Below are 144,179 nucleotides of genomic sequence, written 5' to 3' on the forward strand. Positions count from 1 at the left end.
GATGTGTGTCACACAGCAAGGACACAGGTCGAAGCTCAGCAGAGTAACTTACGATATATAGCATGAGAGGGTCAGCTTCATTTTGAAGCCTCAGTTCTGTTTATTGCACACATGGTACATATTCTAAAGATACAAGGCTATGCCAAAAGGCTCATTAAGAACATGGAAAACCATGCTAAAAGGGATCATTAAGTCTGCTTAGGCAAATAATCAAAAATATCTATACCACCTTAATTTGACTCTCCTTTAAATCAGTCCTTAGTCAGAGTCTCATTATTTTGTTTTCCACAGGACCACAGTCTCTTAGTTCAATGGGAAGTATTTTTTTGCCCCTTCACATTTTGGAAGTAGTCCCAAGCCTTATTTAAGCCATACAATCCAATTCCTACAGAGTATAGCATTAGGAACCTCTGCAGGTACATGCCCTAATGTTAGGTGAGCACGGTCCTGACAAAATCAGTGGATCTGCAGAGGAAGATTCAGAGCCCCTAAACTAGGAACATACTTCTCTTAGGTAACCACATAGTGAGTCCAGATGTAAGACAGTGAGCATTCCCCTATGCCTTTGAGACATGTGTGACACCTGTATCAGATGAGTCCTTTTCAGATATCACTGACAGTGTACAAAGAGGAACACAGCATTTCAGAGAGAGTTGATCTTTTCAATCCTGCTGTAACACAGGGATAACAATGTGTATTACAGATTTAAGAACAGGTTGACAAGATGAAAACAAGAGCTCCAGCAGTTTTGGGTGCTTAGGAAACGCACCTGACTCCTGGTGTCACAGAGCCCCGATTGTATACCAAATAAGCAAACTTCTAACTGCTTAACCTACATCCTGGAGTAATTGTCATTTCTGCACATCCTGATCAGGCAACTCATACTGGGTACCAAATGACAGAAATACACAAGTGACCTCCTGCAAAAAAGCCAGTATCGTCAGCTGCTTCAAGGCAGGAGAGCATCACACTCCACTGTCCCTTCTCTGTAGTTTCTACATAATGCCATCCTTTCTCTTTAGCTATATGAAGCCGGTGCCCTGCAGAGAAGAGTTACACTGCACTACCCTGATTCAGAGAATAAGTCTGTGCAGGGCATGAGCCAAAGACCGGGTGACGACGGGATGATATGTAAGTAACGACTGTCACATTGCAGATGTGTGGCAGGACTGAAGCTGCAGTTCCAAATTACAGCAGCAGAGCTTAGCTTTTGAGGATTAGATTTTACGCCTACAGTCTGGATTTATAATGTACCTCCTTATTTAAAAATAATTTTGAAAACACATCTTCTAACATCTGGACTTGTATCAATGCTAAAACATACAGCAGCAGCTGCATTTAAACTCTTACATATCACAGTCCAGCTCTCTACCAAAAATGATTGATAGCAATAGCGGGCTGTTGCTATGCATGCAACTTGCACTCACCCCATGGGTTTGACACATTTTCTCTGCAGTACAGTAACACAGAGACTTGGGTCTCTGAGGCGTAGTTCCAGATTGTTGAGAAACACAGCCAGTGGGCACAGTGTGTGCACCTGTAATCCATCCCAGGCTTCTCTCCTCTCCAAATGCACCAGCTCTTCATGCTTGTATCCCACTTTCTCCACCACCTGCTCTTCCTATAGCTATCCCAGCTGCCCACACTCCATGTCCTGCTTCACCTTTTAATTTCCCCTACTCAGAGCTTCTCCTGAGCTCTTGCTTTGTATTTTCTTCCAGCTCCTCCTCACCCTGCTTTTAGCCCTCTGAATTTGAATGTACTGTTTCTCCCCATCTCTCCATGCTCCAGGTTCACCTAAGGGAGCAGACCAGGCTGCTCGCTGCCTTTAGTGGCTGGACTCTTCAGCACAGAGGCCCAGATTATGGAAAAACTTCTCTGCTTTTGTTGCAGACACTCATAGCAGCTGCTATGCAATTATTTGATGCCATATGCTTTTATAAATTATATTCAAGCGTATATTGCAACTACCCTGTATTTTCAGACTGCTCTGAGATTTAAAAGATAATTGTGCAGAGGTGCACAACTGGCATAAAAGAGTTGCACTTAGATGTAAGCAGTTGAGCCAAAGCTGATTGATGCATCTTACATGCACTGAAGTAAGTATCCCTTGCATCCTATAAAGACTACTAAATATTCAGCCCAAGCACAGTGGTCCTGCAGTCCGACAACAAAACGTTCCACATACCGCCTTCATTACCAGGTAAAATTCTGTACAACAACCCAATGTGATGAAGGGTTAACTTCAGTACACACTAATTGCATTTGAGGGCATCCAAGTACATTATTTGTAAGCTTTATTTTTCTCATCTCAAAATGAATCTGTCAAACTAATGATATTCTGAGAAAGTCTTAACATTTCAAGTGCTGTGGGAAGTACAGGATTGTTAACACCTGCAGCAGGTGGTAATGCTCCTGGTAAGTCAGCACTGAACCACTGAGTGTCAGAGTGCAGTCTTTTGGATAATACAAACAGAGTCCAGCTCTCCTTAGCAGTCATTCAGCGGCCTGCAGCTCACTTCATAGTGGGAGTTTTGGACTTTGTTTCATGGCCACGTTCCAACTCAGGCAATTGCATCTGAACCGGGTATCCTCTGCTGCTTCTGCTGGATAGGCACAGAAGCGCCTCACTATTAAATGACACTAGTCCTTGAGTGAACATGGTACACATCGACATGACCGATGACAATGCAAAGCAACGCGTATGTGCAAAAGTATGAATTACCATCCTGCCTATAAACTTACTGGCAAGATTAAACTAGATAAGGCATGCTGTGTCAATGGGAACGGCATGGAAGGACAACCCCGATGCAGCCAGATCTGCTAGACAAAACTTTCTGCATAAGAACAAAGCTGCCTACAAGACAGGAGGAAAGAGGTAGAGGAGCCTGCCTATCCATCCCACAATCGACAAGAAAGAAGGGTGCTTAAGCTAGGAGACAAAAAGCAATGCTACATTTTAAGGCACCTGAAAAGGCTGAATTCAGATGGAAGGTTTACGTTTTTCAGCAGTGTGAAGGTCTGTGGGATGCCTTTTTTTTTTTTTTAGCAGAAAGAACATAAAAACCCCATAAACACACTCCAGGTAGTACCAGGTTTCACAGAGTTTCAGACTGGTACATCAGTCACAATAGAAATCTCCTTTTCCCCCTGCCATTTCTCCCCCCTCCCCCATCTATGGTGGGCCACCAGTACTGCACTTGGAGACTGGAAGACAAATGGGCAGCTGCCTCTAGAGGCAATTGTGAGGAGACTAAAGATCAACTTGCAGCTGGCATTTCCACCCCCACCTCTCCTTAATACTTCAGTCCACTTGCTGCCAGACAAGGATCATGAGTCAGCTCCTAAACATATTCTGCTTTACACAATAGCTATAGCTCACTGCTGCAGCTATACCACTACTCTGGCTCCAAGGGACCCGCCACAGTTATAAAAACAAAAGGACCAATTTTAACCTATAGCAGCCCAACACCAGAACGGAATGATGTAATAAGATTGCACTAAAGAATACTGTGCTAAACCTGTGAGATTAGTAAAGCTAATTTTGACATGTAACAGGCATGAAGTCACTACTGTAATGAAAATCAGCAGAAACAGCACATAGAAGGGTTTTTGGGGCTACATGGTTAAGCAGGTGGCTTCTGCCTAAACCTTTTCAGCTACAACAGGGTGCAGTTTGATACCACAGCATTGTATGCTGCAGTACTAATTAGAGGGCAAAGGAGCCAATTTAGCCTTTACAAATTAACTATCAACCATAGGAGCTGCGCTCTCAATTCTGAGTAGCCACCACTCACTAACTCCTGCATTCACAAAGGTGGAACTCCAGCGCTCATCTCTCAAGGACATTTCAAGAAGTAAAAAAGCTTCCTTTTGTGAGGACAACATTTCAGCTTACCAGCTAATAACATCAGACTCAAACTTTCCTGTCACAAGCGCTGTCAGATGATAAAGAATTCAAAGAAGAGGAAAATAAAATGCATTGGAGATTTTTCAGAACTAGGTGTTAAGTGGTGACTACTGAGCACTTAAAGAGCTGTGCACATAGTAAAGGTTAGACATGGGAGAGCCTATGCCCATGCAAAGCACCTTCAAGAAATGTTAGCACCTAGAGGATGCCTCACCTGCAGAGAGTCCACTGATATCCTCTGAAGAGATGTTGCTGAACGAACTACAGTGCAAGCTAACATGTTAGAAAACTTAAGCAAATGTTTACATTATTTCTAACTATGAAGTAGTAGGCAAAACCAGTTGTCCTTTCTCTCCTCACCATAATTTGTGTTTCTTACAGCTGAGTATTGCCAAGCACTTTGAAGCCTCTAACCCAAAATACCGACACATCTTAAGCCACATCGCACTACAAGCCAGAAGGCAAGTTGGAGGCAGAAATAAAAGACTACATCACAGCATGTTCAGAGAGACAGGACAATTAAAAACAAGTCTGCTTCTCCTTCTGCAGGACCCCTACAAAACACACCTGTCGGACTGTGCAACACAGTTTAGAAGGTTCTACTCTTAATGCAGTGCATCAATTTTACTATCAACAGAAACTTGAATAATGTATACATTCTGTATAAAAAGCAGACTATATACTTATGTATCTTTTAAATTATTTTATTTTGTGTAAGCTAAAAGGAAATTTACACACTTAAATCTCAAAAGACCTTGGGCATGCACATTGACCTTTTTAGAGGTTCTTCTACATAGCTCTCTTTTTTCCATAGGAATTTCCCCAGACATTTACAACCCATAGTTTTTACTGTATATACAGCCTAAAACCATAGCAATCTATGATTATGTCATTTTACACTGTGCAAAATCAAACAGGAATAGTGGTACAACAGAACATAAAAATTTTTAACAGGTAAATTTCATTGTAAGACATTCATATAGTTTTGGTCCTTCTTTTTCAGATCAAACTGATTAAAAGCAGACAACCTTCTAATGACCCAAAATAATCAAGTGTTTAGACAGTGATCCATAACTCAAACAAGAAATTACTGACAACATACCTTTCAAAAGGCTATATAGTGACAGAGCCATACTACTGAAGTTTAAAGACCAAAAATCAATCAGCCAACCAATCAGCCAGGGGGAGGGGAAGGGAGAGAAGAAAAGGAAAACCACATCTTAAGCTTGTTAAAACATAAAGGAAATTATTGGGTTTTAAAGAAACAACAATAACTGAAAACCCACAAAGGGATAGTTTAACCTTTTAGGTTTTTTCCCAGCAACATGTATTTTAATATATGCAGGAAAGAAAAAGATGCTTAATGCAATCTGAAAACCTTTAAGGGGGGCTTCACAGATTGTGAAGATCGAAGTTCTCATTATGTGTTTCTAGGATTATTTTTTTTAAAACTTTTTAAAGTTTTGTAAGAAGGACACAACCAGTGTATTTCACAAAGACATAAATGTATACACCCTAGCACAACAAAAAGAATAGATCTTCAAAAAGATTTACCCCCAATTATTTACATTTTTCTCTAATATAAATTTAGGACTCCAGTATGTAAATAAATATACATTACTATGTATACCTTTCTAGTGCTGCTTACCAACAAATCATCTGAACTTGGTGGTTTTTTTTTTAATTAAAGCAAGATTGCTTTTTAAAACCCACAGAGGGAAGAAAAAAAAAATCAATAGAAAACGTCCAATTCACATCACTTTAGTCTACCTTTTCTTGGCAGCTTGTTGAAGGTGTTAATGTGGCTGGGAACATCAACACCTTGGCATGCATGAAAGTTAAGTCAGGAAGGCTAGAAATCACCTTGGCAGCCTCTTCACTAAGATGTTCTTCCTTTTTAGGCTTCCTGTTGAGGAGAAGAAAAAAAACAAAGTGCATTAATCCAGTACCCGATATCCCTTGGATTACTGAAAGAACCACTGATTGAAGCAATGTTCTGGCAGTTTGTCTCCCACTGACAGGCACTTCTGTAAGCTTCCTGAAGGTCGCCTAATGTTGTAATACCTACCTGCCTACCAACAAAATGTTAACATAGAAAGTCAGCAAAATGTTCCTGAATATTGTTGCAAATAAGTTTTTAAAAAAATATTTCCTATTCAGATGCTAATTTATTTTTTTTGGCCGGTTCCAGTGTGCAATTCTGGGACTACTCACTTGAAGAAACAATCATGTCCATATTCTAGGGATAAGACCATAGCAGCATTAGTTCTAAACTATCTAAATCCAGTATAATATTTTAAAATAAAATGGAAAAATCTTGAAAGGACATTAAGAAATTCCTAACTTAATACTTTTAAAAGAAAAAGAAGGTACTTAAGATGTGTTTCTGACATGACTATACTCAGATTATACACTATACTGCTTTACATTGTGATCCACAAACCCTTTTTTCCCCTAGGGCTCATCAGCAGAAAAGGTGGCTCACAACTTGTAGCTACTTGCTTTGAAGTGCAGTAGTATGTGTAGCCATAATGATACATACAACAGCTTGGGAATCACTGGTGTTTACTTTGCCTTTTGCATTATTCACACGAATTACTGAGCGCAAATGAATAAAGAGGTCTGAATCCCATGTCACTCGACTCTCACTATTATACAAGAAACTCACATTTCCTAAGTAAAATGAAGACTGGCTCAGACTGCTACAGAAGACATCCCCACCCCCCTGCCCAAACACACATACTTTACAGATGTCTGGGTTATCTTGGAGAATGCTGCCTATTGCTAGAAAAACTAATTATTCCATCAAATGTTATTCTAGTTCCAAAAAGGCACCTGCTGCACCCTGTAACAACATTAGAAATTCTAGCTAAATAAGCTCCTGCATCTTTGGGGTAAAAAGCTGAGTCAAAAGGCTTGAACCAAATAAACTGCCTTTCCTTAGAACACTTCAGAATTTTCCTTTCTATATCTCATCTTAGATATAAACTTTAAACTGAGCCCATGAGAGGGCAATCACCACTCCGATCACGAAGCAGCACATACTTATATTTTCTTTTGTCAGCACCCATCAGGATTGTTTCCTGAACTGATTGGAGCTCAGGGGAAAGCAAGGGGCTATGTGTTTGACTCTAGCTCTTTTTTTCTTCTTCTCCTAACTAAGAAATTCTGAGACTGCTGCTGAAGCAAACACATCCTTGACATCACTGATCATCATGTTGACACTGAACTATCACTTTTGTTTGCTACTTGAAATCTCCACTTGATGAAAGATCTCTAGATGAGGCAGCCTAGATACTAAATCTGACTTTCCTTCACTAGAATAGCAATATTTTCTTTTCTCTGCTGCAGAGGAATTTCATGAGCCACTGACTAGGCAGATTACCAAATTCTGGAGGATAAACAAAGCTGTGTGCTGGATTTATTGAAGGAAAAAGCAGAGAGCCAATATATGCCTCCTTCTCTAACAACCTCACAGTCAGCTCTGTTTGCACTTGAAGGACTATCTCTGAGCTGTTGAAATGTGGTTGTCACCCACCACTGTGTTATCAGTATCTAGTGCCACTATTAGTAATCACTTACCACAAGCCTCTTAAAGGTACAAACTCCTGGTGATCGAGGACTTAGAGCTAACAAAGGAGTGTTTGACAGAGGAAGCTAAAGGAAGAGGGCTGACTCAGAGATCTGCATTAAAAGGAGTTCCTGTAATTGTTAATCAGGCACCGAGATGGAGCTCACACACTCCTTGCTATTTATATGCCTCTTCCTCTGCTCAACTGTGGCATGCTAAGAAATTGCACTGCTGGGCCCCAGAAGCAGTACTGCATTTTATGTGGTGATCACACGGAGGACCTTTATCACAAGACAATGCTATTGCTCTTGCTGTACTAGCTGGTCCCTGCACTGTCACCGTGGAACATGCACACCAGTGAGCAGTCAGACGTGAATCTCACCCGATTACTGAATGCTCCCCTCCTGGCTGGAGGCCCTTTGCAATAATTTATCTACTTAATGTGCTCTGTAAAAAATACCCTAAAGAAGGACAAGTTAACACACTTACACAGCGAACGTTATTTAATTACGACCAGGTTACAGCTATAGATACAATCACTTGGTAATGAGGCTCAAAACATTTTTTAAAATAATCTCAGCACAGAGAGGGATGAGACAGTCTAAACTCTCCACTCCTCAGTGGAGAGGGGCAGGTTCCAACAGAAGACAATAAAACCGCACACTACAAGTACCCTTTCTGGGCAACAGTCAGCACCTTCGGTAGCAAATATCACCAGGACAAACCCTAAAGAATTACTCACTTTCTGAACTTAAAAGACAAAGTAGCATCATCACTGCAGGCTATTTTTACCCTTAAAATTTATCAAATTGCTTAACAACTGTGATGCCTTTTGATAGAGGTAAGAGAAAGAACCATGTCAGGTCCATTAATTTCAGTCACCACTTTTGCCAAAGACGTTCCCACTGTCAAGGGATTCTTTTGCTAAACCTTGGTCTGTGGGGGGCTGTTGCAGAGCTTCTATTCATGCACTCTCAATTTCTAGCTACTGTGGCTTACAGAGCAGACATCCAAGTGGACTGTCAGTGGCATCTACACTACCTCTGCCTGCTTTGGAACCAGAATTTTTGATTCCTAAACCATTCAAAGGCCTAGCCCTGACTCAAAACAGGGTCCGGGCCTATTCAGGTATTAAAACTACCTTTTACAGAACACTTTGTCCCCATCCATCTCTTCTCTTGCACTAGGTTGCAGTTCCTCCCAAGACAGAGGGGATGTCCTAACCCAAGCAAATACTTGCAAGTCCCTCTACCTGTTGGCATAAAGTTTCCTTTTCAAAGGCATGTTAACACTAAGCTGCAAGAAATTATCCAGACTGACAGGCAGGAAAGTTGTTGGAAGAAAATTTAGCAAGAAATAGGGAATGCTTTGCTGATGCATCACTGACACCAAAATGTTCTGTTTTGCATTCCAACCCCTTCCTGTAGCATTCAAGCCTTTCAGGACTTCAGTCATCTCACGTTTGCAAAGGCTTTTGTGGATAGCACCAGCAAGGTCAGGCTCTAATAGCAACAATGAGTTGATTAGAGAAATGCACTTTAAATATCACTCTGTAATTAAGAGTTTGCCTGCTCTATCCAACACTGCCCACAAGGAGTATTTCCAGTTTAAGTGAGGGTTTCAGCCATTTCTTGGAAAGGTATCAACGCTCTGCTTTTCTTCAAAAAGACAGCAGATAAACTTTTGATCTCTGCCAATTCCATGGAACTGGGCAAGGCTGCAGTCTCTCTCAGTGGAATGCTGTACTGGATCCCTGACCTTCAACACTTCCTGCTGCCGACAAGGTTTCAGGCCCAAGCTGAGGAAGAAGTTTCCACTCTTCTCCCAACACTTTCCGTCTGAGAAACTGACTTTTCAGCTTCAAGAGGTGGGTGTGAAAGCAAAAGATGGGGTTATTTCAGACAGAGATGACTCTTCACATGGCTTCCTACAGCTGAACAATGGTATTTTCACTATAAACTTAATCCTCAGAGATCCTGAGTTCAGACAAGTTACAGACAGACATGGGGTAGCCTTAGCACAACTGAAGTTGACACTGGCCACATCTGTAATCAGTTATCATGAATGGCTAATAGTCCATATTTCCAGCTTGGTGCATCAAGGTCATCCTTGTTGAGCTGGCTGTACCCAACCACGCCTATTTTAAAGCCTCCAGTTCATTAAGAAAGAACAAAAAAAGTCAAAAGAAAAACAATTTTATTAGACAAAGCTAACATACTGCAACATATTTGGCATACTGTTGAGATAAGAGTTCATATCTCTGAAGGTTTCTAGCTTAAAAAACAGAAAAAATAGACTGCTTTTCTTTTAGAGAACATGAAATGAGAAAAAAACCAAACCCCACACTTGAAGTTTTTAAAATTCAGAGTTGACAAAAACATATAAAATGTAGCAGTGAAAACAGCTGCTTTAAAACAGCTAATCCTTGTGTGTGTCTGAACTTAACTGCCAAGGCTGAGGTCCCCTACCTCTTCCTACAGTCTGATAATATTGCTACAGCACAGATCTAGAACTTCTTCCTAACAGTAAGCCACATTCTCTAGTACAGGGGAAGAACTTGGACATCTGGTTAAAGAGCTCTGACAGCGCAAGTAAGAGCTTTAATGTACACCGTGGAAGCATTGGAAAAAACCTATATTCCTCATATCAAAAAACAACAATACAGAAAAATGATGGTCAACATTCATTTAAGCAAAGCAGACTTCCCTGTTCCTTTGCATCTTAAAGCAAGCAAGCAAGCAGATACAAATTTATGAGTGGAGATAAAATAAAGACACATTTGGAGTTTGCATGTCCCACTGAATTTGTGGTTCCTTTTAAATTAGACTTAGAATATATTACAAAAATATTTCAACTGTAACCATATTTTCTAATTAGTGAAAGTCAAACTTTTCCACTAGTGTATTTTGAGAAAAAGTATATGCACTCCATGGATACAAAAACAGGCAAACTGAACGCAGGAGACACAAAAATCAGCATTGAAGTGTGGAGTCCCCTCTACTGGTTCTCCCCTGAAATTTCATGGCTTGTTCTTTTTTATTCAAGTGTTTGCTTTGAACATTTTTACTGCAGGAAAACTAGCAAGATGTTTTTTCATTGAGAAAACTATGTTTTAAAAGAGCTCTTGAAAATTATAGTTTTAGTCATTTTAAGAAAGCCAGCTATCTCCCACCATAACAAATCACTACATTTGCCAGAACTCTTCAGACGTGCCTCCTAAGTGCTATGCTGCATGGAAATGCATCTAGTTTTAGAGTGCTGAATAAACCCTAAAGCTCACTTAAAAGTGAGGATACATTACTATCAGTTGCAAAGCAACTAATATTTGTTGCACATTGAGGCATGCACTTCAACAACGGAAACATTTTACTTGTTGAGGATGCCTCAGCAATTCTTTTAATGGGCACAAACATTAACTACATGTTAAGACAGTCCAGGATCCTACTGCTAAGACACACATTCAAAAAATAAACCCAAAGAACACAAGCTTATAAATGGAGAGACTATTCTGTACCCATTCAGCAGGCCAAACTTCAAGAAGACACTTGACACCTAAAGCCTTTATACAGACTCTACCTATAAAAAAAGTACAGAAGAACTTCACATGAGATCCATGAAGCAGAATGGACATCCTAAACCAACTACATGCTCGTTCCTTAATTCGCAACATCAAAATGAATCTGATGTTTGGTCACTGAAGTTTTGACAGGTGCTAGAAATACGTGGGAAGGGACAAATATTTTCATAATTATTAGCCATTTTACTTGTGGAACATTCTGGATCTATAAATTACACACAGGACCAAGGAGAGTCTTCTGTGAAAGTCCTAGGTCACTGAACTACGCGGGTCAGTTTACCCTTCCATTCTTAGGAATCAGCTCTGTTCTTCAGAAGGTCACTTCCTCCGGTTCAGTCTTTGGCTCTAACTTTTCAACTTATGTCCTGGTGATCTTTTTCTTTCAGCTCATGAACTGTTTTTTCCACCTTATTTTAGAGTTCTACAATAATTTGAAATATCAACTACAGTACTATGAATTTAATATTTAAATTTAAATTTAGTTATTACATTTAAGCCTTCTGATCATTCAAGAACTTCTGACCTAAAATAGCACACATATTCACTCCTCACATTTCATGCCACCCTTAGAAAAAGAAGAAAAAAGCACGACAAAGACTATTTACCTTGTGGATGTGCTTGCCTTCTCCACTGTGGACATGAGTCTTGCAAACGCGTCAGTCACTCTGTTGCTTGCATTGGAAGTTTCCAGTTTTGAGGTTGTCAATTCATACAACTCAGGATCCACACCTTATAGTACAAAATGATAATCAGTGATGGTTGGAGGCAAGTATAGCCATAATTAGTCACAGACCAACTTGCTAGAGACTGTTTTCTGTAAACATCTGAATCATTTATAATTTCAAGATACATGAAAAGAACATGACAGAACACGTCTGCGTTTCTGAAACATAGTCCTCTCTCCCCACCCTTTTTCAGTAGCTTTTATGGTTGTACTACAAAACACATGCACATCAGATCAAGTCTGGCATACAAGGTCTCAGTCTAAGAGTAAACAAAACAAATTTGATTTACCTTTTAGAGCGAAACACCTGTAAAAACTTCAGCTGTGTTAAAACGGATTGTTTCAATTACTTCAACTTAACAGTTTGTATTAAAGGAACACTGCATACTAACAGGGACCAACTCTTTAACAGGAGATTACACACAACATTGGCATGCATTAGAGTGCATTTAGTATCTTGCTTTTCACAAGAGGTTGTGTTAAAATTTTTAAGTGAGAAGAAGCAGCTTTTCTGATATATACAAGCAGAATGGCATTAAAAAAGTTACATAGTGATATGTATGATGCTATCAAAACTTAGTCTATGCTCCCTTTTTCATCTTTCAAGTATTTATAAAGCATCAAGTATCTGGACATTTCAGCCTTAATTTCCTCATTTCAGATATCTTAAGACACATGCTAAATTCTGACATCATAGACATTGCAAATGGATTTCAAATTTTATCAAGCAGACGTCATGCAAACAATGGAAACCTGCATCCAGAAAGATATGTATGCATGGATGAAAGTCTACCTGTTTAATATCAAGCATCACATCTCAGTAGGAAGTAGCTCTAGAATTTCCAGATATTAAGTATGTTTTCTTAAAAAAAGCCTCTAGGAATTAGAATTATCAAAAAAGATCAAGAGAAAAGACTGTTACAACATATTTTGTTGCTCTGAAGCATTTTAAAACGGTGATATCCCTCTAGTTATAGCTTCAGCTATTTTATGCTTCATGGCTTTAAATGAAGTGTGCCTATGCACCATCCACAATTATAAATATTCTTCAAAAGCAGCGTAGAATTTTTGTACAGAAGCATCATGCTTTATAGACACCTACATTATAAACAAGAGTAACGCTAGCACCAGCTGGTTTGGACAACACAGAAGCATTTCTTACTACCGCAGAACAAACGCTGCAAATACATGGACACAATGGTCTTGTGTAGCTACCTAATATAAAACAGCATTTATAAACTGACGTGCTGATGATTTTACCCAGTTTACTTGCCTGGATCAAGACACTTTTAGAAGTACTCCTAAAATACCAGAAGATTACTAAATTTAAAAAAATGCCTGTGCATATTGTCCAGCCTTTTCCACCCAGTAACTGCAGTACTACATGTGTAAACAGATGAGGTTAATAGTCCTCATGAGGTTAATAGCCTGCTTTGCATGAACTCTCCCCTCCAAGCAGTATCTTGACCATTCATCATTTGTATAGAAGTTAAGTACCCTTTCATTGTTAGTAAACTAAGCTGACCAAAAAGTAAAATTAAGAAAATAATCCGGTTAAGCTGCAGGAGCTAGGGGAAAGATGTGGTCCATTTAATATGAGTTTATTAGAAATTAATCAGTTCTCCTTTCAACCTAAATTTAAGTCTGGATTTTCAAAGTTAATTTCATCCAGTTTCATGCAAAACATAAAAATACATACTGTCCTGAGACCAGTATACCAAGACTTTAAGTATTGTCAGATGTTTACAGAACTTGGAAATAGGAAAGATCCTAGCTATTCCATAAAATATTCACTTTCAAATGGAAAGGAAGACTTGAAGAAATACACTTTGACTTGCAGAAGCCTGCGAAATCCCATTAAGGTACAAACTGTAAAACTTATTGAAACAGAGAGTCTTTTGACATGCAACTCTGCAACAAATGTTAAATACAACCTTCTAAGTTACATCACTTAGACATTCACGTTTACAGTCCTGAATTCATTTTTGTTGTAGTGCGATGTCACTGCTCAATTTACTGTTATTTTGGTTCTCTTACTCAGCTACATTTATCAACTATCAATCAACATGAAAAATCAAGCAATACACTAGATCTGTGGGAACATACTAGAAATACGTAAATCCCTGTTCATGATGCAGAATGCAAGTTTTAATAAAAAGTGTTTTTGGCTCCTGATGAAATCAGACTGAGGAGAATACAGTGTGATCTATAGTAAGTAAAATTAACGTCTTTAGAGAAAGAACAAACTTCTATTACTGATAAACATTTCTTCTTTAAGCCAAAAGATGTAACAATTTGTCTTTCAATTACTTCAGTTATTTTTAAGAGTTGCATATTCTCCATTTTATTCAAATGATTAGAGAATAATTACGGAAAGCACTGCAAAACCTTAATGAGATATTGAAGGAAAGTTAGCCAACGAAACCCCACACAAAGCTCCTAAACACGCACACAAACACACGAGCTGCAAGCCAAGAAATAAGTGACTTTCCCAGAAACAAGTCAGGAGGAAAGAAAAGCCAAAACCAAAAAAAACCCCCAAAATAGGCACTATAGGGCATACCAGGGAAGGTGGTAATACCTGTAACTTGATGAAACAACAACAACAACATAAAAAAAAAAAATGCAGTAAGAGGCTAACAGAGTATCTCTCCAGTAATCACTTCAAGTGTGCACACCATCAGGACACAAGAACATACCTGACTACACAAGCAGTACATGTACTAGGTACTGACGTCACTTATGTCGATAGACTTGCGCACACTTACAAAAGAATCTGTAAAGACTCAAGCATTTGCTACCTATCTCTTCTGCAACAAACCTGCCATCCTTCATCTGATAATGACATTTTTCAAGGGTGGAATAAAAAGACATTTGGGGTGTGATGCCATAAAATTGCCTTCAATGATCAGACTTCAAAACTAAAAAGCAGGTTTTTAAAAACAAAAATGAGAATAATAATTATAAGCACTTATTTGAAACGTAAGGAAAAGCCCAAACCTCTTAAAAATTGATCTTTTAGATTAAAATCACTAAGAGAAAAAAACAAGAAAGTGATTATTGTGACTTCAGGCATTGTATTGGAAGAGTATTTGCCTTATCTCCTTAACCTATGCACTGGGATAAATCCCCCAAAACGTTCCCTTAAATTCCTGCAGGAATTTATTCAATGTGTAGGTTTATACAAGCTTGCGCAAAATATTCGGAGCATGTCAAAACCATGCGATAATTGAATTCAATTACCTTCATATATTATTCAATGGAGATAGTGGTGGTTTTGCCTCCCTTTAAGGGACTAAGTTGCAGATAAAATGCTTTGGTTTTATAATTAACATTAATGAACTTCCGATGTCCCACAAACATGCAACTATGCTTGTTTTTTGTTGTGAATGTTGTTAAAACACTTTTTTCACTTTACCATTAATATTAGTAGTTCACACAAAGTAAAAATTTACAACCTCATGGTAGCAGGAAACACCAGGAGGGTTATGATATCTTAAGCCCCATAACTTTATATTCACACATAACTTCCAAAAAACACAACAGTCCTGTAATTTGAAGACACTCATTCAGAAGAAAGAACAAGCCTCCTTTTTGGAGAGTCATCACATCTACAGCATTTTTCAATTTCTCTTAAGTACTTAGAAAAGTTAAGTTTCAAAATGTCTCATCTGAAACAAGTGTTTTAACATCTTATTTGCAAGAGCATAAGAGCCATTCATTCCTTCAGCATGTGACAAATACTGAGCTGACAGTACCTTTTAAATACTTTGCACTCGATACAAAACATCAGAAAAACAGAACATATTAAAGGAAAAACAGTAGAAAGACATTTTAGAGAAATGCAATGTAAAATTGCTCCTTGTTTATAGGAAAGTCAAGTGATGTGCTCATGCTTTTAGTAAGTCATTATAGTATTACATTTGTGGTTTTAACACTCTGCTGACCTGGGATTGTGGTGGTGCTGCTAGAGCTACTGTCATCCACGGGCCCAAAGAAATCAAGGTTCAGAAGAGTGGAACCTCCACTAGCTTGAAATTCAGTGACCGTGTTGGTAGGCAGCCATATAGAAGGTAAGCCAAGGGAGGGGTTTATGTGTAAAAAGGGGTAAGACACACACTTGAACATGCAAGTTATAATTAGTACTCAGTACGCAATTTAAAAATTGACATGAAAACAATGCTTACAGTATTAGTTTGTACCTTCTAAAATGTTAACAACTTAATTCAGTGCACATTTCCTCATGTACAATGCAGCAAGGAAATCAACACTAATAACTTCAAAATAGAAATATTTATTTCAATCTAAAAATGAAAGAGAACCAGCACGACCGAGAGAGAAAAATGTGATCAGTTAAAGGGAAACAATATATAAGTCAATTGATAGTTAGAATATAGTGGGCTTTTCTCACATCACTGAAATTTAAAGCCATTCTTTCATCAGGAAGACTTAGCAAAGAACCAAAAAAAAAACCAACCCGAAACACTTTAGAGTTTTATTTAGCAGCTTTAAGCTATTAATTATCATTATCTTAAAGCAGTGTGAACACCAGATAACAAATGCCTGCCTAATATCCAGTTCTTCACTGGTAAATTATACTGTTCCCCTTTAGTACTAAACCAGAAATCAAACCAAGATACATTTTAAAGAAGTTGTTTGTTAAAAAGAAAGCATGATGATTGACTGAAGTAATAAGACACCAGACAACAGCGAAAGGGTCCATCCAGGCTTTCCTTCAGCACCATGATATTGCTATCCAAACTCCTAACGTCCCACATGTTCTTAAACACTGTGAAGCAACACCAGCACAGTGAGAGATGTCGTTTATTTTAGCCTGCTTCTGAACAATTTGTGTCATGAATTAATTGCTGTTAGCAGGCTTCTCATAAAGGTATCAGTTCCTTTACAGGTTTCTAGTCTGTTAAACAAGTTTCCAGAACTTGTTTTATTTACTTTGCATGCACTTACATTTCCGAGACTGGAAGCGGTGGCACAACTCACTTTGCTATTAAAATAGACATAGGTGAAGGGTCTTTTATGTGATAACTATATACATTTACAGATACAAATAAGTTTGTAGCTACCTCTGTAATTTAATATATTAGCTATAATTAGCTCTTGAGTGTAAGCAAAAGTGACAACAGATGAAGTCACATTTTTAAAATATAAAATTATCTGTAAATCTGAAAACTTTCTGCTCAAGAAGTATATCTTTTGCAAACAGTTTATGGTTAAAATATTGTGCTTTGAAGTAGCCACTATACACAAGTTTGTAATTCAAAGGCTGTCTAAAGAGATAGTTCACTGGTGAAAAATACTTTTAAGAAGTAAAACTTGACAATCTAAAATGCTCATTTGTTCAGAGTTTCATTATAATCTGCAGTTACGTATATAATGAAGTGTTAATATTGCCACTGTATCATTAGCTTATGGCAGGAATCTAAAATAATATTTGACTTAGTATTTTTCAGACTACATAATACTTTACGTAGGGGCACAGTTGATCAGAAAGAAAGCCTGAATTTCCAAAGTTAGGAGTAAGAAATAAATATATATATAATATTTATATATGTGTGTGTGTATATTTAAAAATAATCAGCAGATAGATGTTTGTCTGAACTTTGTAGCTTTCTTATCTCTAGCTCTGGTGCTAGAGGCTCTACGGAGAGACGTACCATCTAAAGGGTTAGTAAGGCCACTGCTACTCCAGTCAAACTGGACAGGTGGTAGAGATTCCTAGAGTTGAAAAGTCAGAAATCAGATTTTATAGTCAGTTCAGGTTACAACAATGCAAAGCAGTTCAAACAACAGATTCTTTAGCATCTAAATACTAAAAAGACAACTAAATGAGCAAGCCCCAATTTTTGGGAGGTGTGTGTTTTCATAATATGCACTAAAAATTCAAAGTAGATCTGTTCTACCACAGGAAGTCTCATTAAATTCTGAACAGTGAAGATTAAGTAACTTCTAACTCAAACAAGATTAGCAAATTAACTAAAAACATATTAATTGGATACAAAGACCTTAAGGCATAGTTGAAAGTTAAACTACTATTACTTTCATGGAAGACAAGGCATTTTGCATAAAAAGTTATGTATACACAATTATAGGGCAAATTTAGAATATGGTTATTAATGAAAGCTGTCTGTACATCCATGCTTTGTCCTGATTATATATAAAATCAGTTATTTACCATCAAATAGCCCACGAGTCTTTTGGTTTGTTTTGCTTTTAAGAGACATAATCCCTACATGTGAGGAACAAACTATCAACACCCTCCCCACTCTACCCCCTTTTAAAAAAATATCCTGTGACTTATTATCCCTTAACAATTAACTCCAACATATAAAAAAAAACATTGGCAACAATGCTTGAACAAAAGGAGAATGAAAACATTGACTCCTTCTGGGAGCCCATCCTTGCCCTTTCATTTCCTCTTGTTAAATCTTTTGCAGGCACACAGGTAAATCAAGCAAGCAGCAGGGACCATGCTTTAACAGGGAAAGTATATTCAGGTGCAGTGTAACTTACAAGTGCTGTCGTTGTGTAATCTCAGGACACAAACTGATGGGACAGTATCAGAAATGTCTGAAATAAGCTGATCTTTCTACTTCTGTGCATTACATTTCTGCTCTCTAGTCAACTGTCAAGAAGTACTGGGGAAGGATGTGCCTTCAACTTCTAACAGAACAATTATGGAAGAAAAGCAATGGAAGTTCTCTGCAGCATTATTCAAAGCGCATCACTAGCTGTCAAGCTTCCAGTGGCTGAGTGGCTGAGTTCTCTCCTTTTGTAGAAAGCCAGGCTTTACTTTTTTATTTTAAAAACTTCAACTATCCAACACTGAAAAAATATGCAGATTCACAAATCAAGACTGGGGCAACCTGAGCTAGCTTTGTACAATTAAGCTAACTGTAAGAGGCTTTTGCTAGGTGATAGATGTTTACAGAAAGAAAATGAAGGGAGTTGGAGATTTCTGTATTTACTTATAGTAAAAGCCTTGCCTAGAAGAGTCTTTCCTACCTAATGACTTGGAAAGATTTCCAGTGCTGAGCACAACTAGAACAGTGTTCACTCCATGGAGCTTAAGGAGCTGATGCTACTTTTTTTTACTTTGCTTTGGTAATGGAATTACTGGCATTGAAATGATTTGCATGGAAACATAATGTTGGCAGTGCAGAAGCTACACCTGATGAAGTAATGATCACTACTATCAGCAGCTTGTTTCAAGTTTGTCACACTGAAAATATATTAAAAGGTGTTTGTACAAAAAAAAAAAAGGAAAGTGTGACAATTTAGTAGCTTTCTGCTCGAAGAAAAATGAACTCAAATTGAAACAAAGCAGCTTCCTACCAACTCTCACTTACTGCGGAAAACACCCACTACATTTTTTTGTGTCTAAAGACTGACTCAGGTCTCATGAGTGTGACAGAATTGCATGCAAAAGGTGGTTCCAATGACTGGCTAAGGTTTTCCCTTTGATGATGACTGGAATCGCAAATTTGCTAAGGAGAGGACAAAGGATGTAATGAATTCTTCCTACAATGGGGGGGGGAATCTGACTCCAAATGAGTAAGAGTAAAATAAGTATATTAGTCTGCTCTGTGGGATGAAGCCATTCTGCTGACTTCAACCACTTGCAAAAGAGGCGGGTAGCAAGTAAAGCAGACCCCATCTATGCAGGATGCTGGCAAGCCCTGGTCTATACAACAGCAAACAAAGTGAAGGGAGAGGGCAGAGGCAAAAGGCAGTTAAACAGAAAGTGTCTTCTGTTTCTAGTGACCTTGGCTCTAAGAAAACTAACTATCTGGGACACTTGAACACAGCATTGAAATCTCAGACAATGGGAACATGCCCTGCAAATGGGAATACAATGTTTTGTCTTTCAGAGATTGCAAGGTTGCTAGACTACTATATTTACAATCAGTACTTAATAACATGCTTTAAGGAAAAGTGCCCAGTCTAGAAGGATTTTGAGAATCGGAGCAAACTGCTCTCACTCCTCCCTCCATCTTAGATTACAGGACACAGTACAGAAATGAAAAAGTATACTCAGCTGTCAGAGTACTACTCTGAATGTTAAGGAAGTGAGAAAGAGCAAACTAAAATGCCTGCTGGTTTTACTGCATCGTATTTCACTTCGATAAAAGCAAGAGATGTTTTCACACAGTAATTTTAGAATGGTATTATGTAAGAGCTTTTATAACCCAAAGGAGTAAAATGTAAATGTTTGTCTCTGTGCCAATAATTACCCAAGGAAAATTAAACAAGGGAAAAAAAAGGAAATATTTTTCTGCTTTAAAGCTTGGGGGGGGAATAGAAGGGCTTGCAATACAAACATAATATCAATAATTAGATAGATCCCACAAATGAACATCATTAACATGTCAGAAAAAGGTTTACAAGGAAGTAATGAATACATTTCATTGTGTGTGTTCATTGGCAAAATTACAAAAGTTCGGAAAATTATTTTTCTCGGACACCTCCTTTAAGCTACTGTCACATCTGATAAAACAGCAAGTTCCATAATAACTCTTACCTGCAAATCTTTCTCTCTTACTCTGCCAAAGCTACATATATTCTTGGATCTTTCTTATATGTATAACTGGAGGGCAGTTCCACGATGGAGCCTTTGGCTGGTGGCCAATAATATGGTAGTTTGCATCTGTCATTGTTAGAAGTCCTGATGGTCTAAAGACTATCACCCCATGGGGTTTAATTACAGTTCAGTCCCTAATAGCCAGCAAGTGTAAAATACATATTGTATTATAAACTGATCTCTAATTCAGCAGCTTACATGCATGCAGATGTGCTGTAATAGGCACCTGCAGAAAAGAATTACTGGTAATTTTCTTCTAGAAAGGTCTCGGTCAGTGTAGATTTCTATTCCAATATAAAGTTTACTAAGCAAAACTAGGCAGGTAAGAAACCCCAGAGCTATCCTGTATGCTGGGACAAAGGCTCTACCAAAGAAACAGTCCCAAACAGCGAGAAGAGGATGCTTTGAAGCAATACCAGAAGAGCAGAAATATCTAGAGAACTTGCAAAAAGCCAAAGAGAAGGTAAATAAACTTTAAAACTATTGTAGCCAGAGAACAATATCAAATCAAGAGAAGTCAGTCAACATCAAGCCTAGACAGCAACCTTTTTAACAAGAACTGGAATATATTTTAATCATGCTGCCTGAAGACCATGCCAAAGACTTGAGCATAGTGTAGAAGCCCACTGTAGCAAATGCCATAAAACAGAAGAAAAGGGTACCTATCTCAAGTTTCACAATCAAAGGTTGGCTGTTTGAGCAGCCATTCTCTCCTACACCTGATGTGCCTTGATGGAACCTTTTATTTCAGACTTGCAAAGTCTTTGAGACACCATGCTTAGATAAAGAAACAGTAATCAGAGGATTATTTCATATTCTGTTTACTCTCATATAATCATGAGCAAAGAGGAACAGAGAAATAAACCCCCCAATTGTCAAGAAAAACAACAGATCAAAGAATAATTTAGATGCTACCTTCAAATATAAAACAGAACAAGTCTACAAAAGTCATCTTTATAGAATAAACTAATGTGATAGATCCGTCAGTAACTGAACTTGCTTCAGAGCAGAAATCATAACTTCAAAAAGCTTGTCCTTACAGCTTAAATGGCTCAGATGGAAATCTGTCCACTGTATTTCCACAGGCTAACCAGCCCAGTGAGAGCCTCTTCAGGGAAGAAGGCCAAAACAGAGAGTTTATATAATAACTAGGAAACATTATTGCAGCTCATTTGCTGGCTTTTTTCCTCATTCTTTTGGTTTCTAATGCTCTCCATTTTAAATCTCTGCACGCTTTCTTCTGTTCACCTACAACCAAAAAACTAAGGAGGCATTTTTGTGTTTTTACAAATGTGCTTTTCGCTCTATTTTTGTATCATCACAGTCTTTCTTCCAAAATCTTATTCCCTTAGCAGGAAGTCATACATGCACATGCACAAACACTGATCTGTATACAAGTGCCAGGCTTTCAAAGGAGAACTCTTCTTTTTCCTTAAGCAAAGCATAGGAATCTATTAACCAGAGCCTCTCTTTTCAAGAAGAAAGCCTATATGGTGAAGTTTCCGAATATCAGAACGACCAATCATCATTGCCATCTGAAAATGGAGGAATTTACAAGTTTTACTCTGTTAATGTTTAATTACTTAGTTAAGCTTAAAAATACCTAAGTTGTTGTACCTAAGTTACATGTTTTTAGAAGTTTCAGAGTCCACTACAATGGCCTATATTTCCATTGCGTATTTATGAATGTTTGTAGCACAGTTCCTAATGAAATATTTACCAAAGTCTGGGCACACCTTAACACCACTACAATCTGAAATATTCCTAAGAGGCAGTCTGCACAATGTGAAGGGAAGCTGGATTTTCCCAAAAGCAAACAGAAGCCACCAAACATTAACAGAAGATGAGGCTAAGAAAGAAACAAGGTCTCTGAGGTAGAGAATTGATTGTTCATGCCCTGAAACTTTCTGAATGTCACTTAACTGTGGCGTCTTAGAGCTCTAACCATTAAGAACGCTAACTCATCTGGTTCCTCAAAAGCTTATTTTAGTATTTGTCTTTTTGGAAAAAAATAACCTAAGGCCAGCAGCGCAGACAGATAGCATAGAAGCTTCTCATATGTATTGATGGATCACAATTATTGAACTGAGATGGACTTGTCAGAATAAGCTATGAGACAGGATTATCAAACTGTGACAAGTAATAGGAAATTCTGCTGCAGGAGTACCTAACAGTACGAATTCATAATGGCGGGGGGGGGGGGGGGGGGGGGGGGGGAGAGGGCAGGAAAGAGACTTCGATAAGTAGAGGCTCTTATTTTCAGCACTCTGCACTATGCCTGCCAAGCAACTGAGAAAACAGCACGTCACAGATGCTGCTACTTCAGGCTCTTGCAGCTCTCTATGCTATGTTTAGTGTAGTTTAATCTATGTTTTCCCTCTCTGTTAAAAAAACAGAACTTTGAACACTGCAGAAAGCCAGTGACATTTTCCTACTTTGTTCATATATAGAAGTTACACAGGTGATTTCTTCAGCTCAAACTGGTTGAAATATCATTACTGTTACCTTTTCTAATGCGCAGTTAAGCTGTTCAGTACCACTAGAGTATTTGTGAGAAGCAGCATAGGAAGCATTACCAAACATGTATATTCTATATAAAATAACCTCAGTTCTGAGCCTGCTTGACATACTGCTATTCCACAATGAAAAAAAAAAAATTTCTCCTCTGGTATAAGCATGTCGCAGAGCTCTGCAGCACGGCAGGGCAAAGAGCACCAGGAAATCTCTATACTCAGAGGTATGTAGTGTTAAGCTTAGGTGTAGCATAAGGATAACTCATTTTGGCATGGCTTCAATCAGAAGTCACAAACATAGCTGCTAAATAGAGATGCTGCGCAGACTAAACAAGACCTGCACTATGGTGGGACACAGCTGTCTCTGAATATGGTCTGAGTACAGTTTAGGGACACTGAAAATGAAATGTCTTTGCATATCCCATTAGCTAGTTGTCAGCCACACACATTGCAACACGCATGGCATTTAAGTGGTTTTCTAATATCATAATATCAAAACAACAATAACAAAACAGAATTAACGGAATTCAAAAGCTCACTCCTAAACTCCTCTGATACAAAATGAGTTCAGACTCCTACAATAAGCTTCAGAACAAGCAAAGATGAAAAACATTAGCAGAGGAAGGACAACTGTAAAGTTACATCTAAAGTTTGTGGGAGTAACTGTCCACTGCCTTTTGGAACAGCTTGTTGTATAGCAGTAAATATCCACCAGGACTCTTAAATGCTGGCCACCAACTGCTAGTGTTATCACAGGGAACACCTTCCAGTCACACATGAAAAGTAGATCCAAGAGCAGGACTTCAGTCTGACACAGGGAACACCTGGCCTTTACATATAGGTCTCTGACTATGCCATCTAGACATTTTAAGTATGAAGGAAGAGGTAAGGCATCCCATTGTTTCCCTCAGTCTTTTTATCTCTCCTCCCCCTTCTCTATTTTTTACCTGGAACTGATCAGATGTACATGTGTTCATCTCTGGTGATACAGGAGGTGTCTGTCCTATTGAAGCTATTTTTTCTGCTGCAGATATTGGTTTCAAAGGTTCCTTGGTGGGCTCTAACATACCCTAAATAAAGAAATAAATAAAAAAAAAATCATACACACACATCTGTATTCCAAGAACTGCACACGAACAACAACCAACCCCACCCCACTCCCCTCCCCCCAGAAAACCCCAACAACCAACAAAAAACCCAGCAAACCCAACCAACCCCCACAGTACTAGGTAGTACTACCCTCACTTAGGGGCTTATGGGTAACCGTACATCTCTGGGACACTTCAGTGATGGGAGCAGAAGATGGGGCAGGGGAGAGAATCATCCTGGTTCCTTGGGCCTAAGGCCTATTTTAGGGCCAATAACAGAAACCCAGGCACTTAGCTGGACCTTGCTTTTAACTTTAATAATGTAATTTAAGCTGGAGGAAACAGTTACTTGATGAGGTGACATCTCCTCCCAACTGTGTGTAGACTATTCCAGAAATCTCAAATGGCCCATCAGAAAGGTACAAGTGCATTTATTCCATCTCAACAATTAAGTAATTCTGAAGAAACAAGTCAAATTATCAGTTTGCAGAATGATACCAAGAACAATAATTGCTGACATGGAAATAAATGCATTAAAAAGCATTAAAAAATAATTAAACCCACTTTTTAAATTTAAAAAATGTTCAAAGCTCAACAGTACTATGAAAAGATGTCTGAAATCTCTGATGTTCCTGAATAAAATTGAGGGTGAGAAAGATATACAGAAAGACCAAAGTTTGCACTGAGGCATGCAAACCACCTCAGAACAATGAAGTATGACAAAAGAAACCCCAAATAAAGCCACTGGATTTGCAACTAGTGTGTTTTAAAGTAATTTCGGGAAGTCAGTCACCGAGACCAGCTGTCCCACAAATGCTTCCATACTGTCTTAGGGGAGCTTAGAATTTAACCACCAGTTAAATCAATTCTTTTTGGACAGCGGAGAAACTCATGAAGCAGAGTGGCAACAAAAAGCCACAAGCCACTTTAGTCCTACCATCATCTCATCCAGCTTATTGTGTGCACAAGTATATAAAATATTTAGGAGATAATTAATCAGCAACAACAATCTGTTGCAAAAAGCAACCGCGAGTGTTGTGCATATAGTCTTGTTGCAAGAAGAAAACAACAATTCCTATGAGATGTTTTATCTCTCTGTGTCAGAATACCATGCTTATATCTAAAGTGCATGAGCTGACCTTGATGCATCAGAAAACAGCAGCTCTATAAACTGACTGTAGAAGTTACTCTACAGAATTAACCTACAGATTAAATTGGCTTAAGATATACCAAAGAAAACTGTAATCCTTTTATATTCAATTTGTGAATGATAATATAAAAGTGTGTGTGTGTTTGTATGCATATATATACACACAGGTTTCCAGAAAAAAAGAACATATTTATTCTGCTCAGACTAGCAAAAATGGCAAATCTTATCTTCTGAATGTTTTCATGACTACAGACATTGCAGAGTCTGAAATGCCAAACAGAAATTGCAGAATATTGGCTTAAGTGAAAACAGTTCATCTTACTGTGCTAGGTTTCTGTAGATTGAAGGAAACTTAAGTAATCTAAATTATGCTTGCTATTTTTAGCTAGCACTTGGGGCAACACAACAATACTGGCTATACACACTTTTTGTAAACATAAATAGCCTAATATATATATATGCAGGTCCTTTATTAATATGCCAATAACATTGCAAAGCATTACCATGCAACTCTTGACCTAGGGATATTGAGATGCAATCAAGTAATTAACAGTCTGTCAGAGAAACAGTTGCACATCGAGAAATGCTTGAGTGCTGAGAAGACTTCCTACACATGTTCCATGGAATACTGTAACTATTTAGCAGTCCTTAACCTTTCTTTGAAGCATCTGGTCTTAGTGCTAGCGCTTCCTACAAGTGCCGATGCATACCAATGTTTTGATTTATTTCAACGTTCCTTTGTCATTTTTGACAACTATTTAATGATCTAGTTTCTCATGTCAAGTTTTATTTGACATTTTTACATCTATACCTTATATTTAACGATTAAAATTCAACAAGAAGTAGTTTTTATTGCTGCATACATATTAATACATTACTTCAATGAATTTTTTCTTTTTTAGAAAATGTCTCAAACTGAGCTTAGACTAGCTGGCTCACCTTACTAGATAATTAGCTTCCTTTATGAAATGAGTAAATTAATACTTCTAAAATTTAAAATGAACTATCTGCTTGCACACATAATGAAAAATATGTATTTGATGATCCTTCTCTAGTATTTCTACTAATGCCTAAGCCATAACTGTACTTAAAAAAATACCTTTCACACACTTGGTGCTTAATGTCATTTAATACATTTCATTATATAATGATCTTGTTGGAACTGTAACAAAAAATAACACTAAAGAAAGCTTACCAGTCCTGCTGCATACATGGGTACTATAACAGGCTGTTTCTTGTTGCCTGTAAAAAGCTGACAGAACAACAACAAAAAATTTACTTAAAAGTGTCTGTGTCAATGATGATAATATTTTTTCAATGATATATAACTTGCATAAGATTAATACTAGGTAATAAATACTATGTTAAATACTACACAATGCAATTTGTAATATTAATAGGGCTTATAAAAAAATAAGTTGTCAGATGGTCTGTCATGAAAAGCCATGTTCAGTACAGCTACGCAATTAAAAGACAAGTATTCATACAAACAGACTTCCACCTGACTCTGCATTTAAAGCAGCTCTGTTATTGAGAAAGCAAGTTTTACCAACAGACTCACAATATTTCTTGTATCGATTCCCAAGGAGCACAAAAGCTTTTTGTTGCTGTGGGAGCCACCCCACTGGTATCTCAGTCCATACGCATCATGGATATCCTGCAGCTCCGTCCACACGTCCAACAGTTCCCTATACAACCCATCATAAATCAAGTTATCAACAGGAATAACAGCTGAGCAGCCTTGAACATTCATTCTAGTTTTTAATGCAAGTGACTACTTATACATTCCAATTAAACTTACGCCCAAGCACAACACCCAGAGGAACTAAAACTGCACAGTGTTCTCAGAACAATTATAGTTCAGGTTTATAATTGGAAAATGATGTCCACAGCAGACAGGACAAGGCCTACTTAGACTTCATCATCACATGAATAAGTACAACAATTTATATCAAGTGTAACTAATAAAACATATTCTGATTAACTCAGAGACACCACTTGAAAGAAGATGATATGCTGCTAAGTTGATATGCTAAGTGAAATACTCCTGGTATATGTAGTCACTGAAAACAAACATTCTGCTAGATAGCTAATTTTTACTCAATAGTTTTTCAAAACACTTGAAGCAAACAACTAATTTTGAATTACTGCTACGTGTTTTATGTTCCTGAAGAAGACACATTTCTACTTCATTTTAAGTTTAGTGCATTGTGGTTTCTTACCCAGTATTTGCTAAGGTCTCCTCAGTTTTCATCTGCTTTTCACCTGCTTCCAACAAATGATTCAAGGAGTTTATTTCTTCTTCAGTTTCAAGAACAGGCATGGAAGGAAAACACACTTCAAATATTCGTTCCAGACGACTTAGCAATGTTGGCTATATCAAAGAGAAAATATTTATGTCAAGTTTTGTTAACTGCTTTAAAGAAAAGGAGTCCAAAGCTATAAAAATAAGATGGAAACCAATGCATAGCTGATACAAAGTTTCACTTACCAGAAAATACATAACTTTCAGAGCATCACAAGACTTTTTATAAGCACTTTTTATACAGGCTACTAGCTACTGAGAAAATAGTAAGGATCTTGCCCTCTGCAAAATGAGTCCTTACACAAGAGTCCAGAACAGTTCTTACCAGAGTCACTCTTTGTTATAAATTAGCAAAAAAGAAGTGCAATGAGTAGAAAGCTATATTTAAGACATGTTTAAGTCTTCAATTCTACACATCCTAAGGGTTTTACTGATGACATGTTTTTTCAGCAAGCTTGATGTTGAACATTACCTGAAATATAAACCAAAACCAATATCATTTCACTTGATGATGCACTTCAATCCACACTTGAGACACAACATTGATTCAGAAGACAGCTTCACTTATTGTATAATGTATGCAGTTAAAGGTCCTACAAAACCTAGCCTGATGTGCAACATGCTCATGATGTGATAACAACTGCAAAATGGTAAGGAAAAACTATTTACAGTCCAAAGACTGCACACTTCCTAACAAACTGTTAGTATCAATGACTCAGATGTAGGAAAACGCTAATCCCCAGCTTCATTTGCTGTTTATGAGAGTCAGGTGTAATGCAGAAGAGCCAAGAGTAAGGCATTTAAACACACTGTTTGTCAAAAACTATTTGTAAGATTTGTTTGGTACTTCTCCAGACCAAAAAACTAGCAAAGAAAAAGAAAAATTACTTAATGTCTTAATTTCTTGCCCCAAAACATATTTGTGTGTTTTTTAGATGTTAGAGGCTGCTTAGTTTAAATGCAAGACTTACTTTCGTCCAAGCAATTTCCTGTTCATCCCATTCATGATTCAGACAGTTGATGCTGAATGCTGTGATCCTGCAGGGGTTAAAAGCCAACCTTGGGAGTGTTTCTATCCTAGCCAAATAACTTAAACATCAAAAAATCCCCACTAAGTTTTATTTTGGCTGAATAAGGAGCCAGCTAGATAGCAGTACAGTTTGCGTAAGCACAACTTTATCTAGGTTACTCTCATCTGACCTTCTTTCTGCTGCTTTACGTTATACACTCAAACCAAGAGTACGTAAATACAAATACTCAGAAGTTTTGCAGGAGGGCAACAGATCTATATTCCCTGGTTTGAGAGACTAGGCAGGATTTCCTGCTCATCACAGTCGCTGCAACCGTGTCTTGATATCACCATCACTTCAGTGTCCCTTGGCAGAAAGGAAACCTCAGCATCTGAGGAAGGCAGACAAGGTTCCTAAGTTTGGTAACACAGCAAATGTCTCTTGATCTTTTCCCCACCAGTGCTATGATCACTGCTGTTGGGTAGGATAAGGCCTCAGCTATAGAAGCAATGTGTATTGGTACTAATGGTTTCCTGGCATTTTAATTCCACAGCAGCACTGGAGAATGTTCCGATTCTTGCCATGGGGGCCTTGACAAATGGATTTGATATTAAAAAGAGAAAACCCCTCAAACAACCTCCTGCCCTCACAAAACCAAAATAAAAATCCCTCCTTTTTTTTTTTTTGGTAAGCATAGTATGCTTTCTTCTAAGTTCTTCCCTTATATTTCTATCTCTCCTCCCTGTTGTATTTCCATATAGACAGGGAATTTCAACATTATTACAGCTCTATGAACTGTCTCAGACATCAGATGTACCACTGACACAGAATATACTTTTTTCCCCAGTTCAATCCACTAAAAACAGGTAACCAGCAATCTCATAGCATTTATTAAAAACTACCAATTATAAGGTATGCTCATAAAAATGAGATTAAAGCCTTTTTTCCTATGTCCTTATTTTTAACAGCAGCAGCCAAATCTCTCTTCTTGTTAGGGGAAGGAGATGCAAGCCTGTCACAAAAGGAAGACTACTATCTTTCTAGTTTGGAGTTCCTCAACAGCCATCTTTCCAACGCTCTGCTGCACTGCACACAGGGCAGCACCCAGCAGCTCCTACACACGATTTTCTACTGCGGAAATGGAAAAGAAACAGTAGGCAAAAAATCCCACGAGCATCCCACATTGTGTGCTAGTATAGCTATACTAGCAGAGCCCTCCTGTGGAGATGCAGCATATTCCAGCAGCAATGCTGAATTTACAAACATAAGCCTCAGACAGGTTTGTGGTTTTTTTATTACAACTGAAATGATTTAAGGTTAAGAGAAACCAGGCTGGTATGTAGAAATCATATATTTCAGTTAGACCAACCGATACAGCTGGGACAAACCTTTATGCACCAGAATATCTGCTTCACAATTGTAATAGTTATCAACATTTCTCATTTGAATTTTTATCGGAAAATTTGCCTTGTCTCTTGTCTCAATTAAGCAAACCACTTACCATGTACATCAGCAAACACAGTACAGGAAATATAACACAGAGTCAAACACCATGTTATCAGAATATCTTGATTCTGTATTGGCATCAGGATGATGATTTGGGAACTGTGAACCAAGTCTGCTCAGTCTATTCTCCTTATTCAGCCACTAACTGCAGAAAAGCAGGAAAATTAACTTGCTTAGAACATCAGCTCTTCAGTTTTGCTACCCGTGAAAGGCTTAACTAGGGACAGCCACCAGGTTCAGTTATATGCAAAGCATAATGTCAAAATATCATAATTATTATATTATCAAAGGATCTGAATTACACAGTATACCTGACTCAGACATTTTTTTTCCTTTTCTTCTTCATTACCTCACTGGTGTATTCTGACCATAATGAGTCCTGTTCTACAGCATATAATTTTCCTTTTAATCATCTCTTAATGCCCAATCATTTTGGCCATCCAGTAAGTTACAATACTTGTGACAATACTTGTAGACTGTTTTGTGTTTATTGACCAGAACTAAGACACTAATTTTCATTTTTAGGCGATAAAACTAAACTGTATTCCAGAGTCTAGCCTAACATTTCAGCATACAAAAGAACACTCTACTTAAGTTTTAAAATTTAACTTTGCCTACAATATATCACTTGCCCTTATCTTACATGAACAGGTGATGTTTACTTCATTTCTGTAATACAGTAGGAATACTGTAAAAAGAAAGAGGCAGACGAAAGGCATTGGATCATGAAGACAGCAAAGCATCACGTTTCTTGAAAAGGATCAGCATTTGAGAACATGCTAGTGACTAAGAATACGCTCACTTTGGTGATAAAAGAACTAACAGAGTCTAAGAACCATGCAGCATCTCAGTCCGCATCCGATTTCAAATTTGAGCTTAAGAATTGTGCCAAAATTTCAGGAACAGTTTAATTATAGCATTCTTTACACTTCCTGTCATCCCTTCTAAATTTCCAGAAATGCTTATCCCTTATTTCTATATGACAGAGAAGAACGGTTTCCATAGCAAACCAGAGTAATTAATTCTATGTGTGCAAATGGACACAGGGAGGAATGTGTACGCACAAACACATCTCCCAGGCAGTGGCAATGTCCCTAAAGGAAGCAGCTGAACTTGTTCTTCTAATTGGTAACGAAATCCTGTGGTCACAGCCCCCAGGTATGAAGGGCATTACCAAGATTTTGAAATTAGTGGAAGTGTCCATCTTTTACAAACCTCAATCCACTGTTTGTACAAAATGGACTGGTAGAAAAACATTACTTCTGTCATAAACAGTAGCATCATGTCTTTCAGGATGAAAAATCCTGGGGAAAAAAAAAAGGCACAACTTTTCATGTTACTAAAAATATTTGATACCTGAGTGTTCGGCACTGCCATTTGAGAAGAGTAATTCTTAAAGGCACATACTGATGATGTGAAAGAAGGCTACAGATGCCGTTCTAAAACTTAACCATGATTCTCCAAACAGGGACAAACTCAAAGCCCCACGGTTTCTGGGAAAGTATAATAATTTTTGATAAACACTTCAGATACATGGTAATCATCACCTGAAACAACAGAAATATCACAGATGTAACAGACTTGCAAATGAGAATGATAACCACAGGATTAGAATTTATCTCCTTGGCTCTTTAAATAGGGGGCAAGATCCAGCCCTCAGAGCTGAAAGGCCAAAGTACTTGCTTTACAGAATTTGTTTTTCTCTTCTCTACCACGAGGTGATAGAATCAATGAACTCCTTCAACACAGCAAACCTACACTGCCCATCCAGCACACTAAGTCCTCCCCAGCCACCTCCACATGAACTCAGCAGTGACAGGTCACTGCCTCTCTTCAGAGCTATGAGAAGATTAAAACCTGCCATAAAGACAACATACTTGGGCTACACTACAGAAATAGTTGATATGAATTGAAGTTTTCACCATATGACTGCTGTAAAACTTCTCTGCGTGAAGTTTCAGGGAACTCTATGTGCAAGGGGGAAAGAGAGACTTCTTGCTTCTCTTCACAGTCCCAATCACACGAGCTGTGGAGAAAATACAAAAGCTCATCCAGTGAAATGCTTGTCATGCTGGAAGCTCACGAGTGGGATGGCAGTTTGTCCCTCCTTCCCACTTTCAATGGGATGGGACAGCCCCATTCTTTAATGCAACCCCTCATTTTCCACACCCCACTATCGCTTACAGCCTGCAGCATCTCTGCTCTAGCAGCCTTCATAGGTCCTTTAAGAAGGGAGAGAGTCAAAAGCAGAAGGTCACCTTCAGCCCTCCTTTTCCTGCTGCCAGGAAAAGAGCCTATGAAGGAAGCAGCGCTCAAGCTCTGCGCTGCTTGTGTCCACTGAACACAAAACTGGGAGATCTAAGAATAAATAAACCCAGCGTAATAGTTAAATTGAGACTATTTAGATATTCAAGTCTTATCTGGTAGAAAAACATAAGAAACGAGACAGAAATGAGCATATGAAGGATCCAAGATGTTAAATATATAATTCAGGAAAGGAATAAAGTCCATACGGACATGATCAGCTTTTAGTTAGAATTCAGAAGCCAAGTGAAGGCTCTCAAAAAAACAGCAGAACAAAGCTCAGTGGTCAGAAGCCAAGCAAAGAAACTGATTAACCAGAAAAACTTTATTTTTTTTTAGATCATGAACCCACTGGAGAGTGCCTAACACAGGTATTTATGACTATTTCAACAAAAGAAAGCAGAGGTTAAATGAGAAACTCCCTTTGCTGGGTTTTCTAACAACTAAACCACCTTCTTCACCAATACCTTTGCCTGTGTGGAGTGAAGTTGCCATGTACCCACACCACACGCAGCGTTTTGGAGGTTTTTTTTTGTTTGCTGGTTGTTGGTTTTTGGGGGTGGGTTTTTATTTTTTCTTTAAGAGCTAAACTACATTACCATACAGTTAAAGGGGAGCTGAGAAACTCATTTCAACAGATGCAACTCACCACAGGGAACACTAATCAACTTCAGTGGGTCGCAAAAGTCTCTTGGGCTCAAACATGAAGAAACAATTCTGAACAGTTAGCTAAACGCACGTAAACAAATCATTACGTTTCTAGTTAAATGTGGACAGTTTTTCTTTGGAAAGGCTTATGGACTGCTTAGATTAACAATCAGTTTGCCTTCTACATAGCAACGATTTATTTCTTTCTCTGATGTGCAGGCACTGCTTAGCAAACAGAGCACCTTCCCAGAAGCAACAGGGGAAGAGCTGAAGCCATTAAAACTTCCTGAATAAAGAGAAGCGGCAAACCTTACAAAGAACACTAGCTTAACTTCTCATGATCCAAGTATGATGGCTTTTCTCCCTCCTCCCCCTGCCATAAAAAGCAATTACATTTAAGATGGTGACATAAACTTCTTGGAGGTGAAAAACTGAATTGTTTTATTTTCATTCCTGCAAGTAATTTATAATGGAAACACTGGTCCTACACTGAGATTTACAAATCAGCAAGAGGGTGCTATGTAGTTACGCAATTAAGTACACCACCACAAGAGCTAACAATCCTCACCAATGAGAAATGAGGAGTAAAAATTTTTACAATAATTTAAAGAGTTATATGAAGGCAGTGATAGTTCTAAATATCCACCCAAAAAAAAAATTTTTAAACAATAACTATAAAGATCTTGAGCTCAGCTACAAAGCAAATCTGAAAATTTAGTGGCTTGAGAAAGAAGAACAAGACTTCTATGGTCTTTTCATTGCTTGATATGAAAGAGTTACAAACCACTGTAGAAACGTGAAGTTGTGTCCTTCCTTCTTGCTGGAAGGCTCAGTTGAAGAGCCTCAGTTATTCTCCCTCAGTTGAAGAATGCATCAAATCTTGCATTTCCATGCAGGAAATGTGAAGTTTAACAGTTATTTATCTAGACTACATAAATCTTACTTCCCATTTCAGTCAGTCACGTTATTATCTGGTGGTGTTGTGTTAACTTTTTAGTCAGGCTCTGAGAAGAAGTATAGTAGACAAAATGGAAAATTTTTTTTTCTGTGATATATAAAATAGAAATGATAAAACAATCCCCTCCCAAACTATTTTTCTTTTGTAAGATCCTCTTAGCCAGCCTATCCTGAAATACAGCAATTATGGGCTACTTTTAATGGTCCATTTTCTACTGTACACTGCAAGTTATTACCCAACTGTCTGAAGTCAATTTAGCCAACGCTATCTTAATTTACCTTAGCAAACTGGGAGGCTGAAGTCTTTACAGTCATAATTACTTTTTCCCAAGAGGATGACTTCATTCATTGCCCAAGACAAAGTACTCTAAGTGACAGTGATCCAGGTTTTTCTTTGTCTTGATGCATACTTGAGGCTTAGTAACTGTACATCACCCACACTGTCTGATTAATCTGGAGGTAGAGCCTGTAAGCACAGGCTCTCTAATAAGCAAAGGGTCTTAAAACCCACTTGGAAGATTGTTCAGGTTTCCCTTCCTCAGTTTACAGGATTTGTTAATTCTCAGCTAAATCAGGTAAGAGTTTTGGCCTTCAAACCAAGCCATTATTCATCTGTTCCTCCTCTAGAGACACCTATGCTCCTTGAACACAACTCGGCACAGCCCTATTACCCACCCACATAACTACCATAGGTAACAACTGCTCTTGTGCTTTGCTGCCTAAGTCCTATATATATTCCTAATGCATAATACAGGAGAGTAACCACCTCAACTGACTAATGTCCAACACTATTTCATAGAAAACGCTGTGCTATAAGCCTTACATTGCCTATAAACACAACTTAGTAGTGTGTTATACAACCACATAAAGGGGATGAATACATATGGCACAGTGCAGGTTTGCTCAAAACTTGTTAGATCAACCAATTCATACACTATTACATCCTAAATCAGTTTTAAAGAACATAAAGGTGCATCGCCAACACAAACCTGCAGCTATGTAAAACTAAATATTACATGTTTTTCAGCTGAAAAAAGACATTAAATGATTATGGTAGTATTAATTCAGGTTCAAATAACAGTTTGTGTATCTGTCCATCAGCATTTGAAACTGGAACTTTTTCCCTAAGGGATTACAAATTCTTCAGTAATTCTAACTGAACACCATATACCATGCCCTTTTTCTTCTCTCCATGCAACCCTACTGAACAGAAGAGGTCAGCATGTTACAATTCCTAGGTTTTAGATCATGTGCAGGATTCAGAAAGCCCAAGAACAAAGGTGAAAGAGAAAAGACATAATGTTCTTTTTGCCACTACATGACACTATTTAAGGTCATTTTTGTGACCTTTTTCCCTTACTTTTTTCTTTTACATTCTATATTTTGTAAAAAAACCTGGATTACTTAAAAACTAAACTTTGCTTGAATTCAATTAAAAATTATACCAAATCTACAACCTTTAAAACAGTTTGCCTGACATATACCTTATGATCAAGACCACATGCAGAAAGCACAAATTTTTGCTGCTGCCTTCACATCCAGAACACACAAACTAAAGAAACAGAAAGGAAGATATTTAGAGACCATTAGCAAGGGAACTTGACCTACTGGTAAATAACTTTAGTTTCATGCTGCATCCTGGATGGATAAAAATTGCTGTATACATGATTTCTACATTTAAATGGTAACACTGCTAGCTAAGTATACAAAAGTAGAAACCTGAAAAGTAAAAAATTGCATTAAGGTCTTTCTGTTTACACACCTTTCAAAATTATTTCACTACCTCAGTACAGTGACTCTCCTAGCCTCAATATTATAGATGAAGTGTATACAGTATCTTGTAACTGATCCCCGTCTGCCTTTAGCCTAAGCCAAGATCTAGATTTTCATATCTATCTCAAGTGTCTAACACATGCAGTGTTTCTCCCTTGCATGGCCTGCTCCCTTTAAGTTGCTACAGCAAGAGCTTTTTAGATCTGCCAGCAATACACTGATGCAAGTGATCTACTCCTCCCTATCCTTCTTTGGTCAGGGTAATAAAAAAATTTCTTCACTTACCCCCCCCCCAGCTTTAGTTTGCATGTAAGCGTTTCTGCTTCTTCCTCAAACAGCTCCAGAGTTCAACTTTAATACATGGGAAACAGAAGATCAGCAAATACCTCAAAATGCTGTATTTTGTGCTTTGACCTCAGTGTTATCCTCTTAAGTGAAAGTAAGGAAGCTGATCAAAATGTGAGTTTAATTTTACTAAGATTTTGCACTCAAAGTATGGGGACTGTCTGCTGGCTCATGTTGACTCAACTAATCTCAATGTTTCTAATTGTAACTTACTAAAATGTGGCTCAGCGGCTCAAAACCAGAATTTCTATTAAGATTAAAACAAAGCATTTTTTTAAATATAAAAAGGTTTCAACAGACCCTTGCAAAACTTAAAGCACTTACAGGATACACAGTAAGTTTTGAAAACGTGTAACTATTGTTTGAAGAGTTAACTGAAAAAAAAAAAAGTATCAACTAAGTAGCAGTCATTGCAAGGCTAAGGAAGCTATTGCAAAAGAGAAAACATACAGCTCAGCTTCCGCTACAGCTTATTTGTGTAAAAAATTCTTAGGGTTGTACTTCCTCACTGGCAGGGGAATCAGAACATCACTTTATATCCAAACAGTCAGAACTGGCTGTAGTATAAAGAAAAGGAATGAAAAAAATATTTAAGTCTTAAAACTTGCTTTACAAGCTAACCAAACTACTGTATGACTTTGACAAATCGCTGAAGAACTTCCATTGTAACTTGGCTTTTTATCTTTTATTAAGGCAGACTTCAAGGGGGGGGGGAATTACAGAACCTCTGAAGGTTCTGCTTTTATAAACATCTACATTCAGAAGTATTTTCTATTGAAACTCCATCATAAAATTACAGCAAATTTTAAGTAAAAATAAATGTTTGAAACCTTCAGACTATCCCTTAATAACACAATTAACTAGAAAAATGGATTTACTAGGATCATCTCCCCACCCCGTTTCTTTGTCAGCTTCTGGACAGTCTTTCAAGTGGCAACAGGAATAGTTTACATTAATTGCGGTAATGACCTTAAGTACTCTCCAGTTTTGTGGGTGAATAACCAACAGAATAGGTAACAATAGATTTGTATTTTCAAGTTGAGAAATGGACCCACAAATTCAGGTGATGATGAGCAAGGTTTTGCGTAGGCACAAACATTCACCTGCAGGTTCACTTGCAAGTCTTCTTTGGCTCATGAAGCTACTTCGAAATTTGGTGCATTAGTCATTACACAAAACAGCAAGAAGGATGTGTCAGGAGCTGAGGCTCACAAGAAATCAGAGCTAAGCCCCCAAAACTCCATTCCATTTGCTGATACTTGCAAAGCTCCAGCTGGCACAACTTTCTTCCAAAAAGCCATTTCACCTGCCACTAGTAGGAAACAGAAAGAGACAGGGCTGTCACCAAGCCTAGGCAAGGTCCTGGAAGAAAGGACTTATCTCATTTCCTTTGACTGCAGAGAAGATCCAAACTTTTTAGACGTGCATTATGACTAATGTCCTTTATTGCTGGTGTTGCTGCACATTTCAAAAAGAGAGAGCATACTCTGAACGACTCACATGGGATGATGTGATTAAAAAGAAGCACTGAAGAGAATTTAAACTTAAATTGTTGCTCTGAATTTTGTAGAAGTAGTATTTAAAATTATCTATGTATAAACAGGCAGAGATCTCAAAGATGACTGGTGAAAAGGCTTAGGAAGGAATTAATACATACTTAGCAACTAAGGCAGGAACACTAGGAGGCGGGGGTAAGAAATAAACCTATCTACTTCACCCTCCTCAAAACTCCTAACTAGATATGGCAGCAGCTTTAAGAAGTCATCAGTCCTATTTTTGTGATGTATATATAACATGGAGCTTCCGACAATTAATGTATAACAGAGTCTTATTTTTAAATAACTCTTAAATGGTTGACTTCCCAGGAGTTGAAATACCAGGGGCAGATCTCCATAGGTCATGTTTTATCATGCTCTCTGCTCTAAAAAAATAGGCACAGCTATATAGAAATTGAGTCATTCTAAATCGGGTTTTAAACCCATGATGGAGAACAGTGATGAAAAATGTTGGAAACTAGTAATCTCAGCTTCCAGTCACACCACTATTTTATAAAAAGGCAACATCACAGCGCTCCCCCCAAAAAGGCAGTAAACTATGAAGCAACAGAAGAACTACCACAGGCTCTGAAATGTTTATAATGGCTTATTCCTTTGATCAGTTTATGTAAAGGACCACATATAATCATCAAAATAAATGCATACAAGTTCCAGCATACCCTGATAATTTTTTCTGCAGGAAGTAACAGTGTAAATGATAAAAGATGCAAATACAGCATACTATATCATACCAGCCCATCTCACACACCAAATTAAATCTCACCCACAAGACAAACAAGGACTATCCAAACATTTGTTGTATGCAGAAGCAGAAACCAGGAAGAAGACTGAACAAAATCAAGAACACCTTTACCTGAACTGAAGGTGACGGCTCTTGAGATTGCTTACTGGTAGTTCCTTGGAAAGATGCTAACGCAGAACTGTCAGTCTTATTTAATACTGGACCATCAATCCTGGAAGATGCATCTGTCCTATGTGACTGCCATGTCTCTTTTCTGTGATGAGATTCACCATCTTGCTCATCCCCAAAGGCAGCCCAAGAACAGCTGTCTTGTTTATCTTCAAAAGCATTCCACTCTGTAGCCTGGTTACAGCCTGCTGAACTGAAGTCCGCAAAGTCATCAGAGTCCTGAAAAGCAACACTCTCATCTTGAGGTTTTGGCACTGAGTCAAAGTCTCCAAATTCATTATCATCACCATTTTCTAATTCAGTAGTATGCTGGAAGTCTAAGCCAGAAGTTTTACTGGTAGTATCACATTCTAAATTGTCAGCAGTCTGATTTAGTTCGGCTTGATCCAACCTTGCTGGCTGCTGAGAAACAGTACTTGTGTCCCTGAATTCACCAAATTCGTCATTAGGTTTGCCAGTATGCGCGGGCTGTTCGGAAGTTTGTTCTAAATTGAGAGCATTTATTGATTCTTGAGCATTAATGAAGGTGGGAGATGCACTGCTGACTGAACCAAAATCACCAAAATCATTGACATGTGCATCACTGCAAGCTACAACTGAAGTACTACTTCCACCATTCTTAAGATCTTCAGAATCACCTGATTTTTCTCCTGCAAAATCACTGCTTAGGCTTTGGATCTTATCAACCTTGATGTCCTCGGTTCCTGAAGAGTCATCAGGCCTAGTAAAATCTTTACCATTCTCAGTGCTATGTTGTCCTCTCCTCCCACTGCATTCTCCATTTTCAGTAGTGCATATTGAACTTCCAGTTGTTTGAGATGTACTAGAAATTGCAAATTCATTATCTTCCAGTGCTGAGGGACCCTGTTCACAACTAATTTCTGAAGTGCAAAGCTCTTCTTCGATACATGTTACTCTGTTTATCCTGTTGTTCTCCTGAATGCTCAGAGAGTCTCTTTCATTAAGAATACTGTGTACTGTAGGTCCTGTTCCCTCTAAATGGATTGGTTTTCTGTTTGAGAATGTAGAAAAATCTGCAAAGTCTTCACCTGAGCTAGGCATTGAGTTCAAATTTTTCTCAGTACTATGGATGCTAACAGTTTTCAGTCCCTTTGAGTCACCAATACTGTCCAGATCTTCTTTTCCCTGAGGATCTACAGGGTCTGATGCTGCAAATCCATTTGTTAGAATCTCTAGACATGGAATTTTCTCACCGTTACAGGCATCTATTCGCCTGTCCTGGTCCTCAACTGCTATACCAGTTCTAGTGACACGAGAAGAAAAACCCTCTGATTTCCCAGTGTTGTCTCTTTGTTGCCCTCTTTTGTTTACATCTTCTAAATCAGTACCTGAAGTTCTAAACTTAGATTTTTCTTTGCTGGTACTAGTAGCTGACATATCAGAAAGTTCCTTAGTAAGAGTAGGAAGCTCTGCAATGCAGTCTTTATCTTTAACATTTTTAACAGATGTGAAAGTTGTAATGCTAGCTACATTGTCAGAATAATCATGAAGTGGGATGAAATGATTTGTGGGTATAAACTCCTCCTTTGGATGACTGTAGTCCGGTGCATCAAAATCAGCAAAAGCTACACCAGCAGCGCTTACACCAGAAAATCCTCCAAATTCTCCAAATTCTTCTTCATCATCATCGGCTCCATTGTCTAGTGGTGGAGGTGATGAGGAGTACATTCGAATAATATCTGGTTCCATTGTTCAGTTCCACTTCAAAGTTAATTTATTTCTGTAACTGGGGAAAAAAAAAAAGTAGAGTATTACAATCTGGCTAGCTTTTGTCATATCATTTTATTTTTACTGTTTCACATTTTATTTAAAAAATGTGGGTGTAGGTTAATGTCTGTATTAGATATGAGAAAGGAACATTTCCCAAATCCATTTTCTAACCAATTCTTTTATTTTAGAAGTCAGAGAATCTACTGAGGGAGTTCAAGTCTCTTGTAAACTACTACATGATCATATTCTCAGCAGACAGTGCTGAAAGGCCAGAACACCAGTCATGTTTGTCTTGAGCTGTTGTGCAACACGCCAACACAACTAATCTGAGTTTTAACCCATCAGTTCTCTGCCTCCCATCATCAGCAATTCATAAAACAGCCAAAGACCATGGTCCATCTTTTCCCACACTCATTAGCGCACTCAGCTGACCGTGCAACAGCAATTAAGCCACTTGGACTATGCCTCAACAGTCATGTACTTAAGGCACCTGCTCTGAAGACTCTGAAAGATGCTTCCTTAAGCTTTGAAACAGTGAAGTAGAAGGAACTACTCTTGTAATCACTAGCTATGATCTGCTGCTTTGCTGTTTAAGTTCCTTTCTATCAATGCACGTGTTTGTTAGGTCTCCCCATTCTTTGGATTTCATTACTGCGAGCCAGCACACTGTATCCACAGCTGCTGCCACCAGCCCACCTTTGTCTTATGAACCGCTAGTTGGGAAATGCCATTATGAGCACCAGCAAAGCCTAGAGCAAACCAAACTTCTCCATCAAAGCTTATTCTCAAAAGCAGAATGGGGCAAGATTATCCATAAAATATTTAAACACAAATCACTAAATCAGAGGGGGGGAAAAAAGAGAAAGTATTCCCATGGCCTAGATAGAAACAGATTAAGGACTCCATCTTAGCATTGCAAACCATTACAGTAACGAACAAGGTATGCATAGAGAATTTTGCTAAAGAGTGATCTTGATTTTTTTCAATATTGTGTGTAATTAATGAAGCAATAACTACTACTAGTTATAGATTCACAATTGTACACATCACTTAACCAGTTCATACCTTACAGTCCTTAAAAGGGGAAGAGCTACAAGCAAGCTCTTTCCATTTCAGATGACACATGTCATGAATAAATTGTAACATACGAAGCATTATCTACAGAAAGAGTGGAAACAACCTACACATATTAGCAAATATTTCAATTTCTAACTACGAGAATAAGCACAGACTTTACAATACTAGTTCTGAAGCACAGATGAAACATGACCCTTAACTCCAATGTCTTTAGCAAACAACTTTGTACATACACCTGAACAGCAGTACACAAAGGGTATAACAACAACAAATGAAACTGCAATTCTCAAGCATAACATATCACAGCACTTGAACCAAACAACTCTTGGTATTTGCCAGGAAAGTCTGGCATCTTTAAGGTGACTAACATACCTACAGTTTTTTAAAAGGGTATTTTGCAGTTATAAAAAAATCACCATGCTTATCAGATGAAACCATGAAATCATTTGTAACATCACATGCAAACAGAAGACGACTGAAAGGGATTTTGTGTAGAATAAAGAATAAGTTGTCAACAAGCTCCCACATAGACTTACTCAGCACCAGCTGGTTAACAAAGTACTTGAGAGAAGAGCTTCACTCTTATCTCAGAGGCCTCATCTCTCAAGAGCACTCCCCCTTTTACATCAAGGTCTAGCAATTGCTGTTTAATGTCATATATGAACATAAAGATCCTTTCCAAGATGTCTGTAGAGTGTGGCCTTGACTTCCAACTCAGATTACTCCAACCTGTTCACCTTCCAAGCTTCTGGGTTTTCAATCCACTAAACACGATATTAGCATTTCTTCTTTGTAACTATCAGAGCAGCCATTTCTGCTTTATATCCAAATTTCTAAGATCTACTGTGGTCAACCATCAACACTAAGATTAAACACCAGTATATCCAGACTACAATTGCTTTCTCAATGTTTTGCTGCAGACGAAGATCCATATGCTATACACAGACATGCCCTGCTAGGTAGAAGTGCTGGTTGCCTTTTTTTTCCCCCCTTCTTTGGGGGGGAGCGGGCGGAGGGAAAGAGGGGAAGAGACCAGTTAGACAGATATTGGTATATCATAGAATGGTTTAGGTCAGAGGGGACCTTTAAAGGTCATCTAGTCCGACCCCCCTGCAGTGAGCAGGAACATCTTCAACTAGATCAGGTTGCTCAGAGCCCCGTCCAACCTGGCCTTGAACGATGAGGGCATCTACCACCTCTCTAGGCAACCTGTTCCAGTGTTTCACCACCATCATTGTAAAAAAATTTTTCCTTATATCTAGTCTAAATCTACCATCCTTTAGTTTAAAACCATTACCCCTTGTCCTGTCACAACAGGCCTTGCTAAAGAGGTTGCCCCCATCTTTCCTAAACTCCCCCTTTAAGTACTGAAAGCGCACAATAAGGTCTCCCTGCAGCCTTCTCTCGTCCAGGCTGAACAACCCCAACTCTCTCCGCCTGTCCTCATAGGAGAGGTGCTCCAGCCCTCAGATCATCTTTGTGGCCCTCCTCTGGACCCACTGCAACAGGTCCACGTCCTTCCTGTGCTGAGGGCTCCAGAGCTGGACACAGTACTCCAGGTGGGGTCTCACCAGAGCGGAGTAGAGGGGGAGAATCACCTCCCTCAGCTTGCTTGGCCACGCTGCTTTTGATGCAGCCCAGGATATGTTTGGCCTTCTGGGCTGCAAGCACACATTTCTGGGTCATGTCCAGCTCTTCATCCACCAGTACCCCCTAGTCCTTCTCCGCAGGGCTGCTCTCAATCCCTTCATCCCCCAGCCTGTACTGATATTGGGGGTTGCCCTGACCCAGGTGCAGGACCTTGCACTTGGCCTTGTTGAACCTCATGACGTTCTCACAGGCCCACCTCTCCAGCTTGTCTAGGTCTCTCTGGATAACATCCCGTCCTTCTGGTGTGTCAACTGCACTGCTCAGCTTGGTGTCATCTGCAAATTTGTTTAGGGTGCACTTGATCCCACTGTCTATGTCATTGATGAAGATATTAAATAGTACTGGTCCTATTACAGACCCTTGAGGGAGACCACTCGTCACCGGTCTCCACTGACCACTACCCTCTGGATGTGACTGTCCAACCAATTCCTCATCCACCGAACAGTCCACCCATCAAATCTGTATCTCCTCAATTTAGAGAGAAGGATGCTGTGGGGGACCGTGTCAAAGGCCTTACAGAAGAACTATGAAATTAACATATTTGATTTTCAAACCAAGATTTCTTAAGTCCACAGATCCAGTGTTGAAGCTTTCCGTCCAGTATGAATAACAAAAAAATCAAGTTTAACACAGCAGTATCATACTATATATAAAATAACTCCAAACGGATATAGATCAGATTTCTCTTCTTTTGAAACAGTTTTAGACTAATAAAGACAGGCAAGCAATTATATTAAAGTAAAAAGTAGATTAAATCTAGGTAGACCAGCCTCCCCTCTCCCAGAAACCTTACTGATGGGAAATCATGAGAAGGGGAGGAAAAGGCTGAAGAAAGCAGCAACCTCAAACTTGTCTTCAACTGGCAAATATATAAACTTATAACCCTGTACAGAGAGAATGACATTAAAATATAGTTTTGCTGGCTTAGTAATAAAACAAATCTACATTGTACTCCTACAGCCTAAAGTTTTCTAAAATCTTGGAAAGTACATTGATCAGCTGCAACTCTTTTGCTTGGCTAAGAAGCACTGCCAGCTCAGTGGCCTACCTAGATTACCATAGCTTTATGGATAGGAATTAGATGCAGGAGGATGCTGATGAGCCTCCTAATTTATGTATTCTATAGGCCAATATTACTTAAATGAAATAACAAAACTGCAGTCATCACTACTCAGACTAAACAATGAACCCTAACAGAATTTTTTCTTACTGTATGTCAAAGACTTATCCTAACAGTATGAATCAAGGCCTCTAAGAGAAACTTCTGAACTTTCCTATTAAAGAGAAAATCTGTCTGTATGTTTTACCAAAAGCATACATGTTTTGTTTTAATTTTAAATGTTCTCAGATTTATAGACTTGTGTAAGTTGGTTTTCACTCGAGTTATTTGAAATATCGTGTTCAGCTCTGTATTAGTAACTGTTCCACTTGACATCAGAAGATCTCATATGAGAAATGACAACAAAAATGAATTCTTAACCTGCACTGGACATACTTCCATATATTGTCCATCATAACAACTCTACCCATATTTTTTGTTGACCATTGACTTTTTTTGATTGATGTTTTAATTTGATCAAAATTTCAATTCAAATTTATAAAAATAAATAAAAATGAATTATTAAAAATTGATATTATCTTAACCTCAGCTAAAAATAAATCATGATAGAGTTGGGAAAATCCTTAGCGGCAAGGATGATCTAAAAAAACCAAGATGCAGCGTTCAGAAAACAAACTGAATAATGTGAAAGTAGCAAGCATCACAGTCAAAGGGAATTCACCTACCAGAGTCCTTTTCTTTCCAGTTAACATAAAAAAAAGGGAGGCAAGGAACAGGAATAGTAGGTACAAGCACAGGACAAAGATAAGGTGAAGAGGTTGCACAGGGGGTAAAGCAGACTGCCAAGCCCAAACATACATGTAGGAAGATATGACCATCTTAAAATTTTCTCTCCTGCAATTTCTGCCATAGAGAAGAAACTTCTTTCAATTTTTCATTTCAAAGCACTTTTTAAATATCACAGGGATCATTTACACAGCAGCAGTCCAGTAGCACAATACTCTGCTCCAGATATGTTTCAGTAACAGTTGCCAAAACAGGATCTGCAAGGAACATTAACTGTGCATTTAAAAATCTGATCATTGGTTTGATAGTCTACTACGTTTAATCAGTTTAACCCATAAGAACCAACTGCATAACCAACTGTATGGACGTGGGTATTTATATTTTGTTGAATGTTAGCTATTTCCAGTGATGTTACAGCTCATTTTAAAAGCTGAAGTTAAAGAGCTCCAACATGTATGAATCTGTATTATATGACTGTAATGTTATGTTAACACAATTTAATTGTTGTTTACAGAACTCAAAAGAATACCATACTCAAAGCGTAACAGAAGGAAAAAAGTCATACCAGTATTTCCCATCTCCTTGACTATTTAGTGTTTTGTTGTTTTTTTTTAATGGGCACAATCCTAATTCTCCTTGAAATACAAAACACAGCATGGGAATTTTTAGGGAATTTTAATGTAGTTTTCTTCAGAAATAATTTCATTATGACCTCTTTTCTCAGCTTTCAAAAGTGTTCTACCTGCCAACCATAAACTATTGAACCAAATTTGTTATTGTCCACTAGAACATTAACATGGTGAAAACACAAAGGTCTGACAGAGCAACAACTTTGTTCATTAATCCATTTAGTTAATCCCTGCTTTGTCTGGCATCTCAAATAGGGGCTAAGAGCTGGAACTATGGCTTCATCTTTTGTAGTACTTTGTACCCAACTCTGACATATTCTTGGTCAAGACATTAGGCTATATAATTTGGTAAACCTGGTATTTCAAGTGATTAATGCAAAACGTTATCTAACTCAAAGCAGAATTTGAACCATGACTGATATGCAGATTATTTATCTTCCCCATATCCTTGAGGGTATTGGCTCCCAAATTTAAGTCAGCTGTGAAGTTAACATGTATTTTTGCACTTATCTGTTAATTTAGACATTCTTGAAATATACAAGTTTTAAACAAATGGGAACCACCAATTTTTCAGCACACTCTGTAGTAAGGATTCTTCTTTGAAGGAAATTGTAACAGTTTTTACTTGTACATAATAGAGCAGCTACTTCTATGATTTGTAATATGCAACAACCAGGTTTCTGGCACCAGACCTTACAACCTGAAGTGAAGAATGTCAGAGTTTAAGCGTTCATTTTGACTGGATTATTTTAGCCACAACCACAGATTTACATAGACAAGTGTCAGCAAGTTTTTCAGATCACAATAGTTTAATATTAGACCCATGATGGATTTCCATCAATTCCTCATGACATGCAGTTGCCCAACATTTTCTGGAAAAAAAAATATTGAAGAATTGTGTTAAATTTCAGATGCCATTTTCTTTCAGATGCCATTTTCTGCAGTCTTTTACCTATTTGGTGTGGTTTTGGTTTTTTTTTTTTTAAGCTGAAACACTATTTAACTTCTTGCTTCCATGTGTTTCTTTGTATTCATACATTGGTATTGATTATGAAGTAATTTCACAAACAAATTTCAGTATCATAAATAGAAGAACACTGTTAAAGTCATACTATAAACGTAAGTCACCAGTACACTTACATGTTGACATTTTACTTTAAAGAAAAAAATGCAGATTAATTTGGCAAGATTCAATTCTGTTACCATAGCTCTTGGTTTAAACCTTTTTTCTAAGGTCACAGGAATGTTAGAATATAACTCAGGTTAATTTAAAACACTCAAAAGAAGAGAGAAAACAGAAATCAGTAATGCTGGAAAAGGTAAGAATAGTAGTTGACTTAAGCTTTGATAGGGCAAGGATTCAGAAAGACAAAATGTGTACCCTTCTTTTACCTCAAGTCACTAACTATGTTTCTAGAACATTTACTAGCAAACAAGGGTATCCTATGATTTGCTTGCAGTAAATAGGAAACAATTTCTGCCTTCCTTATACATTGATCACATCCCTGTTCATTACCTTTTTGTAGAATAATAGTAACAGTCTAACAAAGACACAAAGTGAACTACAGTACGCAAAAACAGGTATAAATAGTTCCTTCTCTGCGTATCCTCCAAGGCAAAACTTGAAATAGCACGTTTGGCTCTTACATAAGGCCTACAAAACTGGGAGGTCACAAACAAAGAGTACCTCTAAAGAAATACCCGAGGCATGTAAATTCAAAAGAATAAACTCCTTGTAGACCAGAATGTTCCCTTTAAGGCAAACATAAGCAAAGCAATTGATAGCCTCTCAGCTGTACATTATTCTGAAAGCAAAGCCAAGTTAAGCAACCCATCACTTAAAGCATAAAGAAAACAAAATAATAAGAAATGGCATGATCAAGATCTCCATGACAGAAATAGCATTACTGAAATGCCCTACTGTAAAAGCCTTGCAATGGCAAGGAGATGGATTTAAGTCATTAGCTGCTAGCATTGGATCTTTCCAAGAGCATTTAACTCTTCTACTGCAAGGGAATTCCTCAAGCAGATACCAAAAATACCACAGTAAGGACCAGATTTAGACTTCTCATTACAGCAAAATGTTGGCTTCAGTAGGAAAACTGTCCTCTTCTGTTATAACTTTACCTTTTCATTGGCTTATGAACAATGGAAAATGGATTACAGTTGTTCTGCACCTGGGAACTTATTTCTAGAGGGGCCATTGTAAACAAGGAGAGCCTGTCTGTTAGGATAGCATTTCTACAACACAAATCCACTCTAGAGAGTCACTGTCCAGGCTGAAGTCAATATGTTCTTAAATTGGTTTAATAAGCTTGCTTCTATTTTTTTTTTTAATAAGTTACCAGCAAACAAAATACAGCAAGAAAATGTTTACTTCATAAAGCCCCTGAGAAGTCAATGTTTTCGATTTTGAATCTAATGCTGTTACAGCCAGAAGGTCCATTACCCAAAGCAGGAGTTTCAAAACACTTTTTTTGCTCGGACATATGAGTTAAGGAAAACAATGTTCTCCAGTTCCAATAAGGAACATTACCCAACATTTGGAATTAATCAATACCACTGTACATTACTGTGGTTTCAACAAATACTGAATATGCTAGACACCTTCTGTTAGAAGGTGTTGTATGTAAAATGAACATTAAAGCCACAAAACTCAGGAGACTGCCGTCGGGATTCAGGCACTTATTTCGGGCAGCTCATTCTTCCTGTCCTCCCCAGGCCGACAGTAAACACCAAGCATCCTCAGACAACTCAGCCTATACAAAATTCAAACCTCTGACAGCACTCCTCTTCCGCTCATCACTGACAATACAGGAAGACTAAGTTAGGTGGCACAAATGTGAAATTTGAACAAACCCAGGATATAAATATCTTCCTTTAAATCTTACTTGTTAGATTATATAAAGAAGCAATCCAATATGTACTTTCAGTAGTTGTGCTGTTTCACTTCTCCCTATTTCATTTTGGCTTAGCTGTGGAATCAGAGGAACATTTGGAAAAAATATGAATTTAAGTGTTGTGTTAGTTCATGAAACTCTTATTTAAATAAGAATAGCATCACTTCCCCAAACCCAAAAGACCAGGTTATTTTTATAAAGTTACTATGAGCAAAAAAATTTAACGTTTCACCTCAAAAGTCTACTGGCTTGCTTTAACAGCTGCAGATAAAGGCACTGTCTGTACCTAAATCTGTGAATAGAGAAGCCTTGTAAGAACAAGCATTTTTTAAAATTCATATAGGCAAACACAACTGGCTGGGAAAGTCAATCAGGTTCAAAATCTGGCCCTGTGGGAAGACAATATTTGTGTCCAATATACAGCACACATCCATACGATATGTAAAGACAGATGTTGTAAGTAACACATAACTGGCATGTTTTCATTCTTACCATTTCTTAAATTCCTTTTAAAACACAGTGAGAAAATCTACTTCTGAATGTTACCCTCAAACATGTTAGCTGGGAACCTGTTCTAAATTAAGGCAAAAAGATGCTGGATTAGAAAGTATTAGAACTAGATTACCTAAGGTCAACTGTTCTCAGAGATTTATTTAGAGAGCAGTACATTCTCCACCACATATAAACCCTTCACACTTCACACAGACTATAGTAAAGAGCAGATTACAACTGCCCAGAGGTGCACTCTTATATGAAAGGTTCTCCCACAGCTTGGCAGAAGAAATACAGTTGCACAGGGAGAACAATCATAGGTCTTCCTTTCATTACTGCAAACTTTTGCTTGTTCTTAAGTGAACAAATGTTTTCTTCAACATGCAGGGAACAAGTAGGTGAGGGAAAAAAAGGCAAAGAAACCCAACCTGACAGAATCAAGAACAGGCTTACATTATTCATCATTTATCCCACCTACATCTCATACTAAAAGCACAAGACAGGAGGGACACCTAATAGTCCAAAGAATAAAGCCTATTTTACATCACTTCAATAGACACATGACCTTGAGGTTTCACTTTTCCATCCCCCCGTACCTACTTTCAAATGTACTAAAGCAAAGACAAGATTTGCCCTACCTCGTTGTTCTTCCAAAACAGGACTCTTGGATTTGAAAAATCCAGATTTGCCTTACAGAAGCAGACTCCTTACATCACCTTGCAACTGGCACCAATACAGAAACATTCCTTACAGTATCAATCCAAAACTAATTGCTGAAGACATTAGCATGGAAGAAAGTCCACTGGAAATGAGAGCGTCAGTTCTCAAATAAGGTACACTTTAAGGCCTTTTTTTTTTGTGCGCAGAAGCAGCTTACACAGTGTGTTTTCTGCACAAAGGAAATATTAAATTAACAGACAAAATTTCTGAAACCTAGCAACGCGTAGGATCTAAGACACTTCTCTTAAGAGGACTACCCAGAAAAGTTATGATTATTTTGAATACCTCATGAAAGCGTTAGCATGTTGTTGCACTGAAATGTTCACAAAGACACAGTATAAGATGTCAAACAGTACAAGAGCACAAAAAGGAATGAATCTTCTGTCAAAAAAGATAATGAGTACCTGAAAGAAGATTATGCCACTGAATTTAGTGAAAACAAACAGATCCAGCATCAATTTCTTTACCACTCAGTTTCCAACTGATACCACTACATATATGCAAGATCTATGAATATTTCAAGAGCAAAGGGCAGAGAGTTGACAGAAGTCCATCTAAGCTGCTCTATTATTTTCACTGTGGAAGACAAGTCTTTTCAAAGTACGGAAAGGTTCAGAACATTATTTTATGTAATTAGGGTGTTAAAATACTTGCATTAACTTAGTAAGTTACTACAGAAATTTTTAAGTATCTTACATTTGTAAGATCACACACTGCCTTCATCAACAGAAATATGTAACACAAATATGATTCACTGTGCGTAACTCTGAGTTTTATAGACTTTTAATCCTTTTAATTTTTATAGACTTATAATCCTTTGCTAAACAAAACCATGATATGAGCAAAAATAAAAGTAAAATAAATAAAAAACAGAATAGCCAGACAGCATGAACTGACCTACTGAGACCAAGATCCTTCAACTGCTTACTTATAAACAAATAAAGGAAGTAAAAATAAGAGGTCATACTTTCACATGACCTTAGAAGGTCATACAACATTTACTTTATGCAAACATCATGTGGAATAGAAACACCACAGCCACATTAGCTTTTCTGAAGTGCCTTTACTACACAGTTAATTCATATTTTGAAGTTTAAATTCTCATATCCTCAAATTTATGCTATTTATTTTCACCAATATGAAAGGAATGTGTCAAAAAATATCACCCAAACCAAACAACCAACCCCTCAGTAGCTGCAGGTACTTCACCTCTTCCCCCAGCTCTCCCAGTTAATGTTATATTCCTCCAGGTACAGCTCCAACTTCAGGAAGAGGAACCGCTACCTACACATTAGCTATATGGGCATACATACAAAATTCTGTGTGCACCAACAATACAACTTAACATTTTTATACTTAAAGTAGGCTAATTGGTTTTGCCAGTCTAGTTCATATGTCCAGAGAATAAAACAAGGAGGAAATACTTTTAATTTTTTTCAACCTCAAAGGACCAGCCCAGTTAAAAACCAGCATTCATCAAACTCACTTTACTATGAACTCAACAGCTGAAAAAATCAGTTCTAATGAAGCAAATCATGCTGTAAACCATGCGTGAAAACAAAACTTATATGACAAACACAGTACAGCTCTTGACAATGATGCTTCTTCTATGCACTCCCTTCATTTACGAACAGAGGTTTGCTTTAAAAGGAACATCAAACTTCTGAAGGTTTCCATTTCCGTGCTAAAGCTGGAAGGAAGGGGCTGTCACCATCAAGAAGCCAGCTTACTGATACTGCAGGAATCCCAAGGTTTAACCTTTGGCTTAAGTAGTTGTCTTCTCTAGGGAAAAAGTATATTTTGGTTGATCAGGTAGCCACTTGTAATAGCACAATGAAGTGTAAGGACCTAATAAGCATTTTAGCAATTTTGTCCCATTTTAGCATGACATTACTTCTAAAAGAAAAAATTCAAAAAATCATAACTTGACTTCAGCGTGTCATCTTCAGATGCATCTAGCAAGTGACATGGATTATGTCCCTTGAAGAAGAAAGCTTATCAGAAAAACACAAACACACAGGACTCCTTAACTTCTTGTACCACACCAAGGCGCCCGAGCCCTCTCCTCTAGCTGCGGCTCCGCTGAACCCCACAAAACCTCGGGGCCCTGCCACCCCACCCGGAGCCGCTACAGGAATCCGCCCGCTGCGAGGAGCGGCACACCGCCGCCCGACCCCCGCCCGGGGCCCGCCGTCGAAGGACAAAGCCGCCGGGCCCAGAAGCCGGCCCTGCTGCGGCCCGTCCCCTCGCTCCAGTCGCGGCGGGACGGGACGGGACAAGCCGAGCCGGGAGAGGCGCCCCAGCGAGGGGAGCGCCGCGAGGCTTCACCCCCCAACCCAGCCCTCCCGCCTGGCAGGGCGGCCCGGCCCGGCCCCACCGCCCTGCCCCAGGGACGGCGGCAGGAGGGTGGACAGTGCGATGCCCTGACAGGCCCCGGCCGCCACAGGCCCCCGGGGGAAGCCTCAGGGGGTCCCCGCCCGCCACCGCGGGGCACGGGGTGCTCTTCTCCGGCCAGGCCCGGAGTAAACGAGCCGCCCCCCGCTCGGCGGTAGCGGCAGCGCTATCTCTTACCTGCGGGCTGCGCGGGGGGCGGCGGGGCCCGGGCGGGCATGGCGGCGGGCGGGGACGGGGAGGGAGGGAGGGGAAGAAGGGACGCGGCCGGTTATCTGAGGCCTCCCGCGGCAACCGCCATCGAGGGGGAACCCATGTCACGGCAACAGGAACCGCGTCGCTGCGGCCCAGCCCCCTCCCGACGGCCACCGCCTCCTGCCCCGCCACCACCCATTCGGCCTCCCAGCAAGCACCGCAACCGCTTCACCACCCCCAGAGCCGCGTCACTTCCAGTGTCGGCTGGCGTGGTGGACACGTAAATAAATAACTAAACGAGGGACGAACGCAACTGCGGCGGTACTGACCCACTACCGGCTGAGGGAGATGGTGGCTTAACCGAGTGGCTGATATCTTAAGTGCTGGCAAGCCGTTTCCACCGCGGTGGGGCGGCCATCTTGGACGGGGCGTGAGGCGATGCCCTGGGTGACGCTGCGGCCGCCATGTTGAGCTCGGGAGGAAGAGGGCTGCGCCGGGTCGTGGTGTTTTCTGCGCCCTGGCGTAGACAATATGAGGTGTTTTAAATTTTTTTAAAAATTTTTTTTTCATTCGCCCCAGGGGTGCCGTGTGGGCTGTGCCAGGTGAAGCCCTCCGCTGGGGCTGCCTGCGCTCAGTGCCAGGGATCCTGTGAGGGGGGCCGTGGCCGTGCGGGCTCCCAAACCAGGCGGTGGCATAAAAAAAAAACCCAACACCTCATCCAAAATAGAAATGGGGAATCTGGGGCGAATCCGTCTGTCGGCGGGCCGGTGGCGGGAGGAGACTGGCAGAAGGGCTGTGGTTGCCGAGCGGGAGCGGCACTGCGGTACCGGCAGCACCGGGTGAGGGCCCTGGCGGAGCTTCCTCGCCGCTAGCACCACTGTGGTTGTGCCCGCACTGTGGGAGGGTTTCATTTCCAAGTCTTGAGGGCTAGGCTGGCATTTCTGCTTAGGAAATTGTTTACTGCAGAGTTCCGCCCCCTTGAAGTTTAGGGGGGAGTAGTCTGATCCCATATGTATGATCCCGCACCCCACTTCTGGAACGGGCTGCCATACCACTATTCCACCTTTTACGTCTCCTTGTGACCAAGGAGCTTCAGAGTTTGCAAACCGTTTAGTCCAGGTGGAGTCCCTCAGGGCCTGTCTGCACCGCGCTGTAACGTCGGCTCCTACGCATCAGAGTCTGCCGGAGTCACCACCTTCAAAGAATAGTTTGGTACAAAATTGTTTACAGAAAGAGAGAGTCATATGTGCCTACGCTTCATAGGGGAGGCATGTACATAGGCTAGTTGTGACACCAGTCAAATCGTGCTTTAGTTGATTTTTAATGAGTTTTACGGTTGAACTTTTTATAGTTTATAGTTTTACTTGCTTGTTGGCTGTGCAAATTCTGTAAAAAGGAATAGAAAGACTGTCAAAAAGGCATACAGGGAAATACTCTGTTTTTTAAAATAGTGTTTTTCATATATATATATATATATATATATATATCTTGTCTCCTTGGATAAAAGGGCAAATAAGTAGACAGTGGTTTGACCTTGTAGGTGAAAGAACGTTTACAGCAAGCCCACTAAATGAAATAATGAGAAATAACAACACATGTATACTTCTGTTATTCAAATATTTTTTCTATTTTCTAATACCTTTTTAAACTGTACTGGTGAATATTGTCAGAACTAACAGCACGTTAGGTCTTTAAAAATGCATAATACATTTTTAAGTAATATGCAAAGCCTGCCATACATCCTTTGACAGTACTGTACAGCAGCTACAACATGCTGGCAAATTACAATAATAGTGATCGAAGTGTAATACTAACACTTTGTTCCTACAGAGTCTTAAGCATATGTTTAAACACACAGTAGTTTGGCTGAGGAAGACTTAAAACAAGGCCATTCATACAACTTTTCATTCCTGAGATAAGTTTGTGGACTAAAAATGCCTCAAATGCATTTAAGAGTAATTATAATTAATCTGCTAATTTAATAAGCAATGAAAGGCATCTGTGAAGTGTGGGAAAATTCCATTGTTAATACAATGTTTCTGTTATGTTAGGAATCCTGTTACAGTAGCTGAATATAATCACAGGTGACTATTAATGAGGCTGTGTGACTATTAATGAGGCTGTATGAGTATGACATTTTGCCACCTGGTGGCTGTTTTCTTTTTTTCAGCTTAGTGTCAGAAATGCAGCGTAAAGCTTTGCAGACCTGGCAGGACAGAAGCAGAGGCGGTGAGGGAACTGGAAGGCAGGGCAATTTAGCAGTCAAAGATCTTTGACTTTCACCCAATGTATAACAATACGTTTGTTTTACAAATCATAAGGGTGCAGAGAAGAATCTATAAAAACAGTGAAATAGTTTGTTATAAAGCAACAGACAACCTAGATTATTTCTTCCTATATTTGTCAGTAGCATTAAGTTCCAGGGGCCCAAAATATACCTCAGGGTGTAGTCTTAGTCCATGACGAATCATTTCCCATTCCAGCTATGTTTAGTTGATGGTCATTATCCATGAGTGTTAATCATTCTTATGGCAACATTGTAAATAATAAGAGGAGGTAATGTAGTAATTATCTTCTCTTGTACAGCTGATGTATCAATTATTTGAATGAGCATATGGAATACACACACTGCTGGTAAACTCCCCAGACAGCAACCTGAGCTGCAGCACCCTTAAAAAAACCCAAAAAGTAAAGCCCTTCTGTGTAAAAGACCAAAGCCACGAGCACATCCATGTGCCACAGAAAGACAGCCAGAAAGATTGACAGTATCACCAGTTAGAATAGATCTTAGAATAGAAGGAAATTTGATAAGTAAAATTCCCAGGTGATTTGAGGAAGTGACTCGTATCCCAACTTACAAAGAAAGGCAGAAAATCCCTCCAAATGGTCCCTGCCAGTTAGACCAGAGGAAAGTTTCCTTCTCTTTCTTGGTACTATTCAGTAGTTTCTAGGACCAGAAGCTTTAATCAGTCTGCAGTTTTGAGTCTATAAAATTCATTTAACCTGAATGCAGGATCAGACAAGAGGTAAGTGTTCCACATAAAAAACTGAAGGTGATCTTCATTTAGGCATAATGTGAATGATTGACAAGATGTGTGGGATTTCTTTAATCATTCCTATGTAAGCTTTGCTGGTTGAAGGAGATTACATTTGCTTACGAAGGCAGAACGACTCTATAATAGCATTAGGCATATTATGTATTAGTTCGGTGAAATGGAATCCATGGGTTACAATGCTAATTTTAAGGTTATATTTTCAACATATGAAAGTTTCCTTTACAGAATTGCATAGATCGTAAACACTGTATGCTATTTGGAGATTATTCTAGAGTGGTGTTTTATCCATTTTCAAACATATGGTGTTTGGGGTTTTTTTTAAAGTGTATACTTCCAAGCAATTTCTTTTCTTACAGCATGGTGAAAAAAGTTGTAATTTTGAGATATCCATCTCAATGTGAAGCCCCTCTGCCTAGTGCAAGAGAGGTTTTAAGTCAAGTGGGACCGGTCTTGGTTAACTCCGAGGTTCCCAGGTCCGGCTTTGACTTGATAATTGTTGCAAAGCAGTTTTATCAGTCACTGCTGCTGAGTCTTAAACTGTCAGGAGAGGGCGTAACCTTCCCAGAAGTATCAAATGGAAAAAGCTGTCGTGGTGTGTCAAGAAGATTCACAAAGGCTGTCTCTGAAAAACCTGCATGGTCTAGACGCTCAGACACTCCTCCTAGGTGGGGAATTAAGGATGGCAGGGAGAACTTGTTATGGTCTATATCCATGCCCTTGATAAAACTTATTCAGAATTTTCAAGAAAATTCAGTATTTGAAAGGAAACAATTTAGCTTTTTATTTCTCATTTTGGAGTTGACAACATGGTTCCTGAATGTAACTTCTAGTTATACTGTAAGTTGTACCATATATTGTGTAGCGTAATGCAGAATATCTTCTGAAAGACGTTGGATCACTAGCAGTGGATAGAGCAGGTTGTTGTGTTAGGTTTCTTGGGGTTTGGTTTGTTTTGTTTTGTTTGTTTGTTTTTTAAATTTCAAAGATATGTATAACAATGCTCCTGGCAGTGCAAGCTAAGCTTTTTCTGGCTTCCCTGCTCAGTTTATGGGGAAGAAACTTGCTGTAATCAGACTAGATGCATCTTCAAACTTAAGGCATTTTGCTTCCCTCTCTGCTGAGCCTGGCAACGCTGCTGCTCAGAAACTAGATAGTCTGTTTTGTGAGAAACTGTGGTGCTTAATTTTTCTTTCTTTTTTTTTTTTTTTTTTTTAAATTCACAATTGAATCGGACATTTGAAGATTTGAAATTATCCCTAGAATGAATTTTAAATGGTCTTTGGACCTACCAGATCATTTCATTTCACTAATGCCAAAGGCTTTCATTTGTGCTAACATTTAAATTTTTCTGTGGAAATAGAAAAAAATCAAGCAAATTGAAAAGAGGATATCAAAGCATTGCAACTTATTTTCGCAGAATGTTTTGACTTTTTCCCATCCTGACATGAAACTGAATTGGCACATTTCTCCAAAATGTTTTTAATTCAGTAAAACTGCATTTATCTTAGACCATTATAGCTGAACCATTACTACTGCATTACCAAGCAGAAAGAGCTTGTCTGACTGAATTTACCAATCAAAAGCTTTACATGAAAATAGTTTGTGGCTGTGGTTTCTTAAGGTGGGCATTATCAAAGCTAGCTGAATGAATAATATGGGCTTTCTGCTGGCTTCTAAATGGACAACAGTTAGTAAAAGAAAAATTGTGTATTGTTAGTTAAGTTAAACAAAGCTGCAGCTGAGTAAAGAATTAACTAAGCAGCCTGTTACTAAACTCTGCTGCTGATCTGTCCTTTGGCATTGCAAGGTGGTAAAACAGATCTATGAGTAGCTGATGCATGTTTCTTTGAGCAGTGGTTGGTGCCCTGGGCTCAACCCAGAATCAGCGCGGACTGCCTTGCTCTTCCCCAGGGCACTGCAGCGCTCTCGTCTGTGTTAGAGTTGAGGGAGCCAGGAGCACCTCTTGGCCCCAGGACATTCCCCAGTCGCACTGAGGACTCCTGTATGAAGAGCCCATCTGTGTCTGTAAGCTGGCTGTGCAGTAGCAAAGATCCTGAGGGTTGCCAATCCTTGCTGTTCAAGCAGTGTCTGAACTAATTCCTGCTCCACGTGCTCTTCTCATGCGTCTGTGCTGGCAGTGAAACAAACTTGCTGAGCCTGGCCTCCCTGTGCTAGGTGTTAGCAGTTACAATAACCCCTATGTGGAGGTCCTTGTCCCCTCTCAGATCTATTTCAGAGGCACTGAGATACTCTTCTGAACATCTTAAATACCCATGTCTTCTGCATTGCTGCTACTTCCATTAGCATTGAGCTTTGGGCATGCAGAATGACCAGGCGCTGGTTTCTCTTGTTTTGAGGATCCAACAAAGGTGTCTTAGCTTTTCCCAGCTCTTCAAGGAAGGGACTGTCTCCATCTATTCTAGTTGCAATGACATAAAATATAAAGCATGTATGTTTTGGATGCAACATACAAATCTGTTTGGAGTGCAGGTTTGTTACTGTTTTATACAAATCTCCCTAGCTATCTTACTGGAGCACTTTACTGGAATCCTGTGATTCACGAGCCATTAAAAATCCCAGAATTGTCCTTAAACAATCCTAAATGTGTTAACTACAAAGAACCCTATGTATTGACAGAAAATAGATGAAATGGCAGTTATTTAGGTGGGTCTTAGAAATCTCCTATATCTAAAGGGCATGTATGTTCATTGGGTTGTAGCTCAGGCTTATTTGGGCAAGGGTAGGGTTGCTGACACTCAGCACTGTTTGTTGGGAGGGTTTTTTGTTTTGTTTGTTTTTCTCCTAAGGAACTCCTTTCTGAGTCTCAATCATGTTTGCAGCTGATTTGGAGCCTCTAATGAACATGCATGCTCACATTCTTGCCATATGAGGGCTACCCAGTGGATTAACCAGCTCATGAACGTGAGAACAGCCCCATTTTTCCTGCTGTGGTCTAGACCACATCCTCAAAGTGGCAGAAGTTAATTACTTCAGTGTGATGATACTACGTGTACACCTGGCCTCAACATGTTTTTCTAAGTAACTCATCAGCAGCGTGTACAAAGTGTATTTTAGTGTATGTGCATTTTAATGATGGCAAGGCTTGTCAGAAGCAGCAATAGAAAAGCAGTGTAGCTGGCAAAAACTGGCAAGCTGCTGGCAGTGCTGGCCTGTTCAGGTGTGAAGGAGATAAAACAAACTTTAAGACAAGCGCAGACTGAAAACAATCTGACTTCAGCCCTAATTTAACTGTGTTACTCAGGCAAGCTGAGAAGGAAAAAGAGCTGACAAGTGTAGCAGCCCAGCAAGCCATGGACGGCCAAAATGATGTATAGGCAACATGTACTGTTTCCTCCCAGGTCTGACAGTACTTCCATCTCCTAGAAGGTGGTATTGTGTGAGTACCTCAGCTGTCAGCAGGAAAGCAAAGCAAAGCTTTCCAGTGTGCCTAATTGTTTTTTTTTCAATGTAGGCTCTAAATGCAGAAAGTCAATAAAAAAAGAAATTAGAATTATTCATTTAATGACAGTCTCTTGCCGTTAAGAGGCATGGCTTGTGAATTTTGTACATTTAAGATTAAAAGTGCTAAAAATGGTTGGAGACCATTATTCTGTTATAATGATCAGATTTATTTATTGGACAAAGGTGAGTTGATTTCCATAGCTGTCTTCCTTCCTTGTGCATCAGCTCTTCTCTGTGATGACAGGAGCCAAGAGCCTCCAAATGCTCTTGTAGATCAGATGGTAGGAAATTCTGAGGTACAAACTACTAACTCTGTGTATGTGATGGGCACTATTACAGCAGTCTTTTGCATACCAAGCTGTTCAGCTCTATCACAAACATCTGTTTTAAGGCTTTTTCATTTCTAAGGCATTTCAGAGGGGTTTGGGTTTTTGGGGGGGGTTGTTTTTTTGAGGTTTAGGAACATTGAAACTTACCTCTAGAGGTGGGTTTTATTTATATATATATATATAAAAGAAGACCTGCAATATCCTGTTGTAATCACACAAGTTCATTTCATATCTATGTGTCAACACAGTCAGTGAAATTCCAGTGCCTGGTTCAGGTGTTTTGGACAAGTTTTCCTCACGAGCCAATGTTTTGTGATTGGTGGTGATGCATATCAATAAAAATAATTTGAGAATGTTTCTTCTGAAGATCATGCCTTTTTCTCTTTACATTGAATGGCAAAATGTCCATTAACATAAGCAAAAGTAGGATTCAGTTCCAGGTTTTACACCAGAAGCAGCTGAGGTTTTCCTGGGTTAATGACTACTTCTGTCTCAAATGCAACTGCTGTGCAAAGAAAGTGGTTCCTTTTGCAGATATTTGTCAAAATCTTTCTCAGTGTCTTTCAGACTCATATCTGATGCCTATTTCAGTACCACATATGTCAGTTTTATCCTCTGTCTTATTTTTCTGCAATGGGTTTGGTTTCTTGATCTATGTTTGTTGAGATGCAAAGCATCTAGGATGTAGGCAGATAACAAGGGTAGATCTCAGAAAAACAGGATTGCTTTCTGGAAAGCTCTTATATGAGAAATACATGAGTTTGGCCATATCTGGTCCTAAACTACCTGACAGGATTGCTCTTATAGGTAAAGTATATACAACAATACAGAATCTAGAGAGAAAGTACCATGCTCCAAATAGCCAAAACGTTTTTGAATGCTAACAGAAGTACTATCTGTCCCAGAGTCCTGCATGCAATGGCCTTTGGCTACACCAGCAGCCAGAATGAGACCCTCAGCCAGTGGGGTCTGTTGTCTCTGTGTGGTCCCCTGCTGTTATCTCACAAGCATAAAGAAGCAAGACTGAACCCCTGACATTTGTACCAAGAACAGGCAGAATGTGGGAAGGAGCAGGCAGAAGGGAGTGTGGAGAGCTGGTCAGAGGGAAACAGCAGTATGACAAAGGCAGCTGGGCAGATGAGGAGATGAGGTCCAGCCCTCACCCCTTCAATATCCAGGATCAGTCAGGGATCTCTTGAGAGCAGCTGAACCAGCTCTATTGCCACAGGGAGAGCTAGGAAAGATGAGATTAGGAAATCCAGGTGCCTGTGCAATCTTTAAATTCACCAGGCTCTAAGTAGGAGCCCTCTCTAAATCATGGCTGAGTGGGTTTCAGTGCTAGGAAAAGGGTGCTGTCTCTGAACCAGCTCTGTGGTTCTAGTAAGCACATATGATCCCAGCCGGCTTCTGTGGTGTCGCTGATGTGCTCTGCAGGAGCCCTTGCCAGGGAGCACTTCCCCATGCCATTCCCTGCATCAGCCATACAGTCTGTGTCATTTCAAGAGAGATAATGTGCAACTTAGCAGTGAGCTGCAGCCCCCCCATCTCTAAGCTTACTGAACTCAAGGGATGTACATTAGCAGTGAATTTGGCCCATGGTTTTCAGTTTTTAACCACTGAACTGAAAAAAAGTTTAATAAGCACAATAAACCTGTCAATTTATAGGGTGTAGTGCGTGTTGCAAGGAGCCTCGATTCCCACCATAGCTGAGAGGGGGCTATTTTCAGAGCACCAGCTTGGGCTTTGTACCTTTGTTTGGCCAAAGAGGGATCTAGGTGTTGAGGAATTTTCATACCCCCATTCTTCCATGTATGCAGTACCTAGTGAGTTGGAAACATGGCTGCAAACAGCACCAAAAGCACCAAGACTCATCTTCCCAACACAAGCTGATTGCCAGAGGTTTCAAAGGAGCAACTTTTGTTTCTATTTCCTTGTATTTATAGAGTTGTTTATAATGTAAGCCACAGGGTATTCACTGTCTGCTCGGTCAGATGCAAGTCAGCATCTGAAAGACTGATGGCGATTTAAAATCAGTTTGTATGGAAATGGCGTTGGTCCAACTGCCCAGTTGTGGAATGTTATGTGAACAAAGCAGATATAATTATTTCCAAATCTGGCCGCAATCCATATTTTATCCATATTTATCCATATTTTGCTGCAAAGGGGCTTGTCTCCTTTGGCAAGAAATCCCCTGGGCAGAGAGCATATTCTCAGTAACTCACTGTTTACCCCATACTGGGTTGAGTTTTCAACAAATCCTTCTCTGTGGAGGAGCCAAGATACGTAACCTTTGCTAGTGATGCAGCTAGCTCCCAAAATCAAAACTCTGTCTCCTCAGCAGCCGGTTTCACTTAGCAAATGTTGCAGCTTATGAGATCATTCACAGTTTTCTAAGCAGCAACCAATTCCTGATAAAACCTGTTGGTAATAGTCTGGATTTTTCAAAGCGCAGTGACTCCTGTGCATATCATCACATGGTGGAGCAGTAGGGAGTTTGAGGAGCACTGCAGAGATCTCTCACCAGTCAGATGCTTGTTCTGCTTATTCAGAGATGGTGGGACGTGAACAAGCTTTCGTTCAAAAATAACGTAGGCATTTTAGCACATGACTGCTCCCCCTCTAGCATGTTCTCTTGTACCTTCTGGGATCATTTTGTCTGAATTGTGCTGATGGAGCTCGGCTGTTATCAGATGGCCCTTTGCAGGGTTGATTCAGGGATGAGGAAGATGTAGACTGAACCTGCTGCAGACGCTGTTGCAAACTGGCCTGTTCTTCTCTTGCTTGTAGCTAGACAGTCAGGGATGCATGGTGCATCTGCTTCATGGCTGCAGGACCACGAGTCTTCTGATCTTTTTTCCCATATAAATGTCTTCTGATGCAGATTGACAGCAGGTTATACTGAGCTTTTTCCGCTCTGCAGTTCTACACCATGAATGTGCTTAAGTTACCCTACTGACCGTGCCTTCAGAGGGGCCCGTGTTACCTACACACCTCTGGTTTTGTTTGACAATTTATATGCTGTTACTAGCTAGGCCACTTATCTGGAGAATCCCCTTTCTCAATCTGACGCAGAGATGCAGGCAGACAGAGCTACAACTGTGCTACCTAAAAAAAAACCCCAGGGTGATAACCCCTTACAAAGCATGACAAAGAGTCACTTCATGCTCAGGTTTGCCATGGGGCTGGTTTGCTTTTACAGAGCTGGACCAGTTTCTCCTGAGTCAGATTCTGTTACATGCAAGCTACTGTGGTGCCTTTAATTCAGTTTAAGAGTGCATCAGATAGGTTTCTTTCCCCTTCACAATTATTACTTTGTTATTGCTCTGTTTGTTAATGTGTATTCTGGTAGCATTGCACAAGCTACAAGCATGCCCCAGGGCCTGGTGCAGTAAGTGTGCCTGGTGTGTTTTTCCTCTCCTGATTGTGTAGAAGGAGTCATCACTGCATTATAAACTTATCTCTACAGCTTCTCGAGGCTTGTTTTTGCCTGTGGGAAAGCTTCATGTGTGACGAGTGTCAAGCCTGGCTTTCTGTGGGATAGGCTGGACCGTTACACCCTGAGCTGAAAGATGACCATTTCTTTTTCTGCTTTGGGACTGATATGAGGGAGCAGATAGCAGTAGGTCAGAGCTGTGTTGGACCCCAGTCTAATGCTGGCCCTAGGTAAGGCTCCACAGCAGTTTCCAGGTTTCCCTTGGGAATCATAATTTGGTTAGAGTAAATATGATAGTGAATGAGTGAGTCCCATGAAGAGCAGAGAAATATTCTCTGCAGTTGTGGAAGCTAGTGTGGAAAATACATAGCATTAGTGTGAGCTTTTGAGTACCAGTTTTATTCCTGTGATTCTTTTTGGCTGGTCTAATACCTTGATGTTGAATTCAACCATTTCATGTCCTAAGAAGCAAACATCACCATCACAGGACCTTCTTTGGTGCACGAAGGTGCTGTTTGCATTTCCCATTGCACTGGTATCACTCAGCTATGAAAAAAACAAATCACTGTTTTACCAAGGCAATGGTTGCTAGAAGAGAACGGATTATAGTTTGTAAGATGCTTTGCTGGTAGAATGCAACAAGCTGCAGTGATGCCTACCTAACACACATATGTAGGCTTTGGACTCATTCGAATTAGAAATGTTTTGAAGGTCAGGAATAAATCTGTGTGTGACTGCCTATATGTATTTATACTTTTCTTGCAATGAACAAAAAGAAAAGAAAGGGGTACGTGCTTTTTTGTGATTTTTTTGGTGATTTTGTTGTCTGCATGAAGATTTTTTTTCTCTGAGGCTTTTGTGCATGGTCTTTTACAGCTAATGGGCTGCTGCTGTGTAAAATTTCCTCAGAGGATACTCCAGAGGAGCCAACTGTAATTAGAACCCAAAAGACTGTGTCCCAGTCCTTCTTTGACATCTCCTTCTTTTACTTCTGTTATCTTTAAACTACATCCTTAGTGCTGTCCCTCTGTCAGAGTAGGGCCACCCTTGCCTAGATCTTTGCCCATGGAAGGTTTAGTATAGCCCTAACCTAGTTAGGAATCTGAGGGTTTTCCCCTCATTTCCTTGGAGTGTATTAAAATGGATTATCTTGATACAAAGAGTATAAAATAGGCAAAAGTGAAAAAAAAAATTCAGGGTCTGAATCTCTAAGCTCCAAAGACCTTATGATCCTGAACCCCACTGGCAATAAAAAAATGCCTGTAAATGCAAAGTCTTGCATCTCCAGAGACTTCAGGTTTAACAAAATAGGTGAACATATCATTGTCCTTCTGTTTCTGCAGTCCATCAGAGTCCTTAGCCCGGATCTTTGCTCAGTCTTTAGTTGGATGAAGTGGACAAGGAATTTGAAGTGAGTAAGAACACATCAGGACTCCTGAGTTTAGCTAAGACTGCATATAAAAATAATATTGTCTTAGAAAATGAAAAGCCTGTGTCCTGCATCTGCTGAGCAAGGAGATTCATGCCCATGTTTTTTTCCTGTGTGCTGGCCGATTCACAAAACAGGATGCATTCTGACTGTAGCTAAATAAGCAGCTGGAGGGCTGTTATCTCTGTGCAGAGACATGGGCCTGTTCCCTTTCTGCTTTCAGGCACTCTACCCATTCCCCTTCCTGTGTAGAGGCTGCAGCCTTATGGGAGGGTGAGCATGTTCAGATACATCATAGCATTGGTGCTAGGTGAGACCCAGCTCAATGAATTGTTTCTGTCCAATTCCCCCAGAGGTGGTCACTTAATAATTCATGCCTGGTATTTATACCTTTTGGTAAAGCACTTGGAAACACCTGTCAGGCTGACTTTGACTTTGGGTAGCCAGTGATCATTCACCCGTCTCCAGCAGTCAGCCATTTTGAAGTGATAAAATGTAAGCTATGCACAAAACTGGCAGCCCAAACCAGCTCAGGTGAGATTTGTTTGCTGCTGTAACCTCCTTGACATCACTAGAGTACCACCGTTGTTTCCTCTACGTTCAAGAGTAGGAGACCATCAAGGAATGAAGGCTGAATACTGAAACATTTAGCATTCCCAGTGCTGTTTGCAAAGAAACCCACCAGCCAAGAGCTATTTGGTAGTTTGGGTTCTAAGAAGGTGCTGTTCTCTATCTTTCTTCATATGCCAGTGCTGAACAATTTAAAAAGGACAGTGATAATAAAATTACCCTCTTCAGTCTAAGCAAAACGATAAATCTGCTCTGTTGAAATGCGATTCTGCTTTATCTGGTTTTACTTTTGGTGGAAGGGGAGGCACGTGGTGTTTTCCTATTGCCACCTGCTTTTGGCAATGCAGAACCTGCTTGAAAGCCATTGAAAGTTCTGTAACCAATAATTACTTTGGAGCTGGCTAATAGGAAACTCTGCTCTCAGCAATATGGAAAATAATTAAAAATAAATAAAGATCACATGCTTATAGAGACCTTTCCACATCATTTAGCATTTCTAGTTGATAGAATGCATTGTGTTTCTTACTCCTATGTGTAGAAGATGCTTGCATCACCTGTGAGATGCTGAAGAGGGATGTTGTGCAGGTGCTGCCCTGAGTGCCTCAGCTCCTTCCAGGGCTTTTTATTCAGATCTCTTTCCAAGCCTGGCAGGACAAGTGAACCCCTGTGGAAGCAGAATTGCAAGTGTCGTCTTTGTTGTATGAGTGATGCATAACTCTGCCTTCAGCACTGAAAGCCTTTGCTGTTCTTCACTTTCTTAGGGTGGTGGTTTCCTTCCTATTAGCATGTGCTTAAGGAAACATCTAGAGACACCTATCTGTGGCCTGCTGTTTCCACCTCTTTTTTTTTTTTTTTAAACTTCAAACACAGGGTGTGTATCTGTGTGAAGGGGAGATCAGGCATCCACATGTGGGTGTTTGGTAGAAGGTGAGTGTCCTCAAGGCCCCTTTATAAACATTGGAGCTAAGGCCTCTGCAAGACCATTCAGGGCATCAAAATTGTCTCTGCTAAGTCATTCTCTGGAGGAGCATCTTTCTTTCTACTGCTTATATAGGGAACCCACAAAGACCCAACTGAATTACCACAGCTGAAATTAGATGCTGCAGAAGGTGGCATGAATACCCCTGCAGCTTCAGCTACTACTCACCCACTGAAAGGCTTCCAGTTTTCCCATTAACATAGCCACTCAGCTGGCCTAAGCAAAAAAAGCCGTCTTTGCAGAAAATTGTGTATTAAACATCAGTCTTTATTGTACCAAATAGCTCTTTTAAATCCTCACCCTGGGAAGCTGTTGACACATGTTTGAGTCACTCTACCACCTTCTCCCAATAAATGTATGTGTAATTGTGTTTGTGTATACTAGTTATATGTTGCTGTGGAAGCTTTGACATGCTGATACATATATGCATGCCAGCCGTCACAGCCTGTGGCTTCATGCCCGTATATGGAATTTCACCTGTGAAGGTATCCAGAATTTCCCTTAGGATCTGTTTGAGGCGTAAACCAAGCAGCTTAGAAGAGGGCAAGTAAAGATGCTATGTGCCCGAGATGGGTTTCAGTCTCTGGCAATGAAAATTGTGGCTTCCTGTTTGAAACCTGGCTCCCATCACCATGAATGCCATGAAGGATGTTTCTTCCTGCCATGCCCTCTCCAGAACAAGATGTTCCCTGTGGAGTGGGATGCTCTGAGAGGCCAGATCTGCCTACTCCCTTCCTGCACTGCAGGTAGAAAAAGATGGCTTGAACATAAAGGAAGCCACAAAAATTATTTGGAGGATGGCCAGAGGCAGGTGGGCACAGGCTGAGGAGATGGAGGTCCATTTGGTCTGGTGCTGTAGCTATGTAGGTTCAATGTCTAAAATCCATTGTGGGGAAAGAGTGACATGGAGGGAGTCATTGCTTGCAGTTAACTGGGGGGGTTCCTGGAGGCCAGGTGTAGGAAAGCTTGAAAGCACACATTTCAGCATAATTAGAGGCTTTTCTGAAATGAAGATCTAACTTGATATGCAAAGCCTGTTCACTTGGATTTCATGTTTCACTGCACGACCTGGAGTAGGCCTTTATCTTACATTTACATAAGGATGTTAGGCAATATACCACCACCTGCAATTTACTTTGACTGTGGTGACTGTTAATTCTTATAGTGTGGATTGGAGCCATGTGCTAAAACATTTTAGAAAAATTTCTAGTCTGGTATTTGGTCATTAGGGTGAAAAGGACTGTGTACTTTGAAGAAAGTGATAATAAACATGATGAAAGTATATAAAAAGCTAAATGACACTGAGAAAGTAGTTTAGGGTCTTCTCTTTATTCATCCACATATTAAAGCTTAAAAGGGCATATAATGAGACAGAAGAGCAGTACATTGAAGGCAGACAGAGAGGAATTTTCTTTGCATGGAGTATATTGCCATTCATGAACAATATCAGCATGCATAAACATAACAGGACTCTGAAAAAGATTAGGCATTTAACAGCCTCCAATACCAACATGTCCTACTGCAGTGATAAATACATAAAATTCAAGACTACTGAATAGGTTTCAGGCCAATTCTACTTGAAGAGAATGGGAAAAATGTATCTGGGGCAGGCTATGCTGTAGCTGTCTGCCACAGCATCCCTTGGGCTGTCCTCCAAACACATTCTAGTTAGCACAGCCAAAGACTGAACTATTTGGACTGCCAGTTTTATGAAGTGTAATAGTCACCATGCTCCTGTGATGGGCTGTGATCATCAGTTTGTTTATATTGAATACAGCAACAGTCTAATGGAAGATACTAGGTGTTCTGAGATGCTGATACGTGAATGGCTGCTGAATGCTTCAAGTGTACATTAGTTATTTCTTCTACAAGTGAACCCATATTGTGCTCTACTTAAAGGCACTTGGGCTGGCTCTTAGCAGAGAGGTTCAGACCTTGATCAGTCCTGTACAACTCCTGTCTAAACCAGCCCAGTGACAGGACTGTTAACTTGGCTGATGTTCCCAGAGAGTCTGAAACAGCATCTTCTGCTTTACAAGACATATAAATGCTTTACAAGATGTGTAAGTTCATAACAGATGCTGCTGCACATCTGCTCTGCACAGGCAGCTCTGTGTTACCTCCCTACCAACTTTGCTTACAGGCAACTTGGCCCTACCAGCTGTGTGCCCACATCTGTACAGTTTTGTGACCAGCAGTAAGCCTTGCACTTCTGCAGTCTTGATGAGATTCAGTGATCTGGGGACCTCTGCATCATGCCCTGTTGTGTAACACAGGCACCCCAAATGCTGCCCACTGGCAGCTGAGGCCCAGGACTGAGCCCTTGAAGGATGTCTATAGATAGCCATTGGTTCTCTTTACTGGTACAGAGATGTAATTTCATGTATTATGGGACCAAGTAAGGCAGGAGAGATATGGACACTCTGACCTGCAAATGCATCATCTCTTAATTCTGAAAGGTGAGCTTCTGCTTTTTATCAGCTTCCCTTTCATGCTGGCCAATGTGAGCCACACAGCTCTTAGAGATAAATTTGCTGTGCTTGTCAGTTTTTGAACTCCAGAGCTGTACGTTCCTGCCCTTTCCTCCTACTCCAAACAGTGAAATGTTTGCTGGCACTGTCCAGGAGTTCATCTGTTGGCATTTTAATATGCATGTGTACAATCATCCCATTGCTACAATTGCACTGTGGGAATCTGGTTTCTAAAAATACACCGATCTCTGCTGCTCTCCAATGCTAGCATGAGATAATGTTGCCAGAGACACACAGGATGAAGTTAATCAATACAGCTGGTAATATATAAAGACAATAACAATTATAATTACAATTGATTTCCCTTTCGCTTAAAAACATCATCTTCTAGCCCACATTATCACAGCTTCAGTTGTACAATGCATTAGAACAATCATGTGCTTCCCTCTGCTAAATAGAATCCTGTTATTTTGCCTGAGAGCATCTTTTGAATAGCTGGAAGAGGTTAGGTTTATTATGGGAACCCTAAAGCAGTTTGTACTCCTGCAGGTTCTCGGTTACTATCAATCAGTGTACTTCCACCAAAACTGAGAGAGATCTACCTGTTTGCATCACTCAGGATGTGATTGCTGTATTTTGTCTAGGAAAATGTGTGTGCACGTCATCTTTTGAATTCGAGGTGCATCAGACAACTCCCTGCTAAGAAACCTGGTCTTCCATGTTCCAGCTTCTCTTCTGCATTACTTAAATTGCAGGTGAAAGCACCGTGAGTCAGTGGAGGCTGCAAAAAATTGACTGAATGCCATTCAATTTTTACTACTTAAAAAATCATATTTTGTATTACAGATAGACCCTCTGATCCCAGAGGAGCTATTCATGGTGTATGGCATTACTCAATCTTACTGTAGGATATTCTGTTCCAAAATAACATGTCTGCCTGGTGAATGAAGGAGGGGGCCTGGGAGTCTGAACTTCAATGTAGTAGTCAAAAGTCACAGCGATGAGATATTAGGTGTGTGCAAACCAGTATATTCCAAATTGCAGCACTTATTGCTGTGGAGCTATTACATCCCTGTTCTTCTCTCTCCCTGCCCATAGAATAACAGCAGAAATTCTAGAAATGGCAAGGACCATTCATGAACTAACATGAATTGTGAAGACTGTCAGCGCTTTGAAATTCTTCAGTGAGTGGTGCTAAATAAAGTACACTTTCAGTGGTATCTGTAGAAGACGCATAAAGCTCTGAATTCCTCTGGCTGTGGGATTTTCAGCAACGGTTCCTTTGTGGAGAAGACCTGCCACCCCTGTGCAAAGGCAGTGGAAATGGAGAGGAATGGATGTGGAAGCTGAGTTCTGCATGCATGCAATAATCCAGAGATCCTCCCAGCTTTGTCCTCTGGAGTCTGTTTTGTAGCCATTGCAGCTCATTGTATCTTTCTTCCAAAGCTGGGGTCTAAAAGGAACCCCATCGTCCTTATTGGGGCCTTTGTACTTCTAAGTTAAAATTTTTCATTTTCTTATGGAGACTGTAGTGAATCTGTTGCTTTCCCAAGAATGTTTATTCTACCTAGAGCCATGTTCTGTCCTTAGTTCTGGTCTGGATCTCTTCTAGACAGTGATTATATTTCCCATTGAACAGCAAATTTCTTAGAGAGCATCCAGGAAAGAATCATCTTTTCCTCTTTGAGCGTGCAGTGCTGGAGCTGCTACTGTAGCTTGTCATACATTACAATGCTGTCAGCACTGGCTTTTCTCCCATCACATGGGTTGTTGGAGACAGGCAAAGGCAAAGCCAATGAGCAATCTCAGAAACCTCCAGCGTCTCCATCAGTGCCTGGCGACAGGCTGCTCCACAGCACGGAGCTCTGCCTCTGCTCGATTGAAGCAACACCTGCCCACAGCCTCTGGTCACTGAGGGATCTCTTCACTGTTAGTATCAGATTACCTAGTACTGAAATCCTTCTCTTTTCTCTGCTGCTGAGATTTACTGTTCAGCTTCAGTGAAGTTTTTCTAATTAAACAGGCTTTTGTTCCTACCTTTCAGAGTTGCAAGAAAGCCCTGTTCTGCAAACCATGAGTCAGCATAGCTGTGTTTTGCTGTTGCTTCTGACTGCTGAGGGAGACTTGCAGGTCTCCTTCTGCCAGGTGGGAAGAGAGCTGCTGAAAGACACCTCCTTCTTAGGGTCTTTCACAGAATGACACACACACACCCCCAGCATCACAGCCCTAATCTAGCAAGGTGTCAGTGCGGAAACTGAAGCCTCAAAACCTGAACAGGATGAGAAACGTGTAACCTTTGGAGAACGCTGGAGCTGACATGCTGTTCCAGAGCCAGCCTCTATTCTTAGAAGAGTGGTGAAAGTCATAATTTAAAAATAAGATCCAGTGCAGTGCTAGCAAAGAATCATATTCAGGGTATTCTGTGAGTAAATCCATCAACATGAATTGGCTTGACTTCAAGCTTAGAAACACTCCACCAAAATAAGGCCCAGCTGTGAGGCGTCAGTAGTTCCAATCTGAATGGGAGAGAAGTAGACTTGGCACTTGCTACATCAGGCGCTCTCAATGGAGTGGGCGACCACTTCCCTCCTTCCCCCCCAAAACTCATGCCTGTAGTTTACTCAGCGTTACAGGTCAAACAAGGGCTTTTCAAGAGCTTCTATAAGAGTTAGCCAATGCCAAGTGGTGAAATCGGATGTATATACTCCCCCTGTCAAAATTGCCCCAGGTGCTTATGAGGCTGCTGTTGTTCTGCTGTCTGGTAGGGGATAAATGCATTACATTTACATGCTTACACCATTTACAGCTATTTCTGACTGTTGTGTGTATTTATCCCTGTCCTCTTTATTTCTGGCTTGCATCTAGGTTACCTAATACTGTGTTTTAACTAGGAATGTCTAGATGTCTTAGCATATCCCCTTTTAGGATCACGTATAGTAAACAAAGGGCCAATTTCAGTCTGGCTTTGAGCATGGATGGACACAGATCCATGTTCATGAATTAGAACATGGGGGACCACCTGATTCATAATCATTTTATCAGGAGAAAAACCACACAACTAGTTGTATTCAAAACCTGTTCATCTGCTGCTTCAGTCCTGTGTGGATTTTGAGGTTTCCCTCAGAAACCTCACTCATTTTTTACAGCCACAACTGGATGTAGGGCATAATCCTTTCCCATTTGGGTTATGCAGAATTTTTCCAATAGCTTCAACTGAAATAAGCTGAGACCTTAAAGTTTACTCTTGCACTTCCTCAGGTAAACGTGAACTTTAGTTAGGATCATGCCAACACATGAAACACTGGATCTCATAACAACGTATCTCTGGAGCTGATCTGGTGGTTTTACTCACCATGTAACCCTCACCCATGAAGCCAGTCCCACCAGGGTGAACTGAACCGCATGTGTGAGTTACGCTGCTGACAGGCTGTTTTATCCCATGCAAAAGTGATCAGCCATCTGTGTCTCATGGCCTGGCTGTAGGTGTGAGTCGTGCCTGTTAACTCCTGAGGCTCACACTACCCAGTGATGTCAGTGGGAGTCTTGCATGAGTAAGCAAGCTATTCTTTCCTCTAATGAAGTTATTTGATTGTTCTGTATCGTGCATTTAAACTGTAAAGGAGTTTTACACAGCTGCTACCAAAGCCACACATCTCATTCCAAAGTTTCACACTGCAGTTTTATGAGGGAAGGAGTTAGCTACATCTGAAAAACAGCCCAAAGATAAAAGAAGCCAGAAGTTAAAGAAGTCAAGAGGGTATGTAATAATTCAGATAAAAGACAGAACAACCTAGTGAAAATTTAATGTTTTATTGTTATTAAAAGTTCATTATTAAATTGGCACAACACAAAAATAGATCTGTGGTGAATGATACATATTACTGTTATTGCCAGGTCATTTCATGCACACTCTCACTTTATAACATCAGAACGTAATAAGACATTTCATCAGTGTTACTTCAGCAGAGAGAGGCTGTGCTTTCTGTTGACTCTATCAAATGGATAAAGCAGACAGAAATAGTCCTCTATTCATACTTAAAAATAAACTCAGGAGAATGAAAGAACAGATTTTCAGAGTATGCCCCAGATGAAAATAACTGGAGAGGGAGAGCTAGAAATACCCCTTCTCTTATGGACCTATTTCCATGAAAGTCAAAGGGATTTTTGCCATGGATTTTAAAAGCAGCAGGATATAGTTATTTGTTGACAGACAGATGGAGAGGCCTAGCAACAGAAGCTAGGGAGGACCTGTGGCAAAGTATGAGTTTATTATTTTGATCTTGCACATGCTGCTGAATCTACTTGTAGTAATTGTGCATGTTCATAACAGCAGTGATTGCTGGGAGGAGCTGGGAGGGTGTATCAAAGCCAGATAAAGCGTCTGCAGCTCATTTTTTCTCCCCATTTGGGTTGGTCTGGGTTCTAACTCCACACGCCATTCATTGCAAAGTGACTTTTACCTGTACACTTTCTGATCCACATGAGAAAGTCAGAACAATACCCATGATTACAAAAAATCTCAATGGGTCACTAACTGTTCCTAGACTTGTGTAGCTTTTCTTCCTAACTTCTGTGCTTATCACAGTGAGCATTTAGGGCTGCCCTCAGCCTGAGTCTTGTACTGTCATATCAATGCCAGGGGTGCTGGGAGGTTGCCTAGAGCCACCACTAACTGGCTCAGCAGAATTGTGGTTCTGCAGTTTTCTGCATGGAAAAAAACACTATAACCAGCCTCAGTGCAGAAAGCAGTGCTGTAGATTTCTGTCGGGACCATTTCTCATAGGTGGGAGGCAAGATGAGCCCCACATCAGATACTTCCCCAGACATTCAAGTAGTGTATTCCTTAGTGGCACGGCTACTCCTAAATTCTCCTATTATTTATTTGGAAGCCTCTTTTAAAGAAGGCAAGTAGGAACATGAACCCATTCTTGCCTTCCAAACTTGCAAGCAATGCTGTTTTTTTGCTGTGACCCTGGTATGGGGTTGCAGAAGACAGAAGCTAACGATGTGGTAAATGCCCATCCCTGGGAAACTGTCACACAGCTCCAAAGCCTGTGCTCTTGGTTGGCCCTGAAATAGCCACTACCTCCCTCTGAACTCATGCTCTGCTAGGACTACAGCATGTCGTGCTACCCCAACCCTCCTACCAAGCTCAAGAGTGCTGTGGCTACTCTGTTCTTGTTTCCTCCCCAGAGAAGAGTTTTAAGTCCCAGAAAATAAAAGTCTCAGCGCTGCTCTCTTACATTAAAATCTCAGGATTCAGTCTCAGCCTCAGAGCAGGAGAGTGACAGGGCTGGAAAGCTGGCACAGCAGAATGGTGAATCAGGCTCTCCTTTTGGTTTTCAGGCTGTTTACTCAAAACAGCCCTTGAGAAAGATGCTATGCCTCAAGCAGATGTCACATTCAACCGGTTTAGCAATATTACGCCTATTTCTTCTCAAGCTAGTCAAGGAGGGGAGGGAGAATATAATATATATTAGTGCAAGTTCACATAGACAACATCTGAATATTTAGTACAAAATGTTCTCTCAAGGTGGGGCAAACATTTCTAATTGTGACACAAAAAGAAGGTATTTTGTAACTTTTTTTAAATTGGCTGTGAAAACGTGTTTATGCGAAATATGTTTAGACACAGACTACCTCACATGATACTAGAAGTATTTCAAGGCTCTTTCTGAGTAGGCAATAGCCGCCTTTTTTTTTTTTTTTTTTTTTAATCAGCTTTATCACAGCCAATTCCAAACATAACAAAATAATTTGGTCATGGTGTTTTGGCTTGTTTTTTTTTTTCCTCTTTGGAAAAAATAAAGCTATGCTAAGTTGAGGGATTCTACTACACATGGGTTTTACCCACTCAAGGCTTCTTTCATTTCAGAATTAATTTCCTCCTTCAGAGGAAACCACAGAAATATTCAACCAATATATTCTAGCATAAGGTTTCAAAAGTTGGTTCACACACTCAGTCCTGAAAAGTGCAGCTTCCAAGAAGCTCACAGACTGAAAAACATTTAGAAAACCTGGCCCAACTTGGAAACAGTCTTATTTCAGGTCTGGTAGGGTATATATCTAAAATATCTGAATATCTGAATAATGCCTAAACTGTGGAGACCACACAATTCAGATATAAATTTTGCAGCACTTTCTCCCACCTTAAACATTTGGATTTGGCTCAAAGTCCAACTGAACAGAAAAGTTTAAGGCCTCAATTTACTCTGATTTACACTGCACATTGCAGTGTTCAGCAGTAGCTACTGAAAGTGGTCAGCCAATGCATGCAACAGCCCTTTGATACATAGGCATCATCCTTCCTTCACCTGCCTGCCATAGCCACTGCCCACGAACAAAAGAAAAATAAGCTTCCAAACTGGTGTTAGACAAACAGATGTGGAAGCCGTAACTGTGACTTTCTGCCCGTTCCTGAGCTCTCAGCCAAACCACAACCCATCAGAAGCAGCTTCACAGCCCTTCTTGCCTCAAAGCCTGGCTCAGAAACCACAACAGAGCAGAATCAGGTGGTGGGCGCTGTGGTTGGTGGAGTTATGCAAAGGTAAAACCCGATTAAGGCTCAAAAAAAGCATTTTCCCGAGACAGAAAACTACTAAAGCAGGAAGAAACAAGAGTGCCCAGCACAGCAGATAAGACCAGAGACAGGACAGTATCGCTGCGCCCTTGCTCCTGACAGACACGCCGCTGACGTGGTAGTGCACTGAGTTCATCTCAGCATCCCTGGCCTTGGCACTGTGCCGTGCCAAGCCTCTGCAGGATAGGAAAAATCCGAGGGCTGCACTAGCCTGTTCCCACTACCAGGAATCCCAGGTGGCTGAAAATTCAAGTCAGCCAAATCCCCTTTTCTGGGCTACAGTTAAGGCAGGAGGGGAAATCTCTGCTCTCAGGGAGATCGTTTTGGTTTTGTGCTACTGTAGGGTCATGGTGCTACTTATTCTCTCCAGCCCCCTACTTTATGGCCCTCTGGACTAGCAGGACAGCCTCAGGCAACAGCACCTCATCAGCAAACATGGCTATACATATCTAGTTGGAGAAAGCGCTAGGCAGGGAGAGTGCTAAATATCTCTCCAAACAGAATTAATCTTCTGCCTGCATCTGCTTTGGAACTATAGAGCATTTCCAAGCTGGAGAAAAATCCAAACACCTCATGTAGAAGCACCTTTCCCTTGGATTTTTATTATCATAATCATCATGATTTTTAAGAATATATTTTGTACCGAAACACTGTCAGCATTCTTTATACAATGGAAAATGACAGTCATCATGTATCATGTAAAAGAGTAAAAACAGAGCAAGATAGGAACATTTCATATCAAGATTCAACCTGGAGTACAAATAGAATCTGATGTACAACTTAAAAGCCACACACCAGATAAAAAGATCATCTGGAAAACAACAGGTTCTCTCTTAATTTGAAAAAAGGAGGAAAAGTCAGGAAATGTCAATGTTAAGGCTAAAAATTCCATTTTTAACTCTTATTTTATAGGTGGCAGCCCAATTCTTTAATTGTCTGCAGCAGTAGCAACACCCCCCTGGCTTTACAGAGACTTGCACTTGCATGAAATAATAACCATGCTTCTATGCTCAGAGGACTCTGATTGACCTCAACAGGCTTTGGACTAGAGCCACAGTTGGAATTTCAGCTTGCAGTCTAAGGCTCCTTCACTGCAGGCCAAATTAGTGCAAAATGAGGCTTTGCAACCAGTATTCTACCCCTAACTTTGGATATTCCAGTTCTGGTTGCTTTAAACCACAGCTTTATTGCAGGTTTAACATAGTTCTATTTGTGAGATTCTTCTCTCTCCTTTTTTTAAATACTGTGCTACAAAGAATGTTTTTGTAGTCTGTGTCTTAGAAAGTCCCTATATTACATATTTTCAAAATTGCCTAAATATATGTTTATATCATGATTATAATTACTCAGAAAGACCTGGTATAGTCTACTGTGAGCAGCCAAGGAAAAAAGTGTATTTAGTCCTAAAGTAGTCAAGAAAAGTGGCTGTGTTCATTTATAGTGTAGCGCAATGACTGTGTTTATACAGCTATACCTATTATTTAAAAAGCTACTTGAAAAGTTATTATTCATGTGCAGTAGCTGATTTTCAAGCATTAATAACTTCGCTGTCTAGACAAGTTTTAATTGTCATATCAAAGGCCAAATATGTTCTCAAACAAGTGCAAAAAATCTCCCATCTCCCCTGGAAAGAGGTTGGTTGTCTTTCTGAACAAAGAGACTGCCAAATTTAACTTTTTCTCAGGTCATAAAAGCAAGTTAAACCCACAAATTTGCCATTTAAGTTTTCAAAATGGATCAACTTTAACTCAAACCTGTCCTGTGCAGAAAAGTTAGTAAGCCCTGAAAAACAGTTTCTAGTGAATATGCAGAGAGTTCCCCCCACCCGCACCAACTACCATGCCCCCATTTTCCCAGGGCCTAGAGGGCTCCATCAAAATGTAACTAAATGTTCGACAGGAAACATGATTTTCAAGAACGATACATAAAGTTTACCCAAAGAACCTAAGACATTTTGTACATTCAAAATGTTTACACTTTGCTGTTCTTAACCATCAGTAAGATTGTTCATTTTTACTAATACATACAATGAGTATAAATAAATAAACTACAGATAAGCTTTAAAAATTGTATTAACAATACATTGTGCAAAAACTCGTAATGATCTACATTCTATGCAAATACCCTGACTAAAATATACAGGCTGTGTCCTCACACCCTCATTCAGTTTTTGCACAGTCCTTGGGCCAAATCAGCGGCTGGGAGCAATCGGCAAAATTCCATTGCAAGCCATGGAGGTCATGCTGATTTACACCAGCAGAAAAGCTGGCCCCCAGGCGTGTGCAAAAATCCCACAGAAGTCAGTGGGAATTGTGCTTGATTAAGGACTAGACAGTTTGATTGTACCCCGTTAAAGTGAGTGGGAGCTTTGCCACTGATTTCCATGGAACCAGGCTCAGACCCCAGGTAAGGACATCAGCATGTGGCCCTGTGTTGTGCTACACTACTCCACTTCAGTGCAGAAACAGTATTTGCAAAAGAAAAAAACTTTTTTTGTGGTCACTGCTGTTCAGTAACTGGTTTTAGCGCTGAATTTCAGAAATTGCCTTTCTGTGAGATTTGAAACAAGACTGCAAGTCTTTCTGAATCCATTCCAATTTGATTATCCAGCACAGGTGGGCTATTTTGATCCAAGAAAAATGGCTCAATGTCTATTAACCAGCAGTGTTCTTCATTAGGATAAACAACAGCCCGGTTCATCGGCACAGGAGTGAAGAACTGCATGCGGAAAAGGAACGGGGCAGCCTTCCTACCATAGCTGTGTCCAGAGCCAGCTGTCACTTCTCCAAACGGACGATGGCACCTGAGCCGGTTTGGAATCTGCAGTCCTAACAAGTTCAGCCAAGTTTTGTGAGCTGAAGATCTCCATTTATCTTTATCGTATCAATTGCTGACAGTGTTTCAATACGGTGGTAAAAATCAAAGAGCTGATGTCCATCCACAAATATTCTAAAACGGGGATGCTCGCAAAGTATCTCGACCTGTAAAAATAAAATGGTGGAGCACATTGTTCACAGTGTAACTGGGAAGTTATTTCACAGAATATAGAGAGCACTCCAATAGCCTTTAAGTAGTGTTGGTGTGGTTAGACATTTTACTACTTAATGTGCCATGTAACAGCCAGGGCTGGGACCAGTTTGTCCCTGTGACACCAGTTACACTGCAATGGACCTGCTCTTACTCTACAGGGACATTAATCGAATCTCACGCTGTCACAGCAGGAAGGACTCTGGAACCCAGTCCCACTGGCATCTGGGAGGTTTTGCGTCTTGGAATTACAGGGGGAAGAAGGTGTATCTCCAACCCAAATCTTGCATTCCTTGCTACAGAAATTTTTTTGCTGCAGAACGAGGGGGCAGTTCCCTCTGCAATGCTTTCCACACATCTGTTAATTTACTGGAAAGGAACAAACATGAGAGGAGGGATAGGTTTGCCCTCCCCTCCCATACATCCTCACACAGCTGCTGCAAAACTAAATGGCCTTCATGACTGTGGCTGCAAAGCCCAGGACTCCCTGTTGGACTAAACTCCATACTTGGGCTGCAGCAAGGGAAATGGAGTGCAGGATGGCTTGAATTCAGCTAGACAGTTTGCATGAGGCAGAAACAGGCTCAGGGAGGGACACAGCTCATCCCTCCTAGAGCCCTGCAGAAATGCTTTGGAAAAGCAACAAAGCCTGGAGCTGAACAGGCTTGGACAGGTCGGGAGATTCCTGATGTTAGGGGTGGCTTGAGAGGGTGCCCTGTAGTTAAGCTTCACTAGAGCTGCCCTAGCAGGAAGCAGGGATATGAGGGCACAGAACGTGTGCTTCTCGACAGGCCCTAGGAGACCTCTAGGTCCAGACAGGCTAAGAAGGAAATCTGCATGGAAGCTGCATGTAAATCCTGGGTCATTTCAAGAGGCTGGTAGTCTGGAGTGAGGTGCTGCACCCAGGCACTTGACTTTGCTGCTATTATAGCATACAGAAATGGGAACAGGGCCAGTGATAAACAGAGTGAGTCAAAGCCTGACTGACCTAGGGCAGGTTGCGGTGGGAGAAGTGGCAGCAGACAGTCCAGGAGAGCTTAAGCTCCTGGGGGCCTGGTACCACACCACGTAACAGGGAAGTGCCCGTGCTGCCGCATAGCTCCGGTGTCACTGCGGCAGGCGCATCCAGCCTTAGGCCTTGTTATGTAAAAGATATGGTTAGCCTCAACACTGCTTACGATCCATTTTTTCAGATCACCCTGGGCCATGCCAGAAAGGTAATTGGACTGGATCACAAGTAATTGACATGAACACTTAACAGTCTAATTTAGTCACTGAGAGGGAGATCATCAAATGTACAAAGTCAATTGGGAGCCTAAATTCCATTTGTGCACTTGGGGAAAGAAGAGAGGGGGGAAAAAAAAGAAGGAGGAAAATAGCAACTCCATTTCTACAGTAACTCATGCCAAATATGCAATATTGGTGTCCTCTAACATCAACTGTCATTAGTGGGACACCCACAAAACACGCTCTGGGAAATTTGTCTAGCTTGTCTGAGGGCCCAGCCACCACCCACAGCAGCAGGCAGTATAACCCTCTCAGCCAGAGCAGGACTGAGCCTCCAAGCCCTTTCAAGTGCATTTCCCACATGCACCAAAGGGTGTTGCCAGTTCTGATGGGAGTTTGTAGAAGCAAGTAGAGCGCAACCAATTTGCAGCAAAACCAGTCATAAACACTCTCTCAAAGGCCAAGCATCTGGGGAGATGGTGAGCTTTTGGGGTTGGGGGAGATTATTTTGGGGCAAGAAGGATTAAGTGAGTTTGGCAGCTGGTCAGAGCACTGGTGTTTAGCAGAGGGGCCAGCAAGGTTTCATAAGAGGGGCGGGGAGGAGGAGGGTTTTTCTGGGTCAGCCGCATGGAGAAAGCATGCGGCCTTTTTTCCTCAACATTGTGAAGCTGCTGAGAGAGAAGGAACCCTCTGCAGCTGCATAGTTTATTAGTCCTGATTTGCAAAGACATCTTCACATAACCATAAACACTACAGATGGGAATCTGCTTCTAGGTCAATCCAGTCCATCCCTTGCACCACAGCATTTTCACATACACCATTTTCCAGCACCTACAGACTTAAATTTGACAGGATATTTAATCCCAGCGTTCAGAAAATAATACCACAATTGCTTATCTGTTTAATCAGCTAACACGAAGGGCTAGTCAACCTCAGCATAACGTCCCTGAAGACAAAGGATGAACAAGATCCTCATTAGCTGCACCAAATTGCAAACACTACGTCCATTATAAAAACCATCAAAACATACGGCAGTCCCACAGAGTATTTACATACTCCAGTAATAACTTGTAATGCACTAATAACATAGAGGTACTTTTTAATTTATAGCTATAAAACTAAGCTCAGGAAGTGCGCTTCATCACATAGTATTACAACCTCCGACTTGTCATAGCACCCCAGTTAGGTCTTTGTAGCCCCATCTGAACTGCCTGCAGTTGCATACAGCAGTGGGATCTCTGCGCAATTTCTGATTGACACAAACAATCCGGCAACGGATGTCTCAACCGGAGAAGTGTGGGCTACACCGTGATTTTGCAAGAGGCAAGTCGGGTTCTGCTGTGACTGTGATCGTATAACACTTTATCAGATACGGCACATGCCGCTGTCATCCTGGTACTCACCCTAAAAGGCTGGTCCGGTATAAATGGAAAGTAAGGAATAGATGATTGCTCTTCCCCCCATTCTCCAGCTACACAAGAATTTCTGACAAACTGTCTGTCTGTAAACACGGCTTTCAGTTCAATAGCTACATCCGCAGGAGGATCTTCCGACTCCCCGCAAGTCAGACTGATGCCAAAGCTGCAACGCAAATAGAATGTCTCTCATTCAGCCAGAAACAAGCAAATATGCCCCAAATGCCGATGGTTTCATTTCTCAGCTTATTAAAGCCCTTGACGGTATAGCAGCAGCAGCAGGGTGTGACAGCTCAGCTTGTTCAGGGAATGCTCTGAAAGCTCAGCAGGGACAAGAACATGGTTATAGTGCATATATATATGTGTGCGTGTGTGCATGTGTGTTGTGCATATATGTATTTATATATGCTCTATATGTTCCTTTACTCCCAAGTGAAATGTTGGGAAACAGGATCCCTTAAAGAAATGCCCCCTCTATGGGTCAAAGGAGAAATCAGCACGCTATATTTAAAATGATAAAAAACAATCCCTCTCCAGAAAGCAGGGGTGGGTGGGTGTGTGTGTGGCCTCCCTCCTCGCCCTCTCCCCGGGCCCAGCACCCCAGGGGTGGGCAGCCCTGCCCGGTGTTACCTCTCGGGGTTGAGGTCCACTATGCCCATAACTAAGATCTTCTTTCCCGGCCTCATTCCTCCTTTGATGTGCCCACAGAAGGGGACGATCTGGAAAGGACAGGGGAGGGTGGGAAGGGTCACACGGCATCAGCAGCGGCCGCCGTTGTGCAGCCGGGGGCGGCGGGGGGATAAAGGGGTTAAAAAACCCCAAATAACGCCCCCCCAAAAAAACCAAATAAAGGTGATTTACCAGGCGAGGGAAGTATACATCAGCTTGCACCGGTGATCCCAGGGAGTTGTTTAAATGTCCGTCCTCTATTTTCTGCAGGTAAAAAAGAGAGCGCTGAGGCAGATGCCGGCGGAGCCGCTCCCGGGCCCCCACCCGCTCCGCTCCGCTCCGCAGGTGCCCGCCGTGGGGGGCCTGCTCTACCCGCCCCCCACTCCACAGCCCCGTCCCGGAGCCCCGGGGATGGGGCAAAGCGGCACTCACCAGCGCGTCCCGCTCGGCCACGGTCCCCGCCATCTTGTGGAAGCGGCGGCGGCGCTGGGGACGGGGCGGAGGGGGACCGGCGGGGGCGGGGGAGAGGAGGGAGGGGAGAGAGGGAGGGAGGCCGTGTGGCGGGCCCGGTGGCTGAGGGGCAGCGGCGGAGCCGGAGCGGAGCCGGTGCAGAAGTAGGACGGCGAGGAGAAGGAGGAGGAGTAGGAAAAGGAGGAGGAGGAGAGGAGGTGGCCGGCTCTGCCTCGCCCGGCGGGGAGCCCAGCCCCTGGCCCCAGGGGGGAGCCGGGCAGGGCGGGGGCTGCTGCCGCTTCCTCCGCTCCGCCGCCTGCCCCGCGGCGGGGCCTGGCCCTGAGCGCGGAGGCCGCGGCCGGCCTCCGAGCTGGTGGGGACCTGGGGAGCCCTCACCTGGGGCTACACGTGGTGAGTGATTGGAGAGGGGCCACAACAGCACCGCGCCCCATATTTCAGGGAGCGTCTTTATTTCTGAGCTTGGACACCCCGGCGAAGAGGCCGAGCCTGACGTCTTCTCCAGAGGAGAGATGGCTGAGCCCCCTCCCACCAGTGAACCGTCACCCCGTTCCCCTCCGTGCCGCCTGGTGTGCCCTGCCCCACGGTGTGGACCTTCGGGGGTCGAGCCCTCGAGCGGCCGTAGTGGTGGGACGCATCTCCCGCCTGAGGGTGGCGTGGCCTGTGGCAGCCGGCAGCTACCGAGCATGCTACTGAGTGAACTGCAGCCTCTCGGCCAAGTCAGGCCGCAGCTCCTTTGAAATCCTCCCCGCCAACCTCTTAATGAGGCACGGTAATTGCATAAGTCGGTCGGCTGTCGATGGCTCGTTATAGAGCTGGAGCTCCTATTTACATGCAGTGTCCGTGGTTATGTAAGATGGCAGTGTCTGTGGGTGTCTGAGAGTGTGGCAAAGCTCTGACCGAGGCCACCAGCCCTGCTCGCAGCTGCTGTGCAATGCGAGGAATCCCTCACCTTTACCACAGCAGGAGTGACTTGTCCCAGCAAGCATGCTGTAATGATCCCGTTGATGAGTTTAGGGTCCTGGGGTGGGGGGAGTTGAGGAAGGCTTTCTTCTGGCTTCCTCACTACTGAGCTGGGATTTGGTGGTATGAACATCCCTTTGGCAACATGACACAGCGACTGGTCTTGGCCTGCTTTCAGCAGGACCTTGTATGGGTCACTTAGCTTTTCATGCCTCTTACCTGCATGTTGGGCTGGGTTGGCGAATGTCACTGTTCTTCCTCCTCTGAGGTGCTCTGAGGATTAATTACTCATGTTTTGTAAAGTGGAATGGAACAAGCTAAGTCACTGCAATATTTAGGGTTTCAATATGACAGTGTGTGTCCATTGGGAAACACTTGCAATCAGTAGGTGATGCTATTTGAGAAATCAAGAGCTACTGAGAGTAAGTAAAGATTGTGCAAGTGTTTAGACACCTGGTTATTTTTTCTGTAGTGCCCACTAATTTGGGGATGTTTTCATCTCTGGATGCCCAACTGGAGATGGCTCATAGAGGCTTATGTTTGTGCATACAGTTCTGCTGGAAGCCACCTACTGAGTCATGGCTTCTTCATTTGTACGAGCACAGCTGGACATGAAGGGAGCAGGCATCCCTGTGGCCCAGGTCTCAGTATGGGAAAACCACTGGACCGTTTTCTTCATGCTGAAACATTGTGTGTCAGCTGTCACTGTGTGGAAAAGCACCTTCCTCAAATACTGCCAGGAGACTGGATTTGGAAACAGTGCACTAACACAAAACTATCACACATTAGAAACAGTGGCTGTTGAGCGGTGAATTGAGTGTGTTTGTAAGTTCACCGCCAAGAGGAACTGGAGCGAGCTTGATGGTTTTGTCAGCTCCTGTGTGCTGCTCACCTCAGTCCTCACCGGTGTTGATGCCAGCTGCATTACACTTTTTAATTCTGTTGGCCTAAGAGAGAACAGAAATCACCCTAAGTTTTTTATTTTTATTTAGTGGTGCAGTGTTACATGATGCCTAAAGAGCTCTTCAGAACACATCATCTTTTCCTCTGCTGTGCAGGGAGCCACTTTATTGGCTAAGATTAAATTTGCTGGATATAAGATCAGGCTGGCCAGCCAGTCCTTTGTGCCAAAGCATGAGTTCTTGTGAGGAGAGAGGTCATCATTATGTCTGTGTTTGGTAGCTGGTTTTAATTGAACTTTTGCATTTCAGAATAATTAGATAGCAAGACTTGGCCTTTTGACTAGCTGCTTTGCCTTGCGTTTGCCTTTTTTGGTGTGTTTTCTGAAAACTAGCACAAATGCAACGTTTGTTTTGTTGACCTTGGAAAGATTGACTGGAACAACCTGCAGTATGAAGTTATAATGGGGGGGACACACACGTTCATGTGTCTTGCTGTTTCTGTGACACGTTCTCCTCTTGCCCTGTAACAGGCCAGGAGGACAATGAAAACCCTGTTTGCACCACAAACAAGGTGAGGCAGCCAGAGCCCGATCTTTGCCTCTGTGTGCCGCTGTCCTGCTGGCATGCTGGCTGCTCCTGTGGTTTCTCCTACGGAGGTGTTCACCAGCAAAAGATGACTACCTACCTCTGCGCTGCCCAGCAGTCTGTGGAGCAGGGTTGCATTTCCACGCAGCACTGTGCCTCCCCACCCACAGAGGAGCTTCCTTGAGACCCAGGTTCCCTGTGGGTTCTCCTCTGCAAGGGGCTGCAAGGTGAGTGCTGGCATCTAAGCTCCTGCACTTGTTCTGAAGAAGAGAGATCTGAGCCAAATCTGTTCCCTCACCCATGAAGTCCCTGTTAAATCATCTGCACAAAAGGGCCCCCATACATTCCCAGCCTTCTCAGTAGGGAAGCTTTTGAGGTTTCATGCTTGAGGGCTATAGCTTGCAGACCTTCTGGCAGTAGATGGAACAACATGATAAATATTTGTGCTCCACTGAAATAATGCTGAGGTACAAGTTACTGAACTTGACTGATTGATCAAGTACCAAAAACCTTGTGGGTAGGTATTTTCCTCCGTTTCTGGGTTTGTACAGCCCTTTGCTCAGTGGGAGCCTTGGACTCTTGGAATACTGAGAATTGTATGAAGATTAAAAAGAAGCGGCATGGTATGAACACCGTTTGGGAACAGTTAATGACATGCCCAGCCCAGCCACCAAAGCCATTGCTGAGAACTGGCAAACCCAGAACTTCATCTTAATCCCAACACCTTGTATCTTGCAGCCTCTCCCTTTGATGATTTAAAAAGGTGTATCTAATTGTTAGCTGGCCTTCATTGGAAAGGAATGCAGCACGATCGCAATTTTGGTGTGGTATAATTACCCTGCCTTTCTTGCCCCATTACCACTGACATTGCTGTCCTCACGCCTGGGTTTATAGGCTGACTTGTACAACCTTTCTGGTTTGTTTTGCTTTTTTAATGACGTTGGTGGGAAGATGGGAGGTGTTTGCTAGTTTCATGGAAGCTTCCTTTGGTTTCTGGGTGGCAAGGCACCGAAGTCCTAGTTTTTGTAAGACTTGGAAAAAGCTGAGTAATACAATAAAGGAGAAAGTCTGTGAATAAGTTTGATTCAGTGGTTGGAGCCAAGTGTATATATAATAGTTCAGAGGAATTCCTCCTTTTCAGAATTATGGTGGTAAAACTGCAGTGCTGATAAACAATTATTTGGGTTGGGTGGGGTTTTTTTGACCTTTGTAGCTTTGCCACTGCAAATCTTCATGCAGAGGTCTGGGACACCAAACCCAACCTTGCATAAATTTGCCCTGGGTGCCAAAGGCAGGGCTTGGGAGAGGTTGGTGCTGACGATGTGTCGCAACAGACCGGAGAGCAGAGTGGGAGATGTTGTGCTTGCCCTCTTGCCATGTGGCTTCAAAGTGTCCCAGAAACAGATTCCCCTGGCACTGCGTACCGGGTCTAAAGTGCAGTGTGCCATGTGCCTGTGGAAATGTTCATAAGCTTGCCCTCCCATGCTCATCCGTGGGAAAGACAAATGACACTTATTGGTACGGACAGTGCGGGAAGGATGTTTACCACACCTGTGTGCTTTCACAGGCTAGTGCTGTCGCGTCTTTGTGGATGGAGGTGGGAATCCAGGGCCAGGAGCAGCACCTCCCTCTTGACATTTATTTCATGTGGCTTCCTTGCTTCTTGTTGCCCCCTGAATTATTCCGGTCTGAGTCTTGCCCTTAGGGATTCAAGCTCTGGCTGTGCATTAATCCAGTGGAGAAGTCAGTTTTCTGGAGCTCTCAGTAACAGACATTGTGTAAAATGGTGTTTAAGGAGGTGGTCCTGGTGAATGAGTCATTTGGTCACACATAGAACTGCTGCATGTCTGGTGCAGAGCATGTGCATATCAGAAATATTTGTCTTGCAGATTATTTACTGGAGTCTGCACCAGGAACCAAGGGCAATGTACATAAAGGCATGGCAGATAAGGCATTATTTGCTTGTTGAAGGCTATTCACATCCAGGATATTTTAGCACTCCAGTCCTTCTTACAGTCAATGTCCAAATGCATCAGAGGCTGGTCTTTCCTGCTGTGTCTTATTTGGGACTTCTTTGGTATTATATCTCAACAACTTTATTGTGAACCTCATAATGTTGGTTCTTTTGTCTTTCAGTTTCAATTTTGAGGTCTTCGTCACTTCACAAATACCTGGCTTTTATTTTATTCAAGATTTTTTTTTAAAAAGAGGCAGTTTCTAGCAATTTGAGAATTTGGCTACTTTCATAACAACTGAAATCTAGTGGCAAATAAAAAGGACCGTTCCACACATATATTTAAAAATACTGTGATTTTCAGTCTAACCTCATGATTTGAAAGATGGAGATTCATGACCATCGTACATCATGCCTGCATCACATCTACCAGAGGATGTGGAAGACTGCTAAAGCGCTTATAAGTATCAGCATGTCAAAAGGTCTTCATTCAATGTATATTTAAAATTATTAGTCACTGCTGTTTATTCTCTTTCTCCCTGTCCCCTAACAAGAGGTGGCCTTCCGATTTTGGAAAGAGAAAAGATGTACTGGTAATCCTCATCAGAGTGGGCCAGGGAGACCTGTAGACACAGGGTGCAACGGACTGTGAATGCCTGAGGCACAGGCATGGGGAATCCAAGGAAAGCCACAAACACCCCCAACTGAGACACAGCAGCTTAGGTACCTCCTTGCTAAGCAAGTGGCAACACCACATTGCTGCTGATTGGAAACCCCAGCCACTGCTTGCCCACTAAACTGCTGACAGAGAAGCTCTTCATAGCCGTAAGGCAGGACTGAGCACAGAACAAGGTAGAGAAAACAGTAGCAATGTCCAGAACCCTATTGCCAAAAGAACTCAACATACGGTAACATTTTTAGGGAATTATTTGGCTCCATCTTAAAAATCACTTAAACTTCACTAGGTTATGCTTGTGCTTAAGGCTGGACTAGATTCTGCCAATCCTGGAGGATGATGCTCCTGGCAAGACCAGCCTTCAGACATGCCAGGCCCTGGAGGGCTGGAGGAAAGGCTGGGGCAAAGAAGAGGTACCCTTAGTGCAAGAGGCTCTCGCAGGATACGGTGGAAGAAAAGGAGATGAGAGAACACTTAAGCAAAGTGGAGATGCGCAAGTCCCTGCTGGGATGCACCCTCAAGTGCTGAGGGAGCAGGCAGGTGGGCTTGTGAGGCCACTGCAAAAGGGAGATGTGCCTGAGGACTGGAAGACAGCAACCATGATGTGGACTGATGTGCAGTGCAGTGGATGGAAATGTGGCTGAGTGGCTGGGCCCAGAGGGTGCTGACCAGTGGCACCAAGTGGAGTGGGAGGCAAGGAACCAGCAGTAAAGCCTAAGGCAAGGGGCACTGCCAGCAGGTGGAGGGAGGTGGTCCTTCCCCTCTGACCTGCTCTGGCCTCCCCAGTGCAGGAGAGACATGGGCATACTGGAGAGAACCCCCAGGCCAGGGCCCCCTCCATGGCTCCCTCTCCCCCTCAAGTTTCCATTGGGGTTGGAAACCAGAGACAGCAGAATGGAGCTGTGCTGGCCTGGAGCAGCGCTGGGAGGAAGCAGGGTCTGGCCAAGCAGCACTGCCATGGCACTAGCACCTGCAGCAGCACCAGCACCCCACTTCCGATCATTGCTGTTGCCGTTTGGGCCGCGTCCTTGGTGCATGGCGAGGGCCCTCCTGTCCCGGGCGGGATGGGCCAGGCCAACTGTTTCTGCGGCTCCAGGTGGGCTCTCCCTGTGGCTCAGTGACACACGGGCACAGGTGGGCCCTGCAGCAGCAGCCTTCCTTATGCCTGCCACTCTCTGCTCTGCAGGGAGGCTCTCAGCGATGCTGAGGCAGTGCTGAGCGCAGACGTGCAGCTGACCCGGGGCCGCAAGAGGAGCGAGAGGCGCCTTCTCCTCCTCCAGGAGGAAGTGGTGGCGCCAAGTTGCAGTAAGACCCTGAGAGCCCAGCTGCCTTTCCCCCATGCCTGGCCCTGGGACCAGGGCAGGGACAGCCTGACACCAGTCCCAGGCCTTTGCTGCTGGATGCACCAAAGTCTGCGGCAAGAGCAGGTGGTGGACAGGGCTTTGCCCAGGGGGACCCCAAAGAGGCCTCTTCCAGCTCAGTACCTGCCTTTCCTATCTGCAGGCATGGCACCACCGTGCACCCACAGTTCTGCCTGGCCCTGGACCAGCTGTGGGTGCTGAGCAGCAGGAAGGAGGCAGCAGGGAAGAAAGAAGAAGAGGCAGAAGGCAGCAATGAGGACAGGACCTCCCTTGTGTTCATCTGACCCACCGGCTCCTGCATTGCCGATTTTGGGTGAGTTGTGGTGCCATGTGCCATGGCTAGGCAGGAGAGGTTCCCAAGCATGCCCACGTCATGGTGTGAATGGCCTCTGGCCTCCATGCAGAGCATGGGCAGAGACCAGGCAGCACACCGGCAGGGAGGGTTGGGGGCACTTCCATGTCCTGCATCCCCTGGTGACGTTTTGCTTCCCAAAAGGGAAGAAGTGCAAAAGCAGCTGCTGTGGCAGGACAGAGGGAGCCAGGGCTTGGGCAGTGCCTCTGTCCTTCCCCATGGGGCAGGGCTGTGCAGGCGCCCACATCTGCCTAGGGGCTGGTGGGTAGTTGGGCCTGATGCCCTTTCTCCTCTCTTTCTACAGCTCCCGGGAGCTCAAGGAGCTGTGGGTGGGCACACTGCTGGGGTAAGCCAGGGGGGATGCTACAGGCATAGCCAGATAGGGGAACACAGCTCCTCAGCTGGGGAGAGGTGTCCTCACAGCTGCAGGCAGCTCTTGGGCAGAGCTGCCTGATGAGAGAAGAGGTGGCTTGAGGCTTACCCAGTTCCCTCCCTGTCCCTTCCCTGGGCACAGGAGGAGAAGCTCCCAGAGCTGAAAGCATAAGCGTGGGCAGCAGCCTGTCTATTGAGCAGGAGCCCTGACCGCTGGCTGAGAGCCCCCGCAAAACCGCGCAACACAGCCTCTGGCTCCCCTCTGCCTTGGGCAAGGCTGGGGCATGGCTGTGGGCAACACCTGCTTCATTAACCTTGTGTTTCTGTTCCCTCAGGGTGGCTGACAAGTTGCCTGCAGCCAACCTCCTCCTCCTGAAGTGGCTGCTGTCCCTCCTGCAGCACATTGGCCACAGTGTAGTCACCAGGAGGATAAGCTGCGGCAACCTGGCCATCTGCGTTGGGCCTAACCTGCTGAGCCCACCCAACGAGGAACTGCTCATGCTGGAGGCCATGCTGGAGGTCACTGAGAAGGTGTATCGAGCAGCTGGCGGCAGCCTTCCCAGCCCATCAGAGCTTGGCTGCTCCAAGGTCTCGGGATGCCTCCTCCCTTGAGCAAATGCTGCTGGTCCGTTCCTGGCTGCTGCCTTGAGAGCAAGGGCTTGATGTGTGCAGTGAAGGTGCTGGTGGAGTTTCTGGTGGAGAGCTGCAGGGAACTCTTTGGGGGGAAGATGAGTGACTGTTCTGTCTACGAGCCGAAGGGTTTCCAGCCCCCGTGGAGAGATCCAGAGATAAGAGGAGGGACTGAGGGTTATCACAGGCTGGGCTAGGGATGCCAGAAGCCTCAGCATCATTTCTGGCGGGGCTGGGCATTGAGTGTTGTCCTCTCAGCGCTGTTTGTCCCGTGGCCTCTGTTTGGCCACTGCCTCTTGGGGCATGAGCCCTTTGCTTGGCAAGATGAGCTGAAGCCTGCAGAGAGGGCATCAGAGGGCTGAAAAGAGAAGTGATGTAGGTCTTCAGGTGGGTTTTGCTTGAGGTGATTTTTACTTCCAAGAAGCTGCTTTGCTGCACATGGTTTTTCTTTCTAGATGTGTTTGGAATAGCCAAGTATTCCTGCAGCCGAAGCAGACACTGAGCATCAGGCAGAAGCCTTGCTGCACACACCCACACCCACACACACACCCCTTCGTTTGCCCTCGCAGCTGGAGGAGATATGGTGCTGGAGGCTGAAATGGGAGAGGTGTGCCAGGTCCCAAACTCTGGCAGCGTGTCTGGTGTAGGAGGGGAGTTTGTGACAAGGCCAAGTGGCTGCTGTGCCTATGCCTGTGCCTGCAGTGGAGCTGCTGTGTGCCTGTGGTATTCCTCTGGCCGGCCGGGACGATACACAGGAAGGAAAACTGGCAAGACTGTTTCTTAAATGCACTAGGCATGTGCTTATTCAAACACAGTGGCCACAAAAAAGCTACAAAAAAGACAGAGGGGAGTAGCTGGCAACTGCCGAAGGGTTTTGCTCAGGTCCTACTTTGTCAGAACTTCATCAAGTCTATTTGGGGTGAACCTCCTCTGGAGAGGAGGGAGCTCCTCTGGAGAGCTAAGGTAGCAATTTGGCAAGTGGTCACTTATCGCTTCAGGTCATCTCTTGCCACCTGCCAACTCCAATATTTCCAATGAAGGCACCTCCAGCTTTGACTCCCTCCACCCTTGAGAGCACGGCAGGCTCATTGGGGTGCCCAGGAGAACTGGCAAGCCTTTTGGAAGAGAGAAGGTAAAATGGGCTTGCTGTGGTTAAAATGAGTACTGACTCCAGTGTATCATGGCTTTCCCTAATGAATAGCACTGTAGGATGGAAAGGTTTGCAGGATCTCCCCGGGACAAGGGAAACAGAAGAAACTGAAAGAGAAAAGATGCCTGGGGAGAGGAGAGTGAAAGCCATGCAGAAAAGAAGAGGAGGAAGAGAGAAAAAGTTCTGGGCAACAGAGCAGTGAAAAGATGCAGGAGGGTGCAGCAGGTCCAGAATCCCAGGTGTGTAGCAGGCCCTGCTGCCCATTTTTCCCAACTCTCCACACTGCTCTAAGTCAGTGCAACTTGCTGGCAAAGGGCGGTGAGGGATGGTGCTGCACAGGGTTTGGAAAGGCCTCCATGGCAGCTCCCCAGGGGCTCCCAATGGAGCCCTGCTGCGTGGCACAGGGGCACTGTGCATCTTGGCACACGCACAGATCTCTAAGGGCATCACCCATAAGGATAAGGATAAGGCAACAGAGCCATTGTGTAGGCAATACCAGCACTAGCTTTCTCTTCTGGGCTAGGAAGAATTTCTGGCAAATGGTGTTCCCCAAAATTGAGGATAACAAAATTCTGCCTCTTCCTGCCTTGGTGGATTCCTCAGAGCTTTCTGACTCTGTCGTTGTAGGTGCCTACTCATTTTCCCCAGCTGACCTGCTGTGCCTCGTGGGGCCCTGCACCTGGTGTCCCCAATAAAATTATCTTTTCTCTCTTCTGACTGTGTCTGCCATGTGATCTTGTGGAGTGGGGAGAGGTTGTTTTGTGGTGAATCCTCAGGGAGGAGTTTAGGATCGTCCCTTGTGCCAGCACGCTTTCCAGTGGGCACCAGGGCTGAGCTGAGGTGCTTTAAGAGTGAAAGCAAAGCAGAGTCACACAGGAGGGTGGGGGCTGGAGGGGACCTGGGGACGTCATCTAGTCCAACATCTGCTCGAGCAGGTTGCCCAGGCCCATGTCCTGGTGAGTTTTGGGTATCTCCTAGGAGCAGTGCCATGTGGACAGAGCAAGGGTGAGATGTAGGCAAGGCACAGAGACCAGGCAGGCACAGAGACCAGGCAGGGCTAAAGGTCCTTAGGCAACTGCCCTCCCCTGCAGCTTGCCATCCCCTGCAGCCATCCTCCTTGTGCACCGATTGTCAGGCAGTTTCCTCAGACCCCCCCGAGCTCCTGGCAATGGGAGAGATTCACTTCCACGCTGGGTGGTAGAAAGGCATCAGCTCACCCAAAAAGCTTTTGAAGCAGCTCCAACAGCAGCTGGATGCTGAGGCTTTTTTGCATCCTGGTGTGATCCAGGGGATGCCCACACCGTAACAGAGGAGGAAGGATGAGCACTCTCACCTTCCTAGTAGATAACTATTTTGCTCCTTATTTTACAATTTATGAGTTACAGATTGCCAGATTTGAATTCTAGAACTTGAGTTCAAAGTGTCATTAGTTAAGTAGTGAATGAGTTTATTCACATTTTAGAGTGATCTGTGCAAAGGGGATTGAGCCTTTTGTTTGTTTGTTTGTTTTCCTAATGAGCTGATGAAATTATATTGAATTTATAGAGTATGTTGTTCTGTGAATTTGAGAGATCTAAACAAAACTTGACACTAGTCAGTCCAGAAGGTGCTTCCTGTTTCTTTGCATGGTCTGCAGGAGATGATGAGGGCTGTTCACTATTTTCAGAATCTCCACAGTAAATATTCTTCATCTCTAAGTTGAAAGAGCTGCCTTAATACTTCTGTTTTTACAGTGCTTTCTGCAAATGAAAACTGGAACACGGGAATCACGTCTTTGCATTTTAATTGTCACCTGCAGCAGTTGAAGTTATATGCAGAGCAACTTCTGCACTCAGTCATATGTGGGCAGAGCAGTGCTTCTGTGGATTTGCTGGACATCACTGGTTGTTTCAAAATGATGTGCTGGTTTAGGTACATTAGGAGCAGTGTGATCATCTGACTGAGTACAAAACATCTGCAGGTACAGCGTAAGACTGACAACTGCCCTTCATCCTCCAACAGTGTCTTCAGAAGACCCCAGTTCATTCAGCACATCTGCTCAGGCAGGGAATGAGGCCATTCCTGAGAAGAAATAGTCAGATGGAAACTGCTCTGGGTGGCTGATCAAGGTAGGGATTCAGTGCCTGTGTACGTTGGTTTCAGGCACAGTATCCTCACCTAGGACTTGTTGCAGTCTGAACTCCTCTTCCCGCCTGGATCATAGTAGGTATCTTCTATTAGTGACACTTTGCTCTGACAGGCATCCTGCTGTGCATTGCAGCAGTTCAGAGCTAAATAATTTATTTTGGAGCATGTTTTGTAGACGACTTAGGAAAAGAACAGGAATATTGCAACAGTGAACCACGGGGTAGCAAATACATTCTGCCCTACAGTTCCTAAGCATTGCACTTTGCCATCGTTGTTTCAAGATTGATTTCTCTCCCATAATTAACTTCAAAAGAGTCAGCTGATCCAAAGTGTTTTCTGTTGTTGGTTTTGTTTTTGTTTTGTTTTTTTTTTTTTTTAGGGTGGTTCATTGATTTCCATTTTTAATAATAAAGGTGAATAAACAAAAGAAAAAAAAACCATGACGATATACTACCTAGCATTTAAAATAGAGAGAATGCTTATATGTGCCACAGCACACTTCATCTGTGGACATCAAAGTGTCTCACAGAGGTCATAATCCTCATTTCAAAGATGAGGAAACAGAGTTGCTGAGAGGGAAAGTGGCTTAGCAGGTCAGTGGCAAAGCAAGGCAAGAGTCTCCCAAGCCTGTACTGCAGGTGGAGATGAAGAAGCAGAGAACAAACCCATCCTCACCTAATCAGGACAGCCCATATACCAAGTGTGATGAAGGCACAGCGACACTGCAGGGAGAGTAGCAAATCGTCACAAGCCATGAAGCCAGCGAAGGCTGGTTTCCTCCTGTTGTGGGTCTAAAGGCTAGTCCAGTGTGTTCTCTGATGTTGGCCTTTGATGGTGAAATCATGGGGTGCCACTGTGGCCTTTCCCTCACCAAGGGCACTAGTGGAGTCTGGCTCCTCAGCTTTGTTGTTTTCCCAAAACTTTTGGGTACTTAAGAATTTCTGAGCCTTTCAGTCAAGTTTGCTCACTGTGAGCCAGTGTAGTTGCAAAGAACACATCCTTGCATGCACACACATGGATGCAATATAGGGGTACCTTAGCCTATGGAACTATGCAGTCAACATTTTAATATTGTAGATCTGCAGCGTTTAACTTTTTTCCCCTGTAACAGAGTTCTGAAAGTGGATAAAGGGTGGTACAGCAAGGATGTTAATGATGTTGATTCAGTGGCCACTATTGTTTATTTTTACAGGAAAATGCTTCCCAAGGGAAGACACAAAATTGGACTTCCAACTGTGTAGCTGCATCTTCTTTGAGCCCCGAGAGACTCACTTCGAAGTGAGAGTCATTCAGGTTATTCATTTGGTTAATAACTTGAGTGAGAAAACTTTTTTATGCCTGCAGCCATGCCACCTTGGATCATGGTCCTGTCATATCTTGTTACCCAGAGAAGGGGAGGTTGAATGGAAATTTTGCTGTGAAATTCTGAAGTGGTGATTTTCAAGCTTTCTTGATCTGTGAACTGAAAATATTTGGGGGGCTGTTCATCCTCCCTGATGGTAAATTGAAACCTACTGATAAAAGTTTGGTTTTCTTAGCTGTAATGGACCCATTAAATGTAGGCCATGGACACCACAGGTCTGCTGGACACAAGTTGAAAACAATTGTTTTAAAGAACACCCCTGGTATTTCAGGAGTGCTTCTCATGGCTCACGAGAGAGCATTTTTCCCTCTGAGGATGAAAAGACAGACACTCCATGAGTGTATAGAGTTTTGTGGCATGGTGTGGCCATGAGTTAATTGAAGATCTTAGAGTGTTTTTAATAAAGGGTTTTGCCTCGAAAGGTACACACAATCTGGGGGATTGTCCCACTCATATTGTAGGAAGCAGCAAAATAAATGGGAGCCAGGACCCAAGATCCTAGCTCTGACCGTAGGAGAGCATCCATGCTCTGGTTGTGCATGCATGAAGAAGTCTGTCTGGGCTTGCCTGTCACCCATGTATGTGTGCAGGGTGCTGTTGGACATGCTATCCTTGGGATATCAGTTCTTGGCTCAGGACGCAGAGCTTGTCTACCTTTGTCACAAGCTGTGCTACACAACTGGTAGTTACTATTCATGATAACCGCTTTGAAATGGCTTGCAGTGTAACCTTCTGATTAACAGTGCATCCATGTCTGCTTTCCGCTTCTTGAGATGAGAGTTACAAAAGGTGGGTAGTGGGGTAAGTTGTCTAGCTTTGACATTCACCCTCTTTGACCTTCAACTCTTTTTTCTTGATGAAGTCCATGTTACCCATCAATTAAAAAGACATATGGTTGTGTTCTTATCCCACAGGAGGGTTGTGAGAGTTCTCTGCTAGATCATTAAGTGAAATGTGCTATATAAATGCAGATTAACCTCACTAGAAAGCCTACATGTTCTTTGCCTTGTGCGTCTCTTCTGCGGTATCTGCCAGCAGACCTGAATACATTTGCTGCTCAGATTACTAATCTCAGATGTAGTATATCAACTCAACAGACTTTAGTTCTTTATATTTTAAATATTATAGTGTGTTGTACCATGCAACCTATGGTAATACTGTTTAGCATCTCTGTTATTAAAGCACGTCTTCATACTTTTGTTGTTACAGGTCCAAGAGGCATTGTTTATGGGCAGACCTCAAAGACCTAGTAGTTTTTCGGTTTTCCAGTTAGGAAAACCAAGGCCCATTTTCCAAGCAAAAAGTCTGAGCCAGTGGTCTAGAAACTGGGTCTCCTACTTCTCATATGCTTTCTTCCCAAGCATTGAAAAACTGCTTTCAAAAGCACTGAAGACTGTAGAGTACAGGAATTCAACATGAAGTTTGTAAGTGAAAGTAAGTTTGCTAAACAGAATTTTTTCTCCCTCCTCATGCTGTGAGTGACACTTCCATTGGGTGCTGCAGCAGGTGGGATCCCCATGTGCCCAGTTACTCTTGGTGAGATGATTTATCTGGTGGGGAAAGCCCTCACCCATTAGCAATGGGTCCTATTCTACTGGTTGGCTATTGAATGTTTTACATCCCCAGGTGCTTCAGTAATATTCTTCTCTTAATACTGAGCCTTTTTGCTGGTTACCAATATGTTCCTCAGACTAGCAAGGCTTTACAGGCAGTTGTTCAAAAAGAGTTATTTGAAGAACATACACAAATGGTGGTGTAGAAGGGACACCTGAAGATCCCTCTTCTTCGCACCTTACCAGGAGACTATCCTTATTACTGGGCTAGGTGGTCCAAAAGCAGAAAAGCAGCGCGATGGGACACATGAAAACCCATTTTGAAAGTAGTACACCAGTGAAATGGATAGACCCTGCGGATACTCTGGATCAATATACAATAATGGCAGTGCTGTACAAAGCCCTTGTTCCATCAGAGCAGCTCTATCACATTGATTTGTGCCAGAGAATAGCTGGGTAGCTTTTTTATGTGTAAATCCACTTCCTAACATGGCAGGCTTTACAGCACAAGTGTCAGTCAGATATTGGTGCTTTTTTCTTCCATGCGTTCTGACAGGGATATGTATCTGGTCCTCTTTGCTGATGGTACAGCTCCTTTAGAAATGCTTTTGGTGGAAGTGCTTTACTTGCAGAGTTATTTTTGATGACAGTTTTATGCTGTTCAAATGTTAGAGTCTTTGCATAACAGAGGTACATGTGGTTATTCTAGCATAAAAATGTATGTGTTTGCATGGTTCTGGGAATCAGTATAAATTATGCTAGCAAGAACAGTTTTTTTGTTTATATGTTGGGAAAACCAGTACTGTAAATTAATATAACTCTAAACAAAATAAGTCTGGCATTATTTTTCATTCACAGTCCACCCAATTGAAATATATCCTCACCACCACCGTTTTGACAGGACAACTGTGAGAGGTCAGATTCATCTCGCCATCTTCATCTCACTGTCCAGCTCCAGCACTGATGACTTGATTCTGGAGACTCTCTGTATAAAGGATTTTAGGATGGGATGAACCGTGGTCTAAAATAATCTGTTTCTATCTGCTGGGTTATAAAGAAGCACAGATCTGCCACTTACAGTGTAAATATCCAGTATCAGCTAGATAAATCCCATATTTGACCCCTGAGTAGGTTTCCAGACTGCCAGTCTCACCTCCCACTCACCTGGGCACAGTGCCCACTGCAGGTATACAGCACCAGTCCCTGCTCAGCCTGTCTTAATTAAAAACAGCTTTATCATCTGATAGGTACCGACAGAATATAACCTGTGATACAGAAGGCTCCTGCCCTGAGGAAGTTTTCCCGTAAACAGATGGTAAGCAGAAAAGATGCCAGAAAAGCTCTGCCTTGGAAGGTTTGTGATTCCTTTCCCCTTCAGATGTAGCATCACTGATGCTGATCCATCACTGATGCAAGCTCCTGTTACAGAAGAGGTCTTCAAGGCTAAGGCAGCATGGAAATCCTGCAAGGAAAAATCGTGAAGCCAAAGGATGGAAAAAGACTCAACCATTTAGTATTCACCAGTAGGGATTTTATTTCAGCCTGTGCCTCTCCCTCCGTGCTTAGCAGTGTACGTACACATGATGTAGGAGAGCAGCTCTGCTCAAGGAGGCGTAGCATCCACACAGGCAGGAGAAGGGGTGGGGGACAGCACGTACTTGGCTTAATTTCACAGACTCAAAACAGATTTCACCAGCTGACGTCATGACTTGTACGAGGTTGGTGGGGATGTCGGCAGCAGAGGTGGCAATTAAACCCCTGGCATTCCAGCTGGAGGCACAGTCATGTCTTGCTTCAGCTGAAGCAGAGTTTGTCTGACACAGCAGAAGCTTTATGTAACCAGGCCAGATTTTCATTTTCAGAGCAACAGTTTCAGAAGAACTGCACACACAGGATTCTTCACAATTTATACGCTGGAGAGCGAGCATAGTTCTGTCCCCTTCAGTCTCACACTTTTTTAGGTGGCATGCATGCGAGGGAATGAGGGCTCATCTGCCAGCTAACTACACAAGGCTTTCATTTGCATCCCCTCTTTGTTTTGTATTGGGATAGCAGAGGTCTACACTGGCACGAAAGACATTTTCTTATTGCTCGTCTACAACTGCAGTTGCATTTCAGAGGCGTTTTGGCACATTGCCCTGCTGGCAGCCAATGATTGCAGTAGCAGCTTCTCAGGCTGGAATGTTTTGTTGCAATCCATTAGCCCATTTCTATTATTGCACAAGCTTTTCCTCCCCCACCCCATCTCCCCCCCAGTCTGTTTTGGCCATATCAGAAGGCGTGAACTCTTTTCAAATAATCTTTAATCTTTTTCAACATTCGGAGTAGGCCCGAATAAACACTTGTTAGGGAAAAACTTAATGGGAAACACTTAATGTGTTTGTTGGCTTATTATTCTGGCTGACACAATCTCTTATATATGCAGTATTACAGAAGCAATAGTGCAGCAACACACTTACAAGAGCATGGTGCATGCAAACCATTATTGTTTTTAGAGGGAAGAATCCCCACCAAGGTGCCTGCTAACCCCTGATATGTTCATTGCCTATCCTATGGGTGTTCTTTTCTTGTAAACACACTCACCCTGTGGTTTCCTAGAAAACAGAGGCTTAAAACTGATAGGCATTTTCTATCACCACTTGAATAACACCTAAAACTGTGGGATAATTAAGGTCAAGAGCTTTAATCCATTGATTCCTTTTCAGGTGAAACTGTTCATTCAACCAGAGTAAGGACAATAGATGACTACCCGTGAGTTCATAGGGTGTAAAGTAAAAGAAATACATCATAAAACTTCTGCCCTGTTTCTTCCCACCCATTCTTTAGACTATTTGTCTATTTTGGATAGCTTACTAGTTCAAGACTTTAAAATCATGGACTACGTGTGAGGAGGAAGTATGATATGCACATGGAGGAGACAGGTCTTGGTATGAAGCAGGGGCAGGAAAGGCAAGATGTTGTTATCCTTGGTGAGGAAGAAGTGAGCTAGAGAGTAGTAAGCTGGGGGGCAGGGCATGCATGGTTTGGGGATCACTGCCCAAGTTCAAAGCACTTATGCAGATACTTGGCTGTAATTATGTATTTAAAGCCAGACCCGAAGTAGTTAAATACCTGCACAAACGTAAAACTCATGTCATCTAAACATGTGGCTCTGTGCATTGCTGAGTCAAAGCCTGCACGGTGAAGTGGGTTGTGGCAAGAGGATTTCTGATCTATAGGTTTACACTGACTGAGGCCAGCAGGTCAGAGCTGGAGTATTTTGTGGAAACTCAGCTATGAATGTCAAAGTTTGTAGAAGCACAGTCTCAAATAAACATCTTTAATCTTATTATCTCAAGCCTTTTATCTTCAAATTTTCTTGGATGTTTGTTTGTTTTGTTTACATTTGTTTACATATACCAAACTGAAAGTCTTTCTGGAAATGCTGGTATGGCTTTTATCTGCAAGAATGATTCACTGAAAATAATTAATTCAAAGATCTTGGCATCTCTTTTCCTTGTACTCTGGTGGTGGATATTCTGTGATTTTCTTAGAAGGTTTTTCCCCCTGAATGTGCATGTTTACACTTACACCCACACAGACTCACACGCATTTGCAAATGCAGACACTTCCCTCTTCTTCTTTTGGAGCTTTTAAGTTCTGGAGCAGCACATTTGACCTATACAATTAACCATTTCTGCTATGTATCTCCTTTATTTGAGGTTCGTGAGACCCATCCTATAGGTTTTTGTCCATACCATAAAGCCCCATAAGCTTCCAGTGTAGAGCAGACACACGCAAACGACACTTCAAGAAAGATCTGTGCTCTTTGTTAACTCCCGCGGTTGCTCAGCCTTGATCTGGGGCTTGGGTCAAACCAGGCATCTTTCTAAGGAATTAAACAGCACAGATCTACACCCAGGGCCCAGGATTGTTCTCCAGCATTGTTTAATTTATTAAATATTGTTGTTGATATAGAGGTTATAGCTTGCTCACATTTGAATATCTATTAGCAGCAAAAGCAGTAAGTTCTGCCACAGACTTTGTAAGCCCTTGGGAGTATTACACAGAAAATTAAGCCTGGACCTTGCAGTCTGTGAAACAAGCTCATACAGAGTGTAAAGGGTAAGATTTCCCCACTGGCCCTGTACATAAAGTCTCTCATGAAATTTGGAGTGGCTCATCACTGTAAATATCAGTAATACTTGAACTATTTGCTTTGTAGAGCTTGAAATTTAGGCACCTAAAGAGAAATCAGCGTGCTAAACACCTTTGAAGAGCAATATCTTATTTTTTTCCCTTGTTCTGAAAAAAGTCGTTTATGCAATGCCAGAATCCCTGTAGCTTAGTACTTTGCACTGTTATTTCAGAAGTTAAAAGCTCTAATGGTGCTTTGTAATCACCAGCACAGCGTGACAAAAAACATAGTTGCTTTGCAGTAATGGTCATATAATTGCAATAGTGACAGCTCCCTTAGGACCTGTACAAGGTAACTAGCAGGCTGTAGGTGAGCTGTGTTTAGCCAAATAAATGCGATGGAAGGACCCTGCAGCAGAATATGGAGTCACTCTCTAATTATGCTCCTGTTTTTTCCACCTTGTCTATGAAACAGAGTCACTGGAACAGGACAACTTTTATAAATTCAGGGAGGGCCAAGATTATTATAACTAACTATTACAATACTTGGCTCTTTGAGGGCTTTTATCCAAATGTCTCCAAGCCCTTGGTCTTCACAAAGAGAGATAAATGTAATTATCACAGTTCTAAAGTGGGGAAAGCTGAGGCTTAATTAACTGCTCAAGGATATACAGCAAATCAGTAGCAGAGGTGGGAACAGAAACCAGTTTTCCTAACTCCCATTCATACCCTAGTCACTGGATCCCAGTGCACTATCAGGTAACAACGGCAGCAGGATAAACATGACAAAAAGTCCCAATGGGATAAAGCTGAGGGTGACCTGAAAAGCTCCCAGACAGTACCAGGGCTGGCTGAAGTGGCTCTGGGGCACACCTATTGCTTATGGTCTGGCATTTAGTGAACTTGGACCAGCACCAGGAACCTGCACATTGTATGTGTGAGAGACCAGTTTGTTCCACATAGTTTTGTCCTTGTCATAATCTTAAAGTTTGCTTGTGGGAAAGGGTTCCTGGTGCAGCATCAACCACCCAGCTGCTCTCTGCCTCTCCACCACTGCATCTGTGTTAACCTGGGACTCCCGGCTTTATCCCAGTGGAGAAAGCCAGTGGTCTAGGATGAAGCCACAGTGATATACACCCTACGCCATCCACCTAGGCTTCTTGCTTTCCAACCTGTACTGCTTTTGTTCTGACCTGCCCTTCACCATCCACGCAGGCTCAGCTGAGACCTGCAGTCACGAGACATGTGCTGGGTGACTTCTTGTTCCCAAAAGCCAAGCCATGCACCTAGAAGAGGCTGTACTAAGAGGTGCAGAGATGAGATAAGCTAGGCACTGATTCCTCAAAGGCAGCATTTAGCTGTTGTTCTCCCAAAAGGCTGATGGCAGATAAGGATAGCCTCAAAATATTCTGTTCTGAATAAACAGTCCCAGAGAAGAGGAAGAGATCTCTCTTCCACCCCTCTTGCTGACTCCAGGCCAGGTATATTCAAACTCTGTTTCCTCAATGCCTCCAAGGCCTGGGCCCAGAGCTGTGTCCTCCCTATGCACCACCAGCTATAACAGCTCTGGATGTCAAGGTGCTCATGGCATCTCCACAGGCTGTCTGATCATCTCTCCACCAGTCTGACACCTTTTTTTTCCCTACAGTTGTGACAGAAGTTGTCTCAGCAAATGAGAAATCATCACTACACAAGAGACGTCCCTTTCCTGGTTTGGGTCAAAATGTAACCTTGAGCTTTTGCAATAGATCAGACTCCTCTCTCTGTGACTCCCTGAGCACAGTGGTGCGTGTCTGTAGCCATTTAGCTAACTCCAGGAAGCAAATCAAGTTAAAATGCCCAGAAAGAAATTTTTCTAGCATTTACTCATGACTTATTACATTGCAGCAGCGAAGCTTTCAAAACAGGAAAGTACTTCTACTCCAGGCTGAAATAGCATGCTGTAGCGCAGCCAGCAGGCAGGTAGCTTCCTGCTCACACCCTGGGCAATACCTACTTTTGCTGAGGGTGGAAGTAGGTACAACCATGGCAAGGGGTGACTCTGATGACAGAGAGAAACCTGTAAATATGAATTCTAGTTTTTGCTTCTAGCCACAAGCAAAAGACCTATTTAGCATTGGCTCAGCTTACTACAGCCAATATAGTTGTCATTTTATCCCACTAAAGCTTAAGGAAGCTGTACTGGCTGGTGCTGGTGGTATTGACAGCAAGGTAAAGTAGCTCTTTCCTGCAGCAACAGTCTTTCCCCTTTACCCATTTTGCCAGCCAAAGCAGTAAGCCAAGCTTTCATGGGGTCTCCATCCCAGTCCCTCCTTCTGCTCCCTGCCAGATCCCAAAGGCAGCAACAATCAGTTCTGACACTATGGCCGACAAGCCCTGAGCTGTGTGTGGTTATGCCACTGCCACATGTTCTCCAGGGCAGAAATGAATGTGGTGGACACTACTCCTGCTCCTGGTTTAAATACACCTTTGAAAACTTGCTGTCTTAACTAGGTTGAGCTGAAGTGGTCATTGACATTTTTGGATGCTACATACAAATACATGAATGTACATATATGTATCTCCTATTTAAGATTCTCCAGTGCGACCTTATATTCACAGCTTTCAGCTCAGATGGCACTTAAAGATAACCATGCGCTATTTTTTGCCTCAAGTGCTTTGAGAGAGAAGTGGAGACTCTGGCTCCTTTTTCTGGTGGTAGCCTGATGTTGTCCAGCTACCTTCCTCAGAGGAGAAATCTCAAAAGAGAGGAGCTTAAGGAGCAATGTCCAGTAAAGGTGAAAAACAGCCTGAAGACTGGAGGAAGGCAGCAGCTGTCATCTGAAGGTGTTGTAAGTGGAGACGCCACCGGAGTTGCCCTGCACCCCTTCCACTATGCAGATGCCAACAGCTGTTAAGAGGAGCCCTGGGTGTAGCACAGGTTTCACTGGCATCGCTGATCCAGAAGCTATTCTTGGACACCACCTACTGGCATTTTCCCTATTAACTATTATCAAGATGAACAGTTGTGCAGGGTGTCGGCAGCATCCCAAGCCTGGAAGCAAAGAGACAAACTAGACCTTCCCAGTCCTTTTCAGTGAACGTCCTGCTTGTTTTTCTGAGAGAGGGGAGCTGCCCTGGAAAGCCTTGTGAAAAGCTTCTTTATGTAAGGGAGGGATTTTTACATGGGACCAGGAAAGGGGATGCCAATGCCAAAAGAAGTGCTGTGAATGGAGGTGGGTAAAAGAAACAAGGAAAAAAGCAAAAGGGAGAAAAAAGTCTGCAGGCACTAGTAAGGAATACACCAGAGGTCTTCCCTAACACAACTCTGAGGGAGGGGGCATTTTATACCCATCAAGCACCAGTTTAAATACTCTTTCAAGACACGAAGCATTTAAGTCCATGATCTTTCTTTTTTCATCAAGGTTTATGTGGCACTGAGAAAAAAACTCTTCTTAACTTTTCAACGCCACATTTTAAATCAGAAAAGAAGAGGAGGTATGGCTTCTGACCACTCTGCCTTTTGGCACCAATACCAAAAACCACAGTGCTGATGCTTATAACTCCTGACAGTCGTGACATACAGACAGAAAAGAGAACAAAGGACCATAGTTGTCAGTCATCCTCATTTGTGCAGCAGGCAAGGGCCGTCCTTGACCTCTGCATGGTGTTGCTGCATGCGATGGGAAGAAGCCTCCCAGCTGCCATTGCTCCTCATAGAAGACACAGTCCTGCTCTTCCTCCCCCTTCCCTGCTGTGACCTGCTGTAGCTGTGGGGTTGCAGAAAAAAACCCCAACAAGCCCCCAGCACACCCATGGGTCCTAACTGCTCTGAGTGGACTCAGCAGGGACATCTACCTACACCTGCTGCACAGCAGCTCTGCTTAAGCTCAGTCTTGCGTTATCTTGCAGATGGATTGGTCTTTGATTTAGCTGCTTGGATGTGCCCTTTGGGTTTGCCACCTGGCTCCCTTTGCTGACTGCAGCCCCTGGGTGAACCTTGGGCTTAGTGCACCCCTTTGCTGTGTCTGGGGCTGCTGATGGATCCTGCTACTAGCACCCAGCTCTGCTGAGGTACTGTGGCACTGTGTGTGTGGGCAATGGCACTGCTTGTGCTGGGGTTTCCTTGTCCCCCTTTGTGGGGCAGTGCTGCTCCCTGACCTAGGTAAATGCTATTACCACTCTTCCACTTATTGTCCCTCAGGTAACTATCTTCTCCAGGGTTTTTCAACAGAAGTTCCTCCTGTTACATATATATAAATTTTTTTTTCCTGCTTATGTTTGTCTCTGAAGCCACCTCATCTAATAGTTTCCTCTGGGGAACAGGCCTAGACTTAAGATCATAAACTGATTTATCTTCTCATAAGGTCAGTCAGTCATGAAACCATCTGTGCAAGGCCTGTTGAGTCCCCCTGTTGCCTATCATGGCATTCCCAAGTCTGTTCCTCTCTTCACTGCCTGCCTACAAATTGGCTTTTGCTTTCAGTCAGGTGAAGACTCAAGACCACTGACTCCTTTTTTTTTTTTACATCTGTATTCCTCTTTGGCTCTCAGAGATGGTCTTACTCTTCTTTTTTTAAGTGCTGTGGATGAGATGGTTTCTCTAAAACATCTCTGCAAACTGTATTGACTGATGATATTGTGCTGTCTGTGGCTGCCGTGAAAGAGTAGTTTTGTGACAAGCTCTGTCCTTATCCAAGGTGCATACATCCCCCAGGCAGTTCATCTGGGAGGCCTTAGCTTAGCACTCATCCTTCTGGCATGGTCCGAACTCTCTTCCAAGCTTTTGTCTTTTAAGAGACCAGTGACATTTTGGGTGCAAGTCTGACTCTCACTGATGGTTGGGAAGGCAGAAATGTAGCAAAGCTGTTCTGGTGTTGTGCATTCAGGGGTCTGCATACTGCAGGATTTGAACAAGCCATCAGTACCTGCAGAGATCCTGCTGGTATCTATGGATACCCTCCTGCTGATGGTCAGGATGGTGTAGGTAGGAGAGTCTGCTGGGACTTCAAGGGGTATTGTTTGGTTTTAAATACTAACTTCCTCTTCTGTTGGATGTAGAAGTTAACGTATAAAAGATGTATCTGTCAGGTTGAGCAGCCTTTGGCAGCGGAGCTTCTTCAGTATGGCGTACATAGGGTGTGAACACATTGGTAATGGCTTTTAATATTAAGAGGTTTATGAAGCAATTGTGATTAGAGAGGCCTCTTCCTTCAGCAAAACTGAAATTCTTTCTTCAAACACTTCCCCTTTCTGTTGTATGGTATACTGCAAAAGGCTTTCATTGCTGTGTCATATCACCTAGGGCTCTCCTTCAGGATAAATCGTGCCAAACAAACAATGTGTTCCTGGAAAACGCTTGCATGTCTTGAAAGCATGCCTCTGGCTCAATTGCTGATTGGGTAAGCACTCCTTTTATAGGGAGTAAAATCAGAGATTTATAGCCTACACTGATAAATGTGATCCAGCCTGACAGTCCTTTCATCATAATGAATGATAGATCTAGTTGTTACTACCCTGTTTTATTACTGGTAACAGGTAGATTTGAACTACGCTTGTTGCAAAGGATGAATGCAGTAGACTGGAATGAAAATGCCAGAGCCATTATGTTTCAAACCCACTTAAGACGGAAAGCTGTCTTGCATGTCACATGTAGACTATATGTCACAAGAAAAAAAGCCCTTGCTGTTGGAGTTTGTTCTTTTCAGTGAGCCTTTCCTAATTTTAAAGGTGGAGTTCATGTGTTCGTCTTACACTGTTGGTGAGGCCTCTGAGAAAGTGTCTGTGGTCAGACCAAGTCTTTTCATAATTAATACTAGCCTTGACTCTCCTTGATTCCCAGTTGCTTACAGGCTGTTTGTTCAGAGTAGGTCTTATATCTGCTGGTGTTTATATACAGGAGATTTGCAGGGCCACGTGATAGAGTGGCAGATTATGTAGCCTATAAATAATTTGTTCTGCAGTAATAACCTTCCTGTGTCTGTAAAATGAAAGTGCTTGGTGAAAATGATGCTGTGTAGATCTGTAGGACCTAACTCTGTCATCTCCACAGGCTTTAAAACAAAATAAGTCATGATATGCCTAAACTTGTGACAGTCTGAGCTTCTACTGCTGATGAAAGAGGTGTAGGGATTGACAGGCTAGCCAGCCACCTGTGTTATGTATGGCCTACCTTACATGCCAGTAATATGCCTTAGACTATGAGGCTACTGAAAACCTGTGCTGATGTTACGGCTTCCAGATGTCTGAAAGTGCCAAAGAAAAGGATGTTGTCATATTATCTGGAGAGCTGGCAATTCAGCTAGCTGCCCAGGCATGAGAGCACGCTTGTAGTGATGGCACTAAGGCTTTGTAGATTTTCACTCTAGACAAGCCCCAACAGAATAACCAGATCAAAACTGCTAACACCATAAGTTTCACTAAAAATTAATTAGTAGGAAGGAAGAAAAGGAGGAAGGGCAGGCACTGCTTTGAAGGCTGAGTTGCAAAAAGTAACACCATGATAACCCTGAAGGGTATTTGGACTAAGACAACATAGAATTTGGCCTTCAGTGGAAAATCTGGCAAGAGGCTGATGTTACAGTTGATGCTGCCTCCCCAAGGTACACAATACTGGGACTCTTGCTGGCTTTTTCTGACACCCCAGACGCTCAGTCCTCACCAGTTTGCTAGTGCTCTTCAAAAGAGGCATCTGATCTTGCTGCTGACCTTTCTGGATGCCTGTTCTTTAGACACCCTCTGATCCTAGCTGAGGAAACTGTCCTTCCAAAGAATAAGCCTTTTCTGAGGCATCTCAAGTCTGAAATGGAGGTTACCCAAAATCACCAGGTGCACTGGGAGTAGCTCCTTACCTGCAGGAGTAGTCAGGTCTCAAGCAGTGTGTGGTGGGGCCTGGGAACTTTTGTAGGTTGAAAAAAGTGTCTGTGAGAAGCTGCATTTCGCCTCCCTGAGATGCAAAGCCCCTGTTTTCAGCTGGCTTTCTACAGGCTTACTTGGTCTCCAGGTTGAATGAGAAAAAAAGTCTATTGCATGACCCTGGAAAGGCTGCAAAGTTTCCTGTGAGTATCTAGGTATGTGGGTGTGCATATACAAGTCTTCATTAATAAATGTATTTACTGTAGGTAAAATGACGACATTGTTTGCAGTTATGGCTTCCATATGCTTTCTGCTAGAGCTCCCTTTCTTCACTTCTGACTTAACCAAAATTTCTTCTTTAGCTGCAGTTTTCCATTGTCGCTGCCATTTCCCATTGTTTCTTGCTTGCCTCAGGCTTAGCTGTTTTTCTGAGAAGTTATAGTTCAAAAGGTCTCCCTGGTGTTGACTAAGTTTAGAACAAAACTGTTTTGCCTTAAATTTCTGACTGAAATAGCTGTTTGATTATTTCAACCCTTCCATGTTCTGAAAGGCAGCCTGGGATTTTGGCTGGAAGATCAAGCTAAGTAAAGGGTGTGCTTTTGTTTTGCCTTTGTGAAGAACAGCCAAATAATTCTGTCAAGTTATAGGCCAGTGAAAATCCTGATTCACATCCTTGTTGTGGGAGAGGAGAGGGGAGAGGCTGGTGGAAACAGCCTTTGGAAATGGTATTTTCCCTAAGAGAAAGGGACAGAGCAATTGTGTGGAGCAATGAGTACTGAGACAGGTGAGTGGATGAACAAGCAAGCGTAAGGGCTGTGGGAAATGGGATGAATGAAGCTTGTATGGTAACATATACACAAGCAAATGAGTTAGAGGGACTGCTGTCTAAATATTGCCACAACATACAGAAATTTCCAACCTCTGCATTTCTGTATGACCAGCCAAAAGCTGTGTAATTTGTTGCCAAGGTTGTTCCCTGCCCTGGTCCACAGAAAGTTAACAGCTTTCCACCTGTATTATCTGTGCCAGGATCTTATGTGGTTAAAACCTACCTGATGTAGAGGTTTAATAGAAATACTAATGCTGGTGTGAATGGAAATACATGGCTGAAGACATCAGAAAAACAGCAGATGAAGGATTAGAGTGGCATGTACTAATTGCTGCAGAGCCACCCTATGCATTTCATGCAAACAACCAGATAGCGGGAAGACAAACACAAACTGATGCCTTAAAGTGACAAGATGATGACCAACAGTACTGAAGCTGTAAAATACCTAGATAAGGATAATAAAAGTTTCAGGCAAAATTGAGCCTCCTGAGGGGTGAGGCACACAATCATAGTATCCACTGCTAAAGGGTATAAAAGATGCATCCAGAAATATGGGGGAGCCCAGGAGATGCAGTGAGACAATGATGGTGTTACACCATGTGCTTCCTGCTGCACACAGGTGATCCCTGCCAGAGGGATGCATACAGCTCTATGCACGTGAGTATGTTGATGGGAGAGTGGGATGGGGTAATATCAACTTATTCGATTCTTGCTAATAAAAATCAACTTTCTTGTCTGTAAGGTCTTGCAATGGGTTTTGTTCCACTAATTTTCCAGAGTGATGGAACTAAATGTTCCAATTCTGCTAACGATCAATGTAGGAGGTGATATATACCCATGTGATAGTATTTTATATATACTCCAATTGCCTTTAAAAAAATTATCTAGATAATTAGATTGCAAAATTGCTATGTTAAAGGAGTATTCAGGCCAAAGTCAGGCACTCAACTGCTGTGAATCAAAGTTGTCTGTTTAATCTTCATGCTGCCCTCTTGCAGGAAAGCTACTCAATAAAAATGTTTGCTGTGTTTCTCATTTTCTAAATGATCAGCTTGAGATGCATGTTGCCCATTTGAGAGATGCATTGAATGCTGTCAATTATGGGTGACACTACTGCATTTAAGCATATAAAGTGCCACAAAAATGCTATAAAGAAAATCAGGCCACACAAGTTACAAAGCAGGCTTTCTGCATGAGAGGTTCTTGCTGATCTGGATGCTGCAGCTATAAAATGAAGGTAGCTCTCTGCTCTCACAAGAAGTCAGAAAAACTTGTGCTGTGACTGCCATCCAGGTTCTCCCTTCCTATCTGCCTCTGTTCCTGACCATGCTGGGTGGGCTTGTTTCCTGGGTGCCTTTTGTTTGAGGAAAAAAGTGCTTGTGAAGCAATCAGGGGTGATAGTGGTGAGGGCAGAGAAAAGCTACCCAGTAGGCTAATATGTCTGTGTTCTAAAATCAAAACAGATACAGAAGTGATGCTGGCCAAAGTACTGAATGGGTGCTGTTGGCTGTGTGTCACTCCTTCAGTGATGCATAGGAGGATATGGGAGAGTCCTGTGAGCAGCAGTAGTGTCATGTAATTCAATACAATAAAGCTTATAAAAGTAAGATATCCAGCCATATAAATATGTTAATCCCTTGTTCATCCCTGCTTAATTCTGCTCTTTTCATCACCTCTTCACAGTCATCCTGTCTGAAGGGGTGGGTTGCACAAGTGAGTTTCTGGTTTCTCATACCTGTATTCTGCCTGCCTGCCAGCGCCAGAAAGTGCTGCCTGCGGCTGTGCTCCTGGTCTGATTCTGTGACTGCTGTCTGCCAGGCACTGTTGCAGTCTCTTGGGCTGCCCTTGAAGAAGGCAAACTTCCCAATGCTTAACTAGTAAGTAAGAACATCTGGGGAAAATATTTTCTGTTTGTCTCATGAAGTTTAGCATAGAGACAGAAGTGCATTTTCTTCTCCACCCCCCCGCCTCACAAGAGTGGGGCAGGAGTTACTTAAATGTTTACAGCAATGTCCTTAATCTAGAGTTCAAGGAAAAGATTTGGTGGAGATCAGTCCATGAATTTTAGCATGGCAGCTGCCTTAAAATCTGGCTGAAAATGAGTGGTTGTGGATTCCTATCACTATTCTCACTCTCTCACTTATGGATGTTTCCCTGCTGCCAAAGGGTGGACCTGTTCTGTTCTCCAAAAATACAAGCAGATGATTTTCCTTCTTAAAATACCCAAAGGGGATTGCCAACACAGATCCTCTTCACTGTGTGCCCATCCGAGTGTGCCCACTCAAAGCCTGTCCCTTCTAGCAACGTGGAAAGGCTAATCCCTGGCACTGAAAGCACCCAGATTAACCCACTGCAGGATTAGGATGCTTGAGCTGTTCTTAGAAGATTAGTGTATTTGGTTCTTAACATTTGTTGAACTTGGCCTGAAAATTATTTCCAATAAGGTCACTGACTCTTGTGTGTCAGTTTGCCTGGCACATTAGGAAAGGCTGGAGTTAAAGCAAGTGGCTGTAAAGATTAAATGGGAGTGCTGAGTGTGCAGCATTTATTTTTGGATTCAAACCAGTCATTGCTGCTGATGGGGACAAAAGGCTTTGGTCAGGTCCAGAGTAGCTGATCTTCTGTCTCAATGGGGAGGTGGTCATGGTAGTTGTGACAGCTGGCTTGCAGTTCAGTGTGGGTCAGAGGAAAGAGTTTTTGACTTAACCCAGGGATCCTTGCTGGTGACTGGATCTGGGACAAGGAATTGTATCAGTTATCTCTTTCATCTGCATTTGGGACTCACACAGAGCTGCTTTTCAGGTCAGCTGAAAAGGATGTGCCCATGCACATCCCTTGGTGTTGAGAGATTCTCCTTTTCATAGGCTATTTTATTTTTAGTTGCAGCCCATAAAGCCAACTTTGTCCTGAGCTGCATAAAGGAGTAGGTGATTCTCCCCCTCTACTCCACTCTTGTAAGACCCCACCTGGAGTACTGCATCCAGCTCTGGGGCCCCCAATATAAGAAGGACATGAACCTGTTGGACCAAGTCCAGAGGAGGGCCATGAAGATGGTCCGAGGGCAGGAGCACCTCTCCTGTGAAGACAGGCTGAGAAAGTTGGGGTTGTTCAGCCTGGGGAAGAGAAGGCTCTGAGGAGACCTTATAGCAGCCTTCCAGTGCCTGAAGGGGACCTACAAGAAGGCTGGCGTGGGACTCTTTACAGGGGTGTGTAGTGATAGGGCAAGGGGTAATGGCTTTAAAATGAAATAGAGTAGATTTAGATTAGATATAATGAAGAAATTAATCACTATGAGGATGGTGAGGCACTGGAACAGGCTGTCCAGAGAACTTCTGGATGCCACATCCCTGGAATTGTTCAAGGTCAGGCTGGATGGGGCTTTGAGTAACCCAATCTAGTGGAAGGTGTCCCTGCCCAACCCAAACCATTCCATGACAATTGCTTGGCTGGAAGCAAATATAACCACTACCCTAGCACTGGTTTTGCGCAACTGTTTGTGCTGGTCTCCAGGTAAGAGATAAAAACCTCTGTCCTAGATGACAGAGTCTTCCTTGATGAGGAAAAGTGCCTGTTAAATGGCTTTTCTGGTGCTTTGCTTTCTGGACCTCCCTGCCAATGATTGTGCGCCATTAAGTGGTTGAGCTGCCCACAGATGAACTTGTCTCAGTTCCTGCACAGTGAAAAATGAGTTTATGTTGAGGGCAGGGCATCCACAGTGCTACCTTCAGGTAGAAAGCAACTGGCTTCTGCTTTCTGTGCTGGCACTTGAACTGCCTGTGCTCATAATGTCTTATTTCAGGAGGATTCATGTTAAAAAAACCCCTTCCTTTCATCAACAGGGCATTAATTCCAGTGCAAAGGCTGTTCTCACTAGCTCAGCACATTGTAAATGCTTACACTACTTTCTAGTGTGTGTGGGAGTAACAGCAGAGCTGCAGTCCCATTGCAGCCAGTCCCTATTGTGTGTGAACTGGTATGTGAGGTGCACTGATGCTGGCGGAACACATCATGGTGCTGCAGGGAGTGTGCATGGGGAGGGATGGACATGGTAGATCTCTTTGCCTTCTTGAAAAGCAAGTCTTTTCCTATTTTCCTCTGGGAAATTACAAATGAGGACTCTAAAGATAGACCATTATTTAAAGATTTTTGGTAATACAGGAAGAGTATGTATAGTCCTCTTTGCTTTTCAGTGGAAAACTGCCATGATAGTAAAACAACTGTTAGATAGGAACTGTTTTCCTCTATCATGACCCAGGTGAACACAGACTTACATTTGATTCAATGAGGGCTTTAAACTGAAGGACTTGGGGTGGGGTCCAGGCCAACCAGAGCAGTGACAAAGGTGCCTTAACTGCCTCATGAGATGACAACCAGGAGACCAACCACCTCAAGGGTGTGCATGGCTATAGTGGGTCCTTTTGCACCCCTCCAGGGAGATCTGTGTGCCCAGTTACCTCTCTGAAATGCCCGTACACCCATGCATGTGGCATGGGGAATAAACAGGAGGAACTAGAGGTCTGTGTGCAGTTGCAGGGCGATGATGTGATTGTAATTACAGAGACATGGTGGGATAGCTCACATGACTGGAATGCTGCAATGGAAAGCTACAGGTTTTTAGAAAAGACAGGCCAACAAGGCAAGGTGGGGGAGTTGCTCTTTATGTGGGGGAGCAACTGGAATGTATCGAGCTCTGCCTAGAGGTGGAGGAAGAATGAGTTGAGAGCTTGTGGGTAAAAATTAAGGGGCAGGCGAATAAGGGTGATTCTGTTGTGGGCATTTGCTACAGGCCACCTGATCAGGAAAAGGAAGTCGATGAGGCCTTCTACAGATGGCTGGAAGTAGCCTCTCAATTGCAGGCCCTGGTTCTCATGGGGGACTTCAACCACCCTGATATTTGCTGGAAAAGCAACATGGTGAGACATGCACGATCCAGGAGATTCCTGCAGAGCACTGAGGATAAATCTTTGACAGAGGTAGTGGAGGAGCCAACAAGGTGAGATGTGCTGCTGGACCTTATACTAACAAAGAAGGTCTGGTTGAGGATGTGAGGGTTGGGGGTAGCGTTGGCTGCAGTGGCCATGAGATGGTAGAGTTCAAGATCCTGTGTGGTAGAAGCAGGGTGACAAGTAGGATTACGATCCTGGACATCAGGAGAGCTAATTTTCATCTCTTCAAAGACCTGCTTAGAGGAATTCTATGGGTTAGGGCCCTAGAAGGTGGGGGAGGGTGTCCAAGAGAGCTGGTCAATACCACTTCCTCCAAGCTCAGGATCAGTGCATGTCTAGGAAGAAGTCAAGCAAAGGAGCCAGGAGACCCGCATGGATGAGCAAAGAGCTTCTAGAAAAACTCAAATGGAGGAAGGAGATTTACAGTATGTGGAAAAAGAGACTGACCACCTGGGGAAGGATATAGGAATGTAGTCAGGGTATGTAGAGATACAACAAGGAAGACCAAGGCCCAGTTGGAACTAAACCTGGCAAGGGATGTCAAGGATAACAAGAAGGGCTTCTTCAAATACATCAGCAGTAAAAGAAAGACTGCAAGAACTGTAGGCCCACTGCTGAATAAGGAAGGGGCCCTGGTGATACAGGATGCAGAGAAGGCAGTGTTACTGAATGCCTTCTTTGCATCAGTCTTTACTGCTACAGCTGGCCCTCAGGCATCTCAGCCCCTAGAGGAGAGAGAGAAAATCTGGAGAAAGGAAGAATTCCCCTTGGTTGAGGAGAATTGGGTTAGAGATCATTTAGGCAAACCAGATCCTCATAAATCCATGGGCCCCGATGGGATGCACCCATGAATGCTGACGGAGATAGTGGGTGCTGTTGCTAAGCCACTCTCCATCTTTGAAAGGTCATGGAGAGTGTGCCTAAGAAACGGAGGGTAGCCAGTGTCACTCCAGTCTTCAAAAAGGGCAAGGAGGAGGACCTGGGAAACTACAGGCTAGTCATCCTCACCTCCATGCCTGGAAAGGGGATGGAACAGTTCATCCTGAAGGTCATATCCAGGCATGTAGAGTAAAAGGTTATCGGAAGAGTCAACATGGATTCACCAAGGGGACATCATGCATGATCAACCTGATAGCCTTCTTTGATGGTGTGACTGGCTGGGTTGATGAAGGGAGAGCAGTGGATGTTGTTTACCTCAACTTCAGCAAGGCTTTTGACACTGTCTCTCATAACATCCTCATAGGTAAGCTTAGGAAGTATGAGTTACATGAGTGGACAGTGAGGTGGATAAAGAACTGGCTGAATGGCAGAGCTCAGAGGGTTGTGATCAATGGTGCAGAGTCTGGTTGGAGACCTGTAACTAGCAGTGTTCCCCAGGGGTCTGTGGTGGGTCCAGTGCTGTTCAACATATTCATCAATGACCTGGATGAAGGGACAGAGTGTACCCTCAGCAAGTTTGCTGACAATACAAAACTGGGAGGAGTGGCTGATATGCCAGAAGGCTGTGCTGCCATCCAACTAGACCTGGACAGGCTGGAGAGCTGGGCTGAGGGAACCTCATGAAGTTTAACAAGAGCAAGTGTAAGGTCCTGCACCTGGGTAGTAACAACTTCATGCACCAGTACAGGTTGGGGGTTGACCTGCTGGAAAGCAGCTCTGCTGAGAAGGACCTGGGAGTGCTGGTGGACAGCAAGCTGACCATGAGCCAGCACTGCGCCCTTGTGGCCAAGGCAGCCAGCAGTATCCTGGGAGTGTGGCCAGCAGGTCAAGGGAAGCTATCCTCCCACTCTACTCTGCCCTACTGAGGCCACATCTGGAGTACTGTGTCCAAGTTCTGGGCTCCCCAGTTCAAGAAAATTAGGGAACTACTGGAAAGAGTCCAGCAGAGAGCTGCCAAGATGATTAGGGGACTGGAACATCTCTCTTATGAGAAAAGGCTGCAAGACCTGGGCTTGTTCAGCCTGGACAAGAGAAGATTCAAGTGGGATCTTATCAATACTTATAAATATCTGAAGGGTAGGTATCAAGAGGATGGGGCCAGACTTTTTTCAATAGTGCCCAATGACAGGACAAGGGGCAATGGGCACAAGTTCGTTTTGGAGGAAGTTCCAGCTAAACATGAGAAAAACCTTCTTTACTGTGAGGGTGACAGAGCAGTGGAACAGGCTGCCCAGAGAGGTTTTGGAGTCTCCTTCTCTGGAAATATTAAAAACCTGCCTGGATGAGTTCCTGTGCCCCCTGTTCTAGGTGTACCTGCTCAAGTAGGGGGGCTGGACAAGATGATCTCCAGAGGTCCCTTCCAATCCCTACTGTTCTGTGATTCTCTGAAAAGTGCTCAACATTGCCTGTGTTGTGGATTTAATTCAGCATTGTTGCTAAGTGTCATGATTTCAAGAGTATCTTGAGTTTCCTTTTGTAAATGTGGACTGTATAATACTTCCCCTTGTGCATACAGACATTAACAGCCATTTCTTGGCTGAAATATGTATAGCTGCATTTGTCACTCATCTGACAGGCCAGCAAGGGTATTCAACTGAAATCCATGTGGAAGACAGAAGTCTAAAAATTCTATTAGTGAAGATACACTAGAAAGGTAGGGCCTTTCCATAAATGCCTGCTTTGAGTTTGACATTAGCACCTTAGAGCTGTATCTGTAATGAGCATTTCTGCTTTTGGCAATGCTGTGCAGCCTAGTGAAGCAAGAGCCATTTAGTTTTAACACATTTATAAGGACTAAGTACATTTCTCTGTACTTTAGAAACATACTTTGGGGGATTTCCATAGAGCTGCATGATAAAATAATTTTGATTATTTTATGTAAGGCCTGTGTTGCAATCTATTCTGAAAAAACCTTTTGAAACCCAGAATGTGGGCCTAAAGCTTCTGCCTTGCTTACTGCAGCAAGAAGACAAAGCCACTGCTATGGTGACACTGCCTCCAGTTGTCTCACTGAAACAGGATATGTATTATGAAATAACCAGCAAAAATATGGGGCAGCAAAGTGTGTGTTGTTTCTCCCACTTGGCCAATATTTGCTGCATGTGGAACTTGCCCTTGGTTTAGATCAGTGTGGACCAGGCTGATCAGCCATGCCTAACAGGTGTGTGTAAGACAATTGTCTGTATTAAGTAAAGAATTTCAGACCACCCATTCACTGGATAAAAATGTAATGTCTGACATGATGCTGAAGTCATTTGGACTATCTGATGAATAAAAACATACATATATAGATATACAAACTATATATATAAAATGGGCTATAAATAAGACATCATCCAGTGTGGGGAAGTGCACTGTAGATTTTTATATACTAGGATGAGAGTGACATATGATGTAAGTAAAGGTTCTGCTTGTATTTCAGCCCATACTTGCTGTAACAGTGCTTGTAAACTTGTAACCTGGATGGAGGTAGTTGTAGGACATGGGGAGGATCACCGTGTACACATCTAGGGGATACACAAAGTGAAAAAGAGGGAGAGAAAGATGCTAATGTCACCACACTGAGCTCAGGCCTTGGTTTTCTTCAAGGAACAGGTCATGTATGAGGAGTTCTTGTTTGAGATCAGTGTGTAGAGCATATCTGGCTGATATGAAATAATCATACATAAGCCACTGGTTTCCTTATCAGAATATCTTCAAAGAGTAGACCTCAGATCTACACTGATAAGGGACAGAACAGCAGTACTGGCTGGATGCCCTGCCCTTCCCCACAGCTGCAAATCCATGTTCATGTAGGCTTTGTACCCCCATCCCAAAGGTGAAGGGAGACCCAGCAGTGTTCATTCCTAGCCCCATGATGTTGCTTCTAATGGATGAAGATAGGTGTTAGTTTATTCACTGCCTTTGTTTGACATGGGGGAGACCCCAGCAAGACTGTCTGCTTGATAGGCACTGTAGTAGCTTGGATAAATAACATCATGATGCTGAAGCATATTTTTAATTGGCTATAATAGTTTAAATTTGAGGGGAAAGGAGGGCAAATATAAAATGAAAGGAGTGGGTGTGGTGAGACAGCAGTCCTGTAGCAGGCAGAGATGCGGGTGGAGACTGATGACTACTGTAGCTTGCTCTGCTTCTGTGGGACTGGCTTATGGTGTGAACAGGAGCCTCTTCTGTACCTGAACAAAAATTTACCAATAGAATATGCTTGAAACCAATTAAAAAAAAAAAAAAAAAGGGAAAAGTCCATTTAGTACTTCAGGTTTGGGGTTATCCTCTCATCTTTCCTTCCTTTCTGGTTCTGACATCAGGAATGTTCTCCCTAGGGTTTCTAGAGTCCTTCAGATCTAGGAATTGTTTTAAAAAGCCCAGCTTTGAGGCCAGTTTGGGGTTTTGCAACAGAGTATGCACTGCACTGCAAAGAATAGGTGTGAAGTATAAAAATACAGAATTACTATACATGTGCTTGCTGTACAAGAGAAGTTATATCTATACAATGTTTAACACTAAAATGCTCCCTGAGTGCCAAGTCCTGAGAGGAGCTCAGCTTTCATCTCCCTCTGGGGCTATAGGAAGATCTGTAGCTGCTCACAGGATCCAGACCTTGCTACGTGTTACATTTCCAACTTCCCCAAACCCCAAATCCAGGCTGTTTCTGTAGCTACCCCTGCAAGTGTCCCCTCTCCCACACAGGAGTGCTGCCCTAGCTATGATTTTGAGATGCAACATTTTGTGCCTAATTGTTCAGTTTTCCTCCTTGTGGCAGAGATAGGGAAGGATGAAACAGGCAAGAGCCCGAGAGCTTGCACTCATTAGCTTTTGTCTGCCAGCAAGTTGGGAGGGTGCATTACTCTGGCTGTTATAAAAGGCCGTCATTAAGTAATCACATTTCTCTTGCATAAGTGCTTGTTTTTGGGAGGCTTTAGCCAATCAGAGGCTGCAGCTCAGACAGAAATCATGTTTAACTACCGTGATTTTTAAAAATATGCATAATGATTAATCTGCTGAAAGTTGTGCAAAATCTCTTTAGATAAGGTTGAGCAGCAGAGACTCCTCAGCCCTGGTGGTAGCTGAACTACAGCTGTAAGACACTGCCAAAAAGTCTGCGCGGATCCATGTGAGTAGTATTTCTGATACTTCTACAGGGTGTTTGTGCCTGATATCTGCAATATTTCCCTGCCTGTAGTTGTTTATTGCCAGCAATAAATTAGAGGAAGGCAGGAGGTGAGAGGCAGTAGTGAAACTACTGACCAGTTTTAAACTAAGGCTTTCCTCCTGGACTTCTGTAAGCAAGTATGGGTTTCTCTGAAGCTGTGTAATAAAGCTGCTTCCAAATATGCTAATAAAAAAGAAATGAGGTGCTGAATTCAACTACAGGACTGTCAGCAGAACATAGATTTGGCCTGACAGTGAAATTAAAGGACCATCTAGTCTCATGTACTGGTTTGGAGTGGCCGAAAGTCAATGTTCAAGGAAAGAATATAAGAATAGGACAAGTGTTCAGTGATATTTCTTCTACTACATTTTCCTGGCTTTCAGAAATCTTCAGATTAGTTATTTCCTGAGTCAGAAATTATATATTTAACAGTACAAGTGGTTTTTTCTTTTGAGAATTTGCTAATCTGATGTATCTGTTGAAGAAAATGTTGTTTTGGCATTTGATATCTTGAGTTAAATGAGTTCTTCCACATAGGATTTTGATTAAAAAAAAAAAGGTGGTTTTCTGTTTAGATAGAACTGAAAAGGGAAAAGCTTGTATGGATTTACAGAAAACAGAATTTCCCCTCCCACTTCCTTGTGATGTTATCTTGGATGCAGCTTAGTCCATGAACAAAGCCCAGAACTATAAAACCATCCACTGAAATGGGAACTGGAATTTATTATATCAATGCTGAGCAGCTTGGAACAACTCAGTTGTTATTCCTGCCACCCCTGGAAGGCACTGAAGTACAATTGTATAGAGAAGGCAGTTTAAGTGCTGAGCTGCGAGGGAAAATAAAGCTGTTGCCTATAGTGTGGGTGCGTGCATGTATGCTTATTCTTACAGGTGGCACAAAACTTTTCCTTGATAGAAAAATGCTGGACTAATGGAGATCACTTGGGAGAGCTCAAGTCACTACTTACAAACCTTGAAAAAAAGTATGTAGATATTTACAATCTAGAAAGTTCTTGGGACCTGCTAAATCATTTAAATTGTATTTACAGCCAGTAGCTGAGGATGTGATACCACCATGAAAAGAAGTTCTTACTTTGTAGGAGTTACAGGATTAAAGAGGTACATGTGAAAGGCTGTACTGAACTAGAAATCACTCAGCTGCAAAGCCAGGTTTTATTGTTTTCATATCTTTTTCTTAAAGAGGGCAAAATGATAGGCCCATTTGCTTCACTGTAAATGCAATAGTGCTGTAAGATAAGCTGCAATCCCTCTTTTACACTTGCTTGCTAATTATTTAGACCTTAAAACCTTTGCAATACATAGGCAAATTTGAGTTCTCTCTTGCACTGTGCCAGTAACAGATGTGTGTTGGCAAAGCAGGCTGCTCACTGGGCATGGCTTCTCATTTCAATTCTGCAACCTAGCAAGGCCTCTTTGTTTCTGTGCTTCAGGGCTGTCCAGAAATAAGGCATCCTTCCCAGGTGTTTGTAGTGTTTGCTGTTATCTGAAATTTGTACAGGGGTCTTTTGGCCTTTACAGTGCTAGGGGCTGGCAGAGGGAGGTAACAGTCAATCTTAAACATCATGAGATGGGCTTTTCCCCAGATCATCAGATTACTTAATGGATCTGGAGAGTTTACAGTGTTAAAAACCCATGAGAAACTACTAAAGATGCTACTACTAGAAATCCTTGATGTGCTGGAAGAGTATTCTGGGGAAGTATCTGTTGCTTGCCCTGTTTTTTTGGGCTGTCCTCTGGGCTGTAGACAGACTGCTGTCAAGAGGACAGCCTGCTGGTTCAAAGAAGATGATCCTAGCCCATGCAAGGCCTTCTATTTGTGGTATTTTCATAAGAACTAAAATGTGAGCAAATTGGGGCATTTACAATATTATTTTTAAAACAGTCTCTGGGGCATGGAATGAACCCAAGCATATGTTAAGATAGCCAAACAATATTTCTAATTTGTTGTAAGGTAAAATGGATGCTATACACAAGCTGAAGATTTTTGTGATGTTTCTGTCTCTGACTACTTTCACGGTCATGGTGATACTGAATGCTGGAAATGCCACTGGGATATTCAAAGGTAATGCAAGCATATTGTCTTTGTTCAGAGGTGCATTTCATGCATTATATCATTTAATGATAGTTCTATGTATGATTATGTGTCTATATGGGTATTACATATATATGTAATCATATATCTGATTATATATGTCTGTATATAATCAAGGCACTATATCATGTAGTGCCATAGATGGAATAGATGTTTGTCACCTCATTGCTTCTCCAAATATACCATGGTCTGTGAAAGATGGGAGTACCTGGTGCATCCTCTAGGTGTTATAGCCAGGTGCCTGAGCCCTATCCAGTCCCTTGAAATCCAAGTAAATGGTCTTGTCCCCGGTGACCCTGGATCTAGCTGTGAGTAAAGGGCAGTCTTTGCATATGCTGTCATTGTATCCCTGGTGGAAGCTTCCAAGCTGCTGCTGTGTGTTTATAGAAGTCAGTGGCCCTTGGTTTGAACACCACCCAGCTGAACCTGTCAGAAATGGACACTGTGTTTCTCCCTGACTTTCACTTGCAACTGGCTTTTCTGGTTCTGTATAAGAGGGGAGGTGCTCAGGGTTCCCCACAGGGACAGTGATCCCATAATGGATGTCTAAAAGCAAGGCAAGCCAATTGCAGCACATTGCTTGTTTTTGCCAAGGGCATCCTCTTGCCTCCCTCAGACCCACTGAGGTGTAGACTAAGCCCTGAGGAAGATTGCAGAGTGAGGGAAATCAAAAGTCTTTCCACATCCTTATTATGTAGTAACTTTTGCTTGCAATAACATTCACCACCACAGGCCTGTTCTGGACAACTCCTGGAAACATCTCAGCGAAGTACACCACTGACTTCACACCAGCTGGCTGGACTTTCCTCATCTGGAATGTCATCTATGCCTGGCAGCTTGCCTGGCTTCTCTATGCTTTGACAGGGATCTGTCGAAGGTATTTTGCCTGCTTATGGTATAAATGAGGGACAGTGGCTCTTTCCTTGTGTAGCTCAGTCTCTTACCCACTTTTCTGGGGTTTCTAGTCAGACTAAACACACTGCCATTCCTCTTGGCTTGACATGCTGAAGCTCTGCTGCTGGAGCATCTTCTAGGTTCAGCATCCAAAGCAGGGAAGCAGTTTGGAGGTGTATATGAACTGCTTTAATGTGTGGACAGGCCACAAAGCACGTAAACTGTTCTGTGAGGCCTGGCTTCCACTGATTCATGTGATTTGACAGAGCTAGCCAGTAGCTGCACTTAGCCACTTCTAGATGCTGAGAACGCACAGGGGCAAAATTAATGAATTATGGAGCTAACGCTTTGAGTTCACTTTTTGTTAGAGATCAGAGAATTGGTGTTGGGGAGTCTTTTGGGTTGTTGAACTGGACTGGAAGCTTTTTCTGGGGCTATGAGATCAGTAACTGCCTCATGCAATACCACGTAATATCTGTAATATTCTGTGATGTCTTCTGTGGGATAGACTTACATTGTAGCTCTTCTGTCAAGGGGGACCATGGACTGCTTAGTTTGAATCTTGTATATCTACTGTTTCCATGTGACTTGTAAGAAGCTGCTTGGTTGATATTGGCCACCACTGAAGGTTTAGGGAAGAATGAAGTATGTGTTGGTACAAGAGTGATCAAGTCTATATACCTAAAACTATAGAATCATAAAGGTTGGAAAAGACCTATAGGATCATCAAGTCCAACAGTCAACCCAACACCACCATGCATCTTAAACCGTGCCCTGAAGTGTCATGACTCCACCACCTCTCTGGGCAGCCTGTGCCAATGCCTGATATACACGTATGTGTATGCACCCAATATATATATATATGTTACATATACACTCACACTATGATTCCATAAGCCTTTCCCTTGGAACTGGGATAAAATCCCATGACCATGCCATTGCTGCCATCACCAGTGGCAGAAGCTTTGCAGCATCTGTGGAGCAATCCTCAGTACTCACTAAAACTGTGATGGTGCAGAGATCAGCAAGAAGTTCTGCACCATGCGACAATGTCCTCAGGGGGAAAGCCACAGAGACTGTACTTTGTGTCAGAGAAGGATGCAGAGGAGAAATAGTCTGATTTAAGCTGAAATGTTTAATTCCAACATAGACTCCCTGTTAGCATGAGGAAAATGAGGCCAGGAAAGTTTGGTTAGTCAGTGCAGGCATTGTTTTCCTTTCTCCATACCCTTTTTTTCTGGGCAGGAATGAATTTGGATGTGTCTACATAAAGCCAAACTTGCTGCCAATACCTTTTTATGTGGTGTGGATTCTGAATAATGGCTTCAATGTTGGATGGCTGTTTCTGTGGGACCGAGAGTAAGTTGCCTTTTGTTACAAATGCTTTCTAACCCTCCTGTTGGGACTACTCCAACACTTCATTTTGCATTTTTCCCTATGTGTGGATGCTTAATCACACCTGTAAAATCTATAGCAGGCCTTGTCAAAAGGTAGCCTTATAAAAGTTTGGGGTTATGATGTTTTCACTTTGCCCATGAGGTGGATTGGTTATTGAAGTCTAAGATGTCCTCAAAGCTGCTGTTTGTCTGTTTTTTCCTCCATAGGTAAGGGAGAAGTCATGCCCCTCTTCATAAACACAGTTAAGCTCCTTGCCTTGGATTGTTTTCATAATCATGGTCACGTGAAAGGCTTATAGGAGCATTGCTGTCAAGAGGTGAAGAAATCAGTTGCAGTCAGGAAAAGAACTTTGATTAACACAATAAAGCATCATGTTGTTAAAACGAGGGCTACATGTAATGATTACCTTCTAATGAAGGGTGATTACCTTAAAGTCAGTAAGGCCAGACACTAATGCTATGAATTAAGGCATTGTGACACTACTGAAAAAAAACATATTGTACATTGTGTGTGTGCATGTATTCTTTGTCCTAGATACCTCCTCCCGGCCTTGGTGTTCCTGGCAGCCCTCACTCTTACTACATGTGCCACCCTCTTCATTTCACACCGACTGCTGAGCATCCATTCCTCATGGTTTATGAAGGGTCACAAAGCTGAGCTCTGGCTCATCCGCATCCTAGTAGGTGGCATTTGGGAAGTTGTGCTCTTGGTAAATGCTTAAAAAAAAACCAAATCACACCCAAAACTGTACTGAAGGTATTGAGAATTAAAGATTCAATGACAGGAGATGGGTAAGGTAGGAATTCTGCCCTGACTTTAATTTGTGCCTGCTGCAGGTACACACAGGTTTAATTGTACCTCAGTTTCCTATTAGATGTCATGAGAATTAGTCAGAGCAAGATATATCCCTTGTACTTCTCCATCACTTCTTCAGTGATGTATGAAAACTTCAGCCTAGACTTGTGTTTGGGGTGGAGAGAATATTTCTTGTATAAGGCGAAGCCATTGCTAAGGGTGGCTTCTGTTGCTGTAGCTGATGGTGATGCCCCTGCTGACTACAAAAAAAATTATATGTATTTCTTATATGGGGCAGTGTGTACTGCTCAAGGTTTCAAATGCAGCTGTCTTTCTGAATTTTGTGAAGTTCTGGAAGAAAATTTCTTTTCCACTGCCTGAGAAGAGTGGATGGTTGTTTGGCAAACTGCACAGAGAAAAGAAGATAAACATACTCATACTCCAACATTCCTTGATTCCCCCCTTGTGCCTCTTTCCTAGCTCAAACCTGCTACCCCCAAACCCTTCCTTCCCATCCAGGACACCTCACACTGCAGTTCCGCCCATGGCTGCTGTGTGTGCTTTAAACACCTTTGGTTTCTTTGTTTGATGTTGGTGTTGCTCAGTGAGAAAGTGGGTCAGCTGAAAAAGCCCATCAAAGGACTAAGAGGGTCTTCAGTGGAGGGGGAAGCCTACAAAGCTGTACAGAAAACTTCCTACTGACTCTGCTGGAAACATCTCTAAATCTCTTGGCACAAACTGGGAGCAGACTGTGCTCTTTACACCCTTGTGTCTCAGGAACTGAGTATAATGCAGGGAACTCGGAATAGCTTGGATCCCCATCCTCACTGAGGAGTGCCTCCAGCTCTCACTATTGCTTGCTGCAGGCTCCATGTAGCCAAATATGTTTGCTGGGAGGTTGTGGAGATTCAAAACACTGTTCTCTCTGCTAGTTACAGCAACCTGCAACAACTGGGCTGGGCAGCCAGGCAGTGTGTGCTTTGAGGTGGGGATGGGAAGACCCCATGGGGTTGCAGGGCTTTGTATGGGGCATTATGCAGCTGTCACTGGGGTGGATCTCTGGGGTGCTTTGGGGACTCCAGGGCTTCAACCCTTCTCCATGTTGAGGGACTTGCCATGCAGCTAGGTCCAGAAGGCTGGCTTAACTGCCTCAGGACCTATGGGTCACAAAAGACAAACAGAAATTACCTTTTTTATCACTGCTTGTCATCTCACCATGTTGTGGCAGGTCCAGAATGGGCTGGTGCTGTATGCAACATGGACCACCATTGCCACTCTACTGAACTTTGCCATTGTGTTGATCTACAAGTGGAATGTGTCCAATGGAACAGCAACAACTGCTTCTCTAAGCATCTTTGCTCTTGATCTAGTAATATGGTAAGCAATTTCATGGGTTCCCACCAAACCTGAAAAACCCCTTCCACATCTCAAAAAATGGGTTGGACTATCTGTCCCAATTCATTCACAGTCTGTCCCTGTACCAACACTGAGTATAAAGGCCTCTGTTATAATTCATGGCAGATGAACAGAGAGCCTAGGCAGAGCTTTTCTTCCCTGACCCTCAGCAATGCCAATAAGCCAAGAACAGGTTGCTGTGACTTGCATGAGCCCAAGCTGCCCTAGGCTTGCACATAAGGGCTTGATATGGAAAACATGAAACATGACTTTTCCCCTAAACTCACCTTAGCTAATTTTTTATTAGTATTCTGAATTTTAGTAAATGAACAGTTTTGGACTCTAGTCCAAACTGGCCTGCAAAAAAACTATTCTTGGTCCGATTCCTTTCTTAAACTTTATATGGAAAAAAAATGCACAGAGAAAATGCTTACTTTGGTTGCTCTTTTTCTTCACAGGTTTTATCTAGAAAACTTCTTTCTTGACAAGTATGTCCGCTATAACCTTACAATCTACCCAGTGGTCATCATAGCTCTGACTGGCAGTGCATGCAAGAACTTCTCATTTTCATCCCCAACGACAAATAGCATTTTTATAGGTGAATATTTTGGACTGTTTCCAACTCCTGTAAAAGAAGGCCAGTAAACACTTCCACCCCTTTCCTGTGTATTAGGGGCAGAAAGACATACTTGCCTCTTGAAAAGTATTATTTATAAAAAACAGAACTAGTGATTTATTAGAAGGTATTCATTTTGCAAAGTAAAGAGTAGAGCAGAAATAATTGCCCATGAGCCTTGGGGCTGGATTCAAACCTTGTGTTGCGTCAAGTTCACTTCCTGGTGCAATATGTTTGCCCCACAATTCTCCATCATCCACTTGGGTCCTCTGCTGGTAGCTCCATCTGACACAGGACAGGCCAAAGAAAGAGCAAGGCTGGGATCAAGGCTGTGGACTTCCGTTTACCCTATATCATTTAGGATATAGAGGCAATGCATATATTTCTGACCCAAGGAGGGGTTGTATCTGAACCTCACAATGCAAAACTCTGCACATGCTCCCCTCCTACTCAGAACTCAGGCTAGCCTTAACAAGTTGTCCTGGGATTATTTGTTTGCTGCAGGCCACTGTAGCTGAGTGTAGTCATGTACTGTAAAAGGGCTTAAGCTGTCCGAATAATGTACAATCACAGCCTGGTAAAAGACATTGTGAGTAGTTTTATGTTGGAATGAGAGGAACTGAGCTGAATCCTGCTGTACCAGTTTAAGATGCCTATTCCCACTGTAGAAGGGAGCATGTTCCCAACTTTCAGCCTTCCCTCTGCCATGTATCAGTGCCTAAAGCTAATTTCTGGACTGGCACCACTACCACAGCCACTCCATTATGTGTTCCTTTTTGCTGTAAGGGCAGCTGGAGCCTGGTAATGCCTAAAAGCATCCAGCAGGATTTAGCAGAGCTTGTCTGCCAAAGGCATGAAAGCACTGGAGACACATGTCCTGATGGTTATGGCCACCAGGAATGTGAAGGTATGCATGATCTCTGCAGACAGCTGTGTTCCTGTAGTAGGTGCATTTCTACAGCAAAACTTCATTCTTAGTGGTTCAGCTTGTTTGGCTGGTAGGGCAAGAATGTGCTTTTCCCAAACTAGTGCATGTTTCTTCATATAGTTTAACAAAGCACTCCAAGAATAGTAAATGTAATGCACTTTTATTCCTGTGTCCATAAGGCCTTCCCCTTTTAGACATGCCTTGACCTGGAAGTGTTGGGTGAGTTTGACTGGGTAGCAGTGGAACTCTGAATTCTGTAAAATATAACTCCAATGTGAGGGGTGGGGGTAGGAGGGCAGGTAATGACTCCTATACAGGGGGTTCTTTTATCCTCTTTCCCTGAGTGCCCCCTATACTGGGAGCTGGGGTATGAAGAGACACAACAACTTTGTCATGCACTAACATGCTTCTGTGTTTCTTTTCTAGTTGTTCTGCTGGCAATGACTTGCTTGATCTTTGCTGTTCGGCTGGGACTAGTCATATGGAGACACTGTAAGAGACCACTGGAATCGTCAGAAACCCCAGACCAATCAGGCACAGTGGCCTGAGACCTCTGGCATGTTGTGGCAGATACTTTAAAGAGAGAGAAAAGAATTGGGCATCCGCTGGTCCTTTCTTCCAGTATCAATTACCTTGTGCTCTTCTCTAACTATTTCTTTCTATTCCAAATGTGCATGGCTCATGTCTGCAAACCTATTCTGTTCCCACATTTCCTCACATCAGCTACTCACAGCCCCATTTTGAATCTGCATCCTCCTTCATTTGGTTTGACGCTGAATCAGTGGAGGAAAAGGTCCGTCAGCTGACCAGCCTCATGCAGCTTTGACTGAGCTGTGGTGCTCTGTTCCCGCCAGCACAAAGAGGGCTGTCAACAGGCACTTGACGGGGTTGTACAGACTGTTGTTCATATTCTTTCATTGGTAGTTCATTTTTCTTAAAGTGCATCTCTAAGTGAACTGTCCCTGGGAGTCAAGATGAGCAGTGGGAGGGAGGTCTGTCATTCCTTTGGTCATTCAGGGCTGTGTATCTGCAAGCCCCAGATCACTCTCTGACTCTGCAGACACCAGTCACTCCCACAGGCAGTGACTTCTCCCTTTCCTGCTTCTCCTCATTTTGATGGGAACAGATACTACAGCTTTAGAGATCTGCCTTTGCAGTGTCAGCTCTGATATTTGATATCCAAGGAGGGGAGGAGGAGTGACTGAATACTTCTGACACAGTTGCAAGCCTTCAACCTATTTCAGCTTGTTGCATCTTCAGTTTCTAGAGCTACATTCACTTTTCAGCGTATCTGGGGCTCTGCTCTGGTTTTTCCTGACTTTCTCAGTTAAGTTAGTCACTGTGTCAGTGCCTCTGTTTGGACCCACAATAACAGCAGATTTGTGCTGTTTCTATTCTGACTGTAAGACAGAGGAGATCTGGGTCAGGCTGGAGTTGTGGGTTGCCTTTCCCTGATCTGTGCAGAGCAAGCGGTGTACAATTTGTGCTGGCTGGATGCCTCCTGCTGGGGGATGGTTTGTAGATACTCTGGCAGGAGGTTAGATGTACAGGCAAGATGACACCTGATCTGGGGTAAAGCCTGCTTCTTCAAAGGAAGCCTGTTTAAGAGGGAAAAAAAATTATTTGAGCTACTAAAGAAATTAATGCTGGATCAGTACTTTCTCATATGGCTTCACTGCTGCTGAGTTGGTATTGGGAAGCCTAAAAGTGTGTTGAATGAATTGTCAGACCATTGCCTCTGTTTCCTGTGCCTACTCAAGAGTTGGTGGTGCCTTACTGGTGTCTAGAAAGTGTTCCTACATGGGAGGTGCTTTCAAATGCTGAATACCTTGCAATACTATTACAAAGGTGAAATATTCTAAAATAATGTGCTATTTTTTACATTTACCAAAAAAAAAAATTCCATGTAATGCAATTCCTCTTGTTGTTCTATCAGATTGCTTTGATTTCAAATAAAGCTGCTAATTCCACCCCTCTTCCACTAACTCTGTAAATCATCTAAAGTACCTGTCCTGGCTCCCACCTTGCTTGTGCCCTGGGTTCTGCAGTGACCCTGGTGCCTTGCTTGAGCCAGCTGCCCTTCCCTGGCTGGGCTGCTCCTGGGTGTAGCTGCTTTCCCTGACCATGCCTTTATCACTTGGGCACGTGGATTCCTACATGTGACTTGAACTCCTCTGCCCAGCACCCTGTTCATTAAACTCCTGTTTTATAATCTCTGCCTCCCAAGAGCCTAGCTAGTAAATGCCCAACAGCCTTTCTGTAAGCTGCCTTCTTTAATACAGTGGTGTTAAATACACTGATGTGTGGATTAAGGGGTCCAGGCAAGGTGAGTAGCTCATGCTAGGCTGTGCAGCAGTTAATGCATGAGGAGCCTTGGGAGGTTTTGCATCCTCCCAGGCAAGAGCTTTGCAAACAGTTCCTGGACTAAAGCAGCTGCACTGCCTTTCCACGGGATGCTAAAGAAAGCCTTCAGGGGCTTTCTCAGTGTCTGTACTGGCCAAAGGACTAGAAACTATACCACAGGATACAATTAATGTATTGATTAGCTGGGTAGAGTCAATCAACAGGGCTTCTGTAGAGGGTAGTCATGTCTTGCAAACCTCTTTGAGTTCTCTGAAAGACTCAAAAATCACATAGGTAAGGGTGAGCTGTTTTATATTGCCACTGGTTTCTAAGGCATATGGCATAAAAGTAAATGTCCTCCCATAGGTGATTAAAGCTGGGAAATAGAGGGAGTGTTTCTCTCCAGGAAGGGAGGTTGCTGGTGGCATGTGCCATTAGACATGGGCTGGATAACATAGTCATTAAAAACCAAGGGATAGTGTGATGATGGACAGTTATTTAGGATGCTGAAGGAGAAGGTTGACTGGGGACTTGCAGAAAGCTCTTATGAAACAGAAAGTGAACACTGCAAATGATGGATGAAAGTCATTGGAGGTATGTACTAAAGGATGCACAAAGGGAAAATGAACCTGAATGCATTTCAAATTATGTGCTCTGAGCTGGCCTCTGCTACTTGGTGCAAGAGCTTGGAGCTACGGTAACCATTCCTGCCCAAATACCTCCACATCTGGCAGAAGTAGAGGCAAAACATCTATTGGGGATGGTTATGAAAGGATTAAAACTGAGAACACCCTCATGCCTCTTTAAAGCTACCATACACCCACACATTGAGAGCTCTGTGCTGTTATAGACCTTGCAGTTCCAGGACATCATGCAGGCTTTGGGAAAGGTTTAGAGAAAAGCATTGGTACCAGGGTGCAAGATGTCTCCCTGCCTATCTCTGCACCCCAGAGCTGAAGAGCAGCTCAGGTGAGGAGGTGTGTGAGCTCCTTTCCTGTAGCTGCCTTCCCATGTGTGGCATGGGGCCAGGCGCTACTCTTAACCCTGCTCTTGCCACTATGATAATAAGCTGAGGAGAGCCTCAAAGGCCTTTTTCTCAGTGCTGATGAGGTGCCATAGCAACACCAAGTTAATTTTTTGCAAAATTCCCTGCAAGAAAGCCACTGGTAACTGACCTGAAAAGATTAGGCTGAGCTAGTCCCAACCCCAACCACCCACAAATAAGATCCTGGCCCCCAAAACCTCTCTAAGCACTATTTCCCCAGAGCTGGGGCAGGCAGAGCTCCAGCCAGCTTTGGGAAAAGTGGCTTTCCTTGTGTCTGTGACAGCAACAGGAGCCTAAAAATACCCTTCCTTCCCCTTTTTTCTTTTAGCTGGAGGAGGGGAAAGAGGGATGAAAAACAAGAGTAAACCTTCCCATTCCAGCCTTGGGGCTAAAGATATCCCCAAGGCTATTTTTAAAGGCTTTTTTTTTTTTTTTTTCTTAAATGCTTTATTTTCAGTTGTTTTCAAAAACCACTGATATGTGGTTTTGCCCACAGAGATTTTCTTTCAGCGAAGCTGCATTTCATGAAGCTGGAAACCTGCCAACTTTTTAGCAAAAATAATCAGTCCAGTCTTTGTTTCAACAAATGATTATAGGATTTGGGTGAATTTTACTGGATTTAAAATTTCTTGGAAAGCTGGTGGCCTTAAGAACCCATAGCCTGAATGATTAGTTTCATTTCTGAAAAGGCAATTCAGGGCCCTCGCAAATGCTTGTATGTCTCATAGCCCAGTCCAGGATGCAATCCAAGTCCCCAGGGCTGCCTCACATCCCCGTGGGGCTGGAAGATGGATGAAGGTCACAAAGCCTGGCATGACATGGTTTCTGGGACACAAAGGCATACCTTGTTCTTTCTGATACCAAAACCTGGGTTTACATTTGTCTTCTGAAGGGATTCACCCTGTGGCTAAATGAGGGGATATGGAAAAGCAGGGTGATCTAGTAGGTGGACAACTCCAGCGCTGAGTCCAGGGATGCTCAGAGACATCTTCTTCTCCTAGCTGGGGCCAGCTCCTGCCCAGGCTCACTCCTGCCCTGTACCCAGCAGCCTCCATCCGAGGATGACCCATCAGTTTAGCAGTATTTTCTCTGGAGGGCTGTATCAGCTGGCCTGGACATTGCTGCAGCGGCGAGACAGTTGTTTTCAGTAAAAGTGCCTGGGAAAATCTAATGTGGAGGAATGTTGTATGGAAGAAGTTGTGGGTCAGGGGAAATATGCATTGGAACTGAGAGAGCAAATTGTTAATTCAAAAGGAATTTTTTAAAAATGAGGTTATAAGGCCCTGGATCAGACTCTTATTAAAACCCATCCAGCTTCCAGAGAAAATCATGCCTCCTTTCTTTGATTAGGGCTCAGCAGGCTCCTCCTCAGCCACTGTGAGAGTGGAGGAGATGTTGGACTTGTGCCAGGCTTCCTTTTGATGTCTTCCACCAGCAGAGACACACTCTGGGCAGTGCTTTCTGGAGCCTGTCCTGCCCACAGCCCTGGGGCACTGCACTCCCCCCATGACACTCTTAGCTATGGAGCTCAGGTAGAGAGCAGGCAGGAGGCTCTCCTGCTGGGCTTCCAAAAACCAGAGCACCCCGGCAGAGGAGGTGTTCTGTTATGACCTAATTTGTTCTTGGCTTGATGCTACCCTCAGTATTAATTGCTTTATATTGAAGCATCCGTGGAAAGGAATAATAAATAAATAAATAAAATTGAGCCTGCTGGAGAGAAGAGATGTTACACCATGATGCAAAGCACTAAAGCAGAAAGCAAGATTGCCTTTCATCTGCAATTTGGAGCAATTTTGCAAACCCATTGACTGGCTGCAGCCATGGGTGATGGGTGTAGCGAGGTAGGGGCAGCAATGCTGAGAAATGTGTGCAAGTGGCACCAGCCACACTGGCTGCCACCACCACCACCACCACCACCAGGAAAACATGGATGACACCCTTGCTGGTGCCTTGTCACTTCTCAAGGTATCTAATTGTAGGAACATTGGCCTTGGAGATGAAATGCAAAGTAGGCTGGCTCAAAACATGGCGCCCAGAACTCTCATCCTCCGGAGTTGGAGCAAATCCAGCCGTCACTGGCTGTACCTCCATGTCCTTATCTGTAAAGGAGAGATGAACAGGACAGGCGTCTCCATGAAGGACTGTGAAGATCTCTGGATAAAAGCACCAAAATACATATGACAATGATTAAAGGCATTGGCGCCTTTTGCTATGCACACAATTTAAATATGCTTGGGCCATCCCAGGCTCTTTGAAAACTGTTAGCTGTTTTCAAGCTAAATATTTATTTTATCTGTGTGGAGCCGGGACAGTCCTGTGTCTGAGATTAGCTCAGTTCCCTCTGTCAAAGGCAAAGAGTTATGGGCTTGGGTGGGACATATGCATGGGCTGAACATGTGGGAAAAAATTCTGGAGCCGCCCAAGAGCCTAACCCTGCTCCCAGCAGAGCCAGGACACCAGCTGGAGCATGCATTGGCCGTGTGATAGCATGATGGGGATTCCCCACTGGAAATTTTGATGCAAAACCCTTGAACAGCCACACAAGGGCGATGTATTTTGTCTCCCTTCTTTGGGAAGAAAGAGTCTTGAAGACCTTTGCCCAGGCAGCTGGTAAATCATGATGTTTAATCAGCTGAGATGGGATATTGCCCACTTGGGATGAGTCCAGTTGGGGATGGGGAGTGCTGGAAGCAAGTGACATTAGCTGACAGCTTGGTTTGTCTTGATGTTGTTCTAATAAACACTTGACCTTAAAAAAAATGGGCATTACTGGAATGTATTTAGCTTAAGTGACCCATGACATGAATTATTTTCATCCAAGAGAGAAAAAAAAAAGTGTGTGTGTTTGTGCCTGGGGTTGCTATTGCTTTCCTTGGTGACAATGCATGTTTTGCCAAGTACTTCGCAGGAACAGGATAAAGGAATAATTTGCTATGAGATGGCTGCAAGACTGAGAGAGGAGCAGAGGGATCAAGCAGAGATGTCCAAGAGCTGTGCCAGACCGGCACAGCAGCCTGGGATTCCTTGCCCCGATGCTTTACTTTAATCCCATTAGAAATAGCATGGAGAAAATATCTGCATGCTATCATTGCTTTGGGCCATGGTCCCTGCCAAAAATACAGCCTCCTGGGAGACCGACTGCATGTCCCCTCATTCAGGGGGCACCTTGCTCCCTGCAGATGTGTTTCTGCCCCATCCTACTATCTTTGGCATGTGAAAGTTCCCACCAGGCACAGTGATGGGCTCAGTGTGAAAAGCTGGACAAAAGCTCATTGGACACCTTTAAAGAAGACTACAAATCATAAGGAGACACCCACTGCATGCCTGATACCAACAGCAGGGGCAAAGTCGTGGTCCCTTTCCAGCATGCTCATATATTTTTTATCCTTGTGAACTTGGAGTACTGGAAGAGAGCAGTGTGATGGGTTTTGCAGGTATCTCCTAGCAGGGTCAGGAGATAGTGACCACCATGGTCATGATGTAGCCAGCAGGTGGGTCTATGGGAGTCAGAGTGATGGGCTTGAAGGGTTCTGGTGCTCTGTAACGTCTCTAGAGCAGAAGAGCAGGATTGTACCCATTTGCAGGGTACACAGCTTCATACTGGGAGCTCAGGAGTAGTGCAGGTGTAGCTATGCAGTCTTAAAAATGTGATGAGCATGAAAGGATTTGTCCTCGCTTTTGCTTGAGATGTGAGCACACCTTGGGTGCAAGCACTACGTTGCCTTCTTTTATATGGCAAAGCAAGAGCAGGAAAGTGCACAGAGAGCACATGCCAAGCAAAGTGCAGGGGAGCCACGGTGGTTGTTGAAGCACAGTGACTGCTGCCATCGTAGACATCAGCCTCAGCACTGGCTGTGCTCTCCTCCCCAGCTGCACCATCCCCATCCCCCAGGCAGCCCAGTTTCACACCAGCTGGCAAAATGTTCTTTGTGGGGGGAAATTTTACTTAATTTATTGCCAACTAACGCAAACTTCTAATCATTGGTTTGATAATGAGAAAAAGAAAACATGCAATTACTTACTCAGGTAAACACTCAGTGATGCAACAGCTGATCAGACACCCATGCATGGACTAACTGGGTGCCCATGCATGAATTAAGTGGCTACTCATGCATGAGCAAAGAGTGTGCTCAGGTGTGCGCAGGCTGAGTACTGATGCATGAACTCCTTGAGCATCCATGCGTGAATTAATGGCTTGCTCATGCTTGAGTTGTTTGGGTGCTCATGCATAAAGTAATTGAGTTCTCATGCATAAATTAATTGGGCACTCACGCATGGATTAAATGGGTGTTCATGCATGAATACTCAAGCTCTCATGCAAGGACTAATTGCCAGCTCGCGGGTGAGCACAGCAAACCCTGCAGTTCATGCCTGATATGCCACTGACCTGCAACAGCCAGGCTGGCTTAGGGCTACATGTGTCTTCCATCACCCACTGGTGAGGACACCTAGAGGTGTTGCATGGGACGTTATTGTCTGATTGCTCATTGATACCCAGGACAGGCCCTACACACCAGTGATGCTGTGGACATTTCTACCCCTAGGCAAGAAGCTGCTGTTTGGATGCTTCTGACATCTCCATGGAAGGACACTACCCAGTCTGCTTTGGGATACTGTATTTATGTATCCCCTCATGCTATCATGCCGTCAGGCACACCAGCTCTCTGACTTGTGGCACTGGGCTCACCTAACCAAAAGCTGATGGGAAATGATGGGCGTATTGTCCTCATATATAATGTCAGCCAGAAAATGCACCCTACTCAAAATGGCAGGAAGAAAAGCTGCTGGTGTGTTTTATGAGGATGGGCGGAAAACCAGGAAAACCACTCTTGTGGTTCCACAGACAAGAACATCTTGTTCAGCCAAATGCAAAGGCGGTCCTTGAGGACATTCCTGCAGAGACAAGGAGACGGGGCAATGGCAATAATGTTGGTGCCTGGCTGGGAAAATGGAAAGGAAACATTTGATTATCATCACAGCATTACCACAAAACATATGCAGACAACATCATAATGAGGTCAGGACTTCTGCAGCATCTGATCCTCTTCCTTTTTCTTCCAGCACCGGCACTGCATAGAGGAAGGGGAAGGAAGATGGTGGCTAACAGCACTTAGCAATGTGATGCTCCTGCCTGTATCCTGGGCTGGAGGCAGGGAGGATCCCTGCTGCCCTTTGGGAAATATGGCCTCACAGCTGCCACCAGACTGAGGTGTCCCCGATGCTGGAGAAGCTCCAACCCGCAGTGGCAGCAGGGACCCTAATGCGAGGCAGCAGCTGCTGCCCGACCCTACAGAAAAACCAAATCCAGTAGAGCCAGCCATGGGTGCTTATGGATTTCTCTGCTCTCTGCAGGCAGTATTTGAGCGCAATATTGCTTGCACATTGCTTGTATAAGGAGGAGACAAAGCAAAGCAAACAGCCATCCCAAAAATGCCCATGATACAGTGATGCAGCGATTTGTGCAGCTGACCTGTCCTGGTGATCTGGCTCAGGTGCTTGTGCTCATGTCCAGCCCTGCTCACCACCCTGTTTTCTGCCTGAAAACCTGTCCCTAGGGCTCATGCCCAGGGCATAATCCAGGCAGAGATATTGCTACATTACAACTGTGCAGGTCTTAAGCATCCAGGAATTGCAAACCCCAAGCATCACCCCACAGACCCTTTATTAAAATCCTGCCAGGTTTTAATGTGCTGGCTGCATATCAAGGGTGACTTGCACATAGACATCCACTCATGGATGCAGAGAGCTTTCTGCAGTCAGTCGAGATGATTTGAAGCGGCATGATGGTGCAGTGAGATGGGGCTTTATCCAATATTAATGAACCCTTATATGTTTCATGTCACCACACCGCTCACACCAGCCCTCATGCTGCATGGAACTTGTGTGCTGGAGAGATGAATCTTAGTCCCACCAAAAACCTCCAGCATTAAGTTAAAAGTGCTTTCCTCACTCTCACCTTGGGGAACAGAGATGTGTTGGTGGGGTGGGCAGGCAGTGGTGGTGCAACACCTTCACCAGCTCAGCCAAACCCAATAGGGACCAAGGGAAAGGAAACAACTCCCAGCAAGCCTTTGACCTGGGGCTGGCGTAATGGGAGTCCACACCAGGAAAGATGTAGAGCATCTCTAGTATGAGACCAATTTATGGGGTCCTGTTACTTTGATGTGTAGAGCAGAGGAGCCCATGGGCTTCTATTTCTCACTCTCCTCCACTGATGCTGTCCAGATGCAGAAGTGGTTGAGCCTCTTGGAAGATGCAAGACTTGGTATAAAGTGTTTAGGTTGCTTCCTCACCAGCCCCAGCAGCCTCCTGAATCCTGTTTCCTCATTACTCATCTCCTCACTCCCCTCTGTAATCCTCTTGAACTTCAAATGTCTCTGAAAAGGCAAATACACTTGGTATTGGGCAAGACTGGAACAGCTGCCATCATGGGACAGAGGTGGTCAGGGAAATGACCAACTCAGCTGGTAAAACAAGTCTCCCTCCTCTGATAGAAAGGCAGCTCTGATGGGATGTCCCATCTTTCAACACCAATCCACCACAAATCAAAGCAATGCTGGGTCTTCAGCTTCTGGAACAACACCTGCTTCTTCTGGTTGCTGCGAGGAGCATCTCCAGCGGATGTTGTCAGTATTTCTTTGATTGGATATTCACAGGACCCCAGGACCTGCTCTGGGTTGAGCCTAGCAGCTGGACAAGGCTAGGTGAGATCACAGCCTGTAACTCTGTGGTTCCCAAGACTCATTTGCCAACTTCTCTGTGTGTCCAGGAAATTATTTTTCAGGAGGCCTATATTGTGCCAAGGCTTGAAGGAAGTGCACAGGGAGACCTGGTCAACCCCAGAAACCTTGCAGAAACAACCCCATTCCCCTGTAGCAGCAATGCCTGCTTAAGATCAGGCTTGAGATGCCTTTAAGGCTGGGTACAAGTTTTTGTTACACTGAAATTATACTAACAAAGGTTGGGAGTGTGGCAGTGCCCAAAACCCCATGTCTGAGGACTGGCTTTTGACTCCTGCAAAGCCAATCTGCTTGCTCAAGCTTTCCCAGCCAGGGTGTGTAGAGCAATAAAGAGCCCCTTGAACACTCTTGCAGTTTGTCAAAGGAGATGTCTTACGCTGTGTATGCTGAAAGAATCCGTGGCACAGAGTACAGGCAGCCTCTCGGCGGGGGTTGCCCTGCAAACCTGGCTTTTAGGAAAGACTTCTTGTTGGGTAGCATTTTCTATATTCCCCACAGGGTCTCAAACAAGCTTCGGAAAAAGTAACAAATGCAAAAGCTTTGCCTCAGGGATTGGAGGCTTCAAGATGAGGAGCCCCCACTTGGCAAGGTAAATGCAGGAGATGACAACCAGGTGGAAAAAACTCTTCAGTTAAACCTTGAAAATCCTTTTGCTCACAAAAGCAGGCCCATCTCCATTGCTGGGTAGCTCTCTTGCACAGTCAGAAAGCCTCTCCACTTCCACACTGTACATAAATACATGTCGTATTCCCTATCAAAGGGTGATAAACACACTCTAAGTGTGTTTATCTGTTGGCTGACAAGCTCCACTTAAAGAGCTTAGTTTGCTAAGCCTGGAAGAGATGTCCTCCCTACCTCTGCACCGGGCAGCTTGTGGGGCTGATGCCAAGAGGGTGCTGGAGAGTGTCTGGTGCTTCCAAGTGGCAGTCTGTCATTTAGCTCACTTAGTGCTTCAGCTCTCTGCAGCTCCACGGTCCTGGGATAAGGCAGCAGAGGTTGCATTTTATTTGATACAACAACCTGCCTGAGCCCACAGCTTCAGCTGCAGGAGGGAGGGCTGGCTGGGGCTAGCACTCAGATCTTGAAGAGGGAAGGAGGAGATACAAGCACTGTGGTCCTCTGCTGTGACTGGAGGCACTGAAGCTCCCAGGACACTTTTGGAAGTGGTTGCACACAAAGCATGTGCCCACGGTCATGGTTAGAGAGTGGTAAACTGTCCTCCTTCAGCTAAGTCCTGGTCAGGACAAGTTTGGACATCCTCTGCTGGGATGACATTCCTCTGTGGAGGGCAAATCTGTGCAAACCAGGACCTTCCAGGCAGGGGGCAAATGGCCTTGCCCTTCGCTCTGTCTGCTCAACCTCCTCTTCCTCTAAGCATTTCCCATTGCATTTCAATGCAGTCTGAGAGAGGTCTGCTTCTCCAAACCCCACTGCCACCGTGCAGCATGCTTTGCCTCTGCAGAAAACATCCCCTGAACAGACCTTTCACCTCCCACCTAAGGCTACAGCTGACAATGCAGCACAGGAGAAACATGCTCTGGCATAGAGGGTGTAGAGCACCATCTAGTGAAGGTTAGCAAGGAAGACATCAGCTGCAAGTCCCACGAGAAGCTACTGCTCCTAGGAATCCTGTGGGACAGCAGGTTGGTGCAAGCTGTGTCCTGATCGTTGTCTTCCAATGTTTGCATGGGGGAAACTGGTCCCAGCAGCAGAACAGGTGGAAATCAGGAGGGAGTGCAACTTCCTGAGGCTCTTTTTTTCTAGCTTTCTCCTGTCCCTTCCAGAGTAAACAGGGCAGCTGGGACTCATATGCAGATGAGCAACTCAGTTTTGCTCATCTTTCAAACAGTAACTGTCCCTGCCATGGCTGAGCAGGCTCCTCTGTGAAAGGGCCTGGGGACAAGGGTGTCCTACTGACACCCATGTGTTTGGACCTCGAATTATAGGAGAAGACTTAGTTCTACAAGACCTTAAAAGCACCCAAACCCTCTTTACTGGTACTCTTTTCTGATGCATGACCTCTCTCTACCTGTAACTTTGGCCCAAGCAGCTGGAGAGTTGAGATCCCTTGCAAAGGCTGTGAGATGCTGCAGACTTGCCTACCTGCCACCTACAGTCACTCTAATTAAAACCTGGAGGATGAGTTAACATGTCTCTTTTTTTTTTTTTTTTTTAATGGACGTGTTTGAAGTGTGTCATTGCTTCGGGCAGTCTGTGCTCTAATGAAGATAGTAACAACGAAACTTAAGCTTTACAAGTGCCCTTTATGACAAAATATCTCAGAGGGCTGTCAGGCAGGTTTATTAGAAAGTGAAAATGCCTTTTGATGCAAGAGCAGCCATAGATGTCTGGGGACAAGTCAGTAACGGTAAATCACTGCCACCACTCCTGGCCAGGAGCAGTCTGCCCAGTGATGAGCTGCACCATAAGTCACTGGCTGGGTCATCCTCCAAGGCTGCTCCTTCATGGCAGCACAGCCCCACTCTGATCATGAGTTTATCCTGGTGTCTGAAACCAGGACCTTCATGGTGGGACATGTCTCCTTGTGGTAGTCCCTACCCTGAGTTCTGTTGCCCATCTCATTCTTCCTCCCCCAGAGGTGCAGGCCAGTCGCCTTTAGGCATCTCCTGGAAGTAGTCCTGTTGTTCTGACCTCAGGACATGGTGCTTGGCCCTAAATCATTCCAACCCCTCAACAGGATCTTGGACCTTCAACCAAACCTTGCTTGGACATGGATTTAGCTCTTCCTGCACCAACAAATCAAAGTCACTTCCAACACCCCTCTCCCATAGATCTTAAGTGATTGATGTAAACAACCTTATTGCAAGCTCAAGCGAAGTATGGCAGCCAGATACTTCACCTCAAGGGTTCTGCTGTCTCCAACTGACCAGAAGTACCACGGCACCAGTGCTGTCAGTGCCACCAGCTTCATGAAGGCCAGAGTTGCAGCTCCTGTCTTATGCAACACCAAAGCCCTTCAGCAGATGGCCACTGTGTTGGCAAAGGCCAAGGCTGGAGGCAGAGCAAGGGACAATAGTGAGTGTCTGCCCCTGCTATCCCTCTTGGCAGAGCTGAAGATGCTCATGTTGGCTCAGGGCAATTTCGGGATGCTCTTAATGCCACCCCATGCAAAGCAGGACCTCAGGGGAAGGAAGGACTGTGCCCTGGGGTCCCATCCCATCTCCTCCCCAAGGCCATGGTGTGGTCATTTGCTGGCTATGCAAAACCCTCTAGAGGGAGCCCCGATCCCAGACATCCCCAGCCGGGGCCCCACGAGGCCACAGAGATGATGTGTGGATGTTCAGATGTAAGTTTTGTGGGTTTTTTTTCTTTTTTTGTTTCTTTTTTTCCCCCTAAGGCTCCACACTGCCTTAATGGTCTCCCTGGCCACAGCTACAGGCTCACTTGCCCTCTCTGAACTCTTCTGCACACTCCTGCCTCCCCCAGTGCATCCTATCCTCCCCCAGTGCATATCTCTCCCTTAGACCTCACTGAAGGTGGGGTGAAGTCTTTTGTGGAGTGGATGCAGCCCTTCCATGGGGAAACCTACTCCCATGGGCGTTGCACTTCAGAGTGCTGGCACTGTGCTGTCCTGGCCCCAAAAGCAAGTCATGGTTGTTGCAGTATCTTCAGCAACCATTGAATGCCCCTGGGTGTGCAAAGCCCCCCAGATCCCACCAGGACAAGGGGAGCCATGTGCATTAGGGGTTTCTGCTCACCAGGCTGTTTCGCTAGACTGTGTATCAGTGGGCCTCCTGAAACCTATCCTTCTAGTGCAGCAAGGTAAAGGAAATTTCTCCTGGCTTGAAGGTAATAGGATGGTGCTGAAGCATTCTGGTTCCTGCAGTCCCAAGCACAGCCATCACCAGACCTCTGCAGAGGCCCACCGGCTCTGTCCCATGCATGACATCCCCTCTTGCCAGCCATGGAATTCAGTGGCACTGAAATAGCCTGAGAAATGCCCTTTGTCTTTGCTCACTGGCCGCTTAGCTGAACCCCATGCCCAAAGCTTTGTTCTGCTCCATGTGCTTCCCCTCCTGGGGGGAAGCAGCAAACTGCATGGGCTCCTCTGCTCTGCTTGAAGGTGCATTTTTTCCCTCGAGACTTGTTCTACCTTTAATGAACGGCAATCTGTTATGCAGTGTTATTGGTACAGAGGGAACATAGGCACAAAGTAAATCTCATTAAGGCCAAATTACATTTTCAAGGTGTTTATGCTTTTTTCTGTTATCCTCCCTGACTTTTGAACTGAAGCATCCAGGCTCCTTTCTGGAAGGAGGCATGTTTCTGTTCAAGCCTTGACCTGAAGGAAAGCTGAGCTAAAAGTCATCCTTGTAAGCATAACCCCTCCTCAGAGCTCCTGCATAGGGGATTTCCCTATAGGACCCCATGGCCAGAGGAAGAGCAGAGGATGCAAAGCCCACCACATGCTCCTTTAGATGTGCTCCTTCCTCACTGCTTATTTGCTTGCAATAGCCAAGAGATCCAGCTTTAAAAGTTGGATGCTGCGGTGTATTTTGGGAAAGGAGGATGGATGAGGAGGACTCTGCTAAATAGAAAGACTGGGTGCTGTGCAATGAGCCCAAGGCAGTTCAGCTTGCTTGGATTTCTTCCCACCAGCCAGAATGGGGTAGCACAAGACACATGTGCACTGTGGAACAAATGCACTCATCATGGCCATGTACTTGCTGCAACTGAGGATGCTGCTGAAGCAATTAAATCTTTAAAGCCATTAAATCTTTAATCTTGTGAATCCTTGAAGCTGGTGGATGGGGGTGCCATACCTGTGATCTGATTTCCCGTAACTGCTTGTATTGGAACCTCTGGCCTAAAATGTATTTGTGCACTTTGTGCTAGGACTGATCCCCAGAAAGAAGGGGGACTTCTGCTTTGTAGAAACGATGCTCCTTGCTCTGCACTCAAATGCTAATGATAGAAGTTGCACATGGCCATGACATGCATAGGTCAGAGGTGTCAGGAAATGATGCTCCATCGATTGAGAAGGAAAACTTGCCATCAAGCAGGAGATGGCAATTTGGGGCATTTGGGAGCAGTGGCCGTCCTTATTGGTATTTATAGCTCTTTGCACAGCAGGGCCCTGGTCTATGGCTGGCTATTAGGGATCCCTGCAGTACTCCTGTGCAAGAAACACAGCTTTGTTTCCTTGCAGAAAGGGGCCCTGAGGATCCCAGTGTAGTGGCTGCATTCCCAGCCCATGCTGACAGCCAGCCCAGGGCAAGCAGAAATGAACTTCCCATGGTGAGTTGCTGGGAAATGGCTAGGACTGGCCTTTTGTCCCTGTCTGGCAGGCAGAGTGCAGTGCATGAAAAAGGATGCTCTGAATGCTGTGTTTCAAACTACTGCCCACCCTCAAGCTGCTTGCTTAGTCCAGCAACAGGTCGTCGTGGATGACTTTAGCTGCTATGCAGGAGCGGGTTGGAGGCAAGTCCCATCTGGGTATTCAGCCAAGAGCAATTGTGAGTGGTTTCAAGCAGAAGTCCCTAAGTATTCCCCTATTTAGTATGGTTGAGACAGGGCTTACAAAGGCTTCTTCAGCTGTCCCTGTGCCTTCTTGCATCAGTTTCACCTTTTAGCAGGTGGATGCAAACAGGAGGTCCTGTGGAAGATGCTGGATCTAGCAATATCCTGACTGAAATAGCCAGGGCAGTACTTGTGTGTGCGTGTGTATAATAAAAGCATGGGCATGGGTAATATCTTCCATTAGTCTTAGAATTTGTACTGTGGTCTGATTGCACATTGAATGGCAAAAGTCACTCGAGCTCTGAAGGAGGATGAGTGCCCATCCTGCTGCAAGCTGTCCCCAGGCAGTGTCTCATCTCTTCTGCCACCCCTCTGTCCCGCTCCTGCCAGCACGAACCCTGGCATCCCCAGGCCATGAACCTGAGCAGCCACTGGGTGAACTGGGAACAGCAACAGATGCTGCTCAGTGCCACTGGAGTGGCTGTCCTTACCAGCCAGGCTCTGCCCATGGTAGCTTCCAGCAAGGCTTGCAATGACTTTCTTCCCCATCCTCAGGCCTTCCTCCTCCCTCTCAGCTATTTACAACATTAAAGCCCTGAAGTCTCCACTCCTCCTTTCTGAGATCCGGTTTATCTGTCAGTGAAGGATTTATGCTGCGATAGAAGGCTCACTGCTACCTATAGGAATAAGTCCCATGGCTATTAACCATATCAGGATCCAGGCCCTAATGGATTGCTTCTTCTAGCCTGGCTGGATCTTCCCTCCTTTCCTGCCTGGTCCTTTATTAATTTACAAGTGCTGTGAAGTCCCAACACGACATCTGATTTCCATCCAGTTGGTCAGTAAACTGACATTTTTCTCACGGTCTCTGTGGTCTTGTTCTTTGGGTCTCTGCCAAGCACTCCACATCTTTAACTTGCCTTTTTTTTCCTTCAGACCCAGTTGTCCTGGCCCTCCCTCCCTCCCTCCCTCCCTCCCTCCCGCCCCCCCAACCTTTAGAGAAAGCAAAATAAAAAGGTCAATGAGAAGAGCCAGGCTCCTTCCAGGACCCCCCAGGGATGAACCTGTTCCCCTCCCTCCATGCCAAGTGGCACCAAAATGCTTTCCTGCTGTTGCAGCAATGCCAGCTGCTCAACTCTCTTCTCCAAAAGTGGGAAACACAGTAGCCAGTGTCAATAAAAGGGGTTGCTCTCCCTATCCTTCCCATTTTGCTAAGGGCTCCACTGCTGTTCAGTGACAAGTTGCTGCCCCTAGTCACTTGTCAATGCCAGACAGGCACACAGATATGCTGCATGTTATTTATGTTTCCCCAAATTCTGTGTAACCACTCTCATTTCAGGGGGCAAGTGGGTGTTCCTCTCCCCACAGTGTGGCAGACAGTGGTGTCTTGCTGCTCATCCACTTCCAGCCATCATGGGAAAGCAGAGCAAATGCAACATGTACCCTCAAACTCCATTTGTTTCCCACAGCCCTGTGCCTTTTTGCTTTCTGCTCTGCTGGCTGGCAGGGTGGGAAGGAGAGAGAAGCACATCCCGGCTTCTGCCTCCCCAAACCTCTTTCTCCCCTAGTGGGAGAAAGATCCCTTTGACACTTCTCCAGCCATCTATGGATATGGGGATGCCAGCAGAGATGCTGACCCCAGTACCAACGTGGTAGCATCAGTAACCCAAACACTGGGGTGGTAGAAACTAGTACTCAAAGCAAAGCCTTGCAACTGGCTGAAGGCAGAAGGAATCAAAGCAGTTTCCCCAAAATAGCCTACGGTATCTTAGAAAAACAGTCAACCACAAGAGCACCCTCCACTCCCACTAGCTGCTGGCATCCAAAAGCACCATGGCTACATTGTGGTTGGGGCTATGCTAATGATTCACACCGAGTTGTGGTGCCATGACAGCTTTCTTCTGCTTGGAAACAACCTTGAAACAGAGTAAATATGAAGTTGTGGTGAAAATATCTTTCTGGATCAGCTGCTTCATTTGGGCAGGTCCCATGGCTTGTTTATAGTGACCCCGTTTCATGCCCAATGTGAAGACCTTAGAGAGAAGAGGAACCAGAACGAGCATTTGCTACCTTCCTCCTCTGTCGTCTGCCACGCCGCTGCATCACTATGCCTTATCACTTCAAGTATAATGCAATTATTAAGTACTACTGGCTGCTACTTGGGTGCCAAATTCATGTAGCCAGCAAAAATCGAGCTTTGTTAGCTGCCCTGCCATTCTCCTCAGTGTTTCTCCAGCCCCGCACAGATGAGTCACTCCTAAACCCACAGCTGATGCAAAAGTCATTAGAAATGACTAAGCACTTTAGGAAACAAGCCCTCCAGTTTTTGAGGCAGCAGCTCTGGCTGTGCTTTCATACCCCAACATCCATCTGCCATCACGGTGGTGGGCTAGCAGGGCTGTGCATCCCCTCCTTGAGCACAAGCATGTGTGTGCAAATCTGTTCTTGTGCAAAGACTTGTGATCCCAGTGGAATTTGTTCCTTCTTGATTTCCTCCATGGGAAGCAAAGTCCCTCAGGTCAAAAGGGCTGCCTGTTGTATGCAAAGGAAGTCTTATGTCAGCATAGATATACAGCCTTGCCATACAGACCCAGCTGATTTTTCCAGGAAAAATGACTGATTTTTAAATTGTGTCATGATTTGAATCAGCAATAGGAGTCTTTATGCAAGCCATTAAATGCTTGCCTTCATTTTTTATTAAGGGCATGATGAACCTCACCAGTTGGTAATGACTTAGTGTAAAGGCTCCTTGCCTCTTTAATTGGGTATTTTATACTCCTGTTCATGAAGACACCCTTTTGAAGCCAGGTAACTGTAGAAATGTCTGTCATGTAACAAAATAGGAGAAGATTCACCTGTTTTTAATTTTAAACTGGACTATTTGATTCCTGTATCCCAGAGGTTGACAGGAATCCACTAAGACAGCAACAAGTGTGTTCTGATGGAATTCAAAAACATAATTTTATAATTTTTTAGTTGACAAAAATTACCTTAAATGTGCTGGATATATGACTTTACCTCTTTTCCTTACCCCAAGCTGTCCCCCCATAGCTGGGAGGGGTTCACAGGGGGCCACCATGGTTCCCCTGCCCTGGCCAGTCCTCTTGGCGTCTTCCCTTCCTCAAGAAGCCAGAGGGAAGGCTTGGGTTGACTTTCTTCCCAATAAGCCCTTTCTTTTGGGGCAGCATGGAGACTTTCAACAGCAAAAGATTGGAGGGGTGAGGTCAGGAAAATATCTAAAATCAGAGGAATTAAGATGAGGTGTAGAAAGCCAGTGCATACATGAAACATGGATGTCCTCAGCATACCCATGCACCAGTCATTGCCATGGTGAGCAGGGGAAGCTAATGGTCCTGTATCAAGCAGGACATTTTCCTTGATTTTAGGCAATACTGCAAAGGCAGCAGGTTTCTTCCCATTCCTAGGTCTCA

General features: G+C 43.0%; 3 protein-coding genes and 2 long non-coding RNA genes across 8 annotated transcripts; 3 read left to right on the plus strand and 2 right to left on the minus strand.

The window, feature by feature from the left end:
• Nucleotides 1–4,593: 4,593 nt before the first annotated feature.
• AFTPH (aftiphilin) lies at nt 4,594–52,239 on the minus strand. 3 transcript variants are annotated; one of them, XM_064446673.1, is made up of 10 exons: nt 52,063–52,236; nt 38,390–40,193; nt 27,355–27,506; nt 26,694–26,820; nt 26,328–26,384; nt 23,842–23,964; nt 17,458–17,518; nt 15,730–15,813; nt 11,664–11,787; nt 4,594–5,816 (listed from the first exon to the last, which is right to left on the minus strand). In XM_064446673.1, exons 2-10 carry the CDS (start codon nt 40,154–40,156, stop codon nt 5,672–5,674), a joined length of 2,640 nt encoding a protein of 879 aa, XP_064302743.1. In that variant the 5' UTR covers nt 40,157–40,193; nt 52,063–52,236; the 3' UTR covers nt 4,594–5,671. The 3 variants fall into 3 exon arrangements, 2 of the variants coding, with proteins under 2 accessions (XP_064302743.1, XP_064302744.1); XM_064446674.1 differs by lacking the exon at nt 15,730–15,813 and having other exon boundaries at nt 52,063–52,235; XR_010372107.1 differs by lacking the exons at nt 15,730–15,813; nt 17,458–17,518 and having other exon boundaries at nt 5,678–5,816; nt 52,063–52,239.
• A 56-nt stretch (nt 52,240–52,295) lies between these two features.
• On the plus strand, nt 52,296–77,396 carry LOC135312531 (uncharacterized). Its single transcript, XR_010372110.1, has 2 exons — nt 52,296–52,613; nt 77,065–77,396. It is a non-coding gene; the product is annotated as an uncharacterized LOC135312531 (long non-coding RNA).
• Nucleotides 71,601–81,297, minus strand: LGALSL (galectin like). Its single transcript, XM_064446675.1, has 5 exons — nt 81,157–81,297; nt 80,917–80,988; nt 80,686–80,774; nt 80,044–80,221; nt 71,601–77,367 (listed from the first exon to the last, which is right to left on the minus strand). The coding sequence occupies exons 1-5, from the start codon at nt 81,187–81,189 to the stop codon at nt 77,224–77,226; spliced, it is 516 nt and encodes a 171-aa protein (XP_064302745.1). The 5' UTR covers nt 81,190–81,297; the 3' UTR covers nt 71,601–77,223.
• A 7-nt stretch (nt 81,298–81,304) lies between these two features.
• LOC135312530 (uncharacterized) lies at nt 81,305–90,851 on the plus strand. Of its 2 annotated transcripts, none has more exons than XR_010372109.1 (5): nt 81,305–81,585; nt 83,588–83,869; nt 86,562–87,577; nt 87,776–87,946; nt 88,693–90,851. It is a non-coding gene; the product is annotated as an uncharacterized LOC135312530 (long non-coding RNA). The 2 variants fall into 2 exon arrangements; XR_010372108.1 differs by having other exon boundaries at nt 81,314–81,585; nt 87,459–87,577.
• Nucleotides 90,852–116,666: 25,815 nt separating this feature from the next.
• On the plus strand, nt 116,667–127,095 carry LOC135312843 (uncharacterized). The gene is made up of 9 exons (XM_064448610.1): nt 116,667–116,961; nt 117,892–117,983; nt 118,973–119,083; nt 119,846–119,990; nt 121,253–121,366; nt 121,940–122,084; nt 123,429–123,577; nt 124,054–124,193; nt 125,566–127,095. The coding sequence occupies exons 2-9, from the start codon at nt 117,932–117,934 to the stop codon at nt 125,685–125,687; spliced, it is 978 nt and encodes a 325-aa protein (XP_064304680.1). The 5' UTR covers nt 116,667–116,961; nt 117,892–117,931; the 3' UTR covers nt 125,688–127,095.
• Nucleotides 127,096–144,179: the final 17,084 nt, after the last annotated feature.

Source organism: Phalacrocorax carbo, chromosome 3 (assembly GCF_963921805.1).
Source record: "Phalacrocorax carbo chromosome 3, bPhaCar2.1, whole genome shotgun sequence".
NCBI classification, from domain to species: Eukaryota; Metazoa; Chordata; class Aves; order Suliformes; family Phalacrocoracidae; genus Phalacrocorax; species Phalacrocorax carbo.

Coding starts and splice junctions, on each gene's coding strand:
- LGALSL (XM_064446675.1), bottom strand. CDS start 81,189: ATGGCGGGGACCGTGGCCGAGCGGGACGCGCTG. Junction 80,222..80,685: donor GTGGACCTCAACCCCGAGAG/GTAACACCGGGC, acceptor TTTGCGTTGCAG/CTTTGGCATCAGTCTGACTT. Junction 77,368..80,043: donor TACCGGACCAGCCTTTTAGG/GTGAGTACCAGG, acceptor TTATTTTTACAG/GTCGAGATACTTTGCGAGCA.
- LOC135312843 (XM_064448610.1), top strand. CDS start 117,932: ATGGAGATCACTTGGGAGAGCTCAAGTCACTACTTACAAACCTTGAAA. Junction 123,578..124,053: donor GCTCTTGATCTAGTAATATG/GTAAGCAATTTC, acceptor TTTTCTTCACAG/GTTTTATCTAGAAAACTTCT. Junction 124,194..125,565: donor GACAAATAGCATTTTTATAG/GTGAATATTTTG, acceptor TTTCTTTTCTAG/TTGTTCTGCTGGCAATGACT.
- AFTPH (XM_064446673.1), bottom strand. CDS start 40,156: ATGGAACCAGATATTATTCGAATGTACTCCTCATCACCTCCACCACTA. Junction 26,821..27,354: donor GAGACCTTAGCAAATACTGG/GTAAGAAACCAC, acceptor TGGGTTGTATAG/GGAACTGTTGGACGTGTGGA. Junction 5,817..11,663: donor AAGGCAAGCACATCCACAAG/GTAAATAGTCTT, acceptor TCTCCTCAACAG/GAAGCCTAAAAAGGAAGAAC.